The 127988-nt window shown below is 39.7% G+C and overlaps 2 protein-coding genes and 2 long non-coding RNA genes across 5 annotated transcripts; 2 read left to right on the top strand and 2 right to left on the bottom strand.

Moving 5' to 3' along the window:
* Nucleotides 1-41181: 41181 nt before the first annotated feature.
* Nucleotides 41182-44327, bottom strand: LOC100847236 (uncharacterized). The gene is made up of 3 exons (XR_233885.5): nucleotides 43377-44327; nucleotides 42360-42422; nucleotides 41182-41548 (listed from the first exon to the last, which is right to left on the bottom strand). It is a non-coding gene; the product is annotated as an uncharacterized lncRNA (long non-coding RNA).
* Nucleotides 44328-44445: 118 nt separating this feature from the next.
* On the top strand, nucleotides 44446-111107 carry VPS45 (vacuolar protein sorting 45 homolog). Its single transcript, NM_001083501.1, is given in 15 exon segments — nucleotides 44446-44571; nucleotides 45207-45341; nucleotides 47857-47917; nucleotides 52234-52313; nucleotides 53368-53436; nucleotides 53554-53691; nucleotides 54130-54240; nucleotides 56993-57127; nucleotides 57559-57672; nucleotides 58072-58239; nucleotides 69590-69748; nucleotides 70127-70234; nucleotides 71279-71400; nucleotides 85286-85417; nucleotides 110093-111107. Coding segments are annotated over 15 exon segments (1713 nt in total). The 5' UTR covers nucleotides 44446-44478; the 3' UTR covers nucleotides 110181-111107.
* Nucleotides 111108-116337: 5230 nt separating this feature from the next.
* On the top strand, nucleotides 116338-125418 carry PLEKHO1 (pleckstrin homology domain containing O1). 2 transcript variants are annotated; one of them, NM_001083797.1, is given in 6 exon segments: nucleotides 116338-116470; nucleotides 117157-117303; nucleotides 121691-121831; nucleotides 122683-122787; nucleotides 123162-123263; nucleotides 124602-125418. In NM_001083797.1, coding segments are annotated over 6 exon segments (1230 nt in total). In that variant the 5' UTR covers nucleotides 116338-116440; the 3' UTR covers nucleotides 125307-125418.
* On the bottom strand, nucleotides 117377-118655 carry LOC132344842 (uncharacterized). The gene is made up of 2 exons (XR_009493862.1): nucleotides 117801-118655; nucleotides 117377-117461 (listed from the first exon to the last, which is right to left on the bottom strand). It is a non-coding gene; the product is annotated as an uncharacterized lncRNA (long non-coding RNA).
* Nucleotides 125419-127988: the final 2570 nt, after the last annotated feature.

The following is a 127988-nucleotide window of genomic DNA, read 5'->3' as shown; positions in this document are numbered from 1 at the left end:
GTGTTGACATTTCTGTTTCATCGTCCTTGCATGTAAAATGGTTTGCTCAGAGGTCTGGTCCATCATGCATTTTCTGCTCCTCCATCTGTGGTCACAAGAAGGGTTCCCTCCCTCCCGTGTGAGTGCTGCTGTGGCCACTGACCCTCTACCCAGAGGTGAAATCTGCCACGGATCCTGAAAACGGTGGTATTCTTAAGGCCTTCTCAGTGAAAAGAAAACTCCATGCCTCTTCCCCAGACTTACTGCCACCCACACTCTTCCTGGAGAGGCCTCCAGGTAAATTTTGCTAATAAGAAAGGTCCCAGATAATTAGTAAAGGGAATTGGAATCAAAGAGAAAAATAATGGAAGATACCATCCTTGTGTCCTATTTAGTAAAACAAGGATCTGAGCAGAACGATCGGTAGCTTCTGTGTGTTTGGAGGGAAGACGGTAGACAAGAGAAGAAGCAAAAGACAGGGGCTTTGTAGTAGAGTAGAAATTATAAAGGGGTTTCCCTGGTGGCTCAGATGGTAAAGAATCCACTTGCAATGCTGGAGACCTGGGTTTGATACCTAGGTCAGGAAGATCCCCTGGAGGAGGGCATGGCTACTCCATGGTCATTCTTGCCTGGAGAATCCCTTGGACAGAGGCCTGATGGTTGGTGTGATTTGTCACCTGGAAACCATCCTTTAGAATTCCTGTGTGTGTACTAAGTCATTTCACTATAGTGAAATATAGTCCATGTACTATATGTCTAAATATTTAAAGCATAGAACTGACAAGTTTTTAGAGAAAATATGTTTTATGCTCCTAACTCCACAAATATATTTTCATTATATCTTGGAAGGCCAGGTTCCAATTTAAAATTATTGGACCCCTTGCATGGGCCTGATGGTTGGTATGATTTGTCACCTGGGAACCATCTTTTAGAATTCCTGCATGTGTACTAAGTCATTTCAGTTGTGTCCAACTCTTTGTGACCCTATGGACTGTAGCCCACCAGGCTCCTCTGTCCAGATTGGAACCTGGCCTTCCAAGTTATAATGAAAATATATTTGTGGAGTTAGGAACATAAAACATATTTTATCTAAAAACTTGTTTGTATATGTGCCTCTATTGGTACTCTTGCCCCATGCCTACAAATGTTAAGGGTGACCCTATTTAAAATACAGAGCTAGGACTTCCTTGGTGGTCCAGTGGTAAAGAATCTGCCTGCTAATGCAGGGGACATGGGTTTGATCCCTGGTCTGAAAGATTCCACATGCTGCAGGGAATCTAAGCCTGGGTGCCGCAACTACTGAGCCTGCGTTCTGGAGCCCGCAAGCTGTGACTATTGAAACCATTTTCTGCAACAAGAGAAGCCACTGCAATGAGAAGCTTGTGTACCGAAACTAGAGAGTAGCCCCTGCTTGCTGCAACTGGAGAAAGCCCAAGTGCGGCAGGGAAGACCCAGGGCAGTGAAGATTAAAAATTAAGAAAAAAAAATTTTAATAAAGTGCTTGGGACTGAAGAACTGTGTATTTAAGAGAAAATATGCTTCCCAGCTATTGATTAAAAGCTTAGCTACAAACCTAGATTTTTATTTACAGCTACTGACTGGTTTATCTGGAAATTTTCCTCTAAAGTGAAGTAGACCCCTATCAAATAATTGTCTGTATCAAATATTACCCTCTCCCTAAACATGTTTGAGGTAACAAAATAATTATGGGCACTTGCTGATTTCTTAGTTTCCAAACAAGGGCTTGGATCCTGGCCTCTAGTCTGCCTCCTCTGGCCCTGCTGGGGTCTCTCCTGGGGAAGCCCCTCCCACTTCTTCTCATCGGCTTGGGCTTAGTCCCCCTCCTTCCACTTCCATCAGCCTCCTAATGAAACAAAAGTCACATATTTTTAAAGTACCGAGATTAAAAGACTTTTTGTCAATAGTAAATGAATAGACTTTTATATTCCTTTCTCTCAAAAGAAAAATAATTAACAATTTTTTTAAGTGAGTCAGATTTTTCCCCCTTTGGGTCATACACTTTTAGTAGGAAGCACTCTATTTTGCTGTATTGAATAATGTACTGTAAGTCTTTTGATGTCTGATTTTTTTCCAGTGGGGTTAAGGAGGACGGCAGGCAGCCTTGGGCAAGGTCCCAGAGGCTTGGAGGACTTGAGTAAGGTATTTACTCACAGCAGCTGGGAGGGAATGAAGCCAGAGGGTGAGTGTAAAACTATACTAGGGAGGTCTGGCAGGGGTTAATTATTAATCTGGAGAAGCCAAACCTTGTCATCAAGTCCAAGGGGCAAATTGAGAGCCAAAAATAGAAGATGAAGTCAGAGACCAAGAACTCAGTAAACTTAAGTTCCATGATTAAGGCAGGTATGAGGTGAAAGAGTCCAGTATAGAATGAAATAGACTGAGCCCCAGAGCTCCCTGTTGTGGAATGAGCAAACAAGGGCTAAGCCCAGGTCAGGTTTAGTGAAAAAGACTTGAGAGCAGCAGCCCAAAGGAATCCAGGCTCTAGTACTCAATGAATACTTTTCAGATGATGAAATTACTTATTAATTAGTCAACAATATGTATGAAGAATATATAAGATGTATGAGAATATTCTTATATAAGTCAGTAGCTTTCCTGAAGAGAGGTGGGAGGGAAGAAAAGGTATGAACGTGGACATTTAAAGTTCACTAACATTGCAGGCACAGTGGCTGCTCTCGACTATCTCTTGCCACCAAATGCAGCATCTAACCCAGGCATTTCAACAGTTTCAACTGTTAAAAAAAAACAGCTTCTTATTCCAAAATGAAGAACAATCTAGCATATCTGTCTCTTTTTTAAAAAAATTATTCTTCCTGCTTCGCTACCCAAGCGTCTGGAACTTGAAATGGAAGTAGTGATGAATCAGGGTTAGTTCCACAGTCTTCATCTGTAACAAATACCATAAAATCTCCTGCCTAATTCCAAAGCAGCTGATCTGGCTGAGGGAGCAACTCCAGCCCTTGGTCCCTGTCCACACGTGCTCATGTGACTAGAGCATGTACTTCATGTGGTTCTTAGGCTCTGGTCTGACCTGGAAATTCACTGGAAATAGACCTGTGGGCATAGATTTCACAGGCCATATAATGACATCTTATCACCATGTCTCTAAAACAGGCTCTGTAAATCACAAACAACACATGGGAGTCTATCCCCTGGGCAGGTCAGTGAGGAGTTTACCTTCAGTTTTATTAAGCCCTCTATTATCTCACTGGATTCATCTTAGGTTCAATAGTAGCTATGTTTTTAAGACCTAAGAGGAAAAAAAAATCTCAAAGCACCCAGTTACTATAAACTTTGAAGAGTCTCTTTCCTAAAAGGCCAGAACATTATCCTCAGGATCAGCAGCCTCAGCTAAGGAATTTTCATTGTTGTTCAGTTGCTAAGTCGTGTCCAACTCTTTGTGACCCCATGGATTGCAGCACGCCAGGCTTCCCTGTCCTTCACTGTCTATTGGAGTTTGCTCAGATTCACGTCCATTAAGTTGGTGATGCCATTCAATCATCTCATCCTCTGCCTTCCCCTTCTCCTGCCTTCAGTGTCTTTCCCAGCATCAGGGTCTTTTCCTTCAGCTAAGGAATATTAGACTCCAATAAGATTTTATGGTTTGCCATTTTTGTGGCAAGAGGCTTATCACAATTAAATGATAACCGGCAGTGGGAAATTAGACACTAGAAAAGACAAAGAGATGCCTCTTACCTGGTGTATAGTCTAAAAGCAGAATCAGGAGGGACTATTGACAGAAATACAGAAAGATGCAGTAAGCTAATCTAGTAACAGCCATACTTCCTGACTGATGATAGGATTTAACTTTTAGCCGAGAGCTACCTCCTTCCTAGTTGGAACACATCAGTTACATCAGTTCTAGGGACATGAAAGGTAATAATTTCTCAATGGAGCGCCACACTTAGCATAAAATTAACACACAATAAAATACTTTCTAAGCATTTATTTGCATAAGGCAATGGAATAAGTATTCCTTTCCACAAGTCAAATCTAGTCCCTGCTTAGTTTTTCTAAGCCCCTATGATCTATTTTAGATCACAAATTATATGTCCCTTCAAACAGAGCCATTTTCATTTTTGTTGTCAAGGATGAGACCGTAGCAAACAATAATGTCTGAGGTAACAGTTTTTCTGCCAGGAGCTTGTCCCTGATTATTGCCTCTACACACTGGGGAATAAAGGATCTCACAGGCTTACGAGGGAACATTAGCTTAAATAGGAGGGGAAGAATAAAGAGGATAAGGGATTTGAGTACAAGGTGATAAAGCCTAGGAACAGATGGCTTGATGAAGAACACTAAAGAAGACTAAAGATATTGATTCCTATGCTGCTTTCCATGTTCTTCACAAAAACTAGAAAAATTATTTTTGATCTTTTAGGAGCTTAGCCTGAGATACATTATATGACAAGAATTGTAATGACATAAATATAGCTATTGAGAACAAATATCTCAATAAATAGCAATAATTGCAGCTATCATTTTAGAGTGTATTACATGCCAGGCATAGAAAGCTAAAGGATTGATGATGCTTTTCTTACTTAATCCTCTCAGCAATTCTTCTTTTAATTCTAAGTCTTCAGTGAAGTTTTACAAGACACCACAACCTGATCTGAGCTGAGGTGTGGACGGTACACTATATGAGTGACCTCAAGAAGAACTGACTGGAATCAAATGTCTTCAGGACTGTCTACAGCCTTTGTTACAAATGAAGAAAATAGGGAAAACCACTAGACCATTCTGGTGTGACCTAAATCAAATCCCTTACGATTATACAGTGGAAGTGAGAAATAGATTTAAGGGACTAGATCTGATAGACAGAGTGCCTGATGAACTATGGACACAGGTTCGTGACATTGTACAGGAGACAGGAATCAAGACCATCCCCAAGAAAAAGAAATGCAAAAAAGCAAAATGGTTGTCTGAAGAGGCCTTACAAATAGCTGTGAAAAGAAGAGAAGCGAAAAGCAAAGGAAAAAAGGAAAGATATACCCATTCGAATGTAGAGTTCCAAAGAATAGCAAGGAGAGATAAGAAAGCCTTCCTCCATGATCAGTGCAAAGAAATAGAGGAAAATAACAGAATGGGAAAGACTAGAGATCTCTTCAAAAAAAATTAGAGATACCAAGGTAACGTTTCATGCAAAGATGGGCACAATAAAGGACAGAAATGGTATGGACCTAACAGAAGCAGAAGATATTAAGAAGAGGTGGCAAGAATACACAGAAGAACTACACACAAAAGATCTTCATGACCCAGATAATCACTATGGTGTGATGACTCACCTAGAGCCAGACATCCTGGAAAGTGAAGTCAAGTGGGCCTTCGGAAGCATCACTATGAACAAAGCTAGTGGAGGTAATGGAATTCCAGTTGAGCTATTTCAAAACCTAAAAGATGATGCTGTGAAAGTGCTGCACTCAATATGCCAGCAAATTTGGAAAACTCGGCAGTGACCACAGGACTGGAAAAGGTCAGTTTTCATTCCAATCCCAAAAAAAGTTCAAACTACCACACAATTGCACTCATCTCACATGGTAGTAAAGTAATGCTTAAAATTCTCCAAGCCAGGTTTCAACAGTATGTGAACCATGAACTTCCAGATGTTCAAGCTGGTTTTAGAAAAGGCAGAGGAACCAGAGATCGAATTGCCAACATCTGCTGGATCATCGAAAAAGCAAGAGAGTTCCAGAAAAACATCTACTTCTGCCTTATTGACTATGCCAAAATCTTTGACTGTGCAGATTACAACAAACCGTGGAAAATTCTGAAAGAGATGGGAATACCAGACCATCTGACCTGCATCCTGAGAAATCTGTTTGCAGGTCAAGAAGAAACAGTTAGAACTGGACATGAAACAATAGACTGGTTCCAAAATGGGAAAGGAGTACATCAAAGCTCTATATTGTCACCCTGCTTATTTAACTTGCATGCAGAGTACATCATGAGAAACGCTGGGCTGGATGAAGCACAAGCTGGAATCAAGATTGCAGGGAGAAATATTAACAACCTCAGATATGCAGATGACACCACCCTTATGGCAGAAAGTGAAGAAGAATTAAAGAGCCTCTTGATGAAAGTGAAAAAGGAGAGTGAAAAACTTGGCTTAAAACTCAACATTCAGAAAACTAAGATCATGGCATCTGGTCCCATCACTTCATGGCAAATAGATGGGGAAACAGTGGAAACAGTGTCAGACTTTATTTTTTTGGTCTCCAAAATCACTGCAGATGGTGACTATAGCCATGAAATTAAAAGATGCTTGCTCCTTGGAAGAAAAGCTATGACCAACCTAGACAGCATATTGAAAAGCAGAGACATTACTTTGCCAACAAATGTCCATCTAGTCAATGCTGTGATTTTTCTGGTAGTCATGTGTGGATGTGAGAGTTGGACTATAAAGAAAGCTGAGCGCCAGAGAATTGATGTTTTTGAACTGTGGTGTTGGAGAAGACTCTTGAGAGCCCCTTGGACTGCAAGGAGAGCCAACCAGTCAATCCTAAAGGAAATCAGCCCTGAATATTCATTGAAAGAACTGATGCTGAAGCTAAAACTCCAATTTTTGGCCACCTGATGTGAAGAACTGACTCATTGGAAAAGACCCTGATGCTGGGAAAGATCGAGGGTGGGAGGAGAAGGGGACAACAGAGGATGAGATGGTTGGATGGCATCACCAACTCAATGGACATGAGTTTGAGTAAGCTCCCAGGGTTGGAGATGGACAGGGAAGCCTGGCATGCTGCAGTCCATGGGGTCGCAAAGAGTCGGACATGACTGAGTGACTGAAGTGAGTGAACTGAATGAACATCAGGGTGAATACACCTTTTCAAATTATGGTTTTCTCTGGATATATGCCTAGGAGTGGTATTGCTGGGCCATATAGTAGTTCTATGTTTAGTTTTTTAAAGGAACCTCCATACTGTTTTCTACACTGGCAGAAAACTTCCCACCAATAATGTAGGAGGGTTACCTTTTCTCCACACCCTCTCCAGGATTTATTGTTGTAGATTTTTTGGTGAAGGCCATACTGACTGGTTTGAGGTGATACTTCGCTGTAGTTTTGATTTGCATGAAATTAAAAGACGCTTACTATTTGGAAGGAAAGTTATGACCAACCTAGATAGCATATTCAAAAGCAGAGACATTACTTTGCCAACAAAGGTTCGTCTAGTCAAGGCTATGGTTTTTCCTGTGGTCATGTATGGATATGAGAGTTGGACTGTGAAGAAGGCTGAGCGCCGAAGAATTGATGCTTTTGAACTGTGGTGTTGGAGAAGACTCTTGAGAGTCCCTTGGACTGCAAGGAGATCCCACCAGTCCATTGTGAAGGAGATCAGCCCTGGGATTTCTTTGGAGGGAATGATGCTAAAGCTGAAACTCCAGTACTTTGGCCACCTCATGCGAAGAGTTGACTCATTGGAAAAGGCTCTGATGCTGCGAGGTATTGGAGGCAGGAGGAAAAGGGGACGACAGAGGATGAGATAGCTGGATGGTATCACTGACTCAATGGACATGAGTCTGGGTGAACTCTGGGAGTTGGTGATGGACAGGGAGGCCTGGTGTGCTGCGATTCATGGGGTCGCAAAGAGTCAGACACGACTGAGTGACTGAACTGAACTGAACTGAATAATCCCATAGATGGCAGCCCACCAGGCTCCCCCATCCCTGGAATTCTCCAGGCAAGAACACTGGAGTGGGTTGCCATTTCCTTCTCCAATACTTGAAAGTGAAAAGTGAAAGTGAAGTCGCTTAGTCGTGTCCGACTCTTCATGACCCCATGGACTGCCAGGCTCCTCCATCCATGGGACTTTCCAGGCAAGAGTACTGGAGTGGGGTGCCATTGCCTTCTCTGAATAATTAGTGATGTTGAGCATTTTTTCATGTGTTTTTTGGTCATTTCTGTATGTCTTCTTTGGAGAAATGTCTATTTACATTTCCCACATTTTTTGACTGAGTTATTTGTTTTCTGATATTTAGTTGCGTGAGCTGTTTGTATATTTTGGAAATTAATCCCTTGTCAGTTGCTTTGTTTGCAAATATCTTCTCCCATTCTGAGGGTTGTCATTTTGTTTTGTTTCTGGTTTACTTTGCTATGCAAAAGCTTTTAAGTTTAATTAGATCCAGTTTATCTTTTTAATTTTTCATTACTTTAGGAGGTGGAACCAAAAAAGATCTTGCCTGATTAATGTCAAACACTGCTCTGTCTGTTTTCCTCTACTAGTCAAATAATTCTTAAGGAGGCTTCCATGTTCTTTCTTTCTTGTTTTTTGGGCTGGGCTGTGTGGCGTGCTACAGGATCCCTGTTTCTGATCGGAGATGGAGCTCTCATCCCCTGCAGTGGAAGCTCAGAGTCCTAACCACGGACCACCAGGGAAGTCCCCTTCCATATTCTTATGACTCCATATCACTGGCCACACTCTGGTCTAGGCCGGACATGTGACCCAAACATATTTCACCATCCCCAACAATAGACATAATTCATTGGTCTGATGATGGGCACCAGACTCACTGCATGCTTCAATAAGAACTATTAGTCCAGATTTTTTTAACTTGGACAGAGAAAGCTGGTCTCCACCCTTGCTGGTGGTGAGCACTGTGAGACTCGAGGCTTTGGAGTTGTTATTCCCTCTTGGGTGAAAGAAGTCAGTCTGTGCTGGGATAGAATAAAGTTCAAATGCAGAAAGAACTTTCAGGTCAGGTCAGTTCAGTCGCTCAGTTGTGTCTGACTCTTTGCAACCCCATGGACTGCAGCACGCCAGGCCTCCCTGTTCATCACCAACTCCCAGAGTTAACCCAAACTCATGTCCATTGAGTTGGTGATGCCATCCAACCATCTCATCCTCTATCATCCCCTTCTCCTCCTGCCTTCAATCTTTCCCAGAATCAGGGTCTTTTCAAGTAAGTCAGCTCTCCGCATCAGGTAGCCAAAGTATTGGAGTTTAAGCTTCAACATCAGTCCTTCCAATGAACACTCAGGACTGATCTCCTTTAGGATAGACTGGTTAGATCTCCTTGCAGTCCAAGGGACCCTCAAGAGTTCGCAGTTCAAAAGCATCAATTCTTTGGCGCTCAGCTTTCTTTATAGTCCAACTCTCACATCTATACATGACTACTGGAAAAACCATAGCTTTGACTAGAAGGACATTTGTTGGAAAAGTAATGTCTCTGCTTTTTAATGTGCTGTCTAGGTTGGTCATAACTTTCCTTCCAAGGAGTAAGCATCTTTTAATTTCATGGCTATAGTCACCATCTGCAGTGATTTTGGAGCCCAGAAAAATAAAGTCTGATACTGTTTCCACTGTTTCCCCATCTATTTGCCATGAAGTGATGGGACCAGATGCCATGATCTTAGTTTTCTGAATGTTGAGTTTTAAGCCAAGTTTTTCACTCTCCTTTTTCACTTTCATCAAGAGGCTCTTTAGTTCTTCTTCACTTTCTGCCATAAGGGTGGTGTCATCTGCATATCTGAGGTTGTTAATATTTCTCTCTGCAATCTTGATTCCAGCTTGTGCTTCATCCAGCCCAGCGTTTCTCATGATGTACTCTGCATGCAAGTTAAATAAGCAGGGTGACAATATACAGCCTTGATGTACTCCTTTTCCTATTTGGATCCAATCTGTTGTTCCATGTCCGATTCTAACTATTGCTTTCTGACCTGCATACAGATTTCTCAAGAGGCAGGTAAGGTGGTCTGGTATTCACATCTCTTTCAGAATTTTCCACGGTTTATTGTGATCCACTGAGTCAAATGCTTTGGCATAGTCAATAAAGCAGAAGTAGATGTTTTTCTGGAACTCTTGCTTTTTCGATGATCCAGCAGATGTTGGAAATTTGATCTCTGTTTCCTCTGCCTTTTCTAAAACCAGCTTGAACATCTGGTAGGTCATGGTTCATGTACTGTTGAAACCTGACTTGGAGAATTTTAAGCATTACTTTACTACCATGTGAGATGAGTGCAATTGTGTGGTAGTTTGAACAGTCTTTGGCATTGCCTTTTTTGGGGATTGGAATGAAAACTGACCTTTTCCAGTCCTGTGGTCACTGCCGAGTTTTCCAAATTTGTTGGCATATTGAGTGCAGCACTTTCACAGCATCATCTTTTAGGATTTGAAATAGCTCAACTGGAATTCCATTACTTCCACTAGCTTTGTTCATAGTGATGCTTCCGAAGGCCCACTTGACTTCACTTTCCAGGATGTCTGGCTCTAGGTGAGTCATCACACCATTGTGATTATCTGGGTCATGAAGATCTTTTGTGTATAGTTCTTCTGTGTATTCTTGCCACCTCTTCTTAATATCTTCTGCTTCTGTTAGGTCCATACCATTTCTGTCCTTTATTGTGCCCATCTTTGCATGAAACGTTACCTTGGTATCTCTAATTTTTTTTGAAGAGATCTCTAGTCTTTCCCATTCTGTTATTTTCCTCTATTTCTTTGCACTGATCACGGAGGAAGGCTTTCTTATCTCTCCTTGCTATTCTTTGGAACTCTGCATTCAAATGGATATATCTTTCCTTTTCTCCTTTGCCTTTAGCTTCTCTTCTTTTCACAGCTATTTGTAAGGCCTCTTCAGACAACCATTTTGCCTTTTTGCATTTCTTTTTCTTGGGGATGGTCTTGATCACTGCCTCCTGTATGATGTCATGAACCTCCGTCCATAGTTCTTCAGGCACTCTGTCTATCAGATCTAATCCCTTGAATCTATTTCTCACTTCCACTGTATAATCGTAAGGGATTTGATTTAGGTCATATCTGAATGGTCCAGTGGTTTTCCAGACTTCAATTTAAGTCTGAATTTGGCAATAAGGAGTTCATGATCTGAGCCACAGTCAGCTCTCAGTCTTGTTTTTGTTGACTGTATAGAGCTTCTCCATCTTTGGCTGCAAATAATATAATCAATCTGATTTCGGTATTGACCATCTATTGACCATACATTGATGTCCATGTATAGAATCTTCTCTTGTGTTGTTGGAAGAGGGTGTTTGCTATGACCAGTGCATTCTCTTGGCAAAATGCTGTTAACCTTTTCCCTGCTTCATTTTGTACTCCAAGGCCAAATTTGCCTATTACTCAAGGTATCTCCTGACTTCCTACTTTTGCATTCCAGTCCCATGTAGTGAAAAGGACATCTTTTTTGGCTGTTAGTTCTAGAAGGTCTTGTGTGCACCAGGACCCAGGAGAAAGGAGCATTGACTCCACAAGAGACTGATCCAGACTTGCCTGTGAGTGTCCAGGAATGCTGCAGGGCCGGGGGCACTGAGTGTGGCAGTGCGCGCATGGGACCTTTTGAAGGAGGTCTCCATTATCTTCATTACCCCCACCATAGTTTGGCCTCAGGTCAAACAACAGAAAGGGAACACAGTCCCACCAATCAACAGAAAATTGGATTAAAGATTGACGGAGCATGGCCCTGCTCATCAGAACAAGACCCAGTTTCCCCCTCAGTCTCTCCCATCAGGAAGCTTCCATAGGCCTCTTATCCTTACCCATCAGAGGGCAGACAGAATGAAAACCACAATCACAGAAAACTAGTCAAACTGATCACTTGGACCATAGCCTTGTCTATCTCAATGAAAAAACTATAAGCCATGCCATGTAGGGCCGCCCAAGATGGACAGGTCATGGTAGAGAGTTCTGACAAAACGTGGTCCACTGGAGAAGAAAATGGCAAACCACTTCAGTATTCTTGCCTTGAGAACCCCATGAACAGTATGATGTTCATTACAGCACTGTTTACAATAGGCAGGACATGGAAGCAACCTAAATATATATTGACAGAGGAATGGATAAAGAAGTGGTACATATATTCAATGGTATATTGGTGGTGGTTTAGTCTCTAAGTCATGTCCGACTCTTGCAACCCCATGCACTGTAGCCCACCAGGCTCCTCTGTCCATGGGATCCTCCAGGCAAGAATACTGGAGTGGGTTGCCATTTCCTTCTCCATGGGATCTTCCCAACCCAGCAATTGAACCCAGGTCTCCTGCATTGCAGGCAGATTCTTTACCAACTGAGCTACAAGGGAAGCTTCTCAATGGTATATTACTCAGCCATTAAAAGAAATTACATAGTGCTATTTGCAGAGACATGGCTGGACCTAGAGACTATCATATGGAGTGAAGTAAGTCAGAAAGAGAAAAACAAACATCATATAATGTTGCTGATATGTGGAATCTAGAAAAACGAAACAGATGAACTTACTGGCAAAGCAGAGAGTCACAGATACAGAGAACAAACTTATGGTTATCAAGGCAATAAGAAGGAGTGGGATGAACTGGGAGATTAGAATTGACATATATACACCACTATGTATAAAATAGGTAACTAATGAGAACCTACTGTTTAGCACAGGAAAGTCTACTTGATGATCTGTGGTGACCTAAATGGGAAATCTAAAAAAGAGTGGATATATACATATATTTATAACTGATTCACTTTACTGTACAGCAGAAACTAACACAATATTGTAAACCAACTAAACTCCAATAAAAATTACCAAAAAATTAATTCTCTATCAAAGGGAATTAGTATAGTACCACACTCTTCATTAAATTTGTAATATTCAATGCAGTCAAAATAGAAGTACTGACAAATGTGATGCCAGCTAAATTACTAATTTTAAGTCTTATTTTTACTATATTGTAGTATTTTTATAGTTCCAAAGATCATTTTAATTTTCTAGGTGCTATTTGTTATGATTAAAATAACTTCTTATTTGGTCAAAAAACATTATGTGATTGGAAAAGGAGATGTGGTCAGGGTTTGTGTTCATATTTGGAACCAAACAATATAGGGGAAGCAGACTGGGGAGATTTCTATACAGCTGTGAGGGGATCTAGAGAGTTCTGGAGCAATGTGACCTTGAGTGAAAGCTTTCCTGTGTTCCTCAAAGAAAGAAAGAAAGATCGCGCTAAGTTGTGTCTGACTCTTGCGATCCCATGAACTGTAGCCTGGCAGGCTTCTCCGTCCCTGGGATTCTCCAGAAAAGAATACTGGAGTGGGTTGCCATTTACTTCTCCAAAGGGAGGAGGAAAAGAATGAAGAAGCATATATTCCCTATATTTAGAACATTTCTTAGGCACTGCACACAGCTAGGGGCTTCCCAGGTGCTGCTAGTGATGAAGAACCCGTCAGCTGATTCAGGAGACGCAAGAGACACGGATTTGACCCCTGAGCTGGGAAGGTCGCCTGGAGGAGGACAAGGCAACCCACTCCAATATTCTTGCCTGGAGGATCCCATGGACAGAGGAGCTACAGTCCATGGGGTCACAAAGAGTCGGACAGGACTGAAGTGACTTAGGAGGCATGCATGCACAGTATTTCTGCTTACATTATTGGCCAGACCTTGGTCACATGATGGCACCCAGCTGCAAAGAAAGTTCATAAATGTAAATGTATTATTTATTCTAGATAACCATTTGCCAACTTAAACTGAGAAGCTTTTACTAAGGAAGATCAGAAGGAATAGTAGAAGAAAACTAGCAAAGTATGTCATAGACCATGCAATGAATATTTACTATTTTGTCTGAATATAGCAGTACTTATCTTCTTTGAGAAACCTTTTCTTTCCAACTGCAACCAAGTGATATTGGAAGGACTTGCCAATAATAGTATTCCACTTCGCTGGCCACAGAAACGAGCTCCTGATCCAAGTTGTTTCAAACATAACATCACATACCCCTTGACCTCAATGATTAACACAAAGTTGACACAACCCATATTCCCTCCCTAGAATTTTTTAGTTGGATTTTTCATAGGTTATGAGGTCATAAAGATACGGCCCAGGGCTACTTAAGGCAATGTTTGAAATATGGTGACAGCAACTTAAAAGATTAAAGCCAACCCAGAGAAAGAAGCAGAGGTAAAAAACTGAAGAGAAAGAAACAAGGAGATTCTGGATGATGTGATGTGCTCCTGCTAAAATGATCTTTTAACTTTCAGGTTTCAGATAATGTAAATCAAATATATTGTGTTGTATCATAAGTCAAAGGTACTGTACTGTACTGAGTGCCTTCTATATGTGATAGGCGCTCTGTTAGGTTGGTTCTGGGAATATAATAGTATGTCATTATACTTATGCTCTGTAGGGGAGGAAGAGGAAATAAATAGTTGTGATAGCATGTGGTAGTATCAGATCAGATCAGATCAGTCGATCAGTCGTGTCTGACTCTTTTCGACCCCATGAATCGCAGCACACCAGGCCTCCCTGTCCATCACCAGCTCCCGGAGTTCCCTCAGACTCACATCCATTGAGTCAGTGATGCCATCCAGCCATCTCATCCTCTGGCGTCCCCTTCTCCTCTTGCCCCCAATCCCTCCCAGCATCAGAGTCTTTTCCAATGAGTCAACTCTTCGCATGAGGTGGCCAAAGTACTGGAGTTTCAGCTTTAGCATCATTCCCTCCAAAGAAATCCCAGGGCTGATCTCCTTCAGAATGGACTGGTGGGATCTCCTTGCAGTCCAAGGGACTCTCAAGAGTCTTCTCCAACACCACAGTTCAAAAGCATCAATTCTTCGGTGCTCAGCCTTCTTCACAGTCCAACTCTCATATCCATACATGACCACAGGAAAAACCATAGCCTTGACTGGACGAACCTTTGTTGGCAAAGTAATGTCTCTGCTTTTGAATATGCTATCTAGGTTGGTCATAACTTTCCTTCCAAGGAGTAAGCATCTTTTAATTTCATGGCTGAAGTCACCATCTGCAGTGATTTTGGAGCCCAGAAAAATAAAGTCTGACACTGTTTCCCCATCTATTTCCCATGAAGTGATGGGACCGGATGCCATGATCTTAGTTTTCTGAATGTTGAGCTTTAAGCCAACTTTTTCACTCTCCACTTTCACTTTCATCAAGAGGCTTTTTAGTTCCTCTTCACTTTCTGCCATAAGGGTGGTGTCATCTGCATATCTGAGGTTATTAATATTTCTCCTGGAAATCTTGATTCCAGCTTGTGTTTCTTCCAGTCCAGCATTTCTCATCATGTACTCTGCATAGAAGTTAAATAAACAGGGTGACAATATACAGCCTTGATGTACTCCTTTTCCTATTTGGAACCAGTCTGTTGTTCCATGTCCAGTTCTAACTGTTGCTTCCTGACTTGCATACAGATTTCTCAAGAGGCAGGTCAGGTGGTCTGGTATTCCCATCTCTTTCAGAATTGTCCACAGTTTATTGTGATCCACACAGTCAAAGGCTTTGGCATAGTCAATAAAGCAGAAATAGATGTTTTTCTGGAACTCTCTTGATTTTTCCATGATCCAGCGGATGTTAGCAATTTGATCTCTGGTTCCTCTTCCTTTTCTAAAACCAGCTTGAATGTCAGGAAGTTCACGGTTCACATATTACTGAAGCCTGGCTTGGAGAATTTTGAGCATTACTTTACTAGCGTGTGAGATGAGTGCAATTGTGCGGTAGTTTGAGCATTCTTTGGCATTGCCTTTCTTTGGGATTGGAGTGAAAACTGACCTTTTCCAGTGCTGTGATAGTATAGAGAGATGTAAAAGGTAGGCAATGGTACAAAGGAAGGAGTGATCAGCTGGCCATTTCCAACTTCATCAAACAAGATTCTTTGTAATTGGCTACTGTACTAGTATCCTCCAGTGCTGAAAGAATAAGTGCTAAGAAAAAGTAGGTTTTCTTAAAATTTCAGATTATAAGTATTTATTTTCCTTATCTCTTCCCAATGGGTTTCCCTTGTGGCTCAGCTGATGAAGAACCCATCTGCAATGTGGGAGATCTGAGTTCAATCCCTGGGTTGGCAAGATCCCCTGAAGGAGGGAAAGGCTCCCCATCCCAGTATTCTGGCCTGGAGAATTCCAAGGCCTATATAATCCATGGGGTCACAAAGAGTCAGACATGACTGACTTTTACTTTCACTATGAAATATATAAATTCTATTCTATCATGAGAGATTTCAGTAGCAAAGAAACTTCTTCAACTAATTTAGTGAATTCAAATTATTAAGATGATTAGCCAAGATGAGGAGAATCTCTCAGACATTTTTAATACAGGGGAAAATAAAGCTTTCTGAAGCAGCCAAAATAATCTGTAAATATCCACATAATTAAATCATAAATTTAACTTGAATTCCTTTAGATAAAAAAATTAAGTTTTTAGATAATAGGTAATATTCAATGACACTCATGTTTTCATTAGATGACTGTGCATAACTATTCTGCTCAAAGAGTTATTTGTTTAAATCAAACAGGTTTGGCAAGACTCTAGGATTCAGTTGTCAACTGTGTCCCTGATTCAACAGACACTGTGAAACTAAGCACAAGGAACCAAGCAGGCGGTAGCAAGTTCTAAAGAGCCCAGCTTGCACTATAGTACCACCAGAGTAAATCCTAACAAGATCATTTGGCCTAGTGTAAAGTTTTGTGATTCCCAGGAGGACCTGGGTGAAGCCACATTAGGAGAAAGAGCCATTGAATATAGTGTTTACTGCACATTTAAAATTATCATGTTATATAGATTTAGTTTATTTGATTAGATTTTTATATTAAATACCTTTATTTCTGGTGTGAAAGGAATTTTATTCCCTATTTAATTTTTGAAGTGGTTGCTACTTGTTTAGAGAAACATTTATTATTTTTGCATGTTTGATCTTGTCAGCCAGCTCTGATTGGTTTCAGTAATTTGCCTATTTAGGTACTACTCAAGACTTCCCTCAAGGTCTTCCCTGGTGGCTCAGATGGTAAAGCATCTGCCTGCAATGCAGGAAACCCAGGTTCCATCCCTGGGTTGGGAAGATCTCCTGGAGAAGGAAATGGCAACCCACTCCAGTATTCTTGCCTGGAGAATCCCACAGACGAAGGAGCCTGGTAAGCTACAGTCCATGGGGTGGCAAAGAGTCAGACATGACTGAGCGACTTCACTTTCACTTTCACTTTCAAGACTTCCCCTCGGAGAAGGCAATGGCAACCCATTCCAGTACTCTTGCCTGGAAAATCCAATGGATGGAGGAGCCTGGTAGGCTGCAGTCCATGGGGTCGCTCAGGGTGGGACACTTCACTTTCACTTTTCACTTTCATGCACTGGAGAAGGAAATGGCAACCCACTCCATCGTTCTTGCCTGGAGAATCGAAGGGATGGGGGAGCCTGGTGGGCTGCCATCTCTGGGGTCGCACAGAGTGGGACACTACTGAAGCGACTTAGCAGCAGCAGCAAGACTTCCCTAGTGGTTCAGACGGTACAGTGTCTGTCTACAATGCGGGAGACCTGGATTCGATCCCTGGGTTGGGAAGATCCCCTGGAAAAGGAAATGGCAATCCACTGCAGGACTATTGCCTGGAAAATCCCATCGACAGAGGAGCCTGGTAAGCTATAGTCCATGGGGTCACAAAGAGTCAGACACGACTGAGCGACTTCACTCACTCACTCAGCCATAAAAAGGAATGAAATAATGCCATTTGCAGCAAAATGGATAGACCTAGAGATTATCATAGTAAGTGAAGGAAGTCAGAAAGAGAAAGACAAATATCACATGATATCACTTACATGTGGAATCTAAAATATGACACAAAAACTTGTCTATGAAATAGACTCACAAAGAAAACAGACTTGCAGCTGCCAAGGGGGAGGAAGAGGTAGGAGAGATAAACTGGGAATTTGGAATTAGCAGATGCAAACTAATAAATTGAAATTATAATGGAGTAATCATAGATAAGGCAATGGCAACCCCCTCCAGTACTCTTGCCTGGAGAATCCCATGGACAGAGGAGCCTGGTGGGATGCAGTCCATGGGGTCGCTAAGAGTTGGACACGACTGAGCGACTTCACTTTCACTTTTCACTTTCATGCACTGGAGAAGGAAATGGCAACCCACTCCAGCGACTGAACTGAACTGAACTGAACTGAATAATCCCATAGATGGCAGCCCACCAGGCTCCCCCGTCACTGGGATTCTCCAGGCAAGAACACTGGAGTGGGTTGCCATTTCCTTCTCCAATGCAGGAAAGGGAAAAGTGAAAGTGAAGTCGCTCAGTTGTGTCTGACTCTTAGCGACCCAATGGACTGCAGCCCACCAGGCTCGTCCATGCATGGGATTTTCCAGCCGAGAGTACTGGAGTGGGGTGCCATTGCCTTCTCCGTAAAAAGACCTATGTACCACTAAATGTTATAGTGTTAGTCACTCAGTCAAGTCTGACTGTTTGCAACTCCATGGACTATAAATCACCAGGCTTCTCTGTCCATGGGATTCTCCAGGCAAGAATTGTGGAGTGGGTAGTCACTTCCCTCTCCAGGGGATCTTCCCGACCCAGGGACCAAACCTGCATCCCCATTATTTTTTCAGGAATGGCTGTTAAATTTTATCAAATCTTTTTAATCCATCTATTGAATAGATAGATATCCATATTTATCATGTTAATTTAGTGAATTATATTTATAGATGTCCTAATATTGAATTATTCTATATACTTGGAATAAATCCTACTTGGTCATGATGGATTATTCTTTTAATACACTATTGGCTTTATTTGCTAATATTTAAGATTTTGTACTGTGTTAATAAGTAAAAATGATCTATACTATTCTTTTCTTGTGGTAATTTATATGTTTTTGATATCCTGACTTTGCCAGGTTATAATGTGAGCTAGAGCATTTTCTTTCATTTTTCTGTGCCTTTATATTAGACTGTTACAATTATTTTTCTGTCTTCAACATGGAAATGTAAGCTCAGCGAGAGCAGGAACTGTCTTTTTCTCATCATTTACAATCTTCCCAGTACCAAGAACCGCGCTTAACAGCTCACAGAGGCTCAAAAAGATTTTGAAAAATGAAGGTCTCCCTGCAGATCTAATGTATAGCATGGCGACTATGGTTAACAATACTGTATTGTATGCTTAAAAGTTGCTAAGAGTACATCTTAAGTGTTCTCACCACACAAAAGGTAATTAAGTGAGGTGATGGAGGTGTTAACTAGCTTCATTGTGGTAAATATTTTGCAACATATAAGTCATCACCTTGTGCTCCTTCAATTTACATGAATTATATTTACATCAATTATATTTCAATACAGCTAGAAAAATATGATAAAGCTCTCCCCACTTTGACCTCTCAAGGTACATAGTGTCTTAACTGCTGCTGCTGCTGCTGCTAGGTTGCTTCAGTCGTGTCCGACTCTGTGCGACCCCATAGACGGCAGCCCACCAGGCTTCCTCGTCCCTGGGATTCTCCAGGCAAGAACACTGGAGTGGGTTGCCATTTCCTTCTCCAATGTATGAAAGTGAAAAGTGAAAGTGAAGTTGCTCAGTCGTGTCCGACTCTAGCAACCCCATGGACTGGAGCCTACCAGGCTCCTCCGTCCATGGGATTTTCCAGGCAAAAGTGGGGTGCCATTGCCTTCTCAGAGTGTCTTAAATATAATGACCATTTTCAAGTACTGTATGCCTTAATGTCCCTTACCAAGTTATAGATTCTTTATATACTCCTTTTGCTTATTTATTGATTATTTTTATATTATTTTTGATTGCACTGGGTTTTTGTTGCTATGTGGGGGCTTTCTCTAGTTGTGGTGAGTGGGGGCTATTCTTCCTTGCGGTACTCGGGCTTCTTATTGCAGTGGCTTCTCTTGTTAGGAGCACAGGCTCTAGGTGCCCGGGGTTCAGTAGTGCAGCATGTAGGCTCAGTAGTTGGGACTCTTGGGTCCTAGAGCACAGGCACAGTAGTTGGGGTGAGCCGGCTTAGATGCGCTGAAGCATGTGGAATCTTCCTGGACCACAGACAGAACCGGTGTCCCCTGAATTGGCAGGCAGATTCTTATCCACTGTGCCACCAGGGAAGTCCTCTTTGTATGCTTTTTGTGCCTTTCAAGAAAGGATCTAATGACTTCCTGTTATTGAAAATTTCAACATCAATGAAAATTTCAAGTGATATGGAAGAGCACTGTAACATCTCTTATTTACCCTTTCGCCCTGTGGCAGGGAGTGTGGGGATCTCAGTTCCCTGTCCCAGGATCAAACCCATTCCCCCGGCAGTGGAGCTCCGAGTCTCAACCACTGGACCATCAGGGAATTCCCCATGTAACATCATGCTTTAAATGAGGCAACAGGGGCAGGCCCAAACAAAATTTTTCTCCAGCAATAGCCACCCGCATTGCACTCCTTATTAACCTAATCTTACTCTTTCTTGCTCAATGCTCTTCTGTTGCCCCGTAGAACCTGTTATTGACATGCTTTTCCTTTCACCTCCATAAAATTTACCTGTCCTATTTTTTATTTCCTCAGGGCCTAAGGTTTCAGCCAGCAAATCAGACTAATTTTCATTAATAGAGAACAGTAATTGGAGAAGCCAGAAGGAGCACACGCATAGGCAGTAAAGGTATACTTTCAATAAAATATTGTGCTTTTCCTGATTATAAAATACATATTTATTATGAAAGAAATTTTAACTACCAAAAAATAAAAACCACACAAAAAATCTCAGAGAAGTGATAACTTTTTTTGTGTTAATACAGCATAGCAGTTAAGAGCCCAAATTCTATTGCTTCAGCTTGAATCCCACCTCTACTACTTTCTAACTGTGTGATCTTGAGCTTAATCTCTCTGTGCCTCAGCGTTATCATCTGTAAAACAGGAGTAGTGATAGGACCTATTTTTGCTCTGAAGATTAAATGAGTTAAACACGCACAAGGTACTCAAAACAATCACTGGCACATTGTTAAGTTCTGTGTAACTGTTGGCTATTGTTGTTCTGGCAAATATTCTTCCAGATAGATGAGCCCAACCACCAGACAGGAAAGCGATATGTCTATAAAAACACATGCTTTTAAAAGAAATTGGAATCATCCATATCTACACTACTTTTCTTATTTGCTTTTGACACCTGAAATTATACCATGCATTGAAATAATGCAGCAACATGGATGGACCTAGAGATGATCATACTAAATGAAGTAAGTCAGAAAAAGACAAATACCGTATGATACCACTCTATGTGGAACCGAAAATGTGACACAAATGAACTTATCTAGGAAACAGAAACACACTCACAGACATAAAGAGACTTGTGGTTGCCAAAGGGGAGGCAGGGTGTAGATGGGATTGAGAGTTTGAGACTAGCAGATGCAAACTATTACATCAAGATGGGATTAACAAGGCCCTACTGTACAACACAGGGAGCTATATTCAATATCCTGTGATAAACTGTAATGGTAAAGAATATGAAAAAGTATATATATATATATATATATATATACACACACACACATATACACACATGTATAACTGAATCACTTTGCTGTATAGCGGATGTTAACACAGCATTGTAAATCAATGATACTTGAATATAACAAAAGGTTTTTTAAACTATATCATGAATATTTTCCCATATTTTAATATTCTTCAATTATAGGTGTCTCAAGCTGGTAAATGTATGGGCAGAATTCAGACTTCATCTTTTTTTTTTTTTTATCAAATAGTGTTGTTTTATTATTTGAATTTTAATGCCATAGCATAGTATACAAAATCTCCAGTTTATCACAGTCCTCACCACTTGCTAGTATTCTACTCAGAAGCTTCACACATTTAGTTTACTGGTTAAGCTTTTTGTACCCAACATGATTTTTAGTAGTTGAATATTCTTGCATTCTATAACTAGGCCATACTGTACTTAAGCAGTTTCTATTGTTAAGCTTTTAATTTGTTTCTAACTCACTATTGTATTAAAAAATAATGCTGTGACAAACATCCATAAACACAAATCTTTTTATATATCCCTATATCTTTTCCTTAGAAAAATTTCCTAAAAATTAGAAATGCGGGGTTAAAGATTGAATATTTTCAAGATCTTTAATATATATTGCTGAATTGCCTGACAAAAAAATTGTACCAGTTTACATTTCCACTGGCTCATTTCCTTGAACAGCTGTTGACACTGCCCAGAAAAGGTCTACTAAACAAAAATAAGCGTCTTTTAACTATGGCCTTTTGAGGACACAGTATTTTTCTCTCCAGCTGTCCAATCTCATTCTTTTCCTTGATATTCAGACAACTAACTGAAATGGTCAAGAGAAGACAAGAATCTTATCTATGTCCTTAAATGATACCAACATTACCCAACTGTCTCTATGCCTCAAAGAACTTGCTAGTAAATGGGACTAAGATATAGGATATCTTCAGTCTCTCTAACTTCTATCATTAAGGTATGAAATTACCATCAGTGTAATTATTATTATAATTGTTAATAACAGCAGCTATCATCTACTGAATACTTTATTATGTTAAGTGCTGTAATAAGCTCTTTACTTTCAGTAATCCTCATGGTAGCCCAAGAGATAAGCATTATTTTAAGTATTAACACACATAAAACTGAGGGTCACGCAGGTTAAAGAAACACATTTCAAGTTACATGAACATCAGCAGCAAAGCCAGAATCGAAGCCTGGACTAGTCTAACTCCAAAACCACTATACTAAAATGTCTCTAAGAATATTGTTATCAAAAATAAATCTAATTAAATACTTTTAATTTCTCAAAAGAATTTCATACATATAGTCTGGTGCTGATGATAATAAGTTTGTGGAACATAATGAAGAGGCCTTGTGATCAGTTCACAGATTAGGCAACTGAGGCTGTCTGTTGCAGGAAACAAGAAACACAACTTCTTACATGGGCGTTGCTCTCCAATAAGGTCATAATCAGGGCTTCCCAGGTGGCGCTAGTGGTAAAGAATCAGCCTGCCAATGCGGGAGACATAAGAGACACGGGTTAAATCCCTGGGTCAGAAGATCCCCTGGAGGAGGGCATGGCAACCCACTCCAGTATTCTTGCCTGAAGAATCCCATGGACAGAGGAGCCTGGTGGGCTGCCATCTGTGGGGTCACACAGAGTCGGACACTACTGAAGCTACTTAGCAGCAGCAGCAGCAGAAGTGACTTAGCACACACACAAGGTCATAACCAGCCCCATACTTGCACTGGAACTTTAAAATTACTCACATCAGCACTTTCAGTTACATGTAGATGACAGCCCTATAGATCTCACACACAATTAGGCTTCTCCTAGCTGCAGCAGGAATGCCAATTACAGAATTATGACAGGAGTTTCAAACCATCCTCATTCAGCAAGTTTGTTCTTTTTCTGTTCTCCAGCTGACAGAGCTACTTTTAAAAAAGAAATCATTTCTGTAAACATTTGAAGCAGCTCAGCCCTCTGGCGTTCAGCATAATAAGGCTCTGTCAGAACAATCTGGAAATCTATTTTCCAGTGCTTGTATAAAAGTTCCTGAGTTTTTTTACTATAAATTTTGGGGTTGTTATGGCATTAGATTAGGCCAAAAATATAAATACAAATGCAGGCTTTGACTTGTCCAAAATAGCATATTTTGAATACCACAGTTCTATTACTTTATATGACTTAGGGGGCCTTTAAAAAATGTCAATATGATCTAAAATACTAACAAGGCTCATTGCATTCTTAATTTTAGCAATTTTCTTCATAAGATCAACACACAATAAAATGGTTATAGTAAGCCTCTGTTTCAGTGTTCTCAATCTTTTTGGTCCCAGGAACCCTTCACGCTAAAAAATTATTAAGGACTTCAAAGAGCTTTTTTTTTTTGTTATGTGAGTTATAGCTATTGATACTTACCATATTAAAAATTAAATCTGAGTTTCTTTTTTTTTTTTGGCTGTACAATGTCTTAGTTGCAGCATACGAACTCTTAGTTGAGACCCAGGCCCTTGCATCGGGAACATGGAGTCTTAGCAACTGCACCACCAGGGAAGTCCCCAAACTGAGATATTTTCAAACTGTTTATTAATTCATTTAAAAATAAACCCATTATATGCTAAATATACAACAAGTTGTAAGAAAAATAACTGTATTTTTCAAAATAAGAAATTAGTAAGAAGATGGCATTGTTTTATTGTTGTTTATTTGCTAAGGCATTGCTTAACATTTTTGCAAATCTCTTTAATATATGGCTTAGTAGAAGACAACTGGATTCTTTCTCATATCTGCTTCTCCATTCAATTTATTGGGATATGTTATTTTAAAAGATTGAAATAGTTGAAGAAAATCCAGCTTCACACAGATGCATAATTATAAAAAAGAGGAATATTTCAAAGCCTTCTTCAAATAACTGTGGATATTTTTCTTTGATACTATACCCAAACTCACCAAGTAGCAGTTTCTAAAAAGTTAGTTGCAAAACATGGAATCTGAGAGCATATCAATGAATTTTTCATACTCTGTTACATTAAAATCCATTACTTTATCTTGAACTTATTTTGTACTGGTCATTTGAAAAATACTGAGCCACTGTATTATGCAGGCTTTCTGAATGTTAACGCACTTCATTGTTTAATATCAATATATTACGTTTACCAATACAACCTCATTAGAATATCTTTAAGTGTGGGAAGTTGTCAGGTTCACAAAGGCAGATATAATTCTCCCAGAATTCCTATATTTGTTTGAAAGCCCAGATTTGATCAATGGCAACAAACTTGGTCAATTGTTTTCCTTGAAGTGTTAGACTCACTTTGCTCATTTTTGAGAAAACCCTTGCCATTTACCTATGTCTCAATATCCACAGATTGTCACTCTTTCAAGTAAAATGGTGTTCCACGACCAAAAAAATGGCTAGTTCAACTCACAATTCAAACAATTCACAAATGCTTTTCCACAAAACAACCTTCATACCTTGGAATACAGCAGGAATGGTTATGTGCACCAACTTCATCACCCAGCATATCAAAAACAAATGTACTCAGGAGTCAACATTTAATAAAATTAATTTTCCTGCTTCATCAATAGTCTTCAGTGAAACTAGCATTTCCTTCTTTCCCTTTCTTTCTTTCTCTCTCCCTTCTTTCCTCCTTCCTCTCTCTCTCCCACCTTTCCTTCTTTGTCTTTCCTTTTTCTTCTTTCTCACCCTCCCTTCCTTGCTCTTCCTCTCCTCTCCTCCCCTTTCCCCTCCTTATTTCTGTAATTCCCTGGCAGTGAAAAATACAGTCACTACCAATAGTATATTAATAGTTTGGTGTCACTGCTTAATTTGTGCTAAGGGACTAGCATTTTATTCACAATTGCTTTTGCACTATCAGTATAACATTAACAGAAGGGGGAAAGGTAAATCATGTCTAAAACTTTTTTGAAAATAGTTTAACCTTGCAACTCCTATAGGTACCAATATACTACACTACTATGCTGTGCTGTGCTTAGTCACTTAGTAGTGTTCAACTCTGCAACTCTATGGACTGGAGCCCACCAGGCTTCTCTGTCCACAGGGATTCTCCAGGCAAGAATACTGGAGAGGGATCAAACCCAGGTCTTATGTATTGCAGGAGGATTTGTTACCATCTGAACCATCAGGGAAGCCCAAGAATACTGAAGTGGGTAGCCTACCCCTTCTCCAGGTGATCTTCCTGACCCAGGAATTGAACCAGGCTCTCCTACATAGCAGGTGGATTCTTTACCAGCTGAGCTACGAGGGAAGCTCACTACACTTACTACAGTAGTCACCAAGTATGTGTGTGTGCTAAGTCGCTTCAGTCATGTCTGACTCTTAGCGATCCTATGGACTGTAGCCCACCAGGCTCCTCTGTCCATGGAATTCTCCAGGCAAGGATACTGGAGTGGGTTGCCATGCCCTCCTCCAGAGTCACCAACTATAATTGTTAGCAATGCTCTTGCTAACTTAAGTTCTGCTGATTAGCAACCTTAATTCTTTCTGCAACATTAATGTCCCTTTGCCATCTAACATGGCCTATTCACAGGTTCCAAGGATCCTAATCCTAATGAGGATGTCTTTTGGAGGGGGCATCATTCAGCTTACTTATAGTGAGCTCCACGCTTGAGTCACCACCTCACAGAGAGGCATATCATAGCGTAATACCACTATTAAAAGACTCATGTATCTTGTAATTCCCCACTGTTTGCTCTTTGTGACTCCCCAAAGAGGTTCATAATAAAAATGTTTTAATGAAAAAGACCTGGGAGGAATGATAAATTGGGTTAACAGTCTTCCAACCCAGAGCTAGGCTTGGAAGAGATTGAGCCCAGCGATGTTGTATCGGGAAAGGTAAATGCAGCCTGAGTCCCCGAGGCCAGAGCCTCAGAGAGGACCACAGGGTGCATGCGGCATGAGTGCCCTTACTTACAGTGACATTTAGGAAATCTATGTCCTCTTACATGAACTATCAACTGTCTGGGTTCCAGTTTCTAGCAAAGAGAGAAGCAACATGTCAACCATATCACTAGTACTGGGCTTACCATACATGTGTGATTCTACTATCTCCCTTAGGATTAAGTCTTCTTTATGGTTGCAGTAGTAGCAGGTGCTCAATTAATGTTATCACCGTGTACCAAGGACAGTGCTAAGTAGGGGTTTAATTCTCATCTTCATAAAAAACTTGCAGAGTAGCTAATTATATCCCATTGAATAAATGGAGACACAGATCCAGGGAGCCAAGCCACACAACTGGTGAGGGGTTAAGCTGAAATTGAGAACCTGTTTGCTTTGAGTTCAAAGTCAGTGTCTTTTCATGACATCACATTGCCTCTCCCATGAACAATCTTTGCCTGCTACTTGCTCACACACTGTTCTCTTGTGAGAATTTACTGTGTTACTATGTTCTTCATCATAACTTTTATGACTGTTTAGTATCCCAAGGCAGTCATCATTATGTAATCAATCATTTTTCCATTGTTGAAATTTTTATGATCATAGATAAAGCTATGGTGAATTTAAGAAAAATTGTTTTAATGGAATGATCCACAAGGGAATGATACCAGAAAGAAATATTATGAAATTAAGATATACTTTAAGGTGATTTTCATATTGATTAAAATAGTTCTCATATCTTATTTAACAAAAAAACAATGTAACATTAAGAGCCATAAAATTGAATTATTTGAGCTCATGTATGAACTAAAAAGCCTCTTGATGAAAGTGAAAGAGGAGAGTGAAAAAGTTGGCTTAAAGCTTAACATTCAGAAAACGAAGATCATACCATCGGGTCCCATCACTTCATGGGAAATAGATGGGGAAAGAGTGGAAACAGTGTCAGACTTTATTTTTCTGGGCTCCAAAATCACTGCAGATGGTGATTGCAGCCATGAAATTAAAAGACACTTACTCCTTGAAAGGAAAGTTATTACCAACCTAGATAGCATATTCAAGAGCAGAGACATTACTTTGCCAACAAAGGTCTGTCTAGTCAAGGCTATGGTTTTTCCAGTGGTCATGTATGGATGAGAGAGTTGGACTGTGAAGAAAGCTGAGTGCCGAAGAATTGATGCCTTTGAACTGTGGTGTTGGAAAAGATTCTTGAGAGTCCCTTGGACTGCAAGGAGATCCCACCAGTCCATTCTAAAGGAGATCAGTCCTGGGTGTTCTTTGGAAGGATTGATGCTAAAGCTGAAACTCCAATACTTTGGCCACCTCATGTGAAGAGTTGACTCATTGGAAAAGACCCTGATGCTGGGAGGGATTGAGGGCAGGAGGAGAAGGGGACAACAGAGGATGAGATGGCTGGATGGCATCATGGACTCGATGGACATGAGTTTGGGTGAACTCCAAGAGTTGGTGATGGACAGGGAGGCCTGGCATGCTGTGATTCATGGGGTCGCAAAGAGTCAGACACAACTGAGCGACTGATGTATCTTTAAATTCACTCCTAAAAATGAATTCTTCGTCATGTAGATTTATACTAACGCAACAAAAATGCTCTAATGTTCAGACTTTTAAAAAATAATGGTAAACTGCTCTTCTACTGCTCTTATTCATCCTGAAGATACAAAATATAATAGCTAACTTTTAAATTAGGTATTTTATTTATTTACAGGTATTTTCAAGCATATATGAGAAAATAAGAGCTAGCAAAAATTAGATCAGCACACAGTGCCAATTGGCACACAATGGTAACATTAATTAAGCACCTACTACTATTGCAATATGGTCCAATCAACTCAACATTTTATCTAATGAAAGTGATAGTAAAAGATCAATTCCTGAGAATATGTGCTAGTTGTCTTGGTAGAATGTGTGTGTGTTAGTCATTCAGTAGTGTCTGACTCTTTGTGACTCCATGGACTGTAGCTGGCCAGGTTCCCCTATCCATGGAATTCTCCAGGTAAGAATACTGGAGTGGGTTGCCATTTCCTTCTGCAGGGGATTTTCCTGAACCAGTGTTTCCTGCATTGCAGGCAGAAGCTTTACCATCTGAGCTACTAGGGAAGCCTGTCTTGGTAGAATAGCTCTCAAAATTTTCAATTAATAGTACAAAATACTACCACTCCCCTTTTAAAATAAAGCCTTCTTATCTTATTGCTCATTTTTTAATCTAGAGAAAAAGATTTTTTACAGATGGTGGATTCAACAAGTATTTATCTTGTGTAAACCCCACTAAAATGGCAATAAAAACATATGCCTTCCAGAACAAATAGAATGAAGGCAAAGATAACAGCAATAAAATCTTGGAAAGCTGGATAAGCATATATTTTAACAGACTTAATCTTATTTCACAAACTTCAGACCTTTTTCTAGTTAAAAAATTACATGACTATTTGTTAATTATAAAAACTCAGTACTCTGGGTATAATCTGGATGGTATAGAGAGGTTTTTTTAATATAATTTTCTAAATTTATCCATTTTGACTGTGCTGGGTCTTCGTTGCTGTTCGGGCTTTTCTCTAGCTGAGATGAATGGGGTCTACTCTCCAGTTGCCTTGTCATCGCTTCCCTTCTTGTCGAGCATGAATTCTAGGGAACGCCAGCCTCCAGAGTTGCAGCTCGGGAGTTCTAGTGCACCGGCTCAGTGGTGTGGCACAGGGGCTTAGTTGCTCCCCAGCACATGGAATCTTCCCAGATCAGGGGTAGAACCTATGTCTCCTGCCTTCACAAGCAGATTCTTTATCATTGAGCCACCAGGGAAACTCAAACAGCATGTAGCTCCTCTTCTAATCTCGTAAAACAATATGGTTTAAAACTTGTGCATTTAATGCACTTATGCTGATTATCATGAATACTGCTATCAGATCAGATCAGATCAGATCAGTCGCTCAGTCGTGTCTGACTCTTTGCGACCCCATGAATCGCAGCACCCAGGCCTCCCTGTCCATCACCAACTCCCGGAGTTCACTCAGACTCACGTCCATCGAGTCAGTGATGCCATCCAGCCATCTCATCCTCTGGCGTCCCCTTCTCCTCTTGCCCCCAATCCCTCCCAGCATCAGAGTCTTTTCCAGTGAGTCAACTCTTCGCATGAGGTGGCCAAAGTACTGGAGTTTCAGCTTTAGCATAATTCCTTCCAAAGAAATCCCAGGGCTGATCTCCTTCAGAATGGACTGGTTGGGATCTCCTTGCAGTCCAAGGGACTCTCAAGAGTCTTCTCCAACACCACAGTTCAAAAGCATCAATTCTTCGGCACTCAGCCTTCTTCACAGTCCAACTCTCACATCCATACATGACCACAGGAAAAACCATAGCCTTGACTAGATGAATCTTTGTTGGCAAAGTAATGTCTCTGCTCTTGAATATGCTATCTAGGTTGGTCATAACTTTCCTTTCAAGGAGTAAGTGTCTTTTAATTTCATGGCTGCAATCACCATCTGCAGTGATTTTGGAGCCCAGAAAAATAAAGTCTGACACTGTTTCCACTCTTTCCCCATCTATTTCCCATGAAGTGATGGGACCCGATGGTATGATCTTCATTTTCTGAATGTTGAGCTTTAACCCAACTTTTTCACTCTCCACTTTCACTTTCATCAAGAGGCTTTTTAATTCCTCTTCACTTTCTGCCATAAGGGTGGTGTCATCTGCATATCTGAGGTTATTAATATTTCTCCCTGCAATCTTGATTCCAGCTTGTGTTTCTTCCAGTCCAGTGTTTCTCATGATGTACTCTGCATATAAGTTAAATAAACAGGGTGACAATATACAGCCTTGACATACTCCTTTTCCTATTTGGAACCAGTCTGTTGTTCCATGTCCAGTTCTAACTGTTGCTTCCTGACCTGCATACAAATTTCTCAAGAGGCAGATCAGGTGGTCTGGTATTCCCATCTCTTTCAGATTTTCCACAGTTTATTGTGATCCACACAGTCAAAGGCTTTGGCATAGTCAATAAAACAGAAATAGATGTTTTTCTGGAACTCTCTTGCTTTTTCCATGATCCAGCGGATATTGGCAATTTGATCTCTGGTTCCTCTTCCTTTTCTAAAATCAGCTTGAACATCAGGAAGTTCATGGTTCACATATTACTGAAGCCTGGCTTGGAGAATTCTGAGCATTACTTTACTGGCGTGTGAGATGAGTGCAATTGTACGGTAGTTTGAGCATTCTTTGGCATTGCCTTTCTTTGGGATTGGAATGAAAACTGACTTTTTCCAGTCCTGTGGCCACTGCTGAGTTTTCCAAATTTGCAGGCATATTGAGTGCAGCACTTTCACAGCATCATCTTTCAGGATTTGAAATAGCTCAACTGGAATTCCATCACCTCCACTAGCTTTGTTCGTAGTGATGCCTTCTAAGGCCCACTTGACTTCACATTCCAGGATGTCTGGCTCTAGGTCAGTGATCACACCATCGTGATTATCTGGGTCGTGAAGATCTTTTTTGTATAGTTCTTCTGTGTGTTCTTGCCATCTCTTCTTAATATCTTCTGCTTCTGTTAGGTCCATACCATTTCTGTCCTTTATCGAGCCCATCTTTGCATGAAATGTTCCTTTGGTATCTCTAATTTTCTTTAAGAGATCTCTAGTCTTTCCCATTCTGTTGTTTTCCTCTATTTCTTTGCATTGATCGCTGAAGAAGGCTTTCTTATCTCTTCTTGCTATTCTTTGGAACTCTGCATTCAGATGTTTATATCTTTCTTTTTCTCCTTTGCTTTTCACTTCTCTTTTCACAGCTATTTGTAAGGCCTCCCCAGACAGCCATTTTGCTTTTTTGCATTTCTTTTCCATGGGGATGGTCTTGATCCCTGTCTCCTGTACAATGTCATGAACCTCATTCCATAGTTCATCAGGCAGTCTATGTATCAGATCTAGGCCCTTAAATCTATTTCTCACTTCCACTGTATAATCATAAGGGATTTGATTTAGGTCATACCTGAATGGTCTAGTGGTTTTCCCTACTTTCTTCAATTTCAGTCTGAATTTGGCAATAAGGAGTCCATGGTCTGAGCCACAGTCAGCTCCTGGTCTTGTTTTTGTTGACTGTATAGAGCTTCTCCATCTTTGGCTGCAAAGAATATAATCAATCTGATTTTGGTGTTGACCATCTGGTGATGTCCATGTATAGAGTCTTCTCTTGTGTTGTTGGAAGAGGGTGTTTGTTATGACCAGTGCATTTTCTTGGCAAAACTCTATTAGTCTTTGCCCTGCTTCATTCTGTATTCCAAGGCCAAATTTGCCTGTTACTCCAGGTGTTTCTTGACTTCCTACTTTTGCATTCCAGTCCCCTATAATGAAAAGGACGTCTTTTTTGGGTGTTAGTTCTAAAAGGTCTTGTAGGTCTTCATAGAACCGTTCAACTTCAGCTTTTTCAGCATTACTGGTTGGGGCATAGACTTTGATTACTGTGATATTGAATGGTTTGCCTTGGAAACGAACAGAGATCATTCTGTCGTTTTTGAGATTGCATCCAAGTACTGCATTTCGGACTCTTTGGTTGACCATGATGGCTACTCCATTTCTTCTGAGGGATTCCTGCCCGCAGTAGTAAATATAATGGTCATCTAAGTTAAATTCACCCATTCCAGTCCATTTCAGTTCGCTGATTCCTAGAATGTCAACATTCACTCTTGCCATCTCTTGTTTGACCACTTCCAATTTGCCTTGATTCATGGACCTGACATTCCAGGTTCCTCTGCTATATTTAGGTTATTTTCTGCCACCTTATTTTTTGGCTCTTTAGACTTCTTTTCCATGTCTTTTCTTCCTCACTTCCTGCTCTCTATTGGAATTGGCTGGGCTTTTTTTTTTTCCTTCTTCCTCCTGGTTTTTAGTTTCTAAGTTATACATTCATTTTCCATTTCTTTAAACTGTTATTCTTATTATATTATTATGCATAAATTGGGAAGATTATTTTTTAGTATGCATTTATTATGCATACTTAATTTACAAAGTTAACATTATGGTGCTTTATGGTTTTTTAATTTTACATTTTGCTTAGAAAGCCTATTATTAAAGAATAAAAATGTTCTTTATTTCTTGTAGTAATTTTATAATTTTTATTTATATATTCTGATTGTTAATTCATCTACAGTTCTTTCTGTGTGGAGCTTCAGGGAGGGAATCTACCTTTATTTGTTTTCCAAATGGATAGCTAATAGTCTCAACCCTTTTTACATTGTTCATCTTTTCCATATTAACTTAAAATATGATCTTTATCACAAAGTACATTTCCATTTAAATGTGGGTCTATTTCTGTGAGTTTTACTCTATTCCAATATACTTATCTCTCAAGGTATATTATCAAACTATCTTAACTACTCTTAATGGTCTAATATTTAATAGGGCAAATCCTTCTACTACCCATGACTCTGTAAAAGGAAAAAAAAATAAATTTCTCAATTGTCTATTCTTCTCCATATTCTCTCCTCATGTGTCAAGTCCTTACTGTCTGAAAAATTCCCATTGGGGTTTTGATTGAGGTTATGCTGAATTGAGAGATTAATAGGAGATATACAGTGACAGACTTTACTTTTTTGGGCTCCAAAATCACTGCAGATGGTGACTGCAGCCATGAAATTAAAAGATGCTTGCTCTTTGGAAGAAAAGCTATGACCAACCTAGACAGCATATTAAAAAGCAGAAACATTACTTTGCCAACAAAGTTTCATCTAGTCAAATCCATGGTTTTTCCAGTAGTCATGTATGGATGTGAGAGTTGGACTATAAAGAAAGCTGAGCGCCGAAAAATTGATGCTTTTGAACTGTGGTGTTGGAGAAGACTCTTGAGAGTCTCTTGGACTGCAAGGAGATCCAACCAGTCCATCCTAAAGGAAATCAACCCTGAATATTCATTGGAAGGACTGATGCTGAAGCTAAAACTCCTATACTTTGGTCATCTGATTCGAAGAACTGACTCATTTGAAAAGACCCTGATGCTGGGAAAGATTGAATGCCAGAGAAGGGGACGGCAGAGGATGAGATGGTTGAATGTCATCACTGACTCAATGGACATGAGTTTGAGTAAACTCTGGGAGTTGGTGATGGACAGGGGGACTGGCGTGCTGCAGTCCACAGGGTCGCAAAAAGTCGGACACGACTGAGGGACTGAACTGAAACTGATTGACATCATTATAATATTTACTTCCCCACCCAAGATTTTATTCTTTCTTTACTTATTCAAAATGTTTTGAGTTATCTCTCCAGAAATATTTATAATTTTTTTCCATATAAGCCATGTATTTCATATTGGGTTTATATTCTTGTTATTTTTATAAATGAGATTTTCTTCCATTATAATTTTTCATTAGTTATTATTGGCATACAGGTAGATGTTGATTTTGTTTATCTTTTATTCAGCCATTTTATTGCACTCTCTTATTAATTCTAGTTAATGTTTCATTGGTTGTCTCAAGATTATCTAAATAGGCAACCATTTTGCCTGCATGTGATTCTTGTCTCCTCCTTTCCAGTACTTAGCTCTCTTCTTCTATTGATACGTTGGCTAAGACATTTAGAACACTGTTGAATAGCAGCAGTTATAACAGATAGTATTATTGTTTTATTCACTAAAAACTTTCTAATGTTTCATAAGGTGTGATGTTCAATTAAGTTTTTTAATAGATGGCCTTCATAAAATTAATGCAATTTCCTTTTCTTAGCTTACAATAACTTTTATCAGAAATGAGAGTTGGTTTAATAAAAGTGTTTCAGCATCTTACAAGATTACCTTTTTATTAATATTATTTAGTTTTTCAGTATAGGAACATATTCCCTAATATCAACCACACTTGCGTTACTGGAATTAACCTTATTGGCTAACTCAATTCATTTATTGCAACAAAAATTTATGTATCTAATATATATCAAGCACTTTTCGGGGCACTTGGCATGTATTAGAGAACTGACAATGATTCCTCAGGAAACTAAGATGTCTATGACCTAGATGTCTATGATCTATTGCTGAATTTAAATCGTTAATATTTGACTAAGCATTTAATATTTATAAGTGAGGTTGATGTTAATTTTTCTTTTCTGTGCTATACTTTTTGCTTTCCTTGTCAAAGTTAGATTATAGAAATATATTGCAAGTATTTCACTATTTGCCATGCCATAGAATTGCATACCTAACAAATGAATTTATCTCTTCCTTAAAGGTTTTCTATAACCATACAATCATCTAGACCTGGGGTCTTCCTCTTAAAAATTTATTCTTATTGTGATGAAAAATATGAAATTTACTGTCTTAACCATCTTTAAGTGTACACTTCAATAGCAGTAAGTATATTCCCATTATTGTGCTCTTTTCCTTTTTAAATATATTTACTACCTTTTCAGTTGCTTCTATGGTTATTGGGCTATTAAGTTCTCTGTCTCTTATCAAGTCATTTTGGTTTGTATTTCCCTCAAAATTCTTTTGTTTCCCTTAGATTTTAAATTTACTGCTATAATGTAGTACACAATACATTCTTATGCTTTTTAGATACTTTTTCTGTGATTATGTCCCCTGTTCATTCCCACTGTTGGTTGTTGTTTTTTTTGTATTTCCTCCATCTTTCTTTTTATCAGACTTATCAAGGATGTCCATTTTATCGGTCTTTTGTTCAAAGAATCATTTTTAGGTATATTAGTCAAGTGTAATTTTTTTAAGCATAATTTTTTATTGTTTCTTTACAACTCCATTATCTCTTAATTCCATCCTTCTGCTTTTTTGAGGGGGGGGTGTTGATGTTCTTTGTCTAGCTTATTGAGTTTAACATTTGGTTCATTGATTTTCAACCTTTCATGTTTTCCAAGTGCATTTCTAAAGCTATATGTTTTCTTTTCTAATACTACTTTCTGCATGCTATAGGGAGAAGGCAATGGCACCCCACTCCAGTACTCTTGCCTGGAAAATCCCATGGATGGAGGAGCCTTGTAGGCTGCAGTCCATGGGGTCGCTAGGAGTCGGAAACAACTGAGCGACTTCACTTTCAGTTTTCACTTTCATGCATTGAAGAAGGAAATGGCAGCCCACTCCAGTGTTCTTGCCTGGAGAATCCCAGGGACGGGGGAGCCTGGTGGGCTGCCATCTATGGGGTCGCACAGAGTCGGACACAACTGAAGCGACGTAACAGCAGCAGCAGTGACCTTAAATCATCTCTGCTGCTGCTGTTGCTGCTGCTGCTACTACTACGTTGCTTCAGTCGTGTCCCACTCTGTGTGACCCCAGAGATGGCAGCCCACCAGGCTCCTCTGTCCATGGGATTTTCCAGGCAAGAGTACTGGAGTGGGGTGCCATTGCCTTCTCCGAAATCATCTCTGAAACACATTTAAACGTTAGTAATGAAGCATGCTATAAATCAGATTACTTGGCTCCCAATTCATTATTCTTTTCATTCTATCATGGTATTCTCTAAACTTGAGAGTTCCTCTGACCAGGAATTCTATAGTACCTGAATTTAAATTACTACATCACCGGGAAATAAAAGTCTTATTTCTCAACATTATGCCTAAATTAAGTTGTGGTGAGTCTGGATATTTCAATAATAACTGGAAATTAAAGGAAAAAAGCAATTTCACTGTTATTTGCATATTTCCTGTCATGAATGGAAGGAACTGTCATTTGCAGTACAGTGTTCTGGTATAAACTTAGATTCTGGTGTTCATATCTCCAGGTTCAAATCCCAGTTTTGTCACTTTCTAGCAGAAATCTTCTTAATCTCTCTAAGCTTCAATTTTCTCATTTTCCAAAAGAGGGTAACAAAATACCCTGGTGATCTAGTAGCTAGGACTCTGGGCTTTCACTGCCAAGGGTATGGGTTCAATCCCCCATTGAGGAATTAAGATCCTGTAAGCTCTGTGGCCCAACAAAAAATATGCTGTATTCAATTGCAAGGAAAGTATTCAGCACACGGCCTAAAACACACATGTGTATATTGACACATCTACTGTCAATTGCCCTGGAGGAGGAAATGGCAACCCACTCCAGTATTCTTACCTGGAGAATCCCATGGACAGTGTAACCTGCTGGCCACAGTCCATGGGGTCGCACAGTGGGACACAACCAAGCGACTTAGCATGCACACACACACTGTCAATTGCAATCAGATATGAGTAGAAATTATAATCGGATTCTCACCCTTCAAATTTTAAACTTTATACTAAAATAACCTTCCAAATTGAATGCCTGTTTATTTAAACTTTATAGCTATTAGTTTTGTCTAGTTCTCCCCCAAATGAAAAAAATTATAAAGCAGTAGATTCATGCAACAATTCAGTATGATTTAAAGCCAAAACAGATTAAACTCAATGTTAAAGCATTTCATGGTCTATTCCGGCCAAAATGATGCGTTTTCCTTCATTGGTGTAACCATTACTCAGAGAACCAGCACCCAAAGTTACAAAGATCCTAGTGTTATCCTAGGCAATGGCACCCCACTCCAGTACTCTTGCCTGGAAAATCCCATGGACGGAGGAGCCTGGTGGGCTGCAGTCATGGGGTTGCTCAGAGTCTGACACGACTGAGCGACTTCACTTTCACTTTGCACTTTCTTGCATTGGAGAAGGAAATGGCAACCCACTCCAGTGTTCTTGCCTGGAGAATCCCAGGGACGGGGGAGCCTGGTGGGCTGCCGTCTATGGGGTCGCACGGAGTCAGACACTACTGAAGTGGCTTAGCAGCAGCAGCAGCAGTGTTATCCATACCTTCTTAGTGGTCCAAGGGCGCCCTCTGGCAGGGAGCTGAAAAAATTCAACTCTACACTAAATGAAATACTTTTTTTTAAAGCTGGGGCTTTTCAAGTAAATTCTTAACAATTTATGAAATTAATCTCCTCTTTAATAACTGCTAGCATATTGTCAGAAAAGACAAATGTCGCTTTACAAGGCCACCAGAATGTTCAGGTCTTACATTTCTCTAATTTACTGGGAATTGGAAAGAAAATCCAGGCCCCTTTCCCCAGAATTTACTTTACATAGTTCAATGAAATTGTTGGCATGGATCGCCTAGATAAGTATATTGATCTCTTTGTTCTGTCTGCATAAAAGTCTATACTTTATTTAACATGCCACTGTAGCAGTTTGCCCAGTAATGTGTATCCCCAACATTAAATATTTATTGGGTATCTCTGTGTACAGGACACCGCACTAGGTGAAAAGGATGGGGAAAACAGTCCTCTACCCTCAAAGAAACGGCAATCTACTTTTTTAAAAAGGATGTGAAAAAAGAAATACAGAGTAAGATGTGCATTGAAAAAGATAAGCTTCTCTCAATTTGCTTTCTGTGTTACCTTGGGAAAGTTATTCAACTTCTGTGAACTTCAGTTTATCTGTAATATGGACATAAAAGTCACCCCAAAGGAAAGTTGCACAAGTTAACTGAAATATGTGCAAAGGACTCAGCATATAGTAAATGCTCTGTTAAAGGTGGTTGTTTTTATTTATTAGTATTAAGAGAAATCTTACATAATAGCATTCTACATTAAATTTCACTTGCTTCAAATGGTAAGATATGTAAACGAAATATTTTCTATTTTATTTTTTTCAACATTATTCTCTCTAGTAAAGAAAAGTGATTCTGATGAGTTGCTTATTAAATCAGTAATTAGCCATTTCTAAAGGAATTAATTCAGTATAAAAATGTAATTAAGACTCCTTTACCACTTACGAAATTTAGGATTCATAAGAACACGCATTTTCTGGTACTTACTTCATATGCTTGCCTATTCTCTTAAAATATTTAAAATTTTAAAATAACTTCATTGCATTTTATGGTCATCTACAGAAAGCTGAGCGCTGAAGAATTGATGCTTTTGAACTGCGGTGTTGGAGAAGACTCTTGACAGTCCCTTGGACTGCAAGGAGATCCAACCAGTCCATCCTAAAGGATATCAGTCCTGGGTGTTCATTGGAAGGACTGATGTTGAAGCTGATACTCCAATACTTAGGCCACCTGATGTAAAGAGCTGACTCATTGGAAAAGACCCTGATGCTGGGAAAGATTGAAGGCAGGAGAAGAAGGGGACAACAGAGGATGAGGTGGTTGGATGGCATCACTGATTCAACGGACATGAGTTTGGGTAAACTCCAGGAGTTGGTTATGGACAGGGAGGCCTGGTGTGCTGCAGTTCATGGGTTGCAAAGAGTCGGACACGACTGAGTGACTGAACTGAACTGAACTGAACATTTCTAACAAAAGCAGCCCACGAACAGAATCATGGTCATCAAAAAGAATCTTAGCAATTTCTAGTGTAATCTTTTTCTTTTTAGAAATAAGAACTTAGAAAGCATCTCCTTAACATTCAGTTCAGTTCAGTTCAGTCGCTCAGTCAGGTCCGACTCTTTGCGACCCCATGAATCGCAGCACGCCAGGCCTCCCTGTGCATCACCAACTCCCGGAGTTCACCCAAACTCACGTCCATCGAGTCAGTGATGCCATCCAGCCATCTCATCCTCTGTTGTCCCCTTCTCCTCCTGCCCCCAATCCCTCCTAGCATCAGAGTCTTTTCCAATGAGTCAACTCTTCGCATGAGGTGGCCAAAGTACTGGAGTTTCAGCTTTAGCATCATTCCTTCCAAAGAACATCCAGGGCTGATCTCCTTTAGAATGGACTGGTTGGATCTCCTTGCAGTCCAAGGGACTCACAAGAGTCTTCTCCAACACCACAGTTCAAAGGCATCAATTCTTCAGCGCTCAGCTTTCCTCACAGTCTAACTCTCACATCCATGCAGGACCACTGGAAAAACCATAGCCTTGACTAGACAGACCTTTGTTGGCAAAGTAATGTCTCTGCTTTTCAATATGCTCTCTAGGTTGGTCATAACTTTTCTTCCAAGGAGTAAGCGTCTTTTAATTTCATGGCTGCAGTCACCATCTGCAGTGATTTTGGAGCCCAAAAAATAAAGTCTGACACTGTTTCCACTGTTTCCCCATCTATTTCCCATGAAGTGATGGGACCAGATGCCATGATCTTTATTTTCTGAATGTTGAGCTTTAAGCCAACTTTTTCACTCTCCTTAACATTACAAAACACTTAAAATTTATTTTGTGAATTTTAATAATTTCTCAGGGAGGGCAAGCATGTAACAATTTTTTTTTTAAATTCAGTTTGTATGTGAGGAAACAAACAGTAAAACTAAGCACAGTATAGGATTTCCCTGGTGGTAAGACTCTGCCTGCCAATGGAAGGGGCACAGGTTTGATCCTTGGTCTGGGAAAATCCCACATACCAGGGCAACTAAGCCAACTACTGAGTCAGCACTCTAGAGCCTGGAGCTGCCACTACTGAAGCCCCTGTGCCTTGAGCCTGTGCTCCACAGAGAAGCCACCACAACGCGAAGCCCATGCATGGCAAAGAAGAGTTGACCCCACTCGCTGCAACTAGAGAAAGCTGCTTGCAACCATAAATAAATGAATGTTTTTTTTAAAAAACTAAGCACAATATAAAACATTCACTAAGAAAAAGTACTTAAAGCTAAGCTAAAGACTACATGTATCACCTCACTTAATTCTCAAATAACCTGAAACAGGTGTTATTTTCTCCATTTAACAAATGGGGAAACTGAGTCACTAATCACTTATGTAACTTACCACTGTCCTGCAACTACTCAACAGCAGACTCAAATCCAGGCTGTCTGATTTCAGAGCCAGTGCTCTCAACTTCTGTATTTATCTATTACTGAAAAGTGACAATTCTCTAAATATCCATGAGTCTGACATAAATAAATGATTGTATAAATAAACGAGGGAAAAGGATGGCTTTTTTACAGAAGAATTCCAAATAATAACTGTAGAAGGAATGAGGAAAATAATTACCATTAGGTAAACACCAACTTTTGCAAGCAAGAACCATCAACAGATTCCAGTTCAAATTAACAGGTAAATGAGGAGAATAGGATATTTGCAACTAATCGAGGCATCTCTCCATATGGTATTTATTAAAAATAAGGAGAAAAATAGTAAATTTACAGAGGGGAAACCCAGCAGACACTACCTAAGCAAAGTGATGAAAGTTAACATCACTGCCAGAAGGGCAGAATCACTGTCATTACTGAATGTGCAGAGAGAATCTTCCACGAAAAAAATGTTTACTTAATGATTTAAAGCTCTTCAATACTTTTGCTCCCATAAAGTTTGGTACTAAACTACCAACTGTGACAAAAACTTAACAAATTCTGCTTGATTTGAGACTAGGTAGGCACTAAGTCTCTAAAATCACTTGAAGCATTTTTACTGTTCTGTCTTCATGAAAACTGTACCCTTTAAAGAAATAAAGGGTACAGTTTTGTACCCTTTGGTACAAAATATTTGTGAATATTCCCAAATATTCCCATTAATATTTCTATTATTATAGATTACAGTTATTATGGAAATTATATTTGGAAGCTATAGTTTACAACTTCTGAAATCCATTCTACTTTTAAATAGTATTAACAAAGGAAACTGAAATATGCCATATGCAAAAAATAAAAGGTATGTGTATCTTTTGATTTCAAATAATTAAAGCTGATATTTATTGAGTCTTTACTATGTACCACGCACAGCTTTTTTCCTGCACATTATTTAATTCTCACAATTTCCTAAGGTTGATTATATTACCACCACTTATCAGATATGTAAATGGTTACAAAGGTTAAAAATATTGTATAAGGATGGGTTGTCTGACACAAGCAATACTGTCATTCTTTTTCTACATTTTTTTTTCAATTGCTAACAAGAAGAAAATCGAATTAATTTGAGTTTCATTGACTTTTATCTTTACTTTCCTCCTATGTAGATGTATGTTAACACACAGCAACAAGAACGGTAAATAATTACTAATCTAAGATAACTAAGAGTTGGCCATATTGTTATTATAATTATACTGAACTTATTTACATATCCTTTGTTTTATATCAAACTTTGAGCTCTTCTGGAGGAAAATCATGATTTTGATTAAATATAAAATAGGCAGTTAAACTTCAAATAGTACACACTTTGTAAGAAGCTGAAGCAAATGTCATTACTCAGGTAATCATTCTTGATTATTTCATTCACACACGTATTTACAAGTCTAAACAAAATGTACACATATAAACACCATATTTAAGTTTCTAAAAATTTATTTAATTGGAGAATAATTACTTTACAGTATTGTGATGGTTTTTGCCATACATCAATATGAATTGACCACAGGTATATGTGTCCCCTCCATCCTGAAGCCCCTTCCCACTCTCCTCCCCACCCTACCCCTCCAGGTGTCACAGAGCACTGGCTTTGGGTGCCCTGCGTCATACATCAAACTCCCACTGGCTATTTTACATATAGTAATATGTATGTTTCAATGCCATTCTCTCAAATCATCCCACCTTCTCCTTCTTCCACTGAGTCCAAAAGTCTGTTCTTGATATCCATAAACACCATATTTTTTAATGTTCTGTTTTCCATCGTTAAAGCACTGATTCCTTGAATCTAGTAAAAAAAATTTTCAAATAAAAGTTTATAATTAATATAATCATTTATATTTGAATATTGTTATTTTTTTTCAAATTTGAAGTTTTTATCATTAAATATTTGTCTTATTATGGTTTAGTTACACCCTCAATTGTTTAAAATAGAAGTAAGGGACTTCATGGGCTTCCCAGGTGGTGCTAGTGGTAAAGAACTCGCCTGCCAATGCATGAGATACAAGAGACAGGGGTTCGATCCCTGGGTGGGGAAGATCCCCTGGAGAAGGACATGGCAACCCACTCCAGTATTCTTGCCTGGGAAATCCCATGGACATGAGAGTCTGGTGGGCTACATTCCTTAGGGTTGCAAAGAATCAGAGAGGACTGAAGCAAGTTAACACACACACGAGGTACTTCATATTAGCTTCTGGATTTGCCATGTCTTGCCTACAATAAAACAAGTCACTGGGTTTATGCTGGAGACGACCATTCGTTTCAGTCCTATTTTTAGAGGGACGGGAATACAAAAGAAGTTCTTAATCTGGAGACACTTAAAATGGCTCTTTTAGTTTTCTTCAAAAAGGAAACAGGCTGCCAAACTTCAGGATCATCACAACATCCTTTAAATATATATCTTGTATAAAATGTTTACATTCTATTAAATACTGTATCTTAGCCACATATAAAATAACACTGCCACTGACATCAGTGGAATTTCATGGACAATGGAATGAGTAAGTCTTGTCAAAATAGGCATATTCCTCCCCCTCTAAAACATTATAATTGTCTAAATATAAATACTTAAACGGATGCAGTGTCCATGTATTACTTACACGTTGACAATTGTCTAAAAAAAGCACGAAGTTCATAGACAAGCCTTTCTCTCCTTGTTTCTTCTGAAAAATGAATAAAATGGAAAAAAAATCTTATACCACATTGAAATTCAAATTATAGGTTGCTATTGTTCAATTGCTAAGTCATGTCCGACTCTTTGTGACCTGGTGGACTGTGGTCTGCTAGGCTCCTCTGTCTGTGGGATTTTCCAGGCAAAAGTACTGGCATGGGTGGCCATTTCCTCCTCCAGGGGATCTTCCTGGACCAAGGATTGAACCTGCAGCTCCTGCACGGGCATGCGGATTCTTTACCAATAAGCCACCAAGGAAGTCCAAATTATAGATAAGAAAAAACAAAAACCAATGACATGAGAGAATTTTCAACTAGTGGTAACTTACAAGATCTGCAGTCACTTTTTTCATTAACAATTGTTTGCTGTTTTCTATATTTTAAATTGTATTATACTTTAAGTAAAATATTTATTATATTTAAAAATTCAAATAACATTTTAAATAACAATTTTTAGATATTAAGATTTTTCTCATTTGTATCCATTTAAAGATTCGTATTTTCACTTTAACATAACTTTTCTTGCAAAATGTACATCAAAAATAGAAAAGAATGCCAAAAGGGAAGTTTTATTATGCGGTAGAAAAACTGAAAAGGAAAGAAACTTTAGAGGTGACAAAAACCTATGATATTTCAATGGGTTTCTGATCTCCTGTAAAGAATTTGAAAATTGTATACAAAGCTTAATAAAATAAACTTAACAGCCAGATTCATGTTAGCGTGCTCCGGGTGTAGTTTTAACTGTACACTTCCCCCAATAGAATGAAAGAATAATGATTTGGTGACGTTGAATGTATTGATTAAACTGTGAGCCCAATAAACACTGGTTACTTTTTTGGTAGAAATATTTACAAGCAATTACAGTCACTGATTTCTTGCAGTTGTTTCTTGATATGTTCCTGATTTTACAATTCCCCAACGCAAAGGTGCAGAAAACTAATATTTACCTTCCTTTATGAAAAATGGCATGATGGAGAGAAGACTCGCAGGGTATAAACACAAAGGCAGACATTTGGAAGTTGATGGCTTTAAGATTCATTTTGTTGTTAAGTTTTTGTCATTTCTTAAATAAAATTTTTGAGTTTTTCCTTAAAATCCCAGCGCTTCTTTATGTTAGCCCAACCAAGTACATGATTCCTACCCATTTTTGACCCTGTTCACTGCTCCTGCCCGCAGTTTCAGCATCACAGGTCCCCGGTATCCTGGGCGAGTTGAAGCCCACGGAGTCTAAAAACCCAGGGCCCCCAAAACTGGGAGGTTCCTGGCTCTGTTGGACCCACAGCCTGAGAGTTCCAGCGGCGGACCACAGCTCCAAGCTCTCCTAGGGGATGTGAGACCTCTCCCAGAATATCCTGTTCCTTTTGTTCGTTTGTTCAACAAACGTGTTCAACTCCCGATGCCCCTCAGTCTTCGGAAAATCATTTAGGGCCTCACTTTGCAGGGCAGTGTCCTCGCCTTGTTAATAATCCAAAGAAGCCGCGGAAGACGAATCTCAGGCACTATTTAGCAGATACTACCAAACGCTGCCCCTCCAAGTGCCGTGAATCTGCGGGGAACATAAGGCCTCCTCCCTTCCCTTCATCCTTCACTACCACCCAAGAAAGCGTTAATGGCAAAGAGCGACCACGGCGAAGCTCTGCCGTGAGTGCATCCGAGCCAGCCTTATGCCAAGTTCCTCCACACCGCGAGGCGCCACCTTCTCCCCAAGCCAGCAGAAGGGTTGGCAAGCCGCGGCCAGGCCTCGAGGCTAAGGGAGGGGTGGGGTCTGAGCATAGAGGCCTCAAAAACCTCCGGGCTGGAGGTGGATCGAGAATTACGTGCGGGATTGGCGGGGTATCTCTGCTGAATTCGTCCATTCAGTCGGGAGGCTGGGTTCCCCGGACCGCGTAGCGGAACTACAACTCCCGAAACCACTGCTGCCCGGACTTCCGGAAGCCCGAGCTGGCCGGGGAGGAAGTTGCTGAGACCCGGCCAAAAGAACGGGGGTTAATTTAGAAAGAAAAACGGCGGGTGGGAAGAGCTATAGGGCTAACCTGTCAGTTCGCCACCATGAACGTGGTTTTTGCTGTAAAGCAATACATTTCCAAAATGATAGAGGACAGCGGACCTGGCATGAAAGTACTTCTCATGGATAAAGAGACGGTGAGTTTGCTTTTGCTCAGTGTTTGGGGGGGGGGAACCCTCCTCCCTTGCAATAGCTGGTCCCATTCCAGTGTAGGGTTTAGCATTTAATTAAAGATTTGTAAGTTTAGCATGGAACTGAAAGGCTTTATAAAGCTTGCCTAGATGGTTTTCACTCTGAATGATTCTAACCACTGCCAGAGAGTCTTCTTGTACCCAAAACAATGGATTAAAATCAGAAATCTTTTTCTAAATGCCTCTGCCAAGAAATGATATATAAGACAGACCACTGGTAAGACTTTGGGATTGCCCTGTTGTTTCCACTCAGCGTTGTGTTTTTAAAGTAAAGCTATTAGAGCTCAAACTGAGATGACAGGTTATTATTTATCGGTCACAAAATTAAAAAAAAAAAAAAACTCTTAAGGTGGTGGGAAATTTTTTGTCAATTTATGGGTTGTCCGTGTTCAGAGAGAGCATTTCATTTTGGTACATTACTTATTATTTTAGATGCTCAGTAAATGTTATTACATATGTTAGTATTTAAGTTATCCCAGTAAGTAGTATTAATGAAAAAAAATTTTTTTAAGTCTTAGGTATTGCTGCTTATTTTTATTATTCTGGACTAGTATAATATTAGTTAATTTTTTTCTTTACAGACTGGCATAGTGAGTATGGTATACACACAATCAGAAATTCTCCAGAAGGAAGTGTACCTTTTTGAACGCATTGATTCTCAAAATCGAGAGATCATGAAACACCTGAAAGCAATTTGTTTTCTTCGACCTACCAAGGTACTACATAAACAGCTGCATCTGCTTAGGCAAATACAGCACACACTGTGATCTAGAAGTATTATGAAGACAAAATAAATTTCTATTATCATCGTTTGTGGCATCATAATTATACTGGCTTATCAGTTATAACCATGACTTTCCTCCTTTCCATATCTCAGTCACTCCTCACAGCTAGATTTCCTTCAAGATGTTTTGTAGGTTCTTAGCTACTTGCAACGCCGCTAACTGCCCTGAGACCCACATCTCTTTATTCTGAATGAAACTCCACACCTATCACACTGAACACCATTACCATTTAATCTTACATACTTATGTCAGTGTTTTGAGTCTTTATCATTTTATTCATATCTATGTTCAGGAATCTTTAATGGCTCAATTTTACTTCCCTGACATATTTAGTAGCCGTCAGGGCCCTCTAGCTGGCCTGGTCTGCCCTTAGGTATTCAGTCTTGTATGTCCTGTCTCTCTCCTCCACTGCAGCCAAATAGGCCTTTGTATGATCCTTCTACATGCTCACTCCTGCCCTCTGTTTGTTCTTTTCTCCTAATTAAAGGTTCTTTAGCTTTCTGTTGGAGAAGGCAATGGCACCCCACTCTAGCACTCTTGCCTGGAAAATCCCATGGACGGAGGAGCCTGGTAGGCTGCAGACCATGGGGTCGCTAAGAGTCGGACACGACTGAGTGGCTTCACTTTCACTTTTCACTTTCATGCATTGGAGAAGGAAATGGCAACCCACTCCAGTGTTCTTGCCTGGAGAATCCCAGGAACGGGGGAGCCTGGTTGGCTGCCGTCTATGGGGTTGCAGGGAGTCAGACACGACTGAAGCAACTTAGCAGCAGCAGCAGCCTTCAGTCATTTTTCGTCCATTATCTTCTAAATCTAACTTGAATCCTCCTTTAAAAATCCTTTACTATTTCTGTCTTATTTTGTATATTCTCTTGTTTTATATTTATGTTCTTAACTCCAGTGCTTGTGTATTGTGTACTTTCCAAGATGCAAATCTGACCATGTCACCACGCTTGAAATCCTTGAATGATTTCTCATTGCTTTTATGATAAACACACAACTCCTTCTTAAGTGTGGCCTACAAGGCCCTGTATGGTCTAGTTCCTACTATTTCTGTAGCCTCATTTCAAACCATTCCCCGTTTGGTCTTAGCCACACTATTCTTTCAGTCCACTATTCCATCATGCTGCAGGACCTTTGCACAGGTTTCTCTGTTTACCTGGACCATCTTCACTCCATCAAGCAAATCTTTCCTGGCCTTGCTGACCAGGTCAAATCCCCCTCTTATAAGTACTTATAGCACCATCTTCTCCAGCCTATTACTTGTCATGGTTGAAGTCTCATATGGTTTGTATGATTAATTAATATGTCTCATGTACCAGCAGTAAATTCCAGGAAAGCAGAGATGATGTCCATATTTTCACACTACTATGTCCCCAGTGTCTACCACATAGCAGATACTCAATAAGTAGTTCTGAATTAATTAATATATCAAGTAATTTTTTTGTTATAGTAGTTTCCAATTGTTTCTTATTAGTCATGAAATTTTGGTTCTGAGAGGGGTTTTAAAGATAATTTAGTCCATCATTGCCGAACTTTTTTTATTAGAGAAGCTCTTTCACAGCCTTATGTATATGTTCTCTCAAGCTCAAAATGTGTTCTTAGAAACAATTTTTCCTTAAGATTACATTTAAAGTTAATTTTTAATATAGTTTAAAATTTAAATGACAATTTTTAAGGTCTTTTTTCCATTTAACAAGCAATATGTATTGCTTACATTGCTTTTCATTCTGTAAGGAGATGTATGGTTTTTTAACATTCAAAAATGATATTTTATATCATGTATAGTTTGGAGATCAACTTTATACTGAAATTTAGCCATATGTTATAGTTTCAAAAGCAGATAAAACCTTCATTATGATCTTACATAATTGGAATTATGTTTTGACCATTTGAAAATCAGTTGTTTTTTATTTCTAAATTTCATGTTTTATTTTTAAATAATGCAATTATACAAAAGGCCTTAGCCTACCATGTATAAATACTTCAGAAATACTGCAGTTCTGCCACCTGTGGTCCCAATAAGTTAAAAGCCCAAGTGAATATAATTAACTATATTTTCTCTTGAATGTTGGTTTTTAAATGTGTCTAAAAAATTTTAGACAAATTTTGATATTCTACAAAAAAATAAGAATTTTGATCAGATGAATACAAATTTACAGACAAACCGCTTGAGGCAAATTTGCATAATTGTTATCTATTTCATGTTGTATTTCAACATCTATGTACTTTATATTTTTAATAACTAATTTGGCCAGAGCAGTACAGCTATATCACATATGATTTGATCATTATATTTAATGTATCTCTTTTATCCCCAGTCCTCACCCCTCCCGACATAGGCACACTTAATCTAGACTTGAGCACAGTAGGCTCTTAGTAAATACATACTTATTACTTCATCATTAAGTGGTTTTTCTCATTTTGTTTGCTTGTTCTTTTCTAGGAGAATGTGGATTATCTGATTCAGGAGCTCCGAAGACCTAAATACAGTATATATTTTATTTGTAAGTATTTTTTCACCTGTTCAATCATGTAACTAAATCCTAGCTAATATGTTCTACTGGCTACTGCATATTATCAGTAAATTACTTGAGTCCATCACTCTTAAGAGTCTGGTGGGTGTTTTGTCCTTCAAAGTATTACCAGTCAATTGGACCAGCATTCTGTTTCTGAGAGCTAAATGTGGTTTCCACTCATCATTGACTGCTTAGGTTAAAAAAAAAATTTAAGTTGTACCTTGCCTTTCAAATTTCTTTATAAGTCAAAAGTTGTAAGTAGTTAACTTTCACATTCCCCTTTGCCGAAAAATGTATGTATACTTATTCCTAGTTTACACTGTTTTGAACTGAGGCATAGAAGCCGATTTATTTATTTGGAGGGAGGATGTAGTTGAGTTTGTTGGAAAAGCAGAGATTTAGTTTACATACCATTCTTCTCTTTGCAACTTTGTGTAATACTTGAAAGTAAAAGTCATCAGATATGTATGTCCTATTTGCACAACTTTGGGGGAGGGGAAGAGAGGTGGAGGCCTGGAAATAAACTAGGTTTGTGGTTATCATACAATTTATATGGATTTTTTTTTTTAATCTAATACATTTTGCTTTGGAAGTTACATCTTTTCTCCTCTAGATGTCATTATTGATCTTTATAACATTAATGTAGGTTACTTAAAAGCTTTGGAGTTTCTGGGTTTAGACTATATTCTAAGACATACATACTTTCCTCAGGATATATTACAATTTAATAATGGTATCAAAAATTAACATTTGTGATAAGACACTGTATTTTATAAAAACTCTCATGTATTATTTTATTCAGCCTTTAAAACAACTTCAGGAGGTGGAAATAGGCAATTTTATTCATTTCTATTATCCTATGTTTGTTTTTGTCATTGTTTTCTTTTCGGTTAATAATCACAGGTTTTCCTTTTCAATTAAACTTTTTCTTTTGAGATAATTGTAGATTCACATACAGTTGTAAGAAATAATACATAGATCCCATATACTGTTTACCCAGTGTCCCCTAATGAAGCATCTTACATAACTATAGTTGGGTATGACATCATACCATATTGACATTGATACAGTAAGGATGCAAAGCATTTCCATCTTCCTAGGATCCCTCACGTTGCATTTTGTCTACTTTCCTCCCATCCCAGCCTCCTCAGTAACCTCTGGCAACCACCAACCTGTTTTCCATTTGTATAATTTTGTCATTTCAATAATGTCATATAAATGGAATCATGCAGTATATAACCTTCTGAAATTGGCTTTTTTTCATTCAGCATAATTCTTTAACGATTTATCCAGGTTGTTGTGTATCAATACTTGATTTAAAAAAAAATTTTTTTTTATTTATTCCATGGTGTGACTGTACCACAATTTGTTTAACTGTTCACATAATGAAGGACATCTTAGTTGTTTCTAGTTTGGGCTAATACAAATAAAGTTGTTATAAATATTTGTGTACAGGTTTTTGTGTGAACGTAAGTCTTTATCTCTCTGTAATACATAATTCCCAGGGATCAATTGCTGGGTCATATGATAGCTGCATGTTTAATGTTTTAAAAAACAACTAAATGTTTTCTGGAATGACTATGCCATTTTACATTTCCAGTAGCAATATCCAGGCAATCTAATTTCTTTGTATCCTAACAAGCATTTAGTGTTGTCCCTGGTTTTCATTTTAGCCATTCTGATACATATTTAGTCATTCAGTAGTTTTTTAATCTGTTTACAAGCTAGGTACTTAGGATAGGAAAGTATAGAAACTTTTGTATTCAGCCACACACACACACATTTATAGAAAGAGATTGATTCTCCATGCTGCCAAATCTGTGTGCACATTTAATAGAATCACTGTTTTGCTGAGTCTCTTAACTAAAAAGTGAATAGATCATGAGATAAAAGACTCCTTTTTCCTCTGAAGAGTTATCTGATACAGTGGCCAACATTAATAATGAATAATAAATCTAGTATTTACTCTTCTGGTTCTAGAGATTGATTTAGGCTGTGAATCTATGAAGTCGAAGGGAAAAATTATATATGTTAAAGTAGTTAGCACTAAGCCTAGGAAAAATAGACTGTTGAAATGTCTTGGGTGGAGCAATTTCACAGTTTTATTTAATTGAAATAAACATCAATAACCTCAGATGTGCAGATATCTTATGGCAGAAAGTGAAGAGGAACTAAAAAGCCTCTTGATGAAGGTGAAAGAGGAGAGTGGAAAAGTTGGCTTAAAGCTCAACATTCTGAAAATGAAGATCATGGCATCTGGTCCTATCACTTCATGGGAAATAGATGGGGAAACAGTGGAAACAGGTCAGACTTCATTTTTGGGGGCTCCAAAATCACTGCAGATGGTGACTGCAGCCATGAAATTAAAAGACGCTTACTCCTTGGAAGAAAAGTTATGACCAACCTAGATAGCATATTGAAAAGCAGAGACATTACTTTGCCAACAAAGGTCCGTCTAGTCAAGGCTATGGTTTTTCAAGTGGTCCTGCATGGATGTGAGAGTTAGACTGTGAGGAAAGCTGAGTGCCGAAGAATTGATGCCTTTGAACTCTGGTGTTGGAGAAGACTCTTGTGAGTCCCTTGGACTGCAAGGAGATCCAACCAGTCCATTCTAGAGGAGATCAGCCCTGGATGTTCTTTGGAAGGAATGATGCTGAAGCTGAAACTCCAGTACTTTGGCCACCTCATGCGAAGAGTTGACTCATTGGAAAAGACCCTGATGCTGGGAGGGATTGGGGGCAGGAGGAGAAGGGGACAACAGAGGATGAGATGGCTGGATGGCATCACTGACTCGATGGACGTGAGTCTCAGTGAACTCCGGGAGTTGGTGATGGACAGGGAGGCCTGGTGTGCTGCAATTCATGGGGTTGCAAAGAGTCAGACACGACTGAGCAACTGAACTGAAAATGAGTTTATATATAGTGATTTTATTCTTTATAGACTTTCAGCACAGTTTATATCAGCACTAAACTGGCCTTCTGCTTATGTCATTTTCTAATAATTGTATTTTTGTATATTCTTATGTGTACTAAATATCTTGTATTAGTATTAGTATCCCATCCTTTATTTTTAAAAAAACTTTGTTGTGGAAGTTTTCAAATATATACAAAAGTAGACAGAATAGCCTAATAAATCCCAATGTACCCATCACCCAGTTTCTACAGTTACTGTACCATGACCAATCTTGTTTTAGCTGTACTGCTATCTACTCCCTCATCAACATTATATTGAAGAAAATCTAACAGGTTGTATGATTTCATCCATAAATATTTCCATGTGCATCTTTAAATGATAGGGACTCGTTTTTAAAACATACTATTAGTACCTCATTCAGTGCTCAAATTTCAAATTCTTTCATGCCTTTTTTTCCCTGCTCAGTTTGTTTGAATTAGAGTCATAGCAAGGAGCCTGGTAGGAGGCCGTCTATGGAGGAGGCCGTCTATGGGGTCGCACAGAGTCCAACAGACTGAAGCAACTTAGCAGCAGCAAGGTCCACACATTGCTATTGGAAGATACATTGTTGAAATTTCTTGAATCTTCTATAGTTCCTCTCTCTAACTTCACCCCCACACAGTCTATTTATTGAATAAACCACTAAACCACCTCCTTCTGTTAGTTTCCTTCAGCCTGGATCTTGCTGATTACATCCACATGGGATAGTTTAACATGCTCTTTGCAATTTAAAGAACTGTCCTTCAGTTCCTATAAATTGGTACTTGGATACACAGGTTTAATTAAATTCAGATTTGATTTTCTTTTGACAAGACTTTCATCAGCAGTGTTGTGTGCTTCTGTTGACTGTCTTACTGTGACACTAGCAAAGGTTAATGCTCAATATTTCTATCCATTGATTCATTAGGAGTGGGGAAAAAAAAATGGTGTTTTAAATTCTATTGTTATCATTCCTGCTTTGCTTTTTAGCTGGAAAATTGCTATAAAGAGTTTCCCCTCATCTATTAATACTATTTGGTTATCTGATGGTACAGTTGGGATATAAAAGGACAAATACTTATTTTTTCCTAAATATTTGCTCTTTTCAATATAATGATTTGGTTCCCTGGCATCCTCCAATGCCTATAATGATGGTTCCTTTTTTTTAAGTATTATGAATTTACAGATTTAAACATATTTGTGTTATTCATTCCAATGTGAAAGTGTTTGACATATACCACAATGTAAAGTATAGTACCACATATACTAAACTTCACTTAGTTTATTAGACTTTAACTGTCAGGCCCCTTTATGTCTAATTGTAACAAAAATTATCTCCTCTGAGTAAACCACATCTTACATGTCTATTTCAGATTTCAGTAATGTGATAAGCAAGAGTGATGTGAAGTCATTAGCTGAAGCTGATGAACAGGAAGTTGTGGCTGAGGTTCAGGTAAATACATTGTTCCTCTAACACATCTCTTTTATTGGCCCTTTTGAAAGATTTGAGTCTATAAATAAGGAAAGTGCTTATCTCTTAAGAAAGGAAGCTGTTGATCAGACACAATAAATGTGCATTGCATCACACTCTACTCATATATATATAGAAAGTTTGGAAGAGGTATCAAATTGAATGGGAATAGAACTAAAGAAGTCAGTGGGAATAAGGAGATTGGAATGGTACTGGATTGGTAGGGAGGGTTGGAGTCAGAGGCAGTTATGTTTTATAAAGGCAGTCTTATGAGCTATGCTATAAGAATGTTCATCTGCACAGTTATAGTTTATGTCTGATTGGAAGAGAATAGGAAGTAAAGGATGAATGAGGTTTGTTAAAGTTCTGTTTGTGATTATCTTGCTTTGGGAATAAGCAGATTGGTCATTAGGTTAAAACTTGGAAACTCTTTAATATTCTACATGCTATGAAATACCTCACATTAGAACATTTCATGTTACCTTTTCCTTCTTAAACCCTTTAGTGTTCTTGAACACATTTAGCACAAATGTTTTAAACACTTTTATCACCTCAGTGAAGAATATCATCCTCAGGGGAGCAAATAAGCAAGTTTTGGATTTTTAGAAGGATGTGCTAGGTGATAAATGAATAAAAAAGAATGACCTATTTTAAATCACATTCTCCCTCATGAGAATACATTGGACAGCAATGTTTTTACTCATCTGAGTGTAACACTGTATATCTTTAGCAGTGTTTTATTTTTACTAATTGCAAAGTCTCCTTAAATATGATATGTATACTTATACAACTTTTGTTTTTTGATTGGGTTTTTTTTTAAGATTTATTTTTGCTTCTATTCTATAATTGTCTTATTAATCCCCTCACATTGACTATTGTTACTCAATTGTTAATTGATCAATTTTTCTTTTTTATACCTGCATTTCCTCCAACTTGATTGTATCACATAGTATTACATCACATATGAAAAATATTATTGCATGATACAGTTAGGAGCTTGTGGAATAACTGACTGATCTTGGTGCTTTGTTTGTAGGAATTTTATGGTGATTACATTGCTGTGAATCCACATTTGTTTTCCCTCAATATTTTGGGTTGCTGCCAGGTATGGAAAGAAGGAAGGTTTTTGTTTGTTTATCAGATGGAAGTTAATTCAGTAAGTAATTGGACTTGTAAGAAAAAATTCAAATATGTTCTATGAATGTATGTTTTTAACAAAAAGGGTCGAAATTGGGATCCAGTCCAACTATCCAGAACAACTCAAGGACTGACAGCTCTCCTTTTATCTCTGAAGAAATGTCCGATGATTCGTTATCAGCTTTCATCAGAAGCAGCAAAGAGACTTGCAGAATGTGTTAAGGTACGGCGTTCTGTATCCCCAGTTCCAAAACATCAAGACCATTCATTTCCTTATCATATTTCCAAAACTAAAGGAATATTTTATCTGAAACCAAGGAGATGATTTGTTAGGTTTATTGGCAAAGAGGTAGGAATTATATTTTAAGACCCAAGGCAACAAATTAGAGCTAAGATTCTTAGGTTTAACTCAGGAAACATTTGCAAGCTACTTAACTTCTTTTGATCCTGTTAAACCACTTGTAAAATAAGAGTTTCAAATCCTAACTCCTTAAACAGAATGCTACTAAAATTTTGTCAAGCTTTTGAATCCTTTTATGGAAGGCCTATGAAAGTGCAAAATAACTGTTGTAAATGTGGTTTTTATGTATGAATTTTCTATTTATGTCATCTCTATCTGCTACCAATTGGTTGACCAAACGTCTTTCTCTCTTACCCACAGCAAGTGATAACTAAAGAATATGAACTGTTTGAATTCCGACGGACTGAGGTCCCTCCGCTGCTACTTATTTTAGATCGCTGCGATGATGCCATCACCCCATTGCTAAACCAGGTGCAGAGCCCTTTGTTAGCACAATGGAAGGATGATTTCAAGTGGTGTTCATCAAAATGCAGACGTGGAAATGAACATGGTCCATTTATTTGCCTCCTTATTTTTAGCTATTCTTGTTTTTGCCTTGTATTTCCTAGTATTCTGGTATCAGTGTTCTAGCCACAGTCATCTTCAACTCTTGCTTCTGCCTCATGCTTCCTGTCTCTTTCTGCCACCATTCCTAAGTAAGGCAGCTTCTAGGTTCTCTGGGGTTTCCATGGTGGCTTAGCAGTGAAAAATCTGCCTGCAGTACAGGAGACACAGGAGACATGGGTTCAATCCCTGGGTTGGAAAGATCCCTAGAGGAAGGCATGGCACTCCAGTGTTCTTGCCTGGAGACTCCCATGGACAAAGGAGCCAGGGTCACAAAGAGTCATACACGACTGAATCAACTGACTACGCATGCACGCTAGGTTCCGTAGATTCTACTTTTCCAGTGTCTATCTGTTCTTTCCCATTCATATTGCCATTACCTTGGTGTGACTAATCTCTTACAGCAGTAGTCCCCAGCCTTTTTGCCACCAGGGACAGGTTTCATGGAAGACAGTTTCCCCACAGAAGGGCTCAGGGGGAGGGCAGCCAGAGGGGTGGTGGTCTGGCCTTGTATGGTGGTGTTCAGGTAATGCGATCTGTAGGGAGTAGCAGATGAAGCTTGGCTACACTCGCTCACCCAAGGCTCACCTCCCGCTGTGCAGTCTGGTCCCTGACAGGCCAAGGACCACTACCAGTCTGCGGCCCAGGGGTTGGAGACCCCTGTGTTATAGGAATTCTGAAATAGTCATCTACTGGATTTCCCACTTTTAATTGCTTTCCACTATAATGTATCTCACAGATACAATGTTATTAAATTACTTTTACTAAAGTTCACAACTCTTAACCTATTACTCCTGACTTAAAAATCTTACCTGTTTCCCATTTGCCTGCTGAATTAAATACAGATTCCTGAACTTGACCACCATGATCCTTCATAATGTGGGCTCAACCTTATAGAAAACCTGCAGCTCACTACTGTGTAGATATGCCTCATTATTCTCTGCCATCATTTTATTCATGTTGTGACCTCGATCTGAACTCTGGAGTGTTTGGAATACATTCTCTCCCCATCTTCACCTCTTAAAATTCTTATTTTTTAAAACCACTTGAAACATCTCCTTGAAGCTTTTACTTTTTTGTCAGATAGGATTTTTTTTTCCTTCGAATTACTGTAGAACTTTTTGTCTCATGTCTCATACTGCACTATGTTGTACGTTTGTTTTCACATTCTCCTAGGTTGTACATCCCTTCAAGGCAGACTCTGTCTTACTATTGCTTGTTCTGTGAATTCAAGTGCAGTGCCTTACAGTTTGTAGATGCTTTATTAATAGTGACTTTAAATTTGTAGGAAAAGGCACAGCCTATATTTCAGTTCCATCTCAGCTTATAATAATGTTAATGCTAGGGGAAATCTGTGGCTATGGAGTACAACTTCTCTATAATATGACTGCCTTATATTCTTAAAATTCAAAGTAATATAACTTTACATATTTTATATACTTTTAGTAATAATGAAAGAAATTTGACAGTGTAAAAAAGTAGAAAGAAAAATAGTTGCCTTTAATTCTGTTTCCCAAAGAAAAGCAATCATTCACTCAACCTGAGGACCTGTTAGGTACCAGGTACTGTATTAAGTACAGGAGATAAAAGGTTAAAAGATACAGTCTCTGTTCTCAAAGAGTTCATGATCCAATGAAGAGAAAGTAAACGGATGATTTTAATTATGAAGTATGTGCTAATGGCAAAAGCATGCACAGGATGCTGTGTATGGAAGCATAAAACATTTTGTTGTACTTGTTTTAAATGCTCTAATGAAACTTGTTTTTTCAAGGATTCACTTGGCAAATATTTTAGGAAATATAGCGCCTTCTTTTATAACGTCTTAAGTTATTATAACAAATCTAGATTATTTATATATGTATCCACTTATATATAAATATTTAGTTTTAGACTCTAGGTTTAGGGGGTAATTTGCTGGAAAATACTTAGTTTTCTCTAATGGGCCTATGACTAAAAGTAACCTATTCTCCATAAAAGGTGAGAAGGCAAGTTTTGGGGTTTCTCCTTTTCAATTTTACCAAATAAGTTCACATTTTGTAAAACTGGAAACCAGTCCTTCTTCACAATGCATATTAAGTAAAAATATAAAATAAAATGGATTCACAGGCAACTTTCTGAATATGCATGTTTTGATCAACCTACAGGGTTTTTTCTGATAATATTAGTGTTCCCAGGATAAATATAGCACTACTCAGATCTGCAAGAACATACTTCTCATGCTGCAGAAAAACCACAGAAGCATACAGGAAATGGTACAGCTTATAACTGCAGTACCAATATAGCCCTATCTGTGAAGCCAAAAATATGCTCTTAATTCACAGGCAAAAATTGGAGCTAATGATAGATCTAATTTGTTTTCTTTCTATCAGGAATATTAATCTGGCTGCCCTTCTTCCAAAAGTGTGAAATCTAAAAGTATTTTGACTTTTGGATGTTTAACCAATTAAAACGAGAATCTTAATGCTTAGTATAGCACAAAATATTAATAAAATTTGAGCTAGAGAGCCTCCATGTAAAAAAGACTAGTTTACTAAGAATATTATCAGTTTTTGTTTTCCTGCCAATTAATATTTCCACATTTTGTCAGTTACCAATTTTTTTGTCATTATTCTTTATTTAGTGGACATACCAGGCCATGGTCCATGAACTACTGGGTATAAACAACAATCGGATTGATCTTTCCAGAGTGCCAGGAATCAGTAAAGATTTGAGAGAGGTGGTCTTATCTGCTGAAAATGATGAGTTCTATGCTAACGTAAGTGGTTTAGAGTTCTTTTTAATTTTTTCTATGTGAGGTTAGTCCTGATTTGTTAGAATGGGAGCAGGTGTGGGATTTCGTGTGGAAGGATGCGAGAGGCATCCTATAGATAAACTGCATCTCAAGGAAAGACAGAAGACTTTTTTCTAACCCTTTAACAATACTTTTTTCTTAGTAATCATGTACTTTGTTTCATACCTTAAAAATTAGAACCCAATTTATTTACCACCCTCCTATCCGTAGCTCTTTGTGAGATTAGTAGTGGTATTCATCACCAGTGTCCTGGCCAATATCCAGATTTGGTAATTACAATGAAATTTTCTTGCCCTTCAATTCTAACTGTATTCATTGTTCTTTTTCACTCCTTTTAAATTGTCTGAAAGTCAGCCTAGTGGATAGAACTCTGTGTGCAACTTCCTTTTTCACAGAATATGTACCTGAACTTTGCTGAGATTGGCAGCAACATAAAGAATCTCATGGAGGACTTTCAGAAGAAGAAACCAAAAGAACAGCAAAAACTAGAATCAATAGCAGACATGAAGGTAAATTGAACATGTACATGGATGACTAACATGCAAGACTTTGGAACTATTCATGTAAGCAACATTTCTGGAATATTCTGGGTCTGATTTCTGCCTTGATTCCTTTTGTTTGGTTCAAGATTATTTTCTGTTTCTCTTTAGGAAACAATATAGTAAAAACTTCATAGTAAGCCATGAACTTCTTTCCATTCCTCAGTCATATTTGAACTATTTAATGACTCAGTCTACTGACATATACCAGTCCTTCTCTTCTTATGCATAATAAAATGCTGTGTGATTGAAAGTTTTAGATGCCTTAGTCTGGGCAGAAGAATAATCCCTTCCTTTTTTTTCTCTTCTTCATACATGCCTGTCCTCAAGAAATAAGAAAACCCCCAATTGACATTTTTCTCATGGCAGGCCTTTGTTGAGAATTACCCACAGTTCAAGAAGATGTCTGGGACTGTGTCAAAGCATGTGACAGTGGTTGGAGAACTATCTCGGTTGGTCAGTGAGCGGAATCTGCTGGAGGTTTCAGAGGTTGAACAAGAACTGGCCTGTCAGAACGACCATTCTAGTGCTCTCCAGGTATCTGTTCGGTCCAATTTGATGAGCACCTACTGTAGTAAGCCACTGTGGCAAGCAGAGCAGGTGATACGAAGGCAAGTAATCCTTCTTAACCAACATGGAATTTACAGTCTAACAAGGAGTTGAGACAGGAGCACAAATTAGGATTGTTTAAGATAGATGGGCTTCCCTGGTGGCTCAGATGGTAAAGAATCTGCCTGCACTGCAGGAGACCCAGGTTCTGTCATTGGATGGGGAAGATATCCCTTGGAGAAGGAAATGGCAACCCACTCCACTATTCTTGCCTGGAGAATCCGTGGACAGAGGAATCTGGTGGGTTACAGTCCATGGGGTTCCAAAGAGGTGGACACGACTGAGTGACTAACACACACACAAGACAGATGATAAGAGGCACAGGAGAAGAAAAAATGTGCACTCCCTAAGGGTTCAGGCGATTAACTGAGTGTTTAGGAGGGCAACCCAGTCAACTAGAAAGAATGCTAGACTAAAATCAGAAGATCTAAATTTTAGTGTTTGATTTGCCACTGCTGGCTTTGGGACCTGGAGTTGTTGGCTTAATTTCTTAGCCATTTTCCTTATTTGTCAAATAGGTATAATGATATGTATCTCACAGGATTGTTAGGAAGATTTAAAGATACAGTGTCTATTAAAATGCTGGCATCACTGACTTGATGGACATGAGTTTGAGCAAGCTCCGGGAGTTAGTGATGGACAAGGAAGCCTGGCGTGCTGCAGTCCATAGGGTTGCAAAGAGTTGGACACGACTGAGCAACTGAACTGAAATTTATACTATTGAGCATCTGCTTTTTATTCCACAAACATGTGAATGCCTGCTCCATGTACAATGAGTATCTAGAGGAACAAAAAGAAATAAAATGCCATCTTTTTCCTCAAAGAGTTCACATATTAGTAAGGGAGAAAGAAATGTAAACCAGGAGTTATAATATATGCAATAAGTGCTATACTGGAGGTATTACAAAGGCATATGGAAATACAGAGGAAAGACGGCTATTTTCTGTAAGGATGTGGCTTCTTAGAGCTTCTTAGAGATGATGATATTACTTTTCAAGAAAAGAAATTCTCGGCAGAGAGAATGCAGACATGGAGATGTTAAGAAAATAAAAAGCCAAGGGAACAGAGACTAACTCAATGTAGCTAGTGCTGGATACAAGATAAGGGATGGTCTTAGATAAGCCAGAAGGACAGATTGAGTCCTGGTTATGGCCATTGAAAGGAGATAGGGCTTTAATCTTAAAATGACAGGAGCTATCAGAGGATTTTAGCAGAAAAGTAACATAATCAGACAATTAGGCAGCATTGTAAGTTAATATTTAAGTCAGAGTTGTGGTACTGACTATAGTAAGATTTGAGGTTATTAGGGACAGTTTCTTAGAGAAGGTGATATTTAGATGGACTGTAAATAATGAATAGAATCTGGAGGAGGATTTCAGCAAAGCAAAGATGCAGAAGTATGCAAAAAAATAATAAACAGCATGACCTGTTGAGAGTGGGTGTGGAAGAGAAATAGGAAATAAAATTGAATTGGTAAACAGAAGCTAGTTTATGAAGACGCTTGTCAGAGGAATTTGTATTTGCTGAGATAGGCAAAGAGATCCAGCATAGGGTCTTATATAGAAGTTGATATGATGAAAGTAGTATTTTAGGAAATTTAATCTAATAAGGATGCCTTGGAGGTGAAAAAATTAAAACCAGGGAGGCTAAAAAAACTCTTCATAGTAGTAAAAATGTACAGAAGGACAAATATGAAAGACAATATCAAAAGGAGAAAATAATTTAGAGACAGATTGGCTATAAGGATAACAAGAGAGAACAAATGAGAGATAATTCCAAAGTTCCTGAGACATGACAAAATGTGGTATCACTGACAGTAAGTAACTTGGGAATGAGAGTCCTTTGGGAAATGGCTGTTTCTAAGCCATTTATTATAAGAAGCACATTTCCTTACTAATAGGACCCTATATTCTAAACCCTAGTCTCTTTCTCTCCTGCTATTTTTCTTTGTAAAATAAAGCCAGCATGGTATAATGGAAGCAACACAGGGTTTGCAGCCAGACTGTCTTGGCTTATATCTGTCTCTATGTATCAACATTTCTTTGGGAAAATTACTTATTTTGCCCAAGCCTATCATAAAGTTTGATAATGATTTCAAACTTTTAGGTTGTTATCAGGATTCAGTGAAATGTAAAGTGCTTCCCACATGATAGGTGCTTTGTAAAAGTTAGTTTCTTTCCTCTTAGCATAATTTTTGGTTTTGTTTTGTTTTTGGCTGCCTTGGGCTTCCCTGGTAGCTCAGATGGTAAAGAATACACCTGCAATGCGTTCAGTCCCTGGGTTAGAAAAATCCCCTGGAGGTGGGCATGGCAACCCACTCCAATATTCTTGCCTGGAGAATTCCATGGACAGAGGAGCCTGGCAGGCTGCAGTCCATGGGGTCGCAAAGAATTGGATACAACTGAGCGACTAAGCACAGCCACAGCCTTGGGTCATAGTTGTGGCACTCGGGATCTTTCCTTGGTGCGGGGGCTCTCTAGGTGTGGTGCATGGGCTTAGTTGCTCCACAGTGTGTGGGATCTTAGTTCCCCAACCAGGAATCCAGCTGGCATCCCCTGCATTGGCAGGCAGATTCTTAACCATTGAACCACCAGGGAAGTCCTTAAGCCTAGTTTTTTAAAGATATGATACAATTGAAAGAAACAAATTCACCCACCTATGGTTGCTTTAGTTATATACTGTGATTTATAGTTGCTGATTTTTACTTTTTAAAAATCTTTATCAAGATTTCCTCTTGGTAAACATTATTTTTCAAATCATAAAGATGCTATTTGCTTTATATTTATGAAAAGTACTTCTGTCAGCAGTTCTAATTTTATCTCTGTATTCTTAAATCTTCACAAAGAACTCTTAGGGTGACTATTATTTTTAGTTGTATTAAATTCTAATTAGTTTTTAATCAATATTTGTTGAAATATAGTTGATTTACAATGTTGTGTTAATTTCTGCTGTATAGGAAAGTGATTTCGGTTTTATATATATATACTTTTTTATATTCTTTTCCATTATGGTTTATCCTGTTTTAATTCTTAGATAGATAATATAAGTATTTGATGAAATAGATAAATAGTACACACTGAATCTACTACTAAAGTTAGTAGTTTCACTTGCATCCTTACAGTTATTCTGTGCATGTGCAAGCCTGTGTGAGTGTGTGTATTTCCTTCTCTCTCTTTTTTAAAATTCAGATGATACCATATCGTACACATAGTTCTGCATTTTGCTTTTTCACTTACTTTGTGTCTCAGAGACTGTTCCAGACTAGAACCTAAACACTCATTCTATTAAATCACTAAACAGTATTCCTTTGTAAAGATACTTAATTATCTATTTAACTTCACCAACTTTGTTTAAACAATACTGCTAATAACAATTTAGAGTTGTTCTGTGGGCCTAATTGAAATATTCCTAAGGAAAACTTTTTATTTTTCTCAATAAAATGAATTTTGTTCTCTTATGAAATAAAAACAGAATTGTGTCCTGTAACTAAATTTAAATTTCCTTATGTTTCTTTATCATTTTAGCTTTCCCTTTAAAACAATAGAACCAAACTTAATCACTAGCCAATTTTAGTATCTTTATTTGTATCTCACCATATGGAAAGCATTTAGAAATGGCTACTATAATTCCTTTGCCTGAAATCTTATTTTTTGTTCATTTTAAAAGAAAAATAGACACTTTAAAATATGAATTCCATTTGTGATCCACTTTGCCAGTATAGCATACAGGGTTCCCCAACCACGGATCAAACCCGTGCCCTTTGCATTGAGAGCCTGGAGTCTCAACCACTGGACTGCCAAGAAATCCCTATATTTAAAAAAATTATCTTTTGAAGATTTTTTTGCCCATGGTATTAGGGTTTTACAGTGAGCAGTTGATTTCGACTCCACCACCATAAAGGATTTCTTTGGCAACATGATGTAAATAGTCAATAAAGAGAACTTTTGTTTAATAATGAGTAGATGCCAGGGGCTTGACCCCTAGATGGGATACAGCATTCCTTGGCTTGACCTTAGATGATAATAACGTCATGAAGCAATGAATTGATTTTTGAGTAGAGATGAAGTTTGCTTTATTGAATAATGACTGTATGATGGTGAGGGAAGAAAAGCTCATATATTGCTAAAAATTAACCTAAAAATTGCTGCCACTTCTAACCAGTTATCCAGTTTGATTCAGAAGAATTTCACTAGAACCAAACTGCAGTGTACTGCCATTGAAACATGCATAGCCTTGGAAAAGACTGATTAGTAAGGAAGAATTTTTTTCATACCATAAAGGAAAAATCTTCAGAAAATAAATAATTCCCCTCCCCACTCTGCATGGTTGTGTTGTCATATCACAACTTTTCATTTGAAAGAAGAATCTAGTCTGTATTCTTCTTTCCTGACCTTGGGTTCAGTTCAGTTCAGTTTAGTCGCTCAGTCGTGTCTGACTCTCTGCGACCTCATGAATCACAGCATGCCAGGCCTCCCTGTCCGTCACCAACTCCCGGAGTTTACCCAAACTCATGTCCATTGAGTCAGTGATGTCATCCAGCCATCTCATCCTCTGTCGTCCCCTTCTCCGTCTGCCCCCAATCCCTCCCAGCATTGGGGTCTTTTCCAATGAGTCAACTCTTTGCATGAGGTGGCCAAAGTACTGGAGTTTCAGCTTTAGCATCAGTCCTTCCAATGAACACCCAGGACTGATCTCCTTCAGAATGGACTGGTTGGATCTCCTTGCAGTCCAAGGGACTCTCAAGAGTCTTCTCCAACACCACAGTTCAAAAGCATCAATTCTTCGGCGCTCAGCCTTCTTCACAGTCCAACTCTCACATCCATGCATGACCACTGGAAAAACCATAACCTTAACTAGATGGACCTTTGTTGGCAAAGTAATGTCTCTGCTTTTTAATATGCTGTCTAGGTTGGTCATATCTTTCCTTCCAAGGAGTAAGTATCTTAATTTCATGGCTGCAGTCACCATCTGCAGTGATTTTGGAGCCCAGAAAAATAAAGTCTGACACTGTTTCCACTATTTCCCCATCTACTTCCCATGAAGTGATGGGACCGGATGCCATGATCTTCATTTTCTGAATGTTGAGCTTTAACCCAACTTTTTCACTCTCCACTTTCACTTTCATCAAGAGGCTTTTTAGTTCCTCTTCACTTTCTGCCATAAGGGTGGTGTCATCTGCATATCTGAGGTTATTGATATTTCTCCCGGCAATCTTGATTCCAGCTTGTGCTTCTTCCAGCCCAGCGTTTCTCATGATGTATTCTGCATATAAGTTAAATAAGCAGGGTGACAATATACAGCCTTGACGTACTCCTTTTCCTATTTGGAACCAGTCTGTTGTTCCATGTCCGGTTCTAACTGTTGCTTCCTGACCTGCATATAGGTTTCTCAAGAGGCAGGTCAGGTGGTCTGGTATTCCCAACTCTTGAAGAATTTTCCACAGTTTATTGTGATGCACACAAAGGCTTTGGCATAGTCAATAAAGCAGAAATAGATGTTTTTCTGGAACTCTCTTGCTTTTTCCATGATCCAGTGGATGTTGGCAATTTGATCTCTGGTTCCTCTGCCTTTTCTAAAACCAGCTTGAATATCTGGAAGTTCATGGTTCACGTATTGCTGAAGCCTGGCTTGGAGAATTTTGAGCATTACTTTACTAGTGTGTGAGATGAGTGCAGTTGTGCAGTAGTTTGAGCATTCTTTGGCGTTGCCTTTCTTTGGGATTGGAATGAAAACTGACCTTTTCCAGTCCTGTGGCCACTGCTGAGTTTTCCAAATTTGCTGGCATATTGAGTGCAACACTTTCACAGCATCATCATTTAGGATTTGAAATAGCTCAGCTGGAATTCTACCTCCACTAGCTTTGTTCGTAGTGATGCCTTCTAAGGCCCACTTGACTTCACATTCCAGGATGTCTGGCTCTAGGTGAGTGATCACACCATCGTGATTATCTGGGTCATGAAAATCTTTTTTGGACAGTTGTTCTGTGTATTCTTGCCATCTCTTCTTAATATCTTCTGCTTCTGTTAGGTCCATACCATTTCTGTCTTTTATCAAGCCCATCTATGCATGAAATGTTCCCTTGGTATCTCTAATTTTCTTGAAGAGGTCTCTAGTCTTTCCCATTCTGTTGTTCTCCTCTATTTCTTTGACCTTGGGTAAAAGATCTCAAATCATGCCATTAATAACACATAGGACAATAAATATTTGTCAGAGAAATGAAGGTAAAGAGTTCTGTTTGAAGCAGTGTAGAATAGAATAGCGACTGTAAGGGCCTGGATCTTTGATGTCTTGGGTTTAAAAATGATTCTTAGCCACTTCAGTCTTAGTCTTTTTGTCTGTAAAATGGGGGAAATATCGGTACTTAGCTCAAAGATTTTTGTGAGGATCCAGTGAGCTAGTACATATAAAACAATATAATACCTGGTGCTTATAACATTCAATGAATGTTAACTATCACTGTTTTCAGTATTATTATTTTATGGTGCATTCTCTTTTTTATGGCATCCAGGACAGGTCTTTTAATTCACTCATGATCTTGGAACTCTCTCTGATTTTAGAAAAGCTTTTTTGCTTCTCATTAGAATTGTAAGAAAATTGTTTGGGACACAAAAAATTGAGCTGACAATTTTACTTTGACCAACTAAGATTAAAAATGATCCTGTCTCTCTAAACCATCATTTAGATTAACTAATTAGAAACATTAGATTAACTAATGTTTCAGAAACGGTGTTGACCAGCAGAAGACCTACAAGAAAGCTAAATTTGACTAGTCATTAAGTAAAAGAAACCTGATATATTTTCCAGTTAGTGGAACTGGAACTGGATCTCGCCTATTTTCTATCATTTTTTTCTAGATAAGCTCTCCATAACTGTTCTCTCAGACTGTTAGATTAAACTCGTTTTTAAAGTCATATCAACATGCTGAAGACTTCTGCCACTTTCATCTGCTATTCTAATCTGTTGGCTTATAATGCTGTTCATTGAGTGTTTTACTACAGTACTGTGATCGTTGATAACAGGGTACAGAGCTTGTTCTTTAGGTTAAATTAAAGCCAAAAAAAAAAGAGAGAGAATCATCTTTAGTTGCAGACTTCGACTGTATTGTACAATAGTTTAAAATATAGGTTGTCATTGTCATCTTTTAGTCACTAAGTCATGTCCAAGTCTTTTGCGACCCCATGGACTGTAGCCCACCAGGCTCCTCTGTCCATGGGATTTCTCAGGCAAGAATACTGGAGTCGGTTTCCCATTTCCTTCTCCATAAAATATAGGTATGTCAATACAAATGTTTTTTTCTTGTGCTGCTTTAGCATAGTTTTGGTAGAAGAAAACACAAAAGTAGTCAGCCCAAGATAACAGAAGAATCTCTAAATATCAGAATTTTTAATGTCTTTTTGAATGAATGTTAGCTCCATTTTGAAATTTGACCTTCACAGATAGTGTTTTTGCATTTCTTTTCCTATTCCTTCATTGGGCCTATAGTAATGTTAGAATCCAGTGGAAGATTTTTGAATCCCATCTTCTTAAGTGGACAGTAGTTTTCCGTTTCACTCTTTACTCAGCTGTTATTATGTAACAGTATACTTTTCTCTTTTGATTATCTCAAGGTTATGGGAAATTTAATAAGAAAAAAGATACCAAAAAGTCATTATATAATTCAGCCATATTTTTAACATATAAATACCTCCATGAAGCACATACCTCCTATGCAATTAAAGGCTCTCAGATTCTTTTTCTCCTCTTCCTTGGTTAAAACCCTGGAATCTCTGTATAATGTATGTCACTATCAGTCAAGTTGAGTCAAGTAGCCATGAGGGAAAATAGTTCAAAATTAAGTCAAAGGATAATGTGGCATTCAGGCAGACAAAAAGGCCCTGCTTCTTTGAGAACTTATATAACTGAGAAAGAAGAAAGAATTCAGCTTGTACCTACATGTGTCTTTTCATGAGGAACTAGGTGAGTTTAACTGCAACACTGACCTGAGCCATGGGTTGGGTCCTCAGGGCTCAAGAGAAAGCAGAGTAGTCTTGGACCAGAGCTGGGCTGTCAGATCACAAGGCTGCTCATCGAGGAAAAGCTAAGAGTCAAGCGACAGACTCTAAAAACCAGTACCACATTTCAAGGAATACAAGTGGATTTATTAATGAGAAACAGAGCCAGGAGTCAAGATCGAAGGGAAGGTAATTAGAAAGGGAGCAAATAGGAAGGGTATAAACTAATTGCTGCAAATAGTCTTTGTCACCATTCTGGTTTTTGTGGGTTTATAGTTACTTGAGTATCTTATGTTTGCTTAGATGTACAAAGACAGGTCGGGCTTCCCTGGTGCCTGCAAATTCAGGAGGCACGGGTTCCATCCTTGGCTTGGGAAGATCCCCAGGAGAAGGAAATGGCAACCCACTCCAGTATTCTTTCCTGGGAAATCCCATGGACAGAGGACCTTGGAGGGCTGCAGTCCATAGAGTTACAAGAGTTGGACATGACTTAGCGAATAAACAACAAAGACAGATCAGTCAGAAATTGAGTAGATTTAAGGTAAAAAGAGACTACGAGGGCAGAAAGTGAAACATTGCGCTTATAAGAAAAGCAACAACAGAGATCTCAGATGGATGTTTTATGCCAAGTGACTGAGATACTTCTGAAATGGTGTATTTTTACTTGATAAGGAATTTGTATCCTGAAATTTCTCCATATTATAATAGAAATTAGTGAAATGTGTGAACAGGCTATTCTAAACAGCCTATATTTAGTCACTGCTGTCTGGAGAAGTTACCACAAAAGGGAAAAGAAGTAAGGAAAGTTTTGTGATAGCAGGGTTTAAATCTGTAGAAGAGAAATTTCTTCCTTTTTGATCCTGTAAGGATGATGGTAGTGAAATGTTCACCCAGAAAAGCAACAGTAGAAATCCTACTGAGAGAACTTTCTACTTGAAAGCTACCTAGGAGGCTCTGCATTTCATCATCATCCCTCTTTTTAGTGTGAACAGTCGAGTTCTTAGACATTAGACATTGTTGTCGTGAAGTACTAAAAAGATAATGTATTTAAAAACATCTTGTAAGTTGCAGAGTACTATACAGATGTTAGTGGTTATGTCCTCGGAATCCAGTGCCCTCCAAAGACTCTTACTAGTCTTTCAACTCATTTCTTTCTCTGATTTCCATATCCCTATTAATAGTATCTCTTTCAGCCTCTCAAACTAATTCCAAAGCTTAGTTTTTAAGGCCTTTTGTAGAAACGAAGTTTTTTATGATTCCTCAGTAACTAGACGAACGTCTCTTTACTTTGTGTTCCCTTTCCCCCATTGCACTGATTTTCAGTTTTTGGTTTTTTTATACATATGTTTCTGTTATAATATCACATATGTGTTCTTGAGAAAACTTCACATTCTGCAAAATCATGGACTAAAAATAAACAAGGGTTATGGGAAAATAGGGTTATAAGCAGATCACTTAAAATTTATATAACTAAAAAAAGAAAGAAAAATCTATATAACTTTGTAATCAGAGCCCTAATAAAATAATAACAATCCTAATTAAAATGTTAGCACAGTTAAATTTCCACTGGCATTTGGACCTGGAGAAGGAAATGGGAACCCACTCCAGTTTTTCTTGCCTGGAGAACTCCATGGACAGAGGAGCCTGGTGGGCTACAGTCCGTGGGGTCGCAAAGAGTTGGACATGACAGCGACTAACGCTTGCACCTAGAAATGCACTCAGACCATCCTTTGTGGTTCTCCTCTTGTGGCTCATGTCTTTTTCTTCAGCAAATAAGGCCTCAAAAATATCTGCTTCTCATAGAAACTTGTGTCATCAAAATTAAAAGTACAATATGAAGATATCAGTCAGTTTTGGGATGTTGTTTTGTTTTTCTTTTTGACACAGATAAACATCTTTGCATTCTTTTCATTCTCATTTTCCCTTTCCCCGTGTAGCTTAACATTGTGGAAAGTGCAGCAGTTCTTAAAGCTGCAAAGCCAGTTACTTCTTAAAAAAACACTACTTTCCGTTGAATTTTCATCTTTTTCCTTAACATATTGGTGAAGCATGTTCTTTAAGAGGAAGCTTGTCCCTGATCTTTTCTAAATATTAACTTGCTGAAAAATTACATACAAACCAATATGCCTTCTGTGTTATTCCCATGTTTACCATCTCGTAGAGCTAAAGCACATTAAGAAATGTATTTTATAGAAGAATGAGCTATACTGTTTTATCCTCATTGTCTGTGAACTCACTGAGGACAGAAAGTGTCTCTAACTTATCTCTGTATCACCTCCAGTGCCTGACATAGTACCTTGTGCTTTAGAGAGTGATCACAAGTATTTGTTGGCTCTAATTAATGTGTTCTACTGCATAATAAATATAAATCTATACTGTAGGGAAGTCTCCTTATGGGAGAATTGATAAAACCTAAACATAATTTTGTCTGCTTTCCTTTGCTGTCAGTACCTGCCCTCTTAAGATCATAAGTGTTCATTTACAGATTACATGCTGTCACATATTCATATCTCTGTGAACCATGTTGAGACATATTGTTACATATGATGCTTCTTGGAGATTAAGCCTGTTCTCCTATGTAAAATTCTGCCAATGTGTCTTCATTTCACTGGTCAGTCACTAACACTGAAAGAAGGCAGTCGAGTTTTACAAGTCAACTGGTAAGTTCTCTTGTGTGCTGTATTGACTGAAGCAGTAGAACTAGTGGTGGGAATAATGTGTATTTCTTATTTTGGCAGGGAAATTGTAATCTCTCCCACATAAGACCCTAGACTATCTCAGTCAAAGGAAAGAAAAGAGGAAATAACCATGGTTAAATTCATATTTGTCTTAAGCAGTTACAATGAGAATTTATGTCCTTATTTAATTCTTATCTTAGCCAAAAGGCATCTCATTTTCTGTAGTTGAAACAGTTGCTAAACCTGTGACCTGTACATTGCCTTAGTAGTCATCTTGTGTGCTCAGTCACTTCAGCCATGTCCAACTCTTTGCGACCCTATGGACTGTAGCCCGACAGGCTCCTCTGTCCATGGGATTCTCCAGGCAAGAATACTAGAATGCCCTGCCCTTCTCCAGGGGATCTTCCCAACCCAGGGATCGAACCTGCATCTCTTATGTCTCCTGCTTTGCAGGCAGATTCTTTACCCACAGAGCCACTGGGATGCCCAGTGATCTTAGTCATGATATCTTAGTCAGATGTATCACTACCATTCAATAATTCTTAGAACTAAGATATTATACATCACCCAAGTGAAGGGAGGATAAAGAACAGTTCTCTGTTTTTTCAGAACGTAAAGAGGCTCCTGCAGAACCCCAGAGTGACAGAGTTTGATGCTGCCCGCCTGGTGATGCTTTATGCGCTACATTACGAGCGACACAGCAGCAATAGCCTACCAGGATTAATGATGGACCTTAGGAATAAAGGTGTTTCTGAGAAGTATCGAAAGGTAACCAGATTTATATATGAATCCTGCCAAACAGGAACCAACTCTATTGTTACAGCCTTTTAGTTCTGACAGATGATGAGTCATACTGTTTTTATGGGCTTCCCTGGTAGCTGGGTTGGTAAAGAATCCACCTGCAATGCAGGCGACCCTGGTTCGATTCCTGGGTCAGGAAGATCCACTGGAGAAGGGACAGGCTACCCACTTCTTGGGCTTGTGGCTCAGCTGGTAAAGAATCCACCTGCAATGCAGGAGGCTGGGTTCGATCCTAATTCTGTCCTCTCGTGTCTTCATTTCCGTAATAAAGTTATTTTCTTCCTGTTCCCCCAAGCAATAAGAAGTTGTTTCTCTCTCTCTCTTTTTTCTTTTTTTAAAACAAAGCTTGTGTCTGCAGTAATTGAATATGGTGGTAAACGGGTCAGAGGAAGTGACCTCTTCAGCCCCAAAGATGCTGTGGCTATTACCAAGCAGTTCCTCAAAGGATTAAAGGTATATTGCTATGTTTTCCTAAATAAGAAACAGTTGAAGCCCCTGACCCTGAGAGTGAATGAATGTGATCTTCCAAGTAACTTCAGGATTGCCGCTGATTTAGTACTATGTCAGTTAAATGAGAGACTTCCCAGGTGGCGCTAGTGGTAAGGAACCCGCCTGCCAATGCTGGAGACATAGGAGATACAGATTTGATCCCTAGGTTGGGAAGATCCTGTAGAGGAGGGCATGGCAATCCACTCCAGTACTGTTGGCTGGAGAATTCCATGGAAGAGGAGCCTGGCAGGTTACAGTCCATGGGGTCGCAAAGAGTCGGACACGACTGAAGCGACTTAGCATGCGTGCATGCAGTTAAATGAAATTAAAGCAGACGGTCTCTTGAAAGCTTTTTCTTTAAATACTTTTTTTTTTTTTTTAATACTTTCTGTATTGGAACAGCATCAGCATTGGCCCAAACAGCTAATAAGGGAATAGTAAGATATTTCCAGGAAATACCCAAGAATAAAAAGGCAGCCTGTTAGTCATAACTATTTTACTCCATTTGTTTATAATTTAAGGTTTGTCGGGTAGTTTTTCCTGTGACAGAAATTAAATATGAAGCAAGCAATTATAAATCTTTTAAAACTACCTATTTTCTTAATATGGTCAAAAGTTCGTTGTAATCTGCTAGCCTTTCTTTATGTTTCCTGAAATTTTTTCATTTTCCTGAGTGTTTCTAGTCTCTTTTGCTACATAGTCCTTTTCTTTTTATTTACCTATCATATAATATTTTCTCAAAAGAATGAATCAGTGAAGAGATAAGGAATTTAAGCAGTTGCATTTTAAAAATTCCTTTATAATAGCTAGCCTTAAATTACAGAGTATTTTCATAAGATTGGAACATTTCTATTGATAAAAATAATAACTAAAATTGTCCTAAAATTCCTGGTTGACTCTTACCCCTTGAAATCGCTATTGCATGTCCTTTTCTGATATGAGTATCATTAACAGTTACATTGCACGTTTCAAAGAAAATGACATAAGAACCATTTCCCCCTGTCTTAGGGAGTAGAAAATGTATATACTCAGCATCAACCTTTCTTACATGAGACCCTGGACCATCTCATCAAAGGAAAGCTTAAAGAAAACCTGTATCCTTATCTAGGCCCCAGCACACTCAGAGACAGGTAAGAGAACAAAGATATTAATGATAAAAATCAGAAACACTAAGAAAATAGGAAATTTAGGGTACTATAAGAGACTACAACCAAGATTCTGTCATTCTACTCTTCCTTTCCCAGTTGTTTCAGTTCTCAGGTTCTTCTGGTTTTACATGTGTCAAAGTTAGATTTAAATTCCTCTATCAAGCCTGAGTATTATTTCTTTTGGAATACAGAAACAAATGTTTCGGAGCACTCCAGATACTTGTGTCCTGTCCTTAAGTATCAGACTAGTTCACTTATGCCATTTAAGGTTCAGTTCTGTGGCATCTAGCATTTGGAGTTTCAAACATTAAAGCTGAAAATAGATTTGCTGCTTGATTGCCATCCAGAGCAGGTTGTTACTATTTTTGGCGAGGACTGGACTTTGCCAAATGTGGCCAGTATACACACTGAGACCTAATTAACAAAGGCCTTTTGTCACACTGGAGGAAAGGATGGTTTTCTTTTTAGGTATTAACTGAAGGAAGCAATTGTCATTTTAATCCGGTGGTTTGTTAAGTTTTAATAAAAACAAAGCTTGTCCAGAATAAACTTACATAAGCCAACCTGAAATTTTAAATATACATAAATTCTACCTAGTTATAAATTCTATACAAAAAAAAATTTATGTATTTTTTATTGGGACCACATATTATAAAGAGCCTAATATATGTAGCTGAATCCTATTAGATAGATTGATTTGCGAATTGTTACTGTTGGTATAATTCTTCTATTATTTCAGCTAATTGTAATCTAAGGCCTTGGAAGAATAGTGTTTTATGAATGTAATAAATTTCCAAAAGGAGAAAAATGTTTTGAGGTACATAAATAACTTTTGTATGATAAAAATGTATTTTTTCACTTTTTTTCTTAAAAAAACTCTGTAGTCTGGTAACAGAACAGAAAAAAATTCTTTTTTTTTTTTCTCTTTTCAATTTTATTTTATTTATTTTTGTATTATTTTTTTTTAATTTTATTTTATTTTTAAACTTTACATAATTGTATTAGTTTTGCCAAATATCAAAATGAATCCATCACAGGTATACATGTGCTCCCCATCCTGAACCCTCCTCCCTCCTCCCTCCCATACCATCCCTCTGGGTCGTCCCAGTGCACTAGCCCCAAGCATCCAGTATCATGCATTGAACCTGGACTGAAACATGTAAAATATCATGTATGAAAAAAATTCTTTTTAAAAATCCAGGGTTGAGAAGCAGAACATCTGGGGTTAAATTCAGACAGTATACTCATTTGGAATCAAAATTTAGAAATGTCAAGCAAAGTGGTAAAAAGGAAAGCCAGCCCAAAGCTATTCACCTGAGTGGCTTTTTGAAAAACAGTATAACTCTATTAAATAGGCTTCTAATTAACATGATAAAAGTAAAAATATTGATTTTTCTTATGAATTTCATATAAGAATTATTGAACAAGAAATTAGCTAAAGGGACATAATAGATCACCAGAAGAGTGGATGATTAGTTCATGACAGCAAACCTTTCTAATTTGGGGAATTCGTTTCCAAATAAATTTCAAAATGATGCTCTTCCAGCAAAATGCACAATTTATCAGTTGTCAGCATCTGTTAAAGCATTTGTCACTATTACCTAAATATATGTTAATAATTCAATTGCTTCATCCTTTTTTATAACAAATATTTGAATGCTTTCTGTATGTCAAGAACTGCTTAAGATGCTGGGGAAGTAGAAGTGACAGGAAAGGCAAAGAACCTGCCTTAACTTACATGAAGGAGACAGACAGTAAAGTAGTAAACAAATAAAAAATATAATTTGGATGAGATAAGTGCTATTCAGGAAATAAATAGGATAATAAGCTACAGAGTACTTTGTCAAGGTGGGGAGGGCTACTTCAGATGGAGAGAACCTCTCTAAAGAAGTGATATTGAAGATGAGTTTTGAATTACAAGAAAGAACCAATCACATAATGATGAGGAAGAAAAGCATCATAAGCAGAGGATACACCAGAACAAAGTCCTTGAAGAAAGAAAACTTGGCAAGTTCATGGAACAGAAAAAAATCCAGTGCAGTTGGAGCATAGCAAGTAAGGAGGAAATAAGTTGAGAAGTAGGGCTGGATCACATGGGGTCTCGTAGGCCCTGGTAAATATTTTTTTTGTTTTTTGTTTTTAAGTGGCATAGAAAGCCACTAAAGAGCTTTAAACATTCAAATGACATAAACTGAACCATGTATTAAAAGATCAGCTTTTGGGGAGCATGGATCATTGAAGGTAAAATTAGAAGCAGAAAGACTACTTAGGAGGTGGCTGCAGTAGTCCAGGTAAGAAATGAGGATGCTTTGGATAAGGAGCCTGGGAGCGAAGGTAGAATCAATAGACTTACTTAATGGGAGTAGAGTAATGGGACATGGGTAAGAGAGAAGTCAAGAATAATTCTCAGGTTTTAGAAGGAAGTCAAGAGTTTTATTGTTAAATTGCAGATGTCTGTTAGATAATTGGAAATGTTCAGTGCTAAATTAGAAGTCGTCAAGATTTTGGTGACTTAAAGCTATGTCACCTTTAAAGGTGATTAGATCACTCAGGGAGAGAGCATAGAAGGGGGAAAGAAAGAGTCCAGGACTAAGCACTGAATAGAGGATATGGAGTCAGCAATAGAGACTGAAGAAGAGACAGACAGACAGGAGGAAAATCAGAAAAGCTTGATGTCATAAAGATCAAGGAGTGAGTGGTTACCTAAAGACTAGTCTTCTGAGACATAAAAAGTTGAGGACAGTGAAAAATCCATCAGATTTGGCAATATGAAGGTCTTCGATGACTTTATTCCCCAGTTTCAGTGAGTTTGGAAGCCAAATTAGAGAGGGTTACAAGAAATAAGATAGAGATGACAGATAGATGTATGTAACACTTTTTAAGAAGTTTTACATGAAGAGGGTCAGAAAATGGGATCATAGTCAGAAGAGACTGTGGGCTTGGGGGAAAGAGAAATTCTAGAGCACACTTATAATCTGATGAGAATTATCCTAAAGAAAGAGAAATAGGTAATGCAGAAGAGAAGGGGGAAGAGTTGCAGAAGTGAAGTCTGAGGGAGCTAGAACACAAGCAGAGGAGATTTTGATGGGAGCAGAGGTGCTTCTTTCACTGTAGTAGCTTTGATGGTGAGAACATGGAAACCACCTTGTCTGATTACTTCTATTTTTTCAGTAAAATATGACATCAAGCTATTAGGTGAGGTACAGGATAAAAAGAAAAAACATTGTGAAATTGTTATTTTTAGGCTTGGAATCAAATTTACTAGGGAAATGTAAGTAAAACTTCTAAGCAGGGTTGAGTGCCCATTGGAGTTTTGTGTTGTTAGTTTAAAATACAGCCCATGAGCCGAGTTGTGTGATTTTTCTCTAGCAGGTTTTAGCTGCGCTAGAGTAAATGAAGAGAAGGCTGATAGCTGGGTTCAGCCAGGATTTGGGGAAATGAAAAAAAAGGAAGGTATTGGATAGTGAAAAAAGTATTGTTGAATGAATTGGAGGTAATTGATGAGGTCAAGGAATTATTTCTTAGTAGAGATATTAGCATAAGTGAGTTGAAAGTTGAAGGACTGGTTATTAGAGAAAGAAGTCTTGTATTCAAGATTGAGTGGGTAGCCGTTCCCTTCTCGAGGGGATCTTCCCAACCCAGATCTCCCACATTGCAGGCTGATTCTTTACCAGCTGCGCCACCAAGGAAGCCCTTTTGTATTGCAGATACTTGTAATGAAAACGTTTATATTATAATCATGGGTGTTGGTGGCTGTGAAGGATGGAAGAACAAATCAGTATGGGTGAGGAGACTGGGATGTGAGATGATGTTAAAGTCACTGAAAATATTGAAAGGAGCAGGAATGAAAAGGAGGACAGTAAACCAGAGTTAAAGTCTTCAGGGAATAAGAGAGTGACCAGGAAAGGAGGTCAGGAGAAAACAGTGCAACTATGTCATGAGCTTCTGAGACAATGAAAATTGTGAAGAAGGCAGAAAATTGGCTATGAAGCTGTGGTAGGAGGCACAGAAGATGCGTCTACCGCCTCCTGGCCCTGTTTTTAACAGAAGGAAGGCTGCAGAGGACTTGAAAAGACCTGCTAAACAATATACTTATAAAAATTTGCCATATAGATATACTCGCACAAGTACACAAAGACATGTACACAAGGATATTTACCAAAACATCATTTGTAATGGTGACCAAAAAAAAAAAAACCCACCCAGAAACAAGGTAAATATTTTTCAATGGAGAACTGGCTACCTAGATTATAGTACATTGCTGTGCATTCTTCTTAAGAAATGGCATAACTCTTCATGGCGTGATACCAAAAACTTTCTAGGATATGTTAGATAGAAAATCAAGATGCTATAATACCCCTTTTGTGTAAAACTGTATATTAGCATAAATGTGATTGCATACATAGGTGTATATAAATAAGTCTGTGCTTGACTATACATATATTTATATATCTATGCGGGCTTCCCTTGTGGCTCAGCTGGTAAAAAATCTGCCTGCAATATGGGAGACCTGGGTTCAATCCCTGGATTGGGAGGATCCCCTGGAGAACGGAAAGGCTACCCACTCCAGTATTCTGGCCTGGAAAGTCGCAAAGAGTCGGACACGACTGAGTGACTTTCACTCACTCACTCACATATATATACACAAACACATGTGTGGTTATGAATACAGTAAATATATCTGAAAGAATAAATAAGAAATTTTTAATAATGGTTACCTCTGGATATTAAGACGGTAGTTGTAAAAAAAAAAAAAAAAGACAGTAGTTGTATACACATCTATCTTTCCCACTAGGTATTAAGTACTTAATCTTAAAGTAAGAACTATGTTTTATTAATATTTGGGTTTTTCACAATATTTAACACAGTGCTTTACATATAGATGTTCAGTAGATTTGTCAGATTTCTTATGTAGCCACCTGTAGTGGTTGACATGATAAGACTTAGAGTTGGGAAATTTAAACTAAATAAATTTGATTGATATTACCAGAAAATTTCAATGTTTGCAGTTTGCCTGTACAGTATTTTGATTCTGTATTCACTTAGCCCCACCCTAAGCTCTAGTCACTGTCTTCACCTTAGATCATCACATTTAAAAGAGTCATTGATTATAGTCATCTTTATGGTTAACTTAAGTGTCATCATGATAGAACTTCTTGATTTTGTTGTTACTGTAATAGTAGAAGATATCAAAGGAGATCTGGCAAGAACACAACTTTGCAAAACCAGGAACGATTGTAGAAATGTTTTAGCCCTGAGCTGAGTTAGTGGTTAACCTGTTTGGCGGTGTAGCTATATCCACAAGTTAGGTTTGATCTTTCTCCGCAGATGGTACTTTCACAGATCTCATTGAGGCTAAATTTCTTTTCTTGCTCCAGAATTGCTTTTTATCCCTGATAAAAACAAGCAACTGAAACATGTGATGAGAAAATGAAGCTATCTGGTCAGGCATTCCAAATTTAGTAGAATTCAAAAAGGAATTACTCGTTCACATTTGTACCAACCGAGTAGAATCTTGCTTTTGTTTCTATGGAAGCAGCAGCCCTTTCTCATTGGCCTTTTCTCCTCCAATCCATGCTCATATGATCTTTAACCATCTGTAAGTACTAATTCAAAAATTTGAATTTTAGCCATAACAGCCCACAAAATAGGTAAAATATTGCCTCTTAAAAGTTTTAAGTTTTTCTGCTTAACTTAATGATTAATGATTAAAGTAATGATTTCCAGAAATATTGTATAAATGTTTTTATCTTCCAATAAAATTTGTTGCCATTTAGTCCAACTCTTTTGCATCCCCATGGACTGTAGCCTGCCAGGCTCCTCTGTCCTGGGATTTCCCAGGCAAGAATACTGGAGTGGGTTGCTTCTCCACGGGAACTTCCCAACCCAGGGATCAAACCCATATCTCCTGCTTGGGAGGCAGATTCTTCACCACTGAACCACCTGGGAATAGGGTATAAATTCATTGGGTTCTCAAGGTGTCCCTGTATATCTATATACAGCATGAACAGACTAATGTTTTCTAATGTTTGCTATCTGCATTAATTAATGCTTTCAGTTGCTATGGTGAATTACAGAGCACAGGAAGATGTGTACAAAGAATTGAACTTGTGTATTCCACTTACCTTTAACCATTATATAAAAATGTTTTACTGTTGGCCTCATCAGAACATCTACTTTTAAAATTCACCAGAGAAAGGAATTAAATGGAAAAATGTCAGAGATTTTTTATTTTTTTCCACCGATGTTCTTCCTTAAGCCAGCCTAAGTAGTAGGAAGTGCAGGAAGATACATTTATTAATGTTTTCATAACCAAATGTGACATAATCATGTCTGTTAGATACACAACTGAGTAAAGTTCTATTAGCCTATCCCTATGTAGGTTTGTCCTTACATTGATACAACCTAAACTCACAGTTACCACCAGTGACATTTTCTTCCCTCTCCAGCAATACGAAAATACTCTGGCACCCTGAAATTATCAAACTAAAATGTAGTATTCTCTGGCTGTGTTAGAAACCCACTTGAATTTACTCCTTCCCAGTTCTTGCCTTTCTTTTCCATAAGAAAGATATATACTCTAGAAGCAGATGATCGGCAGAGGGCAGCTATGGAAAAGCAACATCATGTTCCAGGATGAGCCTTGTTACTCTGCTCAGCTGCTTTTTAAATTGACTTATCAGACCAGGGACTTTCCAGGTGGCTCATATGGTAAAGAATCTGTCTGCCAGTGCAGGTGACACAGGAGACTCAGGTTTGATCCCTGGGGCAAGAACATCCCCTGGAGGAGGAAATAGAACCCACTCCAATATTCTTGCCTGGAAAATCCCATGAACAGAGGAGGCTGGTGGGCTACAGTCCACAGTGTCACAAAGAGGTGGACACAACTAAGCATGCACACACACATATCAGACCAGGACCTCAAAACGAAGTGTTACTGTCCAGTTCCACTCGTCAGTCACGTGTACCCCTGTAAGAGAGAAACCTGCTTCCCTTATTCTTAATGAAGCAATCTGTGTAATTCATGAGTATTTATTGAAAATAAGTTGCAAGATGGGTCTCAGGCTATATTCATCCCTTAATGTAAAGAGCACTGCTTATGGAATGTTACTGTAAAAAATACTCATTTTCTGGCAAAAAATCATTTCAATTTTGAGGATTTTATTATTTCTGAATACTGTGACTGCCTGTATTTTTTCTCCTCTTGTTTTCTAAATATGTAGGCTAGCCCTAGATAGCTAGACCTATTGGTAGACCCTACATAGACCAAATATTGGTAGAATGTCTTCTTGATGGCACATTCTTACAACATTCGATTTTTTTTCCCACAGAAATCGTCCTTTAATGAATATTAAACCAGTTGAGACTGCACTTGAGAAGCCATTATTATCTCAGAATCACTGGTACCTCTAGAATCAATATATTGGGAAGAATTAAAAACATATATCCTTAGAAATTTAGTGATTATTCATTATTCACTTTTGCTATGGTAAAAGTTACAGGGAGTCATATCAGTTTTTAAAGTTACAACCAATTGTAGTTTATTTGATCCCTTTTTCATGAAATAAACCCCTAAAGATCCTGACAAGAGCGGAACTTGAGTTTTAGATATTCATAGAAATCTTAGAAATACTAGTATTTCTAAGAGAAATACTTCTGTAGAAATATTAGTAAGAGTTGAAACAACACATATCAGATGTAAGAAAAGACAAGGACCTGTATTTTGCCTGAATATTCAGTCTCCGAATAATTGAGAGATCATCATACTTTGCAGAAAAATATACTATCACTGTTATATAACTCTTAAGCAAATTTTTCTGCAAGAAAAAGCTGGCCAGTAACTAGAAGCAAAGATGTGAAGGAAAAAACCTTGATAGTGTAGAAAATGTTAGTCATTCGTAGACAGTGATGATGCTTTCCTATAAGTTTATAAAGGATTTATAAATTTATAGGAAGTTTATAAAATAATCTGGTGTATAGTCTAAAGCACCAGATTACTATTGGATTAGTAACAGCCTTAAGGCTCATATCTACTTCTCTGTACTACTAGAGGTGATCATACAAATTATATATTAGGGCCACTACAAATTCATTGTTTCTCACCTCACTTGGGCCTTCAGGGGTACTCAATCAGATTTATGTATCCTTAGATACATAAAGAGAGAGGAGAACCCTCTCTCTCTGTCTTATTCACCACATCAGTTTAGAATGTTTGCCATAATCTCCAAGTCACCTAACCGACACCAGTGTTTCTGCTTCACAGTGAAAAAAATTGCATGTGTCAGACATTAGCTCCCTCAGTGTCTGCTGCTGCTGCTGCTAAGTCGCTTCAGTCGTGTCCAACTCTGTGCAACCCCATAGACGGCAGCCCACCAGGCTGCCCCGTCCCTGGGATTCTCCAGGCAAGAACACTGGAGTGGGTTGCCATTTCCTTCTCCGATGCATGAAAGTGAAAAGTGAAAGTGCAGTCGATCAGTTGTGTCTGACTCTTCGCCACCCCATGGACTGCAGCCTTCCAGGCTCCTTCATCCATGGGATTTTCCAGGCAAAAGTACTGGAGTGGGGTGCCGTTGCCTTCTCCACCCTCAGTGTCTAGCCCATGTGTATAGGATTAGTTAGATATATCTACCTTTATCTCCTTCCTTCATTCTAAAGGAAATACATCCTTTCCTTATTTAGAACTAACCTCTTTGCTATCACTAGTTTTAGACTCCTACCATCGCTTCTGAAGCCTTTCTTGAAATTATTTGCACTGTCTCTCCTTTCTCTTTCTCTCCCTCTCCCTCTTCCTCTGTATTTTCAGCTTGTCTTCCTCTGGTTACTTTCCTGCAGGCTCCACACTTACTCAGGTTTCTCTGTTAAGTAATAAGTTTAAAGCCCTTGAGTCAGGGTTCTCTTCTAACCTATCTTCCCTTCACAGTCAAGCTTCTTGGATAAAGTTACTGCCTTCACTCCTCACTTCTTCAGTCCATATACCCTGGCTTCTTGCTTCACTCTAATACACTGAAACATTTCTTGAAAAGTTGCATTGCAAGAATATACACAGTGGTCTCTTTGAATCCTCACTTAACCATTCTGTGCTTCTTAAGATTCATCTCTTGGCCTCTCCCTCTGCTTCTCCCCCTACCTTTCTGACAATCTCCTTCTCAGCAGCCTTTGCTAGCTACTCTTCTTGCTTTTCCTGTAAATCTTAAAGAATCCACTCCCAACTCTGTCTTTTGGTTCTCTTCTCACTCTTCTTGATCTCCCTAGGTAGAATTCATCTGTTCCCATGGCTTCAGTTGCCACTTGTTTTCAGGGAAATCACCAGGTCTCAATGTCCAGATGTCTGGTGGACAACTCCACTGGGATGTTCCACAGGTATCTCAAAGACAGCATCTTTTTGTCTTCCTTTAAGTCAGTCAGTCTTGCTTTCTTTGTTCTCAAACTTAAACTACTATAGCTAGTCACCAAAGCCAGAATTCTTAAAGTTATCATGGATTCTTCTTTTATCCTCATCCTTCACATTTAATCATTGACCAAATACTGAAGAGTCTACATTTTTTGTATCTTCTATGTCCAGTCCTTCCTCTCCACTTCTGGTATTTCTTAGTTCCAAATTTTATCATATCTTCCCACAAGTCTTAATAGCCTTTTGTTCCCCAAATTTTCCCACCAGCAGCCCCCAATTCATTCTCACATAGCTGCCAAAATTATCATTCAAAAAGGCAAATCTGATCATGGTAACCTGTTACAGCCCTTTGGTGATCCCCCCATGACCTATGAGATTCGAGATTCTCCCTCTCACTGTGTTGTTCAGTGCCTAAGTCATATCTGACTCTTGGCGACCCCATGGACTGCAGCAAGCCAGGCTCCAGTGACTTTCCAGGCTCCTCTCACTATATCTCTAACTTATATGCCTCACACCAGCCATAAAGGAGAAATTAGGATGACTCTGAAGTTTTTGTCCTAAGCAAGTTAAAAGATAGATTGGCCATCAGCTAAGATGGGGAGAGCTATATGTGGAACAAGCTTGGAGGAGATTAGGGATTTGAACATGCTGAATTCAGATGTAAACTGAACAGCCAAGTAGAAATGTCAAATAGATACTTAAGGCTAGCCTTTAGGAGAGAGATCTGGGCTAGATATAGAGATTTGGGAATCATCAGCAGATAAATGCATTTTAAACCACAGAACTAAGTGCAATCACCTAGGGAAGTGCAGTTCAATAGAACTTTCTACATGATGGAAATGTACTATATATCCATGCTATCTAATAAGATAGGCTACTAGCTATATATGACTTTTGAGCACTAAAATAAGGCCAGTTACACTGAAGAACTGCATTTTTAATTTTAATTCATTTAAATTTAAATAGCCATATGGGGTCGCTAAGAGTCGGACACGACTGAGCGACTTCACTTTTGCTTTTCACTTTCATGCATTGGAGAAGGAAATGGCAACCCACTCCAGTATTCTTGCCTGGAGAATCCCAGGGACAGGGGAGCCTGGTGGGCTGCCATCTGTGGGGTCGCACAGAGTCGGACACGACTGAAGTGACTTAGCAGCAGCAGCAGCATGTGGCTAGTGGCTACTACATTAGCCAGATCCAGGGAGTAAGTGTAGATCAAGAAGAAGGGAGGACCAGTGACTGGGTTCTGGACATTCCACCATTAAGAGGTCAAGGAGATGAGATGAGACCATCATGAGACACTGAAAAATGTAAACCAATGAAGTAGGAAGAAAACCAAAACAATATGATGTCCTGGAAACCAAGTAAAAAAAGAATTTTGAGAAAGACCAAATGATCAACTTAATTTAAAAGGATCAGAAGCCTCGATAATACACAGTACTCACAGGATATGGAAAGTAGGCACTTTCCTGAACTGCTGGTAGAATGACATCAGTGGAGCACCTTGGAGATAACTACCAGAATGTTAAATGCACAATATGTCCACACAGCCATATATAAAAGGCAGTTTATAAACTGTATATAAAATACATACTAAATATATACATATATATGCATGTATCTTATAATAAAAATATGTAAATTTGTGAATACATGTATATACACAAATTTATACACATAGTATCTCTGAAAGGATATACATAAGAGATGAGTAAGTGTTTGCCTCTAGAAAGAAACTGGGGTACAAGAGTACTGAGGTGAGAAGAAAGCATTTTTTTTTTTTTCTACAATATACCCTTTTTTATGTTATACCATATGCAAACATTTATCTAGTCAAAGCCAGATATTTTATTTTATTTTGGCCATGCCACACAGCTTGTGGGGTCTTAGTTCCCCTACCCGAAATAAGTCAGGGCCATCTGCAGTAGAAGCACAAGAGTCCCAGCCACCACACCAACAGGGAATTCACCAAAACAATATATTTTAAAATTAAGAAAATGATTGTAGAATATATAGCACTATGTGACACTTAAAGCATTGTGGTGCTAAGTACATTTTTTCCAGTGGGTAGATTTGAATGAAGCTTATTTTGGCTTAAAAAGTAACATTTCAAAGGCATAATTTTAAGTCCTAAGTTCACATAGAAATGTCATAATTGACTCTGCTGAATCAATTGCAAAATAACTATCCCTTCATCATTGGGAGTCTTCATTGGGTATCTCTGAAACTCAGAGATTATCTGAATATATTTTTAATTTTTTTTTCTTTATTTTACTTTTGGCTGTGCTGAGTCTTCCTTGCTGCCTAGGCTATTTCTCTATTTGCAATGAGAAGCAGCTGTTCTCTAGTTGCAGTGCTTAGGCTTCTCATTGCAGTGGCTTCTCATTTCAGAGCACAGGCTCCAGGTGCGCAGGCTTCAGTAATAGCAGCATGTGGGCTCAGTAGTTGTGGCTCCTGGGCGTAGAGCACAAGCTGAGTAGTTGTGGTGCACAGACTTAGTTGCTCCGCGACACGTGGGATCTCCCTGGACCAGGGATGGAACCTGTGCCCACTGCACTGGCAGGCAGATTCCTGTCCACTGCACCACTAGGGGAGTCTCTGAATATTTTTTTGGTTTGTTTTGTGTTTTAATTGAAGTGTAGTTGATTTACCATGTTGTGTTAATTACTGCTGTACAGCAAGTGATTCCATTATACACATGTATACTTTCATTTTATATGCTTTTCCACTATGGTTTATCACAGGAGACCGAATGTATTTCCTTGTGCTATCCAGTAGGACTTTGTTTATCCATTCCATGTGTAATACATCTACTGACCCCAGACTCCCAGTCCATCCCTCTTGCATTTCCCCTTCCCCTTGGCAACTACGAGTCTGTTCTCTCTTACTGTGAGTCTGTTTCCACTTCATAAATAAGTTCATTTGTGTCATATTTTCTGACTTACTTCACTTAGAATGATAATCTCTAGGTCCATCCATGTTGCTGCAAATGGCTTTATTTCATTCATTTTTATGGTTGAGTAGCATTCCATTGTATTTGTGTATCGCATCTTCTTTATCCATTCATCTGTCAGTGAACATTTAGGTTGTTCCCGTGTTTTGGCTATTGTGAATAGTGCTGCTATGAACATAGGGGTGCATGAATATTTTTGAGTTATAGTTTTGCCTGGATATATGCCCAGGAGTGGGGTTGCTATATCATATGGCAATGCTATTTTTAGCTTTTTGAGGAACCTCCCTACTGTTTTCCATAATGGCTGCACCGGAACGTTTTTAAATAGCCACAATTTCTGATTCTGTTTTCATGAAGTCCCACAAGAACAAATACTCTCTTGGTTAGTGATTCCTTTAAGATGTTTTAGAATAAGACAGAGAGACAAACAGAAAGGCCAGTGTAGGGTTGTTGGGGCTTTGGGGAGCTTTTTTTTCATGATTTATACATAAGCATGCACATCCTTTGACTAAAGATGTTTCTATTTAATTTTGTGCTGTAACCTCCAAAATAGATGCTTCTACTTGATGTAATTTTAAGTAATGTCCAGTAAGTGATTTAACAAAGTTACTTGCCTACTAAGATTAAGTAATTTTATCTCCTCTTGATGACATGAGAAAAGAGCAAACTTTGACAATTTTGAAAATAATGTAGAAACAAGGGAAAATAACAAGATCTCCTTCTTGTTAATATCATCTACAGAAGGACCTAATAGGAGGACTACTCGCTTTTGTTATAAAGCCATTTTGATAACAATTGAAACAGTGAAACAACACAGTATGACCTAAATGAGGCTAGTGACTGAGATGATGTGTCACAGTGTCCCATATCAACCACCCACGAGTTCTTTGTTTGTTTCCATGGTTTCTTTTTCTTGGTTTGTCAAAGGATTGAGGAACAAAGATTTTAAGAAGAGGTGGGATTCTAGAATTAATTTTTGTGTCTCATTCTTTTTTTGCACTCAAAATACTAAATGTTTCTAGATCCCGTGTTATGGGGACATCCAAATATACCAGTACTTTCCAAAATACTTTGAGGTGCTTGGACAGAAGCCATTGTAATGACACTGTACTAAGTATTTGACAAAGGGCTTATATATGAAAGGAGATGTGTAAGCATAAATTACTGTTATATTGATACCATATCACAGTGAAGTACTCTTCAGCCTCTTGAATATAAAAGAATATTTCTACATTTGGTTCTAGCAAACACTATTGTGCTATTCTGAAATCCACAGCACAGAAATTATAAGACATCCGCTCATAAACAGAAAGCAAATCACTATTCAGCATTTCCTGCTCTGTTTCCTGCCAATTGGAGATAATTAAAACTTTTTTTAAACCTTTTATTCTATTCTGCTTTAATTCTGCTTCCTTTACCAAAAAAGAAAGATTCAGAAATTAAAACTGTGTGTATAATAGTACAGCATATCTTTGCCTTTTTTCCCCCTTATCCTATAAAACTAACTTTCTTCATTATTGCAGACCTCAGGATATCATTGTGTTTATCATTGGAGGAGCCACCTATGAAGAGGCTCTAACAGTTTATAACCTGAACCGTACCACTCCTGGAGTGAGGATTGTCCTAGGAGGAACCACGGTGCACAACACAAAAAGGTAAGGGAGAACATTCAGGCCTGTAATTCTTTCCCCTTTCCCAGAGAAGAAGACTTAAATTCCCTTCATGTAGAAGAAGTAATGTCAGTGCTGACCAAACTGAATACGAAAATGAGTAAGATAAAGAGAGAACATAAAAAATAAGAAAACAAGTGCCTGGAGAGAGAGGTAAAAGAGCCGTGGATTCTGAGTGGCTAAGAGAAGCTAGTTTCATGAAGATGATAGTGTGGAAACTGAGCCTTGGAGAAAAAAATGGACATAAGGCGGGAGAGCACGTTCTAGGCAGATTTAACCACGTGAACAAGTAACGGAAAGCTATAGACAACATACATAGAAAAAGAACAGCAAGTAGTCAACTAGCTGGAATGTATGTAATAAGTGAAAAGGTTAACTGAATGCCATAATTGTGGAAGGCCTTGAATTCTATGCTGAAGAATTTTTTTCTGCTTTCTTATGTAGAAAATGAGGAATCATTGAAAGTTTTCAAGCAGTACAGTTACAAGAAGGTCACAGTAATTTAGGAAGATTAATTTGGAAGCTAAAGGTAGGAAGGACAAAGGATGAGGAGGAAACTAGAGACCCATGGCATGATAGTTAAATTTAATGATTGGGAGCCCTGAGAGATCCATGCTGAGCCATGTATACATAGATACACAGGAAGGCATTAGAGGTGTTTGTGTACTTTTTCACTTTGTATTATTTGCCTCATTGAGCTTTCTGTTTTATAACCTGCATTTTGTAGTCTGTGGTAAAAACTTCTTATAGTTCTAAATATATAATCATTCATTAAACAAATATTAATTGAAAGGTAAGATAGACTGGATTCGAATCTTCCCTCTTACCATTTTTGTGAATTTATGCAAATTAGTTAACCTCTTTGTCGATTTCCAGAGCTCACTGTCCATTTATGTATTTCTTTTCGTGAATTTCCAATTCATGTTCTTTGTCACTTATATAAAGGATAGTGACCATTTTTCTGTTATGTATTTTGCAAAACATATTTTCCTCTATTTGGTATTTTTGTTTTGTTGTATAAAACTTTTCTTTTTTTTTAACTTTTATGTAGTCAGAGTTACCAATGATTTTTGCCTCTGATGTCATGCTTAGAAAGTTCTTTCCCAGTCAAGATTATATAAATACTAACTTCTATTTTTTCCCATGACTTTTAGGGCTTGTATTTAAAGTTTTTTTGTATTTATAATCTATCAAATTGTATTTATAATCTATCAAAGTTTTATTTTGGTGTAAACTGTGTGTGAGAGCTTATTTTTATAAAATTTGCAGAAATATTACATGTGCATACATACATAATTACACACAGAAAAGTATACAAATGATAAGCAGACAACTCAATGACATAACACAAAGTGAGTACATCCATAACCACCACATAAATCAGATAACAGCATGTTATCAGCACCTCTGGAACCCTTCCTTATGCCTCACGTCCCCTTTTTTGCACAACTCCATGTACAATAATAGCTCTTATGACTTCTGTTATTATAGTTTTACCTGTCCATAAAAGATACTTGTTGAATGAATACAGAATGGTTAAAATTAATCAGTTCTACTTTTCTTACAAATAGATCCTTAGACAAATCTCTAATCCCCTTCAACTTATAAACTACATTTGTCCAGCATTTTTATTCCACTTTTTTTTATAACCCCAAATGAATCATTATTTTCAGTATTTATTTTCAGTATTTTTTCCACATATTTACTTCTCCTCGCTCTTCATCCTGGTCCTTCTTTCCGATCCGATTTTCTTCTTACTAGAAACATCTTATAGTAGTTCTTTCAGGTCATGGTCAACTTGATGTTTTTGTCTAAAAATATCTTAGTTTAGCCAAGTTTAGAATTTCAGGTTAATAGTTTGGTTTTTTTCCCCAGCACTTAGAAATCAGAAGACAGTCCCAGAATACAGGGACTTCCCTGATGGTCCAGTGGTTAAGACTCTGCACTTCCACTGCAGGGGGGTATGGGTCCCATCTCTGGGAAACTAAGATCCCACATGCTGTGTGGTGTGGCCAAAATGAAAAAATTTTTAAAAAGAAGATGACCATGAAATACTATTTTCAGTTGTTGCTATTAGGAAGTCTACTCTCAACATCTATAATTGTGTCTCATCTGGAGGCAATATTTTCTTCTCTGGCTCTTTTTAAGATTATCTTTTTGTCTTTGATGTTCTTGTTTCAGTATTATACATCTAAATGTGAATTTATTTTTATTTATTTTAGTTGGTATGAAAATATATGTTTGGCATTTCATAATTTCTGGAAATTTTCCAGTCACTATTTCTTTAAATACTGCATTTTTTCTACTTCCTCTATTCCCTCCTTCTGGAATTCCTGTTAGCTATATGTTAGGCATTTATCTATTTTTTCATGTCTCTTAACCTCTTATTTATATTATCTACCTGTTATCTCTCTGTGCTGTCTCCTGTGTAATTTTTTTCATATTACTACTTCAATACAGTAATTCTCTTTTCAGCCATGCCTAATCTGTGTTTAAGCTTGTAAGTTCCATTTGCTTCTTTTTCCAATTTGCCTGATTTTTTGTTAATTTCTTCTTTTCTCATGTTTTCAAATCCTTTTCAAATTTTTCTTTAACCATATTCATTCTATTATCTGAAGTCCTTGGAGATCTAATTCTGCTATTGTGCCTGCTGATATTAACTCATGATGACTCATATCTACATGTGTTCTGTAATTTGGGGTTATGAGTTATCTTAGAGAAGACTCATGAGGGGCCTAAGTTGAAGATATAGCTCTTCTGCATAGTTTTTATTTCATTTAGACCAGGTACCCAAAGAGTATTATCAGTTCAGAACTTTTTTAATGTTAACTTCTGTCCTGAAGAGTTCCTGAACCATGCAGAACCTATACCTGTTTATTTTAAGTTTCCTTGTGATCTTCCTGTGCAGATTTTTGTTTTTCTATTCCTTCTTTTCAATGAGGGCCTCTCAATTACTCAAGAGTCTTAATTCTAATTCCCTTTCTTACTGAGTCCTAAACCCTGGATCCTGATCCTTTGTGGCTGTTAAAATACAGTGTCCTTGTTTATAAACGTTGCCATGTACTTATCGGGTAGTCACAAGCATTGGTTTATACTTGCCAACCTAAGTTTTGGTTCCCTTTTTGTGATGACTTAGAGTTTCCCTTAATTTCTTAAGAGGTTTAGCTATTCAATTAAAAGTATGTTTGTCATTTTTTTATCCAGCATTTCTATATGCTTTATTTAATTCCACCTTATCTGGTTGGCCTTCATTTCAGAAATGGAAGTATAAGTGTGGTTGTGATCTTGGAAAAGTTTAAATTGGTAGTAACATTACATGAAGTTTACTCTAATTTGAAAACTATTAGGTGATATACAGAAGCTTAGCGGTGCATTCTAAAATGTCAAACTGAGTATTTTGTACCTAATTCAGTAGTCTGTGGGGTACCATTGAATATTTTTGAGCACTGAGTGACACAAAATATCACAACTATTTTATTCAGTTTTCTCCCATTGCTTCTACTGGTGGTGGTGACCCCATGGACTGTAGCCCACCAGACTCCTTTATCCATAGAATTTCCCAGGCAAGAATACTGGAGTGGGTTGCCATTTCCTCCTCAGGGGATCTTCCTGACCCAGGGATCAAACTTTGATCTCCTTCTTGGCAGGCGAATTCTGTACCACTGAACCACCTGGGAAGCCTATTGTTCCTGCTCCTGCTAATAAAAATAATAATCGTAGTAAATATTTATTGAACATCTACTATGTGCTGGGCACTTACTAAGTACTGTACATATATTAAGTCATTTAATCCTCAATAAGGTATATACTATTATTTTCAGCACTCTGCTTATGGAAACTGAGGCAGAAAGATTAAATAACTTGCCCAAGTAAACATGGTTACAAAGAGAGCCAGTTCTCAGAGCCAGAGTCCATGCTTTTGATCATTCTTCATTTCCTTCATAAATATTACTGAAAGCCTGACAATGTATTATTTTCTAAGTAATATTTAATAATTTAGGGTTTAAAATGTTTTACTACTAGATAGACATATAGGATTTTATTTTCTTAATCTAAATGAGTTCTCTCATGTTTGTATATATAATTATCTGCTTTTAAATAGGCTTTACTATCAGAATCTAAAAAGGCTAATTGACTCTTAAGTGATCTTTCTGAGAGTTAATATTTCCCATTGAGTGTTTGTAGCCTCATGACCCATACCTAAGAACTATAGCATCTTCTCTTTAACTTGAAGTATTAGACCTTTAAAACTAATTACCTGTATCTCCATTTAAAAGGGGGGCTTCCCTGATAGCTCAGTTGGTAAAGAATCCACCTGTAATGTGGGAGACCTGGGTTCGATCCCTGGGTTGGGAAGATACCCTGGAGAAGGGAAAGGCTACCCACTCCAGTATTCTGGCCTAGAGAATTCCATGGACAGTCCATGTGGTCTCAAAGAGTCGGACACGACTAAGCGACTTTCACTTTCACTTTCAATTTAAAAAATACTTTGGATTTAGAGGGAAAGATAGATTAGCAAAGATTTTTACACATTTCTTTGTAATTAAGTCATGTTACATATAAACAAAAATGCATGTATTTTCAGGTATGTTTGGCTAATTAATTGTACTATGAATAAAACTATATTTTATTAAAAATGGGAGGGAGACCCTAAATATCTAAGTTTTTCTTTAAATTAGTGTCCCAAGTCCTGAGAAAATAATGTTTAATGTAAAAGTAAGAAAGTAAGGCAGAAAAATAAAGTAAAGCAGCTTTGTGAAAGCTATAGACTAGATTCTTCCAACTAGCCAGCTCAATATTTCTTTGTCTGACCTAATAATATGTTAAGCAGTATACCAAATTACATTTGAGCAGATATCCTTAGCAATAGAAGGTTCAATAAAATCTTGGACAGGATTGTTCACTGGCCCCTGATCAATGAAACTTTTAGAAAAAGGGAGTTGCTATGGTAATTACCAACCTGGAAAAAAATTAATATTTGCAATACATAAATGTTCCAAAAACTGGTTTTTATAATTTACTTTCATAAATACATAGCCTCTAGCAATAAGTATGGAGAAGGCAATGGCAACCTACTCCAATACTCTTGCCTGGCAAATCCCATGGACTGAGCGACTTCACTTTCACTTTTCACTTTTGGAGAAGGAAATGGCAACCCACTCCAGTGTTCTTGCCTGGAGAATCCCAGGGACGGGGGGAGCCTGGTGGGCTGCCGTCTATGGGGTTGCACAGAGTCGGACACGACTGAAGCGACTTAGCAGCAGCAGCAGCAGCAGCAGCAATAAGTAACTAGTGAAATTTTTCACTATCAGTAAGAAGATAGTGAAATGTGTATTTCAGACACCAGTTATTGTAAAGGCTCAAGTAACTGAAAGCAACAGTTTCAGCTTTTAGAGGAAAGGCTCATTTTTCATGATGATTGTGGACTACCTTGGGTATTACTAGACTATTAAGTAATTAACAGTTCACAACCCTTAATACATATTGAAATCCCAGACACTCAGTAAATGGGAAGGTTAATATTTTTTAAAAATCAGCTTTATACCTCAATACAGTAGGGCTGTGAGCAGCAATAATTATATAGGGGGAGAAAGTTTGAATGATTTGTTTCTGTGAATTGTTCGGGTTTAATTTTTGTGGGTGCCTGTATAATTTCCTATGTAATACATGGGTTATTTCTTAAGAAAAAAGTCCAATGGAATAACTGATAAAGACACAGCTTTCCCTCACAAAAGTATTATTTTGAGAGATTATGGTGACCAGGAAACAGTATACTTTTAGATGTGTCATGATGAGCGCCCTTGTTTTATACTTAGAGTTATGTAAAATATGGCATGCCCACGAAGATCTGGATTGGTAAGCATTGCAAGAAATAGAAATCATACCTTGAGAATTCCCTGGTAATGTGGGGGTTAGGACTCACTGCTTTCACTGCCATGGCCCAGGTTCAAGCCTTGGTTGGGAAACTTAAGGTCCTGCAAGCCACAAGAGGTATGGCTGGAAAAAAAAAGAAAATCATATCTTGTAGCTTGGAGTGTTATAGGCTGATACAGAATCTTTTATCCTTCCCGAGTGGGAAATGCCTGTTTCAGGGTATTTCTGGGATACAGGTCACTGGATTTTCCTAGTGTATTAAGCAAAATCTGATTTATTTTACAGTCAGCTCTCACCACTACCACTTACTAGTTTATGATTTGGAGCAAGATATTAATGTAATAGGTAGATGGGTCAAAATTGATCTCTTGCATCTTGGAAAATCATCTGTACCTCTCATGTAGCAACTTTAAAAGTCTTTATCCTGGGATACCTTCTATTTCTAAAATACATTGACATTACCTTTACTTTTGTTTTGAAACAAAATCTTAATGTTAAACAAAAATAAAAAATAAAAAGCAATTTTTCTTTCCGTCTCTGAAGTACTTCCAGAACTCAGTGTAACTTTGGTGAAAGAATAGGGACCATGCATAAGTAAGCCAAGTTTTAAGTCAGAAGTTATGTGAAGATATATGTCCCTTAGATTTTATAAGGAAATATATATTAGTTGAATCTGAAATTCAACTTCCTTTTCAGAGTTCTGCTTTAAGCTGCTCTCTCTTAAGTAGTAATACCTTAATTCTTTAAAGCAGTTCTTTTATGACATTTTTTCAACCATTCAAACACTGGTCACAATTAAGCAGAGTTCTACAGGTCTTTTGTAGTTATATGACTTATTTCTATAGGGCCTACTCTGATTAGGTGTAATTGTAATTATCTTTGTTTAGATTTAAACTCTATTTAAAATAGATGGTGTGTGTTTGCTGCTAAGACACCAAGGAACTTTGCAGAAGCTAATTATCTCCTTAGCAACATTCTTAGTAAAACTGCCTTCCAAATGAAGGGAGGTAGTCAATACTTTCTTCTCTCTATAGCCATATGAAGTTTAATCTGAATTTTGTATTGCTTTCCCTTCTTTTTTACATAATGAAATACAAAAATAAAAGATAGTAACCAATCACAGGGACTTCTTTAAGGGCATCATTTTATGCCTTTTTGAAAGCAGAGAACCTGCCCTGAAAAAGGACCCAGGTAAATGGATTCAACAGTACCCGTCGTGCGTGTGCCTGCCCTAAGCAGTAAGTCTTTTCTGCCTCTGGGGTCCAGGCAGGTTTCAGTGTGTAGACTCTCATCTCCTGTCTCAGTGTTCACCCTTCCTATGGAAGTACTTCCCCCTGCCTTACTCCCTCCCTCTTCATTTATGTCATTAGTCATACTGGCCTAATAGATCCTCAGTTAGGGGGGGAATAATTCAAATTTCAACTTCCAGCATAATACATGACATGAGTTGTTCTGGATCACCACAGATATTTCCACCAAAGTCTGCGTGAAACAGTGAGAAGTCATTTTGGCCTAGTTTATCTATTCTAGAATAGATAAACATTTACTGAACAAATGAGGACAGCTGTATTTACTGAATATTGGAATGCCTCTGTGCATGAAAGCAAAGATCCTCATCCTTATGAAGCTTACATTTTAATGCAGAGACAAATAAATAATGACTTAATAAATAAGTATTCTTTATAGTAAATCAGAAGATGATAAATTCTATGGGGAAAAAAAGGTAGAGCAAAGTGAAGGGAAATCTGTAGTGTGTGGAGGCAGTAGGGAAGCCACACTACTCAGTGTATCAGGAAAGGCCTCATGAAGAGGAGGTCTGAGCAGAGACTTGGAGGAAGTGAGGGAATGAGCCAGACACATGTTGGGGAGAGCATCTCAGGACAGCAGGGCTGTGGTCCTAAGGCAGGATTTTGCAGTGTATTCAAGGAGACTGGGGTCTGGGGTGCAGTCAGAGAGGTGTTGGGGGCCAGATCATGGAGGGCCTTGGAGACTATTTTGAGGGCTGGTTTTTACTGAGTCAGAGAGCATCGTAGGACATTGGGGTTTTGTTTTCTAACAGGTTTACGGAGATAAAATTCATATACCGTACAGCTCACCCCCCTTTAAAGTATACAATTCAGTGGTTTTTGGTGTATTCAGAGACATGTGCAAACACCACCACAGTCAATTTTAGAACATTTTCATCACCTCAAAAAGAATCGTCCAGCCTTAAGCAACCACTAATCTACTTTCTGTCTCTATCGATTTCCCTGTTGTGGACATTTCATCTAAATGGAAGCCTGTAACATACAATTTTTTGTGAGTGGCTTCTTTTACTTAGTATAATGTTTTCAAGGTTCATCTGTGTTATAGCTGTCTTTACTTTTGACAGATGAATAGTATTTCATTGTGTGAAATGAAATACCATATTTTGTTTACCTAAATTTGTCAGTGGCGGACATTTGAGTTGATTCCACCTTTTGGCTGTTATAAATAAGGCTGCTATAAACATTTCTGTACAAGTTTTTGTGTGTATTGTGAAGTTTTGAGCAGAATCATGACATCTGACTTATATTTTATCAGAATCACCATGGTGATCAAAGCTAAAATGAATTAAGAGAAGTATTATTTATCTTAAAATGTTCAGAATGAACAGGGGTTATTATAAAAATGCAAATTTCCCAGACATGTATAAATGAACTATGCATGCTAAGTGTGTGTGTGTGTGTGTGTGTGTGTGTGTGTGTGTGTGTGTGTGTGTGTGTGCATGCATGCACTCTCAGTCATGTCCAGCTCTTTGTGACTCTATGGACTGTAGCCTGCCAGGCTGCTCTGTCTATGGAATTTTCCAGACAAAAATACTGAAGTGGATTGCCATTTCCTACTCCAGGGGATCTTCCCGACCCAGGGATTGAACGCGCATCTCTTATGTCTCGTGGATGCTTTACGACCAGTGCCACCTGGGAAGTAAACTAAATGAACTGTGTGAAAGTGGAAGTGTCAGTTGCTCATTTGTGTCTGACTCTCTGCAACTCCATGGACTGTAGCTCGCCAGGCTCCTCAGTCCATGGAATTTTCTAGGCAAGAATACTAGGCAAGTGGGTAGCCATTCCCTTCTCCAGGGGATTTTCCTGAGCCAGGGATCAAACCTGCAGGCAGATTCTTTACTGTTCTTGGCCACCAGGGAAGCCCGTACATGAACTATACCCATTATGTATTCACCTGCAATAGACTGGGGGCTTCCCTGGTGGCTCAGTAAAGGATCCGCCTGCAATGCAGGAGTCCACCTGCAATGTAGGAGACCTGGGTTCAGTCCCTGGGTCAGGAAGATCCCCTGGAGAAGGAAATAGCAAGCTACTCCAATATTCTTGCCTGGGAAATCCCATGGACAGAGGAGCCTGGAGAGTTATAGTCCATGGGGTCACAAAGAATCAGACACAACTAAGCGACTAAACCACCACCACAATAGGCTATCATTATTCTAGTTGTGTTTCCAAAGCATGTGATCCTACCTTGCATCTTGATTTGGGTTTTGAGCTGGCTCGCCTGATGACTTCACAAGTCAATCAGTGTTAAGGAGTTCTGGATCCTTGCTGGAAGCAGTTGACACGCTAGGTTAGCTGTGTGAGCCGAGAGGTCAAGAACCAGATAAGAACGGATAGAATTATTCTCCCAATAGATGAAATCCCCCTGTCTTCTCAGAGTACAGGGTAGAAGTGAAGGAGAAGAGGGCGGTGAGGTGACTGTATTAGGCAGTAGTGCTGTCAGCATTGCCTGAGCCCCTGAACTGTGTGTGAAGAGAGCGCTTCAGCCTTCCGCGTTGCTGTCCGTCAGTTCAGTACTTTCTTTAGACTTTTGACAAGGGGGAAAGGTAACGCTAGATCAACCAGCCTTTTACTGCCAGATTCCCTTTCAAACCAATAATAATGATTACACATAGTAGGTTCTCTATAACTCCACTGGATCCAATTAAACCCTCATTAACTATAAGCCTGCACAATAATTGTTTCATTTTTCAGTTATTTTTCTTTCTAACTAGCAAAGAGAGATGAAGAAAAATAGGCTTACTCCCCAACTAATTCATGCTTATTGTACTATAAAAATTAAGTTTTAAAGTCAAAATCATTCATACTATTACACAACTCAGAGCTAACCACTGTTAATATTTTGGTATATTTTCTCCTAATTTATTTTAAGATTTATTTTTATTTATTTTATTTTTGGTTGTGCTGGGTCTTCATCACTGTACGCAGGCTACCTGTAGTTGCCAAGAGTGGGGGCTACCCTTCGTTATGTTGCTTGGGCTTCTCGTCTGTGGCTTCTCTTGTTGCGATGCATGGCTTCTAGCATGCAGGCTTCAGTAGCTGTGGCCCATGGACTCAGTAGTTGTAACTTGCGGGCCCTACTAGCTCAGTGGTTCTGGCACGTGGACTGCCCCGCAGCATGTGGGATCCTCTTGGGCCAGGGATTGAACCCAACTCCCCTGCATTGGCAGGCAGATTCCTAACCACTAGACCACCAGGGAAGCCCCTCCTGATGTTTTTTCCTTTACTTGAAAGTTTTTGAGTTTTAGGATCACATTACATTCATTGTCTTTAAAGTTTTGACTTGTTTTGCTTATTTTTAAGTGTACTTTTAATTATGCCATATTATTTAAATTATTTTAAATGATCCTAATAGCTCTACAGTTTCAATTTTAAGGGTGTATCTCTGTTTAACTATTACTATTCAACATTTAGATTGTTTATAGATTTTTGCTTGATATAAATATTGCAGTAAGCATCATGTATATCGATAAATCCTTGTCCTACCTCTGAATTATTTTCTCAAGATAAATGTACAGTGAGGCAGTCTCAAATATTGCTACTAGAAATGTAAGTCCATAACTTTTCTGGAAAGCAACATGAGGCTTCCCTGCTGGCTCAATTGGTAAAGAATCCACTTGCACTGCAGGAAACGCAGCTTCGATCCTTGGGGCGGGAAGATCCCCTGGAATAGGAAATGGCAACCCACTCCAGTATTTTTGCCTGGGAAATCCCATGGACAGAGGAGCCTGGTAGGCTGCAGTCCATGGGATCACAAGAGATGGACAGGACTGAGCAACTAAATAACAACATTCAGAGGCATGGGGTTGACTTCATGGTTCTTGTTGTTGAGGTTTTTTTCGCTTCTTGACTTCTGTTTGTTTCTTGATTTTTAAAGAAGCCCTGACTCAGGTGTTAGAAATGTTCTATATCTTGATGGAGGAAATGGTTACATGACTGGATATATTCTTCAGAATCATCAAATGATATCCTTAAAATTGGAACATTTATTGCCTATGAATTATATCTCAATTAAAAAATTAAAAATTTGAAAAATAGCACTGTAGTAGCAAACTGACACTTTTTCCTTGATATAGTCAGAAGGATAAAAAAAATTGGTAAAAATCCACTTGCACTGCAGGAAATGCAGCTTCGATCGTTGGAACGGAAAGATCCCCTGGAGTAGGAAATGGCAACCCACTCCAGTATTTTTGCCTGGGAAATCCCACGGACAGAGGAGCCTGGTGGGCTGCAGTCCATGGCTGCAGAAGTAATTTTCTCATTATGTATTTCAGTGCTATTTAGTGACATGCCCGGGAACCACCAGATATAAGCTGGTGTTATGAGCACATGATGTGAGAAACAGTGACCTATAGCAATTCTTAAGAGGTGATTATGATAACACTAAGAAATTAAAATTTATTTAACATATACTATGTGTTAGACACTGTACTTTATACCTGTGCTGTCCAAAAAGGTAACCAGTAGCCTCTGTAACTATTGAGTACTTGAAATGTGGCTAGCCTAGTTTGAGGTATGTTACAAGTATAAAATACATAATGGATTCAGACTTAATACACAAAAACTATAAAATATCTCAATTTTTAAAGTTGATAATGTCTAAGTTATATGGGTTAAATAAAATATACAATTAAAATTTATTTTACCTGTTTCTTTTATCTTTTTAATGTGCTTATCAGAACATTTAAAATTACATAGCCACTCCCTTTTGTGACTTGCTTTTCATTTCTGTGGGATAGTAATGTTTTATTCATTAAATTTTTTCTAATTCTCATAACAACCCAGTGAGGTAGGTATTTGTATTATCATCAACCTCATTTTTCAGATGAGGCTTAGAGCAGATAAGTACTTTTTCCAGTCATGGAGCTGCTGCTGCTGCTGCTGCTAAGTCACTTCAGTCGTGTCTGACTCTGTGCAACCCCATAGACGGCAGCCCACCAGGCTCCCCCGTCCCTGGGATTCTCAGTGGCAAAGCTGGAATTGAACTCAGTTTGTTTCCAGTCTGAGCACACAGTTGAAATAATATTTTAGGAAGTTTTATCTAGCTATGATTTTTTAAATCCCTTGCTTATGAATGTCACTTATAGCCAAGATGTGTTTTTACCTAATGGAAATTGTGTGATGCTTTCTGCTTACTAAAAAAATACTGTAAACCAAAGCAGGGGAAAAAACAGTACAAAAGTAAGGAATTGTTTAGTTTTCTTTCATGGTTTTTGCCATCCAATGATAATTAAGAATGAGATTTAAGACAGTGTTGCTCTTTGGGTAAAAATGACTAATTTGATTAACTAGTGGCAGCTGTTAGTTTTATTACTACCTGAGATGATGCCTGAATGTTGGTAATAATAGAATTCTGATTTGTTCATTTTTTTTTTTTTTTAGAGAGAGTACAGTTTAGGGCTTAGAAAACAGTTTATAGTTTGAATTTCTATAAATAAATAGGAAGCTGGGAGGATGTCAATTCATATTATCAACAGGTTCTTTATAGATTTCTACTTAAACAAGTAACACTAGAAACTTGGACCTTCTCCTGTAACCATGAGTTGGTTTGATCTCTGAATTATTTACTGAAAAATTAGGATCCTGTGACAGAATTTGCATTTCAAAGAAAGAGGAATCCAGAGGACACTTCTTCACTTGTAGGTATTTCAGAATCAGTTTTGAAACTGTTGGAACTATCACCATCTTGGTAGGGATTTAGGGGAGAGTTTGATTTTTCTCTTGTAACAAAATGTTAAGACACCATTGCCAAGAGTTGTGATGGAGTGTATCGCCTATCACTGACAAGTATTTATTGAGCGCTATTATGTGTAAGGTTCTGTGCAAGGTGTTAGAAAGATGAAAACATTTTTTATATCATTAAATGTCTCAATGTCTAATGGAAAAATAGGCATATAAATGAATAACTCTAATACAATGCTTTTTTAAAAAACTAATCCAAGATTCAAATCTAAGTGTGTCCCCTGAGTCCAGTTTATTTGTATATTGAAACATATTTTTTAATTAAAAATCGCTTTTTGTTACAAAATCAGTATATAATCCTTATAGGAAAAAAAGTTTATTGCTGCTAAGCAAAAAGAAGATAATAAAAATATTCATACTACCACCATCTCAGCATTGGAAATGTCAATGTCTTGATGATTTAGATTTTTTCCTGTGAATATATACATATACATGTTTAAATAAAGTGGAATATACTATACATGTACTTTCAATGAAAATACTTATATGTCATTTTTAATGACTGAATGGTATTCTGTTGTGTGCTATGCTATGCTAAGTCACTTCAGTCGTGTCCGACTCTGTGTGACCCCATAGACGGCAGCCCACCAGGCTCCGCCGTCCCTGGGATTCTCCAGGCAAGAACACTGGAGTGGGTTGCCATGTCCTTCTCCAATGCGTGAAAGTGAAGTCGCTCAGTCGTATCTGACTCTTAGCGACCCCATGGACTGCAGCCTACCAGGCTCCTCCATCCATGGGATTTTCCAGGCAAGAGTAGTGGAGTGGGGTGCCACTGCCTTCTCCTCTGTTGTGTGATTGTGCTGCAATTTATTTAACCAATTGTCAGTTTTTTGTCCATTCAACAAGTACTTACTGAGCACTTGTGTATTCCAGAAGCTATCTTGAAACTAGATACATGGTGATGAACAAAACAAATATTCTTTGATAGTCATTGTTTATCACTTTTTGCTCTTATAAGCAGTACTATAACAAACATAATTTTATATACATCTTTACACACTTGTCCATGTATTCTCTTAGGATAATAGTAATGCCAAACAATCTGCTGATTTCACTTCATATATTATCTCATTTAATGTTCATGATCCAGAAGGTAATATTGTTGTGGTCCCAATTTGCAAGTGAAAGAACTAGAACATTAAGAGAAAAATTAAGTAGTTTGCCTTAGGTCGTAGAGCAAGGAAGTGCAAAGCTAGAATTCAGGTTCAGATTTCTGTCATCCTAGATTCCATGCACTGCTAGCAATGTTGAGATGAAATTACTGCATCAGAGACTATTAACTTTTTTAATATGCTTAAATACTAATTTGCCATCCAGAAAAGTTTTGTTTATACCTTCACATCATACCCTTCCAACCCCAAGGTTAACTGCTCCTGATTTTTAAAAATAGCAAATTTAAAAAATAATTTGTACAGAGAAAGTTAAAAAACATTTTATTTCAACTCAAATGCAGAGAAAAAAGCAGCAGCAGATAGTGTGAAATAAGAGACCAGTAAATGAGACAGCCAGAAATAAGAGGCAGAGGCAGATCCTGTGTGGTTTCAAAGCAGCCCCCCGCCACTGGCTCTCCACAGTGCCTTTAAGAGGCACTGATCTTACACTGGTTCAGTGATAGACCTCCACCCCCACCGCTATGTCACTGAGGATACTTTTTTTATTTTGCTTGAGCTAGTTTGAATGGGTTTCTGTTTCTTGCAACCAGAAGTTTGCCATTAAGGAAAAGGGATATTCTCTTTTGCAAGTTTATAGGCTATGCCTTTTTGTGTAGTATGTAAGACCCTATCCAGTGTTTGCATATTTGTTTCAGGATTTGTTGGGTTAGACAGTAAAAAACTTTAAATGAAAGGAAAAACTCAAAAATGCTAACTCTGTGTAGTGAGACATGAGCGACTCATTTACTTCTTTATTTCTTATGTTACTTGCATTTTAATGTTTTTTAATGATGAGAAAAATTTTAAGATATTCCACAGAGTTTTAAAAGTCAGTTTGGTACCATTTGCAATTACTAAGTAGTAAAGTATATAGTTGCACACCCTCTACACAGCCCTGCAAAACTGTATTTAACTTCTCCAGTTGAATGATGCATCTTTCAGGACATAAGTTCTTTCATTAGGATTATCATTAGAACTCCTCGGCTTGAATGAAACCTATTATTTATAAATCACCTTGTGATACCCTTTGGTCTTTTAAGAGGCAGTGAAGCACAGCAGTTAAGAGCAACAGCTCTAAGGACTTCCCTGGTGTCCAGTGGCTAAGACTTCGAGCTCCCAATGCAGGGAAACTGGGTTCAGTCTCTGATTGAGGCACTGTATCCCATATGCTACGACTAAGACCCAGCAAAGCCAAATAAATAGTTTTGTTTTTTTTTTTAAAGAACCAAGGGCTGTAGGGCCAGACTACCTTTTTTGGTGGGGAGGAGGGGTGGGAGTGCTGCATCAGGTCTTAGCTGCGGCATGTGGGATCTAGTTCCCTGACCAGGGATTGAACCCAGGCCCCCTGCATCGGGAGCTCGGAGTCTTAGCCACTGGACCATCAGGGAAGTCCCCAGAATACCTTTTATAAATCCTAGTTTTGCCATGTGTCCACTTGTATGACCTTAGGTAAATTATTTAACTTTTTTGTACCTCCATTTTCTCAACTGTAAAGTGGAGGTAATAATAGCTCCTTATATCATTGTTATAATGATTGGATGATATAATATGTATAAAATATTAGAGGAAAATCTGGCACAGGAGAAGCACTTAATATGTGTTGCTTGCTGCTGCTGCTGCTATTACCATTACATTGGGGGAAAATCAAGTAAAAAAAGACTGGATACTCATCATCACCGCCTCTGTTGTCACCCATACTTCCAAATCACTTGGTTTGAAAACTCTTACTTGAACATAATTCAAGAGCAGAATTCTATTATTATGCCCAGCAATACTGGGGTTATGGTAAAATTTACTATGCTGCTGCTAAGTCACTCCAGTCGTGTCCGACTCTGTGCGACCCCATAGACGGCAGCCCACCAGGCTCCCCCGTCCCTGGGATTCTCCAGGCAAGAACACTGGAGTGGGTTGCCATTTCCTTCTCCAATGCATGAAAGTGAAAAGTGAAAGTGAAGTTGCTCAGTCGTGTCCGACTCTAGCGACCCTATGGACTGCAGCCTACCAGGCTCCTCCTTCCATGGGATTTTCCAGGCAAAATACTGAGTGAGTTGCCATTTCCTTCTCCAGTGCAGGAAAGTGAAAAGTGAAAATGAAGTTGCTTAGTCATATCTGACTCAGCAACCTCATGGACTGCAGCCTACCAGGCTCCTCCATCCATGGGATTTTCCAGGCAAGAGTACTGGAGTGGGGTGCCATTGCCTTCTCCAAAATTTACTATGAAGATAGCCAAATGGCAGGTGACTTTTGTGGTCTGTGCAGGAAAAACTTTAGCTCACGCATTTTTGCTCACAAAAATTTCCCCTTTGAAACCTCCAGACTCGGTACCTCTATAATTAATAGACTTTCACAGAGTCTTTAACATCCATGCTTGCTACAGAGAGGTTGTTTGGAGCTTTGTTTCTTGTTGGTTTGGGGAGGCGGGGGGGTTTGTTTGTTTTGGTATGGTGGTCACCATTCTACTTCTGTAGTTGTTGCTCTGACAAATTGATGTGGTCTTGAATGTTCCCAATAGTGAGAAAGTACATCTATCACTCTCTTTCTTCTCAGATGATAATCTCCTTTCATACCTTTATGAAAGTGATGTTACAGGCAGTTCAGTCTTTGAGGAGTCCATCTTTTGTCCTATGGACCATGAGGATAATCCTTTCTCCTCACATGAATGACACATGCAAGGTGTTGGATACATGCAGAATCCCATTGGTTGCTGTTTTTCCCTATTTCTTCACAGGAGGGAGAGGAAGTAAGATGAAGGGCTCCTGTTTACTTGTTTTGCTTTGCTTATTTTTTCATAAATCAGGTGTCCTGGTACTAAGGTGGAAACTGGGAAGGAGTAGTCTACAACAGGTGGTGGTTACATTGTTTGTAAGAAAGTATCATGGGGTAAAGTAACCTCATTATAATCAAGGAAATATTTTATATCTTAAATTGAGTGTTTCCCACGGTTTGTTCTATAGAAAACTTGTTTGGGAGATATTGATAGATATTTTTAAAAGTTTTTTGGACAACTAAATCACTGTATCCTCCTGGAAACTAGAGAGATTCACATTAGCGTGTTAAAGATTGTGAGAAACGTCAGAGTATAGAAACCATTTAGATATAGAAGCTTTTATCTTAATTATATCTTAACATGGAGAAGGCAATGGCAACCCACTCCAGTACTCTTGCCTGGAAAATCCCATGGATGGAGGAGCCTGGTAGGCTGCAGTCCACGGGATTGCTAAGGGTCGGACATGACTGAGCGACTTCACTTTCACTTTTCACTTTCATGCATTGGAGAAGGAAATGGCAACCCACTCCAATGTTCTTGCCTGGAGAATCCCAGGGACAGAGGAGCCTAGTGGGCTGCCGTCTCTGGGGTCGCACAGAGTCAGACACGACTGAAGCGACTTAGCAGCAGCATATCTTAACATAGTAGTTTTGGGTTTCCCTTGTGGCTCAGCAGTAAAGAATCCACCAGCAATGCAGGAGACACAGTTTCAATCCCTGGATCAGGAAGATCTGGAGAAGGAAATGGCAACCCACTCCAGTACTCTTGCCTGGGAAATCCCATGGACAGAGGAGCCTAGTAGGTTACAGTCCATGGGGTCCCAAAAGTGTTTAGCAACTAAACAACAAGAATATATGTAAATATAAGTTAGAAAATATAATGAATACTCTTGGATCCTTCACCAAAGGACTGGGAAATTGCCAATAACATGGATCTGTCTGTGTGTTCTGCTCCAATTATATCCCTTATCTCCCTACAACAAGTAAACAGTATCCTAAATTTTATATTTAATTCCCTTGCTTTGATGGGGAGAGTTGTATTTTTATCACTAATCCATGTATTTCTAAACATAAAATAAGCAAGTGTTGTTTAGTCTTGTTTATTTTTTAGCTTAATAAAGAAAATTGTATCATACTTTTCCACTGGCCATATGTCTAAGATTCATCTGTACTATTCCCTGTAACCTTGTTCATTCATTTTTCAGTACTGTGTACCATTCTACTGTGTAAATATACCACAGCTTGCTTCTCCATTCATCTGTCCATAGACATTTGAGTTATTGGTTTTTTGTTCTGTTTACTGTTGCTATTACTATTGGTTTAGTCACAGAGCAGCAAGAAAAAAATGTGAGCCAAGGGTATTGACAGATTGTTATGATTATACTATTTGGGAGGAAGATATTTATTGAGTAACTGCTTTGTATAAGGTACTTTTCCAAGACAGGGCCTAAAATACAAAGAAAATAAGATCCCTATCTTTAATGATCTTATGGTTCAGGTGGAGAACTCAAACAAACCTGTATTTCTCAGATTAGGATATGATTAGTACCAGAGTCACACAAAGCACAGAATAAGCATGACACATCTTTTGGGATGTCTGTTTTCTTTAGAAGTCGGAGGGACTTCTAATTCCAGGAGTAGAATTAAGTAATTTAACTGGTCAACTCCTATGTGAAAAATAAAAATATGTTTATGTTGAAATTTAAAAGGCCCTTTTATGAAAAATAACAAAATTGTTATGTGTTTTTAAAGCAAAGTATCAGCCCTCAAAGAAAGATGTAAGCCAGTAAACCAATTTGGACTGTACCCTCAATACTAATAAATTGATTCTCTTCTGTTGTTTAGGGGTTCTTAGGTACAAAAGTTTGAGAAGTGTTAATGTATGTAAGTTAAATAAAATGTGTCCAAAAAAGAAAGAATTAATTCTGGCAGCGTAAGCAGGAAATGCTTCACCATGAAGATAGCATTTGAACTAGACCTTGAAGAGTAAGTTGGATTTCTATAGGAAGAAAGAGCATTCAGGACTGAGAAAACAGCATAACTGAAGACAGGAGGTGGTGGGGAACGGTACATCGCATTTGAGAAATAATGAGTTCTAAGTTGGTAAAGTATACACCCAGTGAAGAGCAGTATGACCTCTATGTATGAGATTCTTAATATTTTCAGACGTAGATATCAAAGCCACCTTGTTCCCTTACTCCTGATAAAATTGCTGCCGGATGTTTAGGAAGAGTTTAGCACAATAGGTGACATTTAAGCTGAGGTCTCAACTTCTTTTAAAAAATAGAAATCTGATCCATGTATTCATTCAGCAAATACCTAATCCAGTGTCTGCTTTATATTGAGGATACACAGATCAAGAAGCTATTATTCGAGGTGGACTTGCAGGTAAAAAGTCTTTAGAGGAGAACTCCCACAGCTCCCACACTGCCGCTGTCCTCCGCCTTCCCTCCCATCAAGTGGTGAGTGCTGCTGGCTGAGCCCAGCCCTCCCACTTGGGCACCAGATTCCATTCCCTCACTTTCTCTAGGGCATCGCTCCAGACCTGCTTCTCTCTCAATCCTGAATGGGTTTTTCACACCCTATTGGATCATTCATAGAAGCACAGAAACATGCTAGGTTTTTTCCCCATCTTTAAAAACTCTGTTAACCTCCTGTCTCTGCTCAGGTTCTATGCTATTTCTCTGTTCTCTTTTATAGCAAAATTCTTCAAGAGTTGTTTTTACTCACGACCTCTGATTCCTCTCCTTATACATTCCCTTAAACCTGTATCTTCTTTTAAATCTTACCTCTTCTCTTAAGCCACTCCATTTAGCCTTTCATGCCTGTCATTCCCCGAAATCACTTTTGTTGTGGTTCCAGGGATTTCCATGTGGCTAAACTCAGAATCAACTTTTAGTACTCATTTTACTTGACATTTCAGCAGCATTTGACACTGTTGACCAGTTCCTTCACTTTGAAAGACTTTTACCACTTAGCTTCCAGAAACTACACTCTGCTAGTCCTCTTACCTCACTTGCCATTCCTTCTCTGTCTCTTTTGTTCATTTTTCCTATTTTTGAAGTCCCTAAAACTCTATTCTTGGACTCCCTCTCTTCTTGTGTACACCTCACTCCTTGCTAGTCTTATGGCTTTAAATTATAGCCTCTAATGACTCCCAGATTTACATCTCTAGTCTGAGTTTTTCCAACCTCAGCACTGTTGGTATTTGAGGACAGATAATTCTTTGTTGGGGGGAACTGTCCTGTACATTGTAGGATGTTCAGCAACATCCCTGGCCTTTACACACCAGAGGCCAGTGGCCCCACAGTTATGGCCACCAAAAATGTTTCCAGACATTGCCAGATGTACCCTGAACATAAAATCACACACCTCTCCATTGAGACTCACTATTTTAAAAAATATTTTTATTTATTTATTTGGTTGCACTGGGTCTTAGTTACAGCAAGAGGGCTCCTTGGCTGCCACATGTGGGATCTAGGTCCCTGACCACGGATTGAACCCGGGCCCCCTGCACTGGGAGCCCAGAGCCCTAGCCACTGAACCACCAGGGAAGTCCTGAGAATCAATATTTTTGAGCTTCTCTCCCAAACTCCAGATGTATATATCCAACTGTCTAACTGACACTTCTACTTGAATGTCTAATAAACATCCATATTTAACAGTAATCAAACCAGGTTTCCAGTATTTCTTCTTAAATATAATCTTCCCTCAGACTTATCCATTCTCCTAGTTGCTTAGGCCAAAAATTTTGTCTTCCTGGCTCCCCTGTTTCTCTCACCTACACGCTGATTTATCAGTAAATCTTGTGATCCTTCCCTTCAAAGCATGTCCAGAACCTGATACCCTCTCATCACAACTGCCTGATTTGTACCACCATCACTTCCCATTAGGATGCCTTAACCCCCTGTGTAGTGTGTTCTCAGTATAGCAGTAGAGCAAATCTATGAAAGTACATAATGTCACATCTCTGCACTAAACCCTCCAGGTGTTTCCTATCTTACTCAGAGTACAAATCACAATCCTTATGATCCTTATTACCAGGCCTCACATGAGCTCATCTTCACTCTCCCCTCTGTCCCCTTCCCTTAATCTCTCTAATCGCATCTCTTACCACCCAATACCTTATTCACCTCACTCCAGCTACATCCGCCTCCTTTCTGTTCCCTGAACATACCAGGCCTTGGAAGCCTGCAGATATGTCTTCCGTTGCCTTACTCAAGTCTTGGTTCCAATGTCAGTCTCTCAGTGAGGTCTTCCTTGACCACTGGATTTAAAATCTCACACCACCATCATTACCTCCAACTCTCCTTCAAACCTGCTTTGTTTTTCTCCATAGCATTCTCTTCATCTAACATATTACAGAGAGGCAGTGTAGCATCATGGTTAAAAGAACAAACTCTTGTTCTCTTGAATAAGAGAACAAGATTATCTGGGTTTGCATCCCAATTTGGTCATGTTCAAGATATAAGACTTGATTCCTGTGCCTTAATTTCATTGTGAAGTAGGATGGTTTCTATCTCATTAGAATTGTACTTTACATGTAGTAAGTGATTTTTTTACCATTATTATTACATTTTACTTATCAATTTTGCTTATCTTCCTTCCTTCCCCATTGGAATATGTATGCCATGAGTGCAGAATTTTTTCACTTCACTTATTGCTATATTCAGAGCTTTTAAAATGGTGCCTGGCACATAGGCACTTAATAAATATTTGTTGATCAGATTGTTATCTCTGGAAAGACTATGGGGAAAAGAAGAGTCAAAGAAGACGAGCTTTATGTATACTATTTAACACTTTTACAGAAAGAATATATTCCTGTATTACTCGTACCTCAAAAACTCATAGGCTTACATTGAAAATAGATACGAAAACAAACAAATTCCTAGAGGCATTGTACTGTGAGAGCAAGTTGGGTTTTACAAGATGCACTGGTCCACTAGGTAAAATGCAATAGGGATGGGACAGCTTTCTAGACAGAGGGAATAGTATATGCAAAAGCAAAGAAACCTGAAACATACTAGTAGCTCTGACAACTGTAATCAGTATTTTGAGCTATTACAAGTTCCATCTTGTCGTTTTCTCTCCCCCATTCCGATATTGCAGCTAAGTATTTGGCTATAATTAGAAGCTTATTACTCCATTAAGGCAAATATCTTGGATTTTTTTCTCATTATTTTTCAGAATGTCTTATTCTGTTTTCTTGCTCCCTAGAAATTCCATTCATTTTTTTCCATTATACCACTCTTCAGATCTGATTCTAAATTCCTTTAATGTTTTTGTTGTAAGAAACTCACATGTAATTTCCATCTGTGGAGTACAGTTTGTTTTTTATTAAATAGATAGATATTGTTATAATATATAGATTTATTTAGGAACACAGTCTTTTCAATTATTTTAGTAATTAAAATTTAAAATTCTGTGTTAGTCTCTAGTCCCTTACCAAAGACTTAAAAGTAAAGAAACTTGTTTTTCAATGTGTGATGCAAGATTTTTTGAGTTTGACTTTTAAAAATTAGGGCTTTTTTCTGCCCACCTTCCTTCTACCCATAGAGCCCAAAATGACAGCACAAACCAAGACAAGTGATAGTGCTGATCCACTAGGTTAGCTCCTGGTGCCATCTCTGTTTATCCCATCTCTCACGTTGCTTTGTGATTGTGTATCCCTCTGACTCAGAGTCCCTTAAAGTTTAGAAGTCATAACAAGTGTTCATATAGACACCTCATTCAAGTGCCTACCATATAACGGATGCTCAGTAAATACTGCTACATTTAATTGAACTGAGCTGAATTGACTGGGTTTACAGTACCACAGGGGAAGGGGATTTTTGAGTTTGCTTTTTAAGTAAGATGGATTTAAAACAAATCTGGGAAGAAAAATCATTCTGTTTTGTTGTTTTTAAACAGTCTAAATTTGGGGTACAGATACCAATATGTTCATCACCCATAATTTTTAAAGCATTCTGAAGTGACTCATCGAAGTCCCCAAATAGATACTTTTTAAAAAGCCACAATAGCCCTGGGGAACAAAATTAGGCCTAGCAGATATAGAGTGTTTTCTCTTTGCAGGCAAGAATGTGGGGTCTTGTTGATCCACAGAGCAGGATCCTTAAGTACAATTTCAGGAAGGTCACTCCTTTCCTTTGCACATGTAGCACAGTCTCAAGTGAAGCAAAGATCACCTCATAGGTTTTGATAGGGTTTCCCAGCATATTTGTTTCATTCTTACCAAAAGTCACTAATCAAAGACTTCTTGTGTTATCTTTCAAAAAAAAAAAAAATGCTGCCTCATTTCCTGACACTTATTTTCTGACCTCAAAGTGTCTCCTGGCCAAGTGGCCAGAGCCAGGCTAGACAGAGGTGCCGTTATTAACAGAGGTGTTCAGTGGATGAATAGATGAGTTTAGCTTCTACTCTTTTCCCTCTATTTCACCATTTTCTTCTTTTGCAAAGGAGTTTGGAATTTAAATTCTCTAAGCCTAGAATCTTCCAGGTCTAAAACTGCCACAACAGTGGTAATAATAAGTAACCTGATCATTTCACCAACCCTCTGCCTGCTACTAGACCTGTATCCTGAGAAGGAGTCCAGCATACTTCTAAGTACTGCCTCCCAAACTCCAGTATTACAGAGAAGGTTTCAGTATACCTTTATTGGGCCCCTACTAAGTGTCAGCCTCTGTGCTAAACCCTGAAGATCTAAGATGAATAAATCTTAGTCCCACCCTAAGTAACTCACAGTCTATTTTGGCATCAATACTGTATGGAGTACCTAATTAATAATAATATGGTACTAAAACAGCTCTAGGACAGAGTGATAATGATGGCGGTGACTAGTTCAGCGTGGAGGAGAGTTAGGGAAGGCTTCACAGAAAAGGTGGCCTTTAATCCTCAGCCTTAACGATACAAGGGATTTCATCAGACAAAGGAGGGGTAGTGAATCATTTAAGACTTAGGACATAAGAGCAAAAGCATAAAGGTGTGAAAGCTTAGGACACATTTAGGGAACAATGAATGGTTGGGAACGAAAGGCACATAGGCTGCATAGCTGGTGAGAGATGGAACCAGACAAGTGAGAGTATTGTGTGGATTGGAGAGCTGGATTTGAATCCCAGCTAAGCCACTTCTTAGCTGTTGTGACCTTCTCAAGTCACTTAGTCTCTCATTTTTAAAGTGAGGATAATAGCATAAATACATATTTTTTGTTTATATGTATACACACATATAGCTTAAACCAATTCTCAGAACAAAATAAATACAACAGTTATTATTAGGCCACATTATAAAGAGCCTTGGATTTTAATTTGTATATGATTCTAGAAGCAAAAGAAAGTTTTTAAAGCAGAAGAGGAGAAAGTATACAATAGGATATAACTTGTGTTTAGAAAATTGGTGCCACTTTGGATAGCAGATTGGATAAAGACTAGATGAGAGGCACAATAAAAGTTCGGAGGCAGTTTTAAGAGTATAAGTAAGAGGTACTGATATAATATGGTTCTGAGATTGTACAGCCTTGTCCTTAAAAATTCTGGATTTCAGACTAGAAATTTCAAACTTGAAAAATCCTGCAAGTTTAAAACTAAAAACACAGTGAGAACTCTGGGGAAGTGCAAAAAGGTGCTCTCCCAGTCCAGATGTTTTCATGCTCAACTGCTGCCTCTATTCTGCACCCAGATATCAGACCAGTGCTTCTTGTGTTCTACTCATGATATCCTTTCATCTACATAGATATTATGAGCAAGATACTCTGTTTTGGAGATGCCTTTTGTTTTTTCTTCTTTTTTTTCTTTTTCCCCTTTGAGTAACTCAAGTCTACTGGTCAGTTTCCTAGAGGAAGTTCTGGCTTCTGGACTGCACAGCCGAAGCAAGGAAAGCTCTCAGGTTACATCAAGGTCAGCAAGCAGAAGATGAAATGGTGATGGAGAGGTGAGCCGAATGGTGCAACTTCCCCTCTTGCGTCGCTGCAGGCTTTCTCCACTGACCAGAGGCATGTTGGAGAAGAGCCTTGGGTTTTGTGCTTGTTGTTATAACCCACATCCAGGTAGCCTGCTGATTCCTGAACTGTTGGCACAGACACCAAGACTCCCGGTGATGAGTTGAGAATAAGTCTGAGCCCATTCCACTCCACTTTTCTCATGTTTCTTTATCAAATAAATAAGTGTATTCCTTAATTAGCAGATTGGGATCGACTTATATACACTACTATGTATAAAATAGATAACTAACGAGGACCTACTGTATACAGCTATAGCACGGGGAGCTCTCCTCCATTCTCTGTGGTGACCTAAATGGGAAAGAAACTAAAAACGAAGGGATATAATGTATACATATAGCTGACTGACTGCTGTACAGCAGAAACTAACACAACATTGTAAAGGGACTGTACTTCAATAAAAATTAATTTTTTTAAATAGCTCATGAACTCATACTTAATTTAGGCAAACTGAATAGTAAGAACAAAAGTATGTATGTACAGATGTTTACAGTATTTGGAGTTGATTAACAAAATTAAACCATTTGTATCAGTTCAAAAAAATGTATTCCTTGTATTTGATAGCACAATCACTTCAGTTTCTGATGAATTTTGTTGGGCTCTTACTTGAGTACAGGATTAGAGCTTAAAGGAGTTTTAAAAAGTAAAAATTAGATGCATATACTACAGACTCTCTTCTCTTGACCCCTTTTATTTTTCATTAACGTCACATTTCTACACAAATCATTTCTGAAAACTCATATTTCTATAAGAACCATCCAAAAATTGTTTGTCCCTAAATTGCAGTTTTCTGTGGTACTGAGAAACCATGTATGAAGACAATAAAAGTCCATTTTATGAAAAGATACAAGTGATTTGTTTTTGTTTCTTTGGGGTTAATAACTATTTATGGGAATTTATGAGATGAGGCATGAGCTGGCTGTACACCAAACAGAGAGAAGGCATGGCCTGTACCCAAAGGATAGGTAAAGTATGTCAAGGCAAATAATATATTCTGGTGTCAATTTCACTTCTGTTGAAAGCAGTGGAAATTGATAATGTCATTAATACCAGGAAATTATGGTATGCTCAAATCCTACCACAGTCCTTTCCTGGTGCTTGGCATAAAATTTTTAAACCTTCCTTTTATGTTGATAAATTTTCTGTAGCATCAGATAGCCTAGGCTCAAATCTGTGTCACAGTTATGTGGCTTTGGGAATGTTATTAAGTCTCTTGGTGGTTCAGTTTCCTCATCTATTAATACAAAAAGAGAGTAATTCAATTCCTCCTTATAGGACTGTAAGGACTAAATAAGATGAGAGGATACATAGAAAGCACTTAGAACAATGTCTGATACATAGTAAACCACCCAGTGAAATTTGACTTATAGTATAAATAATATGGATTCTGTCTCCAAGTTGGGGATACAGAATCACTACACAAAATGACTGAATTTCTGTCATCCTCCCACTACATTAATCAGCAGTTTAAGAAGTAGGAGGGAAGAGCCTAAGGGTCATTGGACCCATCTCCCCCTTCTCCGCTCAGCTCTCGGCCATTGTTTCACCATACACTCATGAGAAGCCCCTAAGGCTTTTGTCCATATTACAGCTAAGGGCTAAGATCTAATAAGTTCTGTTCTCTTTTATTTTTAAATAATAAAAAGTAAGGCAGCCTTACTTTTAAGGCTAGGGGAGACAAGTTTTAAATGCAGCATTTTACAAGTTACATAGTTTTTTCAAATAGAAACCTCCTTTTCCCAAACAGGATTACCTGTGCTTGCCTTTCTCTTGGCAAGATAACTCTGGAATAAGAACACTTTTCTAATATCGTTCTCTTCATTATTCACCTGCTTCCATCGTGCCTGCTCAGCTAGCAATATTAAGTCTAGGGACACATGTGCACCCATGGCTGATTCATGTCGATGTATGGCAAAAACCACCACAATATTGTAAAGTAATTACCCTCCAATTAAAATAAGTAATAAAAAAAAAAAATTCTAGGGACTTCCCTGGCAGTCCAGTCAGTGGTTAAGCCTCTGTGCTTCCACTCCAGGGGGCCCTGGTCAGGGAACTAAGATCCCACACACATGCCTCAAGGTACAGCCAAAAAAAGGGGAAAATTTTAGTCTTAAGAAATGAGCCCTACCTTCAAGGTGTTTTATACCAGAAGATGGCATTTCTTCATTTATTAAGGATCAAAGATTCATATTTTTATTTAAGATTTATAGAGCTGATAATATTATTACTGGCCCTTTCTTTTTTTCCCTTTAAAAACATCATAAAAAAAAAAACTCTTTTGGCCACATCACATGGCATGTGGGATCTTAGTTCTGGGACCAGGAATCAAACCTGTGCTTCCTGCATTGGAAGCTTGGAGACTTAACCACTGGACTGCTGGAGAAATCTCTAAAAACATTTTAATTAAGGTCTCATATGCTTTTAATGACCTCCCTTCTAGGAGATTGAAATGCCCTAGTCAAAACCTCTAAGTCCCATTCATTCTACAAAAGCGAAGATGCTTGAATTTAGCTAAACAACTGTTTGGCTAACAGTTTCTGGCCTGTGAATGTGCAGGTAGCAATTCACAATCCTTACCACTAACGGCTCCCTTCTTCCTCTTTTAAGTGAAGTTACTTATAAAGTAGCCAATTTAAGAACAAAGCTACTGACAGTTGGGTCTTACCATGGCAGTGCAGTTAGGGAAGTAACCCACCATAAGTACCCCCAGTATCTTATCTCCACCAAAGAAGGAAATTGGGGTATTTTGAGTTATTTTTGTGGTTTGTGTGTGTGGTAGTGTCAAGCTCACTGAGGAGACTGTGCTATGAAAATGAGAAAAAGAACCCATAAGTTCCTACCCTGAGATTTCTTACTTAAAGATTGGTCTTTGGAAACAGTCCCAATTCATAGATCCCAATTCAGGTGCCACAACGTGGTTCGCCTGGTGGAGAGAAGTAAAGCCTAAAGAACAGGCCAGGGGAGGAGCGTGGCTTAGGGAAAGAGGGATGAGGAACCGGACAAAAGCAGACAAGCGAGGGGGGGTAGGGCAGGATGATAACATGAGGGAGTGTAGCCGTACAGGTTAATGAAGAAAGAAAAGCCAGAAATTTATGTAACAGCTTCAGGAGCAAATAGACAGGGAAGGTTCTCCAGCCCACAAGCATCTGTTCTGGAATCTGAAAATTACTTAGGAGAGTTTGGATATTTTAGCAGTCCCCCTGCCTGATGTTCCACAAAGCTCCAGCTCCTTGCCGACACAGCACAGCAGACTCTATTAACTTGCATGCAGGATGTACTCAAGTATTTGCTGACTAAAGGAAGATGAGGCAGGTCATGAATTAATTTTTTTTTTCCCCATAAACAAGAACCTATTTAAAAGTCCAAACCACTCCTGTCTCCCTGGGCCAGCAAGCTTTCAAAACATCAAGCAGGGTAGTTTTCTCACTAGTATATTGGGACATTTTCCTTCCTCACTTATGAAGATACCTTGGGTTTTCTCATTCTTTTTTAAATCACTTTTAAATAGTTGTTGTTGTTCAGTAAGTTCTGTCTGACTCTTTACAACCCCGTGGACTGCAGCACTCTAGGCTCCTCTGTCCTTCACTGTCTCCAGGGGTTTGCCCAAATTCATGTCCATTGAGTTGGTGATGCTATCTAACCATCTTATACTCTGTCACCTCCTATTCCTCTTGCCCTCAATCTTTCCCAGCATCAGGGTCTTTTCCAATGAGTTGGCTCTTTGCATCAGATGGCCCAAACATTAGAGCTTCACCATTGGTCCTTCCCGTGAATACTCATGGTTGACTTCCCATAGGATTGACTGGTTTGATCTCCTTGCCGTCCAAGGGACTCTCAAGAGTCTTCTTCAGCACCACAATTTGAAAGCATCAATTCTTCAGCACTCAGCCTTCTTTATGGTCCAGTTCTCACATCTGTACATGACTACTGGAAACACCATAGTTTTGACTATACACACCTTTGTTGCCAAAGTGATGTCTCTACTTTTTAATATGCTACCTAGGTTTGTCATAGCTTTCCTTCCAAGAAGCAAGCATCTTTTAATTTCATGGCTGCAGTCACCTTTCCACAGTGATTTTGGAGCCCCCCAAAATAAAATGTCATTGCTTCCACTTTTCCCCCTTCTATTTGCCACAGAGAGTGGAAAACAGAGATGGTGAGAAGGGGACTGTGTATGTGTTAGGCTTTGTGGAGTCAGAAAACCTGGATTCTAATCTAGTTAGCCAGTAACTTGCTGTGTTAACTTGGGCAAGTCGGTTGACGTGCCATGCCCTGTTTCCTCATTTTCCAAGGGGGAATAATATTTATTCTTCATTTCCAAGTGGAAATAATATTTATACCTCACAAGGTGGCACTAAAGATTTAAAGAAACTATATATGAGAGCATTTTGAAAGGATACATTTCTATATCAGTCTAAAATAGAGGAATAAATTACTATGTAAATGAGAAGAGGTTAAGAGGAATATTGTTGGATTAGGGAGAAAGGAGGAGCTGGAAAAAAAAAAAGAGAAGACCCCCTCCTTCATTTGACAGATACCAGAGAAAGCCAAGACCACTTCACTCCTCAATTTGACCAACATTTTTTTTAACCTTGAGACATCTCCGAAAAAGAGGTTCTTCCTTTCCTCTGCTCCTCTGTGCCAGGGATTTTTATTCATTTGGAAGTTTCTGTGTGCCTGCCATATGCCAGGCAGTGTGTTCGTTAGCTCATTATTATTTAGTAATTAGCCCTAGAGGGCAATACTGTATTTTGAAAGGACTTTCATGGGTCATCTCATGTATTCCCCTATCTTTCCTATTGGTGGAACTGGCAGTCAGTTCCTACAGAGGAACTGAGGCCCAGAGAAATTCAGTGACTTGACCAAAGGCCACAGAGCAGTGATGAAACCAGTACCCAAACTAGGTTCCCTCTCCTCTTCCCATTAAATGTGTACTGAGGGGAAAAAGGAAGTCACCAAGATGTTGGTGTGTGGGCTCGGAGGCAGATTCGGCTTAGGAGTGATCAGCAGTTTCCTCCAGCCAGGGCCTCCTCTGGGCATTGTGGTAGACAGGGTAGAATTTTTACACCTCAGTGCACTAGGGAGAGACACCAGATAGCAGGATGTTTAAGCCTTACCTGGTGCTTATAAAAAAAGCCACTTAGTCTAACAGATCAGGGCTTTGGAGACAAGAATTCTATTCCTTCCAGTACTTACAATGTGTCTGCAAATTCTGTATCTCACTTTTCTCTCTATGCAACGGAGATCATAATATCTACCTCATACATAGGGTGATTCTCCCGAGGCTCAAATAAGGCCTAATAATTTGTAAACTGGAAGAAATGTGTATTAAGTTCTTCAGCGGAGAGCCCCCACACATCGGTACCCTCCGAAGCATAAAACTTTTCCCCAACAGTTGACCTGCCCAGACCACTACTCCACCACCTAGGGCGTGTGAATTCCGGATGCCAGTCCTGGGTAACACGCCCTCCCAGCTCACGCTCTTGTTTTTGTTTGGGGTTTGGGAGGGAGAAGATCTCGATCTAGGTTATCCCCGGTCTTTATGAACCTGCCTGTCTCTCCATCGCCCGCTCCATCGGCCCCTGCCGGCTCCCTCGGCAGGTCGGCCCGGGCGGTCTTCTCAGGCTCCACCTCTCGCTCCGGCCGTCAGTGCGAGTCTGGGTGCCCCCGCCGCCCCAGACGCCGTTCCCCGGCGGGGTGTAGGTCTGTCTTCTTCACCCTCAGTGAGTCAGAAACAAAGGAGGGTGTGGGGGGAGCACACTCTCTCCGGCTCGGCGATTCGCCCTTTATTCTGAACTCGCAACGTCAGCGGGCGGGTGGATGGAGCTGCAGGGCGCGGGCTGGGCCGCCCACATCGCGCCGGGCCGGGGGAGCGGCCGGGCCGGGCCGGGCCGGGCTGGCGGGCGGCGGGGGCGCGCTCGGGGGACCGGGCCGCGTGGGCGCCGGGATGGAGGGCGCCGAGGGGCGGGGAGCAGGCGTGCGTGTGTGTGCGAGCGCGAGGGAGGCCGGCCTTTAGTGTAACCGGAGCTACAAAGAAGGGGAGAGTCCGGGAGAGGGAGGGAGGAGCGGCGGCGGCGCCGGGGGCCTCTGCGCACCCTCCCCGTGGGCAGGAGCCCCCTGGAAGCGGCCTCGGCCCCCGACGCGGGGCCGCCCCTCGGCGCCCGCCCGGCAGCCCGGAATGATGAAGAAGAACAATTCCACCAAGAGGGTGAGTACGTCCGCCCGCCCCGTGGCCGCCGCTGACTTTGTGCCCCGAGGACCCCGGCCCCGTCGGACCCGCGGGCGACCGGCTTGGGGGCCGGGGACACCCCGCCCTAGCCCCGGGCCGACCACCCCGCCCGGCCTGGTCTCCGGTCCCCTTAGCTTCGGCCTCGGTGCGCCGGGCCCGCGACGAGGAACCGCGGGGGCTTTTGTTTGTTTACTTGGGCCGGGGGTTAACTTGGCTGAGTTTCTGCCCCGACCCCCGGCCTCGCCTTCCCCGGGCGGCGGGCGGCCGCTGGCCGCTGGCACCAAGCTCTGCAGCGGCGAGAAGACAATGAGAAATAAAATGCCGTAAACCCCGGCGCGGCGTGGAGGGGAGCTGGGGGAGGGGGCGGGGGACCCGGCGGAGCCCCGAAGGCCACCCCTCGGCTCCAGCCCGGCCCTCACCCCTGGCACGGGCAATTCCAGTTGTTTATTTGGAAGACGGGGGAGGGGAGCGATAGGGACGCGAGTTCCTTGGAGTGAAAGGCTTTGAAGAAGTGGGGAGCAAACGCGGGGCTCCCCGACTCCAGCTACGGCGGGGCGGACGCGGGGAGGGGACCGGGGACTCGGGAGGGCGCGGGGGACGGAACGCGAGGAGGAAAAAGCTGCAACCACCTAACCGTGCGATTCTCATCTGACTCTCGGGGGCAGGGGCCTCAGGATGGAAACCATCAGTGTGCACCGCCTGAGAAGGTCGGCTGGGTCCGGAAATTCTGCGGGAAAGGGATTTTCAGGGAGATTTGGAAAAACCGCTACGTGGTGCTGAAAGGGGACCAGCTCTACATCTCTGAAAAGGAGGTAGGTGCCCTTGCCGAGAACTACCCAGTTTTCTCATAGTCCTGGCCTGTTCTCTCCGAAGGGGTCTTATATGTACTTCTTGTCTCCCCCTTACCTCACTCCTCATTTTGTTCCGAAAGCGAGTTCAGCGGTCCGGTTGGTCTTTACCCCCATCTTATCTGCAGAGAAAGGTCGCCCTTCAGTGAGAAGACCCGAGTTAGAAGTTGCATCTTATTTAAAGATTTTCCTTTGAAAATACCTTTCTGATAGCCATGATAACTCCCTCCCAAGATGTCCCCAAAACTCTTAAGTGTCCCCTACTGTCCCCTATCCTGGCCTCAAGCTGACCGTAGGATTCTTTTTTCTTTGCTGTTGCTGCTGAAACACCCTGTTCAGCTTATTCTTCCCTCCTTCCTGCCCCGCCAGCCCAGCTAGCCTCCCCTTTCGTGTCTCTCACAGAGACATATGCAAGTCATATCAGTAGTACAGCTGCTCCAAATCACAGAAAACACACATACCATCCAGAGGCAGTCTCACGTAACCTCAGGTAGAGTATTTCTAAGTGGCAGTTATTTCTCTTGAAGCCAGTGTCCTTAATTAACATGTTCTCTGTTCCCCACCCCCACTCCACTTAAAAACAAAGAAGCAAGGAACTCATTCTCCATTCCTTCCTATCCAACACCCCCCACCAATTATATCAGAAGGGAGAGTGGAGTTTTGAACCCCTGCATGTCTCTGTGTCTTTGGGTCTATAGTTAAAATGAAAACAGTCCACGTTGGGTCAGAACCTGAGACCACATATTGAATCCAAACTCTTCTCTGTTTTATCCCTAATTCTTGGACTCAATAACACAGGAATGTGGAGAAACTGAAATTGCCCCTCCGTGGGTTAGAAGTCATTCCAATCCCTATCTCTGTGACTATGTCAGCATTGCCTAGGAGACTGTCCTGAGTTCCCCTGGTAGGATGGCCCTCCCCTGCCTGGTGAGGGTGAGTTCCCTCACCAGGGGCTAACTGGGAAGTCCTCCCTGAGTTCTAACCTCTTCTGCTTTCTGCTTAGACTATATTTAGGTAAATAAATCCTTTTATGGTATTGAAACAAGACACACACGCAGTCCTGGAGAAAGTATTCATCTTGAACAGAACATCTACCGAAGCAGCTAAGAAAGAACTAAGCTATGCCAGGGCCAAAGAGATCCCTCTTAAGGGTATTTAAACCTTGCTGTTTACACTAAGCTGAGAACTTGGTGTTGGAGTGAAGTGAGAAAACACTTTGACAGGAGAATTTATCTTTAAGGGTCACCTCTACCCAACCCCAAATCCTACCCAAGTTTCCCCCCCCCCCCCACAATTTGCTGACTTTCTGGTGTGTTTTTTTTTTTTTTTTTTTCTTTTTTAAAGCAAGTGTCCATGTGTATCTCCTGTCTTCCCTGAACTTCATAATGGCAGGAAATTCTAGTGAGCAATCGGGGAGAACTTCCCACACGTCAGTGGGGAAAACATGAGATCAGGGAAAGGGTGGAAGGAACAAGACATTTTTTTTATTTGTAGCAATCTAAAAAACAGTCTGGGGATGAAAGAGTGTGACGGACCCTTATTTGTGGAGGAAGGGGTACTGAGACAGGGGAAAGAATGGAATGACTTCCGCCTAGGATGTCTGGTGTCCTGTGAGTCAGGAACATCTGACCAGTCATGGGGCCAACTGCCCACTGTAGAGGAAGGCATAGGAAGAGGGAACAAGCCTATTGGTATTACTCTTCTTTGCAGCCAGTTTCCATGCTTCAAAGGCCTAGACTAAAGGTGAAACTGATCAAGGATGTAGGCTGTATTCTGTCCCCTTCCTGAAAGCTCCAGAGCCAATAGAATTAAAGAGTTTTTTAAAATGTACTATAATATCTGTAATTTACATGTTAATGCAAGGAAATCCCTAACCCTCTGTCTTAGAATTTGCACCAGTCTTTTTCCTGCAACTGCCTCAACCAAAGAAATCCTTCTGTATTTGTTGTTAATAACTGTTCTCCTCATTCTCAGTCAAAGGGCACCTTTTGACCATGGGGCTGATGTACAGGAACAGAAACTAGACCTTCAGGAGACCTCATGGTAGAGGAAATTGAGTTCAGGGCATCTTTTTTGGCAAGCATAGGAAAAATTCCTTTCTGTAGCCTAAGGACAAAGAATCAGGGGAAAGGAAGGGTTGACCTTGCTGGGTGGTAATTATAAATGAGACTGTATGAATTAGATGGAGGGAAAAAAAATACAGTGGGGAACTAGGGGCCTGGAGCTGTCCATCTTCCCCGGGCACTGTCTCACTGCTTGTCTTACCCTGTCTCCTACCCCTGCCCTATGCAGGGCTGACCTCTGTCAGTGTCCCCTGCTCCCCAGAGCTGCTTATCAGTCATGTCCAAGCCAGAATACCTCCCTTCCCTTCCCTCCCCTTCCCTTCCCTTCCCTTCCCCTCCCCTCCCCTCCCCTAAGGAAAACAGAAACAAGTAACTCTCTTCCCCTGGCTACGTACACACACCCAGCACTTTCCTCTCCAAGATTTCTGGCCTCTGCTGATAGTCTCAGCTCTGAGGAAGGAGGGGGAGAGGAGTGATGCACCACCCTGCATCCATGCTCCCATGTTTCTGGGAATTGTTCTGGGACACCCCTTACCAGCATCTTGTCCACTTCCACCCACAATCCTTCAAGGCCCCTGTCACTTCCTAGCCCAAAGCCAGGATGGGGAGAGGCCTGGAGGAGCCACAGCGTGTTGAAACAAACAAAGGTGGGTGTATGAGCGGCCATTCACCTGAATGGGCCTGTGTCCCCTGGGTCCAGCGGCAAGTCAGAAGGATGGGCAGACACAAGAGCAGAGATGGGTTGGGGGATGGAAGAGAGAGCCAGGCAGATAGATGAAGTCACCTCCATGCTCACAGTTCCTATGTCAGAACTTGTGAAGTGGGGACTCTTTTGTGAAATAATTCCAGTCAGGGAGGGTAGATACCATCCAAGGAACATATGACGCTACTTCTGTCTGTTTAGTTTTAACAAGTGCTGGTGGTTGTCGTCTCTCATCCCAAGAAGACATGAACAGGCTCATTCCCCAGGGTCTTCTGACCTCAGGTGCACTTAGTAGCAGAGGGTGAAAGGGTTTTCTAATCACAGACTCCTCCGTCTGGACCAGTGACAAAGTCTTCTCTCCTCTTGTAAGCCAGATCAGAGGGCCAGAGCCATGGGAACACCTCAGGGGAGAAGAGGAAAATCCCTGAGGGGTTTAAAACAGACCTTGGCAGAAATTTAATGGAATTTGCTTTGTGGCGCTCACTTTGTGGGGTCAGAGGATATAGACAGAGTTGTGGTCTTTCATTAGACATTCAGCAAGAGAGTTAAGAGCCAAATGGTGGATAAAGCTGCTAAGGATGGAGCCGGTTGCAGGATAGATTCTACAAGCAGGAAGGGCTCAGTTCAGACACAAGGAGGAACTTCCTGACTAAAAGGGCTCAAACTGGAATCATGGGAAGAGGTAGCAGAACACTCTTCTCAAGTAGTCCTCCAGGGAGGGTATAAATGTCTCTGCCTAGAGCGCAGTGGAGTGACTTCAGTGGCTTCTCAATCCTGCAGGAGCTACATTGGGTTGTCATGGTACCTTGGAAGGAATAAGGTGTGGTAGGAACTACAGGTGTATTTTTCACCCTATCTGAACAAACCGAACACAGGGGTGGCTGTCCCTGTGGTGCTGCTGCTGCTGCTGCTAAGTCGCTTCAGTTGTGTCTGACTCTTAGCGACCCCATGGACTGCAGCCTACCAGGCTCCTCCGTCCATGGGATTTTCCAGGCAAGAGTACTGGAGTGGGGTGCCATTGCCTTCTCCACCCTGTGGTGCTAAAGCTCCTGAAATGAAGGAGATAGATGAGTCTCATCATAATAGAATATATTTAAGGAAGGAGCTAAATGAGGGTAAGAAAGCATCAACATACACGTAAGAAAGGGGAGGCTGGAGGCAGCCCTCCATTCTCTCCAGAAATCCCCTAATGTTGGCTCTGCCTTTATCTTCTCTGGACAATCAAGGGCCATCCAGGTCTGCTTACTTCAGAATGGTAGGATTAAAGTATGAGCCCTGTTATGGTGTCCTTTGAAGGACACAGTAGGAGTCATAATGAAGAGACCTACTGGGGTTCTAGAAACAGTAGCTTGACTGAGGGGAGTTGTGAGAGGAGTTTAAATGGAAACCCATGCAAGGAATCAGGACTTGGGGTCCCCCCCAACTATCAGGCCTCTGTGACCCTTGGGTAGGACAGCCTTTTCCTATCCTGTCATCCATCCCTTCTCAGGCTTCTTCTGGTTCTCAGACAGGTCTAAACTAACAATTTGGGGGAAGGGACTAAGTAATTTTAATCGTTATCACCTCACCTCCAATCCTCCCCTAGGTAAAAGATGAGAAAAACATTCAAGAGGTGTTTGACCTGAGTGACTATGAGAAGTGTGAAGAGCTCCGGAAATCCAAGAGCAGGAGCAAGAAGAATCATAGCAAGTTCACTCTTGCCCACTCCAAACAGCCTGGGAACACGGTATGCTCCTCCTGCCACCTTGGCCCTGGAACGCGGACCGGGTCAGGGGTGTGGAGGCCAGAGGAGAACACCTTCCCCTTTGGGATCTCTCTCAGCTCTCTGACTCAGAGGCCCTGAATTACTGCTCTCCTACCAGCTTTTATTATTTAATCTGAGAATATGGTGGCCATTTCCTTCCTGGCAGGCCAGACTTTAAACTGTCCAGCCGCAAAAATCATCCGTCTCTCTCTGTGTCTCTGTCAGATACACACACACACACCCCTCTTGGGAAGCAGCCACTTTACACACACACATACACAGCCCTCTTGGGAAGCAGCCACTTTACACACACACACACACACACCCCTCTTGGGAAGCAGCCACTTTACACACACACACACCCTCTTGGGAAGCAGCCACTTTACACACACACAGACACACACACACACTCTTGGTAAGCAGCCACTTTACACACACACACACCTCCCTCTTGGGAAGCAGCCACTTTTCCCTGTTCCATGGTAGGTGGTTGAAATTCTGAACCATTCCTGTCACATTCTATTTCTTCAAACATTTAAAGATCTTTATATTAGTACCTGTCCTTCACCAAACCTCTTCTAATTATCTAGTGCTGTATTAATATCCAGTACCCTTCTGAGCTCCTCCTCGGTCATTTCTAAAACAGTCTCCAAGCAAGGGCATTTTGCAGGAATAGAGGATGATTTCCTTAAGTTACAGGTGACTCCAGAAGTAGAATCTCTCTCCTTCCAAGAGCTGGGTCTAAGAGAATGAAGTTTAACTTCTCATTTCTTCACTGTCAAGGTGAGGCCAACTCTGTAAAAACCCTGACTGAAACGCGAATCTTCTCACAGGCACCTAACCTGATCTTCCTGGCAGTGAGTCCGGAAGAGAAGGAATCATGGATCAATGCCCTCAACTCCGCCATCACCCGAGCCAAGAACCGCGTCTTGGATGAGGTTAGGGGGGTAATTGTGGGGAGGTGGACGCTGAGCCACAGGGAGCTGGGTGGCCCGTTACAGAGGGAAGAGGGTGGCGCGGGCCGTTTGCTGCCCCCCCCACCAGCTCCGCTGCATTATCTCCTTTGGAAAGCCCTGCTCTCCTCCTAGCTTCCAAGTCTTTTCTGCCAGCTCCTGTTTCCCCGCTTTCTGACGCGTGAGCAAGCCTAAGAAGCCCCTTCATGTCCCATAAATCCTTGCCCTTGGATTTGCTCAGGAGCAGTTCCTGAGCTGGGGGTTATTTCCCAGGCCAGGCGTGTTCAGGCCTCAGGGGAAGCTGGTCTGGGACTAGGAGTCTCTGAATAGCACCCATGACTCACAGTTCGTCTCTTCAGGTCACCGTTGAGGAGGACAGCTATCTCGCCCACCCAACTCGAGACAGGGCAAAAATCCAGCACTCCCGCCGCCCTCCGACTCGGGGACACCTAATGGCTGTGGTATGTAAGACTTTTAGAAAGTAAAAATTGCTGAAGGGCTAACTCCATGTCAGTTCATCTCAGACGGGACTGTATCTTAGCCCACCAGAGGCATTTGTGTACCAAGGTCAAAAGCTAGGAAAGTCCCTTCACCCTGTTCCCTTTCTCGATTCCTCCAAACCAAAAATATTTAGTACCTACTGTGAATTTGAAAGATGTGCCCTCAATAAGGGCTTCCAGTTGGTCCTAGTGGTAAGGAACCCACCTGCCAATGCAGAAGATATGGGTTTGATACCTGGGTCTGGAAGATCCCCTGGAGGAGGGTATGGCAGCCCACTCCAGTATTCTTGCCTGGAGAATCCCATGGACAGAGGAGCCTGCACGGCTACAGTCCATGGGGTCGCAAAGAGTCAGACATGACTGAAGCGACTTAGCACACACGGATGCCTAATAGATTTAGCATCCTTTGAGGAGAATGAGATACACTCACAAGGAAAGTGAGAAATAGAAGAGATGAATACTACGAGGCAATGTAAACTGATGTCTGGTGGCTAGCTATCCTGACAGGTAAGAGCATTACATATTGCAGGCATTTAGAGGAGCAAGGATTTTCTTTCACTTGTCCGAGCTCAAAGTCTCTAGGGAATGAGGCACTCAGGTATAGTAGAAAGAGTGAGGGCTTTGCAATCAGACAAAGCTGGGTTGGAATCAGCTTTGCTGAAGCTGCCCACCTCCAGCTGTAAAGTGGGGCGTAATCGTGCCCATGTGAAGGGCTGCTGTGAGGAATGATTGAAATAACATGTGTATCAATACATGTGAGGTGTTGAATAACTTTTTTAAAGTATTACTTTTTTATCTTTTAAAAAATTACAGTATTTTACCCTGTAAAAAATTACAGTATTCTGGAAATAGAACAAGTTTTATCTAAAGGCAAGGGGTTCTGAGGTCCAAATAGCAGAGGGGGTTGAGATGTGTGGCTCAGAGGATACAGAAGAGAAGAAAAGTTGCCCTGCCATGCAAGGCATCCTGTGTGTGTCAGACCCAGTTGATGCTGCGAGTCCACAACACGGAAGGAGAAGACACTATAAGGGGAAGCGCGTGGTAAAGTAGAAAATATGGGCAACCAGAGAAATTACTTTAAATCACAGAAGAATGAAAGAATTAAGTTCAAATCACCATCAAAGGAATAAGAAAGAGCAAACAAAGTCAGAGGGCTCTGTCAGGAGTGGGGACTTCTCATTCAGGGAAGGCACATTGAGGAGGGAAATGACCACAGCTTGCTTCTCTCTCAGGCAGTCAGTCCTGAAATGCCCATGGATGACAGTCTACCCCCTTCCTTCCTGCCCTCTCCCTCTCCAGGCTTCAACCTCTACCTCGGATGGGATGCTGACTTTGGACCTGATCCAGGAGGAAGACCCTTCCCCTGAGGAGCCAACCTCCTGTGCTGAGAGCTTCCGGGTCGACCTGGATAAGTCTGTGGCCCAGCTAGCAGGCAGCCGGCGGAGAGCAGACTCAGACCGTATCCAGCCCTCCTCGGACCGGGCAAGTGGCCTTCCCCGACTTTGGGAAAAGCCAGACAAAGGGGCCACCTACACCCCACAGGCACCCAAGAAGTTGACCGCCACAGAAAAAAGCCGTTGTGCCTCCCTGGAGGAGATCTTGTCTCAGCGGGACGCTGTGCCAGCCCACACCCTCCAACAACGGGCCGAGGACCCCCCAACCCCCATCCCACACGCCCCGGGGCAGCTGTCCCGGATCCAGGACCTGGTAGCCAGGAAACTGGAGAAGACTCAGGAGCTGCTGGCAGAGGTTCAGGGACTGGGAGATGGGAAGCGAAAGGCCAAGGAGCCCCCTCGGTCTCCTCCCGATTCTGAGTCAGAGCAGCTGCTGCTGGAGACGGAGCGGCTGCTGGGAGAGGCATCATCGAATTGGAGCCAAGCGAAGAGGGTGCTGCAGGAGGTCAGGGAGCTGAGGGACCTGTACAGACAGATGGACCTGCAGACCCCTGACTCCCACCTCAGACAGACCACCCAGCACAGTCAGTACCGGAAGAGCCTGATGTGAAGGCCGGTGCCAGAGTCTGGAACTCGTGGGGGTGGACAGATTCTTATCTCCAAGTGTTGCAGGATAAAAGCTTTTTTATTTACCTCAGTCAAAAAAGAAAAACACAATCGAATTTGTTGCTCTTGCTGCTGCCTGACCCTCCTACAGCCCTCATTTCCCAACCTCCTTTCCTTCCTTCCCCTCTGTCTCTGAGCCCTAAAGCCTCAGGTATGAGGAGCAGGTGAACCCTACAGCAATATTAAGAAGCTTTCACCTGGATGAAGAGAGGGTCATGAAGGCTCAGTTTGGCCATTTGACCCACACACACCCTCTGAGGTGTGGTGAGGAATAACCTGCTGCTCCCAACCATGTGTTTGGCTCCTAAGTTTAGAGGGGGAGGGGAGGGGGCCTCTCATGTCCCATTCCAAGTTTTCAGTCTGAGGGTGAAATTTCAGCTGCTCAACTCCAGAGCCAGTGCCACCTGTCCACACACACAGAAGTGAAGTTTATCCCAGCCCCAAGGAAGATTTGTGCAATTAAAATCCACCCTGGCCCTCACCAGGCACTGGCTTCTCATGCCTAGCAGCCTCTGATTGAGATCAAGCTGCCCAGCTTTCTTAATATGAGGTGTTTCTTCCCTTCATCTCTCACACCCTTCCCGATTCAGAGATACAACCCTGGACGGAGGGGACAGCTTTGGATTTGGCTGGGGGCGCCTAGCACAGGAGAACCAGGGATAGTCAACCCAACAGAAAACCAAACTAAAAAGGAAACTGACTTGTGATGCATAGGATGAAGGGGAAAACCAAATATGTGCCTGGGTTCCTCTTTCGGCCAAGCTCGGGTTTCCTGTAGCCTCTCCCTCTCCTTCCTCAAACCTCGCTTCCAATATTAATCAAGCCCCAGCTTTAGAAAAACATCTTTACACTCACACCACCATCCTCCCTACCACCTTTGGAGTCGCCAGGCTCCCCTGCATCCTTGACTGTGGGGAGCCTTTTTGATTGCTTCTTTCTTCTGAAGTTTCTAAGATCAAGTTAATAACAGTGATAGTGTCAAGAGATGAGTCATAAAGGCCAGATAGGAATGATTTTTGGAAAGAAGGGGACAGATAGCCCCCTGAATTAAATGAAGGGTTAAAAAAACCCTTTGAAGTACAGTTGACACTTGAAAAATACAAGGGTTAATCCACCTTTAACTTAACAGCCATACCCGTGGTTCCTCTGCATCTGAGGAGTCAAGCGACTACCAGCTGTGCTGTAGTATTTGTTGAAAACCTGCATGTACGTGGACCTGTGCAGTTCAAACTTGGTCAAAGGTTGGTCAAGGGTCAACTGCAGACCACTTGTTAGCTTCTTTATCCTCTTCCCTAGATTTCCTCTAACCTCTAGGAGCCAAAACCTGGAGCTCCCCTAAGGGTGAGAGGGAGGAAGGGGAGAAAATGGGAACAAACTAGACATCTTAGCCACAAGACTGCCCTCATGTGACACTCAGGAGGATGGGTAGGAGGGAAACAACACCCTTTGGGCAAGACCCTCAGTTGCCGTTCTTGCTCTGACTTTACTCCGTAACCCAACATAAGCAAGATGGTGGAACCTAAGTTGAACATCTGTAGGAGAGAGAGATTCTCACACTCTTTTGGTCCCCACCATTCACAGTCATGAAGGATTTTCCTAGATCTATCCTGCCGTTCCATAATCACGTGCATCTTTGAGTGAGGAGAGTACACCAGGGTGCCACCTACATGTTACTCCCAGAGTCTCGTGGGGTAGGAGGGGAGGGACCTGGGTCTCCAGACTTCTGTCCTCCAGCCAAGCTTCACTCACCTAAACTCCAAGAACGGTCAGCAGAGATACCCGTTGTCACAAATAGTCTAGGTTAAAATGGTATTTACTTCCTTTATAGAAGTCTGCATCTTTCTATAAGTTTATTTTACTAGCATTTTCCCTTTTTTTATCTTTGTTGTTCCCACATAATGAAGAAAAAGACAAAAGCAGGAGTGACATATATATCCCAAAATGCCAATTATCTCTTGTCTCCCAGGGGAGCTTGAGGATGGAGGGAGACACTGGAGAGAAGGAGGATGGTGAGGGGGAGCATAAAAGAAAGACCAGGAACCAGGAAACAGAACTGGCCATGGGACTCCTGGGCTCTTCAGGCACCAAAACCAGGCTGCAAGGTGGTAGTAAAATGAGGCCAGCTTTGGAACCAGACAGATATGGGTTCAAACTCTGACTTTTTAGTTATGAGGCCCTGGGCAAGGCACAAGCTCTTCAAGTGTCAGTTTTCTCATCTGCAAAATGGAAGCGTAGAGATGTATGGCAAATGCCTGCTGATTGGTGAATAGCAGCTGTGGCAGCTGCTGCTATGATTAGTTTGCCTCATTGGCTTGTTAACCATAGCTCAGCTGGTGGGAGCACAGTCTGAATGAGGCTTAGAGGATGAGCTTACTGTCACTGCATCCTGGTACACAAGCTGATCCAGTTCGTGGACTGTGTGTGCCCACAGGCCTTTCTTCAAGGAGAGAATGCCAGGTACTGTGCTAAAGGCTACAGATAGAAAGGTGGGCTGAGGAGAGCTGGAGCTCCTGGCTTCAAAAATTTCAGAGCTTAGCACAAAGCCAGGCTTCCCACTAGAAAAACATCTTAGAGTATACCCTGTTGGTGGGCTGCTCCTGTGATGTCAAAGTATGAGCAGGAGGGC

Source organism: Bos taurus, chromosome 3, assembly GCF_002263795.3.
Source record: "Bos taurus isolate L1 Dominette 01449 registration number 42190680 breed Hereford chromosome 3, ARS-UCD2.0, whole genome shotgun sequence".
Taxonomy (NCBI): Eukaryota; Metazoa; Chordata; class Mammalia; order Artiodactyla; family Bovidae; genus Bos; species Bos taurus.
The sequence above is the reverse complement of the archived record's forward strand: the minus strand, read 5'-3'. Positions and strand labels throughout refer to the sequence as shown.